The sequence below is a fragment of the Mytilus edulis genome, chromosome 9 (genome assembly GCF_963676685.1).
Source record: "Mytilus edulis chromosome 9, xbMytEdul2.2, whole genome shotgun sequence".
Taxonomy (NCBI): Eukaryota; Metazoa; Mollusca; class Bivalvia; order Mytilida; family Mytilidae; genus Mytilus; species Mytilus edulis.
Genome location: NC_092352.1, coordinates 28,061,401 through 28,176,983, shown reverse-complemented (window position 1 = coordinate 28,176,983; position 115,583 = coordinate 28,061,401). Strand labels below are relative to the sequence as shown.

At 32.8% G+C, this 115,583-nt stretch overlaps 6 protein-coding genes across 7 annotated transcripts; 1 reads left to right on the top strand and 5 right to left on the bottom strand.

Annotated features, from left to right (window-relative positions):
• Positions 1–18,523: 18,523 nt before the first annotated feature.
• LOC139487990 (NAD-dependent protein deacetylase sirtuin-1-like) lies at positions 18,524–31,472 on the bottom strand. Its single transcript, XM_071273284.1, has 10 exons — positions 31,350–31,472; positions 30,166–30,224; positions 28,798–28,891; positions 27,383–27,627; positions 25,848–26,000; positions 25,047–25,194; positions 24,384–24,463; positions 23,511–23,697; positions 21,553–22,353; positions 18,524–20,836 (listed from the first exon to the last, which is right to left on the bottom strand). The coding sequence occupies exons 1-10, from the start codon at positions 31,423–31,425 to the stop codon at positions 20,220–20,222; spliced, it is 2,460 nt and encodes an 819-aa protein (XP_071129385.1). The 5' UTR covers positions 31,426–31,472; the 3' UTR covers positions 18,524–20,219.
• Positions 31,473–31,480: 8 nt separating this feature from the next.
• On the top strand, positions 31,481–40,914 carry LOC139487991 (dnaJ homolog subfamily C member 12-like). 2 transcript variants are annotated; one of them, XM_071273285.1, is made up of 5 exons: positions 31,481–31,620; positions 34,730–34,808; positions 37,512–37,651; positions 37,951–38,035; positions 39,650–40,914. In XM_071273285.1, the coding sequence occupies exons 1-5, from the start codon at positions 31,543–31,545 to the stop codon at positions 39,739–39,741; spliced, it is 474 nt and encodes a 157-aa protein (XP_071129386.1). In that variant the 5' UTR covers positions 31,481–31,542; the 3' UTR covers positions 39,742–40,914. The 2 variants fall into 2 exon arrangements, with proteins under 2 accessions (XP_071129386.1, XP_071129387.1); XM_071273286.1 differs by lacking the exon at positions 31,481–31,620 and adding an exon at positions 32,659–32,775 and having other exon boundaries at positions 39,650–39,780.
• A 6,474-nt stretch (positions 40,915–47,388) lies between these two features.
• On the bottom strand, positions 47,389–50,322 carry LOC139487989 (short-chain collagen C4-like). Its single transcript, XM_071273283.1, has 3 exons — positions 49,948–50,322; positions 48,991–49,065; positions 47,389–47,877 (listed from the first exon to the last, which is right to left on the bottom strand). The coding sequence occupies exons 1-3, from the start codon at positions 50,147–50,149 to the stop codon at positions 47,417–47,419; spliced, it is 738 nt and encodes a 245-aa protein (XP_071129384.1). The 5' UTR covers positions 50,150–50,322; the 3' UTR covers positions 47,389–47,416.
• A 3,733-nt stretch (positions 50,323–54,055) lies between these two features.
• Positions 54,056–57,318, bottom strand: LOC139490287 (uncharacterized). The gene is made up of 3 exons (XM_071277127.1): positions 57,118–57,318; positions 55,248–55,322; positions 54,056–54,552 (listed from the first exon to the last, which is right to left on the bottom strand). The coding sequence occupies exons 1-3, from the start codon at positions 57,287–57,289 to the stop codon at positions 54,092–54,094; spliced, it is 708 nt and encodes a 235-aa protein (XP_071133228.1). The 5' UTR covers positions 57,290–57,318; the 3' UTR covers positions 54,056–54,091.
• Positions 57,319–70,527: 13,209 nt separating this feature from the next.
• Positions 70,528–74,621, bottom strand: LOC139487988 (uncharacterized). The gene is made up of 2 exons (XM_071273282.1): positions 74,097–74,621; positions 70,528–72,182 (listed from the first exon to the last, which is right to left on the bottom strand). The coding sequence occupies exons 1-2, from the start codon at positions 74,121–74,123 to the stop codon at positions 70,947–70,949; spliced, it is 1,263 nt and encodes a 420-aa protein (XP_071129383.1). The 5' UTR covers positions 74,124–74,621; the 3' UTR covers positions 70,528–70,946.
• Positions 74,622–80,060: 5,439 nt separating this feature from the next.
• Positions 80,061–115,284, bottom strand: LOC139487987 (uncharacterized). The gene is made up of 26 exons (XM_071273281.1): positions 114,972–115,284; positions 112,029–114,649; positions 111,352–111,588; positions 106,900–107,072; positions 103,598–103,771; positions 102,034–102,222; positions 101,499–101,623; positions 100,595–100,765; positions 99,594–99,686; positions 97,835–97,981; positions 96,588–96,696; positions 96,045–96,280; positions 95,176–95,415; positions 94,207–94,666; positions 93,127–93,299; positions 91,186–91,413; positions 90,430–90,600; positions 89,931–90,091; positions 87,872–88,640; positions 87,199–87,331; positions 86,149–86,390; positions 85,231–85,405; positions 83,446–84,666; positions 82,669–82,751; positions 80,798–81,128; positions 80,061–80,506 (listed from the first exon to the last, which is right to left on the bottom strand). Exons 1-25 carry the CDS (start codon positions 115,053–115,055, stop codon positions 80,841–80,843), a joined length of 8,703 nt encoding a protein of 2,900 aa, XP_071129382.1. The 5' UTR covers positions 115,056–115,284; the 3' UTR covers positions 80,061–80,506; positions 80,798–80,840.
• Positions 115,285–115,583: the final 299 nt, after the last annotated feature.

Genomic DNA, 115,583 nt, shown 5'->3' with positions numbered 1-115,583 from the left:
TACATTCAAAGTGCAATCAATCTTTCAATCGCTATTTTATGATATTTTTGTGTCTGTTTTTTGTTTGCATATCAGTAGTCGAAGTAAACTCAAGGTTATTATATAAAATTATTTGTCTCTTTTCGTCTGTAGTACATGCGTTTGAGGTCCGGTTTAATTTGTACGCATGAAATCTCTAGTCTAAAAAAAGCTAGTGATAGAACCTTAACCAGATAAGCAACTGTCTAGGGCCAAGTAAGGAAGGTGAAAAAAAACCAGTATTGGTACTATTACGCAGAACCATAAACAGATGCATAGACAGACCCAGGGGGTGGCAGTGGCGGATCCAGAACTTTTCATAAGGTGGGGCCCGCTCCAGTCATGCTTCAGTGATTCCCTATATAATCAAAAAAAATTTCCAACGAAAAGGGGGGGAGGGGTCTGCCCCCTAGATCCTCCTATTGGTAGGAAAAATTTAGTTGATAATATAGGAAATCATCAAAGCTTGACAGGAGTGGGCAGCCCTTTGGAAAGTCAGCGGCCACCCCTTAATGAAAAGTGCTGAATTGCCACTGAGATTTGCAGGTTTTCTTTGTAAAGATACCTTAAAATATCAACAACTCTGACTGAGTACACAATTTGATCATTTTAGCTCATTAGCTGGGCTCACTCGCTAAAAATATTCATTGCGGCTTACTAGCAAATATCTTACGATACTCATGTGTAGAAAAACTGATAATCTATACATGTGTGTGAGGAGTAGTTAGCTTAAATATAGCTAAATTTGGAAAATTTGAAAATGACTTGGGGATTGAAGATGTAGTAAAGACCGAATCAGTTTTGGTCTTATATATGTGTACAAATATATCACTGTTTAAGTGGCAATGGTAAATAGACACTGAAAAGTCTTGGATAACATTTTATAGTTTTGAATGTTTCTTCATCAGTTGACTTAAATTAGGTGGAACCAGGAGGTGTGTTCTTATTTCCAACAGAGGAGCGCTCAACCTATATCAATTTGTGCATGAAGCTAATTGATAGTTGCCAGACACTGAATGATTATACCACAAGAAAGTTTTAACCTGTGCATACTTAAAAAACATGTCTTTTTCAGGACTTCTGATCCAACCATGTAGTATGGCATTTTATTGAGATATGGTTTTGGTCAATGGATGTTTATGAAGAACCTGCAGTACAAAGTATATCACTGGATTTAGCTCTTTGTCTAAGTGTTTTATTGAAGTACTTTGCTTTGAGCTCAGTTCATTGTTATGCAATTCATTCTTTGTGAAATAAAGATTTGACAGACAACTCTCATGTACAAGGATTTGTCAAAGTAGTATCACCTCTTTCTTCAATGTAAGTAATAGGGAGATAAAAAGCATATATCCATTTGAACCAAACATTACATGTCATTTGACCAAATTTTATAAAAAGAACAAATTTACCCGACAATGCTACTCCCGCTACTAGCAATATGATGCTAGGTTGTTTTAATACATCTGTACTGCCTACTGATGACTTGGTCCTGAGTGTAAATGGTCATTCGATTATGTTTAAAAAAAATTATAAAGCCTATCTGGCCTAATTGATTTCTAAAACTATGTTTCATTGTACATGTTCAACATTTTTCATTCAATTGTTTATTTATAATAAATTTGTGTGAATTAACATTGTAACAGTAAATGTTAATTACTACACTTTCATACCACAACAAACACTGTATTTGTGGTACATGTATCACTTATATTTGTATCTATATAACAAAAAAAAAATGAAAAGAGAATAATTTTGCAATACCTTTTGAATACTATAACTTTTTAGATATTTAGACATATTAAGACTAATTAAGTAGATGTTGATAATATCCACTTGAAATGCTTGAAATTCTTTTAGATTACTTTTGGAGCAGTTTTGAGTCTTTGAAGCATGCTCAAAAAAGTTCTTTTGGTGAAATCATTTTCATATCTGTCAATTTTTTTTTTTGCTTCGACCAGCTTTGGAGGAAATATTATCAAAGAATTGATAAAAATCAGCACAGAAGTTTACTTCCTAGCTCATCTAGCCCCTAGCATCTTGTCAGGCATTATCATTACTAAAAACCAATAAATGTATTCTAATCTGAGGAACAATTCGACCTTTTAACAAATTTTTTTACTAATGATACTGACGATCCTCCACAAAGTAATATAAATAGAACCATACAAATAGTAAGCAAATACATATAAAAAAAGATGTGGTATGATTGCCAATGAGATAATTCTCCACAAGAGACCAAAATGACACAGAAATTAACAACTACAGGTCACTGTAAGGCCATCAACAATGAGCAAAGCCAATTCCGCATAATCATCTATAAAAGGCCCTGAAATGACAATGTAAAACAATTTAAACAGGCAGACTAACAGCCTTATTTATGTACAAAAAATAAATGAAAACGAATATGTAACGCATAAACAAACGACAACCACTGAATTACAGGCTCCTCATATCATGTTCTCAAATCTAGATATCATCTCCCATTTAGAAAAAAAAAACACATGAAAAAATGAACCTAGAAAAATGTATTATGTGTTGCTCTCCTAGCTACAAAATGTATCCAAAATCAAAGATGTGGAACATATTCTTTCATAATCATTTGGCAACTAATGCAATTAATGTCTCTTCCATGCCCGTCTTGAACATAAAAACTAAATAATGAATAAACAACACTCCTAATGCTCAGATTGTTTGTCATCGTGCAACACAACTAATAACACCATATAGGAAAAACATAGAACTCCTTTTGTCATAAGACACTGTCAAACATCCAAACATACTATCCACACTCATATGTGTCCACACTTGTTTACTTTAAAAAAAAAAAATTCCACTGACTTAGTTTTTTTAAAGATGGGTTTTCAAGGGACAAAATTTTCGCTGACATGCACCTCTCTATCCGCTTATAAAACCACAAAAGATGAATTATTTTGTTATCTTTCAATATGACTAGTTCAAACATACTTATTGATGCATATGTCCGTCCGTCAGTTTGGTTATACGTTTGAATACTACCAGGTTTACGTCAGAGTAAAACACCATTAAGTTTTGCTGAAAAGGGAAATAAACAGACGTTCGTCATATAGCAGGAGGAACAGAATTTCACACATCCTTTAATTTCTACAGATATGAAATGGAATTTACTTAATATCTTAATAAACGCAATGATTAATTAATATTTTCTGTGTTAGATTTCGGGTTTTGATCAGAACAAGGATTTGTATAGTAAGACTTAGTAGGTCTTACTATACAAATCCTTGAGCAGAACATCTATTTATTTACCACTTTGATTTCTCATTGATTTTTTAATGCAACAAATAAAACTGGTAATACTTAAAAAGTTTAAACCATAGATAGTACGTGGAATAAAAGAAAAAAATAGCCGTAAGAATTTGTTTGTTATCTATAATACTAAAATTACGAGGTCCAATTTGTCAGCCGTCATCCGGTAAAAACGACAAATCAAAGAATTCAACTCTATATATAACTAATATAGGACAATGGTGTAGATTAAAAATTACACCACTCCAGACCCTTTTGTTTTCCACATAATTAATATTGCCAATAATTAACAAGTTCCGGGTCTAATCCGATACCGATACCAATAGTATATTCACCTGTTAGCTATTACCTTATCTGTACGTTCCGCATTTGACAGGCGCACCACCAAACGGTGTATTTAGGATTTTGCTATATATATACACGGGTCATAATCGAAGGGCTGACACTACTAAATTCAATCATTGTCAAATTGTTCCCTATTGTAGCTTTATTCAGCAATCAGCCAGACTTTCTAAGATAACTAATATAGGACAATGCTGTTGATTAAAAAATACCCCTTTCCTGGAAAGCCTGGACCTTTTGTTTTCCAAATAATTAATATTTTCAATAATTGATAAGTTCCAGGTCGACGAGTTCAAACAGAAAGATTTGAAAGCAGAGAAAACTGTGTATCTTATAATCGACATGACTTTATCAGATGACAATACCAATTACTAAAATAAGGCTTAGGCATAGTTATATACTTTAATTCAGTCACGGACCCGCGATATTACGGGTGTGTACTTGTGTTAATAAAAGAGTGGAGTACCTCCTGATTACATTGACTTATCATAGAACGTCCGTGAATACGATGGGGTATGATGTATTCAACGTATCCGTACACTTTTAAAAATCAAACGGGGACATGCATTAATCACATTTTGATCATGTTATTTAAAACGCTCGAACACTTGCTAGCTTATTTATCGGTCTATATCATTTAACTGCATTGTTGCTGAAAAATAATAATTGAAATACAAGCCGTATCATAGAAATTCATTTTTACAGAAGATCATTTCCTTTTTGGAAATTATAACTAAGAACTCGATACTTAAACTTTGAAGTCATCTTAAATTAAGCATATTTAATTTGGCTTCATGTTCAAAAACATGCACGACATACTGTTGTAACAATAAATACGGACACGAAGGATACAGATGAATTTGGAAAATTGTAAAATTGAAAGGAGATAGATTTTTTTCCTAGGAAACTGTCGTAACGTTGCGGCTATATAGTATGGGTTATGGTCATTGTTGAAGGCCATGACCAATAATTCTTAATTTCTGTGTCATTTGCAATCATATGGGCTTTGCTCATTGTTGAAGACCGTACAGTGACCTATAGTTGCTAATTTTTGTGTCATTTGTACTCTTGTGGAAAGTTGACAACTTTCCTTTTGGCTCAAGGTGTTTTATAGTATACTTTTTAAAAGAAGGCGTAAACATGCATTCTTAGTTTTCTAAGACATATACATTTTTGTACATGGAATTTATGAGTGGTGTCTTTATCAAGATGCTGTCTTACTATCAATACTTTATTTATTTTACTAACCTGCGACGGAATTAACATTTTTCTAGACTTTTTTGTTTCCATGGCGTTTTACTATTAAGACTATATTTTTCTTTTCACATTATAACAAGCAGGTTCTCAAAATACCGGTAATTGTTGAAGACTGGGCGAGTATTTTTGACTGAAATGAAAACTGAAAGAAAGGAATGTACTGTGCATTTAGTACATTTGCATGGACTTATTTCAAGAGAAAATTATAAATCTTCGGACTATATTTGTTTCTCAAAAAACGGATTTTTATATAGTCATATATCCTCATAGTTGATTCTAGTTTTATTGAATTGATTATTGGATTAGATATGATAATTTGTAATCCCTGAGAGGCCGATTATTAAACGAGGCGCTGCGACAAACAATACATTATTCAGTCTTGAATACTACTGATCTGGCAATAGTCCCTCCAATAGATGAAATGACATTCATTACGATTATATAACATCATATTATAATTTAAACAACGTTGTACTATAAATAAGATTTAAAACTGAACCCCCTCCCCCTTTTTCGGCTTAAAATATGCAATATATGTTTTAGTGTTCTAAATCTTTAAGTGATTATCCTTAATAGATTACTTATTGAATGTGTTCTTGTTGAAATGCATAATATTATAATAGCAGTATGTTCCATATATTCTTATATTCATCATTTATTGTACACCTTAATATATTAGCCATAGATCTATGGCTGTTATATTTATGATTACACCATACATAAGTATCCATGATTTGATTGGTTAATTGCAAATGTATTTTGCATGTTTTTTCTTTTATCAGATATCTTGGGGATACTAGATGTATCAAAATTTCTATATCCATTCCATCCTTTGAAAGCACTGTAATCAATCAAGATGCTTAAAAGCAATTATCCAAAGTTTGACAGCAGATTGCTCATGTACAAATTAAGAGGGTTTTCAGATTTATTGTTTTGTAAAATATTCTGCTTGTACTAGTAGTAAAGTACATGTAATGTGGACAGTTTGAGATCATTAACCAGGAACAAAATGTACTATTTGACCAAACCTTAACAGCAATTGATCCAAATTTTATAAATTAAAAAAAAAATAGAATTTTTTTAAAATTGCCATCTTCAGTGATAGTGGCAGTAAGGGTCAGCAAACTGTTTGGCAACTTAATGTCCTCTAGCACTGCTGATGAGCCTTTTAAGGACTAATGTGTGGTAAGGATATAAAGTCCTCTACAATTTATTTTTAAACATGTACACCTTTCTTTACATGGTAGTCATATAGTTTATTTATAGGAATGTAAAATGTACAGAAATACAATAATGGTAATGATGAATTTCAACTCATGTGGTTTCAGAGTGTAGATTAAAAATATCACCGACTTACCATTAGTGGCTACCCTAAATGTGACCTAATTGAAATTACTACTAATTAAGCAAACGTTTCTTAGTACATATATATATATATATATACAATAACTGTAAAGCAAGGGCAATTAATCTCTAAGGAAATAAGATGTTTCAATGTTAATACAACTGTATATCAAATATCATTTATGTATCACTAGAGGTTTCTCTTAAACTGACCTAATCACAGATACATTGTTGATGATGCTGTTGTAGCCACTGAAAACATCATGCCGAGGTTTTGCCTTCGTGATTTGTTTTACAGGCGAAAGAAAACCTGTTTTGCCCTTTTGTAGACTGAATTGTTCTCAATCTTTAGTTATTTTTAGGGTGTTTTTTTTCATTTTTCTTATCACCATTTTTCTGTCCCTTTGTACTTAAAAAGATTTATTGCCTACCTGGAATCATCTTAATTTTCTTTTTTCTATTTAAAATGTCTTTTCTACTCTGTGTGTAGAGAAGAGTATCCAAGCATTTTTTGATGGATGGCTGATAAAGGTCCAGTAACAAATTACATGCATATTCAGGACAAGGGCATGATTATTTGATATGAGTAAAAACCCTGCATTGTACTAGACTGATAAGAGGAGCTGGATTTCTAACATAAAAGTTCACAAGGTAAGTCAGTAGGAAGATATGTTTGCACCTGTCCTAAGTCAGGAATCTGATGTAGAGTAGTTGTCCTCAGTTTATTTAGTTCATACGTGTTTTTGTTTTTATATAGATTAGACGTTGGTTTTCCCGTATGAATGGTTTTACACTAGTAAAAGAAACAGAGCATTGCCACGACGCGACAAATTACATTGAAAAAATACAATTTATTTTTTTACGCCAAATGTGATGCTATCCAAAATTTCTGGGGAGAACACTGCACGCATACCACATCTTCCTATATCTATTTCGTCATAACTGTACATATTTTGACAATGAGATTACAAGTCTTTGCTCTATCTCCTAAATGCTGTGTGCTTTACAGAGACACAACAAATACCAATTTTCAAGTCAAACTCCCAAATTTGAGGCAAACACACTACCACAAGACATGAGAAGGTACAATTTTTTTTGAGAAACACCCCTTAAGCTCTATTTACATAAAACCAGGTGCTCCGCAGGGCGCAGCTTTAAAAGACCACAGAGTTCGAACCCTGAACATTGAGGCAAGTATGGACACAACATTCAAGCTTGATACAGCTCTGAATTTGGATTGTGATTAAATAGTTGACACAACACAGGTTTCTGACACATAATGAATGTGGTCTAAGAACTTAAACTTAAAAACTTTAAATTTTAAATTGGACATTACCTATTATGGTCCAATATCCAAAATCTAAATACATGGTTAGATTCAGCATATCAAAGAACCCCAAGAATTCAATTTTTGATGAAATTAAATAAAGTTTAATTTTGGACCGCAATTTGAACCAACTTGAAAACTGGGCCTATAATCAAAAATCTAAATACAGGTTTAGATTCAGCATATCAAAGACCCTTTAGACCTCAATGTGGACCAATCTGATAATCGGGCCCAAACATCAAAAATATAAATACATGGTTAGATTAAGCATATATCAAAGAACCCCATATATACAATTTTTGTTGAAATCAAACAAAGTTTAATTTTGGACCGCAATTTGGACCAACTTGAAAACTGGGCCTATAATAAAACAAGAGTGCACACGCTGAAATGTCTCGCCTTCTTTACTAATTATTGATATTATGTTGATAGTCCTAAGTATAAAGCTTTATTAAAAACTCGCATAAACTTAGCATTAACCAAGATAACTAAACAAAGACCAATGAACCATGAAAATGAGGTCAAGGTCAGATGAACCATGCCAGGCAGACATGTACAGCTAACAATGATTCCATACAACAAATATAGTTGACCTATTACTTATAGTTTAAGAAAAATAGACCAAAACACAAAAACTTAACACTGATCAATGAACCGTGAAAATGAGGTCGAGGTCAAATAAAACCTGCGGGACTGACATATAGATCATAAAATATTTCCATACACCAAATATAGTTGACCTATGGCATATAGTATTAGATAAAAAGACCAAAACTCAAAAACTTAACTTTGACCACTCAACCATGAAAATGAGGTCAAGGTCAGATGACACCTGCCAGTTGGACATGTACATCTTACAGTCCTTCCATACACCGAATATACTAGACCTATTGCTTATAGTATCTGGGATATGGACTTGACCACCAAAACTTAACCTTGTTCACTGATCCATGAAATGAGGTCGAGGTCAAGAGAAAACTGTCTGACGGGCATGAGGACCTTGCAAGGTACGCACATACCAAATATAATTATCCTATTACTAATAATAAGAGAGAATTCAACATTACAAAAAATCTGAACTTTTTTTTCAAGTGGTCACTGAACCATGAAAATGAGGTCAAGGACATTTGACATGTGACTGACGGAAACTTCGTAACATGAGGCATCTATATACAAAGTATGAAGCATCCAGGTCTTCCACCCTCTAAAATATAAAGCTTTTAAAAAGTTAGCTAACGCCGCCGCCGTAGCCGCCGCCGCCGCCGCCGGATCACTATCCCTATGTCGAGCTTTCTGCAACAAAAGTTGCAGGCTCGACAAAAATCTAAATACATGGTTAGATTCAGCATATATCAAAGAACCCCATATATTCAATTTTTGTTGAATTCAAACTAAAGTTTAATTTTGGACACCGATTTGGACCAGCTTGAAAACTGGGCCTATAATCAACAAGAGTGCACACGCTGAAATGTCTCAACTTCTATACTAATCATTGATATTATGTTGATAGTCCTAAGTATAAAGCTAAGCTTTAATACAACTGTCACATAACCTTAACATTAACCAAGATAACTAAACAAAGACCAATTAACCTTGAAAATAAGGTCAAGGTCAGATGAACCATGCCAGGCAGACATGTACAGCTCACAATGCTTCTATACAACATATATAGTTGAATTATTACTTGTAGTTTTAGAAAAATAGACCAAAACACAAAAAACTTAACACTGTGCAATGAACCGTGAAAATGAGGTCACGGTCAAATAAAACCTCCGCGACTGACATAAAGATCATAAAATATTTCCATACACCAAATATAGATGACCTATGGCATATAGTATTAGATAAAAAGACCAAAACTCAAAAACTTAACTTTGACCACTGAACCATGAAAATGAGGTCAAGGTCACATGACATCTGCCCGCTAGATAGGTACACCTTACAATCATTCCGTACAACAAATATAGTAGACCTATTGCATATAGTATGAGAAAAACTGACCAAAACACAAAAATTTAACTATAACCCCTGAACCATGAAAATGAGGTCAAGGTCAGATGACACCTGCCAGTTGGACATGTACACCTTACAGTCCTTCCATACACCGAATATACTAGCCCTATTGCTTGTAGTATCTGAGATATGGACTTGACCACCAAAACTTAACCTTGTTCACTGATCCATGAAATAAGGTCGAGGTCAAGTGAAAACTGTCCGACAGACATGAGGACCTTTCAAGGTACGCACATATTAAATATAGTTATCCTATTACTTATAATAAGAGAGAATTCAACATTACAAAAAATCTGAACTTTTTTTTCAAGTGGTCACTGAACCATGAAAATGAGGTCAAGGACATTGGACATGTGACTGACGGAAACTTCGTAACATGAGGCATCTATATACAAAGTATGAAGCATCCAGGTCTTCCACTTTCTAAAATATAAAGCTTTTAAGAAGTTAGCTAACACCGCCGCCGCCGCCGCCGCCGGATCACTATCCCTATGTCGAGCTTAGTTGCAGGCTCGACAAAAAACCCTAAGGATTCATCAAAAACCTAAATACATGGGTCGGTTAAGCATATATCAAAGAACACCATATATACATGTACAATTTTTGTTGAAATCGAACAAAGTTTAATTTTGGACCGCAATTTGGACCAACTTGAAAACTGGGCCTATAATAAATCAAAGTGCTGGATAGCACCTCTGGAAAGTTTGCAACTGTATATGTGTATTATTTCAAATAGGTTATTGACGTGTATTATTTTAAATATGTATTTAAATCACTGTTTTGATTTTTTTAAACTAAACCATTGTCTCGCCAGCAATTTCCAAAAATCACTTTTTATGCCCCATTTATGAGCATTATGTTTTCTGGTCTGTGCGTCCCTTCGTCCGTCCGTCCGTCCTTCCGTTCGTCTATCCCATTCAGGTTAAAGTTTTTGGTCAAGGTAGCTTTTGATGAAGTTGAAGTCCAATCAATTTGAAACTTAGTACACACTAGAACACACCCGTGATATCGCGGGTCTGTGACTGAATTAAAGCATATAACTATGCCTACGCCTTATTTTAGTATTGGGATTGTCATCTGATAAAGTAATGCCGATTATAAGATGCACAGTGTTCTCTGCTTTCAAAATCTGTCTGTTTGAACCCGTCGACCTGGAACTTATCAATTATTGGTAATATTAATTGAAAACAAAAGGTCCTGGAATGGAGTATTTTTTAATTAACAGCATTGTTCTATATTTATTAATCTAGTTATAAATAAAGTTGAATTCTTTGATTCGCTGTTTTATGTCATGCTCGCTAACAAATTGAAAACTGTACCTATACGCCTTATTTTAAGTCCAGATTTTTAGTACTCGTATTGTCATCTTAGAAAGTCTTACCGCTTAAAATACTACAATAGGGAACAATTTGACAATGATTGAATTTAGTAGTGTCAACCCTGTGACTATGACCCGTGTACATGGCAAAATCCGAAACACTGTTTGGTGGTGCGCCTGTCAGATGAGAAACGTACCGATAAGGTAATAGGTGACAGGTGAATATTAATTATGTGGAAGAGTGCTGTAATTTTTAATCAACACCATTGTCCTATATTAGATATATATAAAATTGAATTCTTTGATTTGTCGTTTTTACCCCATGACGGCTGATAAATTGGACCTCGTCATTTTAGTATTATAGTTGTTCCCTATGATATAATCTTTCTAATTTTAATGCCAAATTAGAGTTTTTACTCCATTTTCACGGTCCACTGAACATAAAAAAGGATAGTGCAGATGGGGCATGCGTGTACTGGGGACACATTCTTATATATATATATCTATACTTCTAAATCTAAAGACCGTTTTTATGTTTATGTTTTATATATAAAGGTATATATACTTGATAGGGTATACTGAACATTTCACCCCTTTACATCTAGAATGGTGAAAGTGACGCCAACAAAATTCAAACTTGACTTGTGTTTTGTGGTTGCGTATAAGTTTCATAAAATTTGGTTCAGGCAAACTAAAGTAAGAGAACAGAAATCAATTTTGGGATGTATGGACGTACGTACAAGTAAGTGACGTACATACTTACAGAAAAAAACAAGGATAAAACTCAATATGGTGGGGGCATAACAATAGTAGTATGACCTCAGGAATAAAAAAGTTTATATACACTAGATTCATACAATGTTGATTTGAGGTGATTATAACCCTGTAACACATTTTAGTTGCTGCTGCGTAATTGCCATTGAGGCAATGACATTTGAGATTTTTGTTTTAAGCCATTTATTTAATCATTGCCTCTGTGGGGACACATTATTAACTATAGGTCAATCTTAAACCAGGTGCTCCGCAGGGCGCAGCTTTATACGACCGCAGAGGTCGAACCCTGAACAGTTGGGGCAAGTATGGACAAAACATTCAAGCATGATACAGCTCTGAATTTGGATTGTGATCAAATTTTTGACATTACATGGTTTTTTTTTACACAAAACAAATGCCAAGATTTTACAAATCAATTAAAGATTTCTTCTTCAAACTTTTTAAATCTAAAATTAAATAGTTGACACAGCATAGGTTTCTGACACAGAATGAATGTGGTCTAATGAACTTAAAAGGTTTTTTTTGCCTTTGAGCAAATCACTATGCTGTTGAATATTAATCCTCTCAAAAAAATGTTTGAAGAAATTTTCTTTTTATTTATGAAATCTGAAATGAGAAAAATTTAACCCCCCCCCCTTTTTTTTCACATCCCCGTTTCCCTTTTTCAAAACTGATATCAATTCAAATTTCTAATGGAGTTTGCAACAATAACTACTCATTTAAATACATCATAAAATATTAAGATGTAAAAAAACTGCTTGTTATCACTGAATGGTAAAGATTATTTAAATTTATCAGTTGGTAGTAAAAAGTGTATATGTTACAGTGAATTTGTATAATCAGTGATTATGTAGAATCCCTGAAATGTTCAGGGATTATGTAGAATCACTGGCTAGTTTAGGGATTATATATAATCACTAAAATTTTCAGGGATTATGTATAATCACTAGAAAAAACGTCAGGGATTCTACATAATAACTGAAATGAAGAAATAGTTTTATTTATAAAGAAAATGAATAAAATTGAAATTATTTATTCTATAAAATCACATAAAAACATAATTATAAAGTAACATAAATTGTAAATGTTAAGCACAATATATCAAAATGATAACCCAATTTTTTTTAAATGTTAGGCACACTACATGAAAATGTGAAACACAATATATCAAAATAATATGCTTCACATCTGTTATTACCACAATATCCACATTTTAGAAAACCTTTTCCTGCACATATCGAATCAGATTTTAACGACACGCCTAAGTGAAATAAAGTGTTTAGTAACACATCTGAAGGTACCCTCCATCAAAAGATGGGAATTTGCAACCTTGAACCGGTTCGAGCAAGAAAGATACCATGTTTTGTAGTCAGGCTATATCCTTTTTCAGACTTTTTTTTAAACAACGGTCATTATGTTTTTCGGGTTTCCCTTTCCTTTTTTACCATGTGGAATTGCTATGAGAATATTACACCAAATGCAATCTTCCTCTAAAATTTGTTTCTATGTGTCAATCCTAAATTCTGCCTGTTTTCCTACACTTAGATGCCTAAGTTCTCACAGTTTGAATGTCTTGTTCATTTAAACAAAAACAAAACCACACAAAACAGATGTTCCATAATCTTCTTCACCGTTTGCTTTATATGTATCACAAATAACATGCTTTGTGGATTTAAAAATAGAGCATAAATAAGGCCGTTAGTTTTCTCGTTTGAATTGTTTTACATTGTCATTTCGGGGCCTTTTATAGCTGACTATGCGGTATGGGCTTTGCTCATTGTCGAAGGCCGTACGGTGAACTATAGATGTTAATTTCTGTGTCATTTTGGTCTCTTGTTGACAGTTGTCTCATTGGCAATAACACCACATCTTCTTTTTTACCTGAATATTTATTTGACGCTGGCTTTTAATAAACAAACAATATATGTAAAGCTATTGCTATAAAGGGAATGTTAATATTATTAATTTTGAAGTCTTCAACTTTATCTCGAAACCCTGTGTTGGTTATATCTTTTAGATCATCCTCTGTGTTTAAAAGCAAAATTATTTCATCTGGCAAGGAATTAATGGAAGAAAAAAAATATAATTTGTCTATATTATTTTTTTTTATTAAACATAGGGTCATTGAATTATTCATAATCCCTGAAATCATATTAGGGAATTTGTAGAATAATTATTAAAATGTTCAGTGATTATGTAAAATCACTGGTCATTTTCAGGGATTATATATAATTACTAATGATTTTAGTGATTCTACATATTCCCTGAAAAATCAGGGATTCTACATAATCCCTGATTATACAAATTCACTGTAACATATATACATTGTATATTGTATATAACAAAGATTTAAGTTGATTATGGACAAAGAAAGATAACTCCAATTAAAAAAAATTCTTGCTATTGCACAAATAGGATATTTCTTGCTTACTATTCTGGACAAAGAAAGATAACTCTAATTAAAAAAAAATTTGCTATTTCACAATATTGTGCAATTAGATATTTCTTGCCATTGCACAATACTGTGCAATTGAAAAGACTTGCTATTGCACAATACTTAATATAATAATTTTAGATCCTGATTTGGACCAACTTGAAAACTGGGCCCATAATCAAAAATCTAAGTACATGTTTAGATTCAGCATATCAAAGAGGCCCAAGAATTCAATTTTTGTTAAAATCAAACTTAGTTTAATTTTGGACCCTTTGGACTTTAATGTAGAATTTGAAATTTGAAAACAGGACCAAAAATGAAGAATCTACATACACAGTTAGATTTGGCATATCAAAGAACCCCAAGGATTCAATTTTTGATGAAATCAAACAAAGTTTAATTTTGGACCCTTTGGACCTTAATGTAGACCAATTTGAAAACTGGACCAAAAAAACTTCAATAATCAAGAATCTAAGTACATTTTTAGATTCAACATATCAAAGAACCCAACCAATTCATTTTTTGTCAAAATCAAACTAAGTTTAATTTTGGACCCTTTGGACCTTAATGTAGACCAATTTGAAAACGGGACCAAAAGTTGAGAATCTACATATACAGTTAGATTCGGCATATCAAAGAACCCCAATTATTCAATTTTGATGAAATCAAACAAAGTTTAATTTTGGACCCTTTGGGCCCCTTTTTCCTAAACTGTTGGGACCAAAACTCCCAAAATCAATACCAACCTTCCTTTTATGGTCATAAGCCTTGTGTTTAAATTTCATAGATTTGTATTTACTTATACTAACATTATAGTGCGAAAACCAAGAAAAATGCTTATTTGGGTCCCTTTTTGGCCCCTAATTCCTAATCTGTTGGGTCCTAAACTCCCAAAATAAATACCAACCTTCCTTTTGTGGTCATAAACATTGTGTTTAAATTTCATAGATTTCCATTTACTTAACCTAAGGTTATTGTGCAAAAACCAAGAAAAATGCTTATTTGGGCCCTTTATTGGCCCCTTATTCCTAAACTATTGAAACCAAAACTCCCAAAATCAATCCCAATCTTTCTTTTGTGGTCATAAACCTTGTGTCAAAATTTCATAGATTTCTATTAACTTAAACTAAAGTTATGGTGCGAAAACCAAGAAAATGCTTATTTAGGCCCTTTTTGGCCCCTTATTCCTAAAATGTTGGGACCAAAACTCCCAAAATCAATACCAACCTTCCTTTTATGGTCATAAACCTTGTGTTAAAATTTCATAGATTTCTATTCACTTTTACTAAAGTTAGAGTGCGAAAACTAAAAGTATTCGGACGCCGGACGACGACGACGACGACGACGACGACGACGACGACGCAGACGCCAACGTGATAGCAATATACGACGAAAAATTTTTCAAAATTTGCGGTCGTATAAAAATCATACTGCCCCAGGAATAAAGTGAAGATAAAAAGTTTGATAAAAATAGCTTGATCTCGGTCTTGATACACTGAACTATAATATTCTTAGAAGTAGTTGATGACTCAGTTGCTTTTAAATTATACGGATACTATGATACTAATTGTCATTAAGACAATGTTTTTTCTGTTGACAGTTTGATCCACTTGAACATGCTGAACGAGTGAAGGTCCTTATATCCACATTGGAATGTGAAACAGCTAGTATTTAATGAATTAAAAGTTTCCAAATGATTTTTGGCATCAAAACTTTCAGATCGATGTCAGTTTGACAAAAACAATGCACTTTTCTATTTATTTCTATAAGCCGGTATTTACCTTTAATCGTCCTTGGCGTGAGACATAAGCCATATAATTATCGATTATTTTATAGTCTATCACCTGTGTATTGTTAAAATAAATCAAACCATTATCACTTGTCAATTATCCGACAATTTTGTCAAATATCAACTTGTTCTCGCATACCGGACTCTTTCGATGCACTCGGGCTTTTACTTATTCAATAATAAACAGTTGTAAATATCGTACATCGTAAAAAATAGTGCGGGAAAATGTTCATTCATGAAATATTCATGAATGAAACGCTGTCTCGCGTAGATTTCTTTGATTTTCTCTTCAGCCAATGGCCGATCCGCAAAGAAGTGTTTGTGATACTTATTTTCAATATGAAGCTAAATTCATCTGAATTGTCGTTGAACATTCATTCCTTTTTTATTCAAGCTGTAATCTTTTCAAAAGAGTAGCAACTCAAAGTATCCAAGAATCAGAAGTCGAACACTAGTACTACATTATCTTGGAGCAGAACATTGGGATAGTCTGTCTCACCGGAAGTTGAGGCCGACGCCTAAGGAAAGTAGCAATAGCAAGCTATAGCAAACTTTCCAAAAATCTAAATACAGGTTTAGATTCAGCATATCAAAGAACGTCAAGGATTCAATTTTTGTTAAAGGAGCACTAGCTACGATATATATAAAAAAATAAAGTATGATTTTTTTTAGATCAATCGTTAGTCAAATTGGAATAATCAAATAATAATTTGCTTTTAGCAATTAATTTCCTTTAATTTTGTTGAAATAAGCGATTAAACATAATTTTTGACTGATTCACTTGCAAGTGAAAACGTCATCATCATTCTAACCGGTATTCATGTGAACTTCAAGTTAACCCCTAGCTAGAGATTGACAATGCATGCATTGTACGTGTACTGGTTATTTAAAGAAAAAGAATGTCAACAATGAAAGTGAAACTACGGTAAATCATTTGATTACTAATTCGATGCACATAAAATCATTCGTATATGGTTAAAAACAATGAGAAACATCTATTTTTAATCTATATAATAAAATCAAGCAGACCTATAAAAATCCAATTGCACGTGTTGGTTTAATCTATTCGTATCTTTATTTTTGTTTACATCGCTTATATGATCATCTGAGGTCAAATCGATAGTTAATTAGATGGCGTCTGGACTAAAATACACACGAAACGAACCTATAAATTATCTACCCCATGCTCTGTAAACTGTTTATTTTAGACTTTTGATAGTTTGGATAAATATTTTACCTTGTTATAAACCAAATATGAGAATTTGAGTCAAATCGGTAACAATGAATTTGACAGCTAGTGCCCCTTTAAAATCAAACTTAGTTTAATTTAGGACCCTTTGGGCCAAAACTCCCAAATTCAATCCCATTTTATGGTCATAAACCTTGTGTTTAAATTTCATAGATTTCTATTTACTTATACTAAAGTTATTGTGCGAAAACCAAGAATAAGGCTTATTTGGGCCCTTTTTTGGCTCCTAATTCCTAAACTGTTGGGACCTCAACTACCAAAATCAATCCCAACCTTCCTTTAGTGGTCATAAACCTTGTGTCTAAATTTCATAGATTTTTATTTACTTAAACTAAAGTTATGGTGCGAAAACCAAGAAAAATGCTTATTTGGGCTTCTTTTTGGTACCTAATTCCTAAACTGTTGAGACCTCAACTCCCAAAATCAATGCCAACCTTCCTTTTGTATTCATAAACCTTGTGTTTAAATTTCTTTGATTTCTATTTACTTATACTAAAGTTATTGTGCAAAAACCAAGAAAATGCTTATTTGGGCTCCTTTTTGGTACCTAATTCCTAAACTGTTGAGACCTCAACTCCCAAAATCAATCCCAACCTTCCTTTTGTATTCATAAACCTTGTGTTTAAATTTCATTGATTTCTATTTACTTATACTAAAGTTATTGTGCGAAAACCAAGAATAAGGCTTATTTGGGCCCTTTTTTTGGCTCCTAATTCCTAAACTGTTGGGACCTCAACTCCCAAAATCAATCCCAACCTTCCTTTAGTGGTCATAAACCTTGTGTCAAAATTTCATAGATTTCTATTTACTTAAACTAAGGGCTATTCCAGAAAAAAATGTATGGGGGGGTTGGAAGGCACTTTTTGTCAGCACCCGCCACCCAGACAATTGTAATTGAGACTTATAGTGCATTATAGTGTGAAAAGTTGCTCTGATACCCATCACCCATGTATTATTAATATAATGTGCCTTCCAACCCCCCCCACCCCCCATACATTTTTTTCTGGAATAGCCCTAAGGTTATAGTGCGAAAACCAAGAAAATGCTTATTTGGGCCCTTTTTGGCTCCTAATTCCAAAACTTCCAAAATCAATCCCAACCTTCCTTTTATGGTAATAAACATTGTGTTTAAATTTCATAGATTTCTATTCACTTATACTAAACTTATAGTGCGAAAACCAAAAGTCTTTGGACGACGACTACGTACGAAGACGACGCCAACGTGATGCCAATATACGACCAAAAAATTTTCAATTTTGGCAGTCGTATAAAAACAACTAAATTCAATTGTAAGTTACACTAACCCTTTATAAAAGAACCAGTAATTTTTCTAGTAAAAAGAAACAAGTTGGCCTCAATAAAGAAAACAAGAAATATTTATAAATCTGTAAATTGTTATGAACAATACATCTTTAATATTTCAAATTTGAAATAAGACAAATTGATTATAATACAGATCCCATGTCAATGACTCATTTACTACGACCAGACAATGCTCTGTATCCCTTAATGTTTTAGTAATCATTGCATTAACCAATGAAAATACAGCATGTTTTTGGTATTTAACATTATAGCAAATTCTGAAAATCTTGAATAATTTTTAAGAAAACAGAATGCTGTTAGATCATTGTAATGTGGAAACAGGATCAGTATTTAATCAAATTAGAAATAGGATATACATTTTTTTGTATTATTTATATTATTATTATTCATTGTCAATATTAAATTTTTTAAAATAAATAAAAATATTTGAATTGAACATTGAATGGTACTTACTTTTATTCAAAGGTACTTAAAAAAGGAAAGAAAAGAGAAAAAAAAACCTTCAGGTAGATTTTAGAAAAAAGATTTTTTTTATGTTTTGAAAAACTTGTTACTCCGAAATGACCATTTGAATTCTGAATTGAAAGTAATGTTATCTTCCTTTGAGGAGTTGAAAGTATTCTAGATTACTTGTGTTTTAAAACAAAAATTGTGCAGTTTTCAAACTTTCACATTTTACACAGGAATGTGCCAAAATAAAAGTACAATCCACATTTGTATGCAGAATAGTCTTAAAGATAATGAACCACACTATTTGGTCAATCCCATAATGAAATTTAAACAATTTCAAAGTCATCAAAAATTTAACATGATTTATCTCCCCTAAAATGTTCAGTCTTGCATAGATTTTGAGAAATTGATCAATCTAGTAACTAGAGACTGAGAACTGCCTTAAACTGGAAGTTTTCTGTTTCACATTACTCAGTCTCAAAAAACATTTTTTTTTTATGAGACAAATTATTTTTTTTTAATATAATTTTGAGCATATTTTTCAAACATTTTTTTTCATGCAAAATATATAAGTACATCAAAAACTAGACAGTATGTTTTTTCATTATCTTACTTTCAAAGAATTGCTGCAAATTGCTGAAAAAAGAATTGCAACACAAACCACATATACTTTGGATTCGTTTTTATTTAGTACTGTGGATTCATCATTATTCGTTGGATACCATTTTCCATGGATTTCAAGGGTACAGGGGAACCACAAAATTAAATGTTCAACTAATTTAAAATTTTCTATTTAAGGTAGATTACTAGATTTATATGTAGACTTATGTGTAAACTTTGGCAATGCCATGAAATCAAATATCCACCTAAATGCAAGTTTTCCTCAATCTACTAAAATTGGTACCCATTATACATTTGTAAATAAATAAAAAATTAAATGAATCCACAGTAGTTGATGAGTACTACAGTTGTGAATGTTAGGGTAAAGGTGAACCATTTGAGAATTCAACAAAAGCAAACCTTTAGTCTGTTGTAACAATGAAATCAAGTAGCTATGAAAATATCCATGAAAATGTGTACCAACAAATATAAATGAATTATAATTATAATGGAAAATGATAAACATCACACAGGGATTGCCATTGTTGCAGTTTTGTTAATATGACAAAGATAAAACAAGAGCAGGAAATGAAAAAATAATTTTTAAACAATAAACTGTAGAAAACAATGATTATAGTACAATGCCATTATTCTGTGAAATGATCATACACCATGTTATATATTGTCAGACTGACGTAATTATGAATCACTGTGTTTGTCAGCTGATTGAACTTGTCTTTCAGGTTCCTCTAATTCATCATAACTTTGATGCATCCCATTACATAATTTTTGCAATGGTTTTGTCTTGTGTTGAGAGTCATATTTTAACATTCCATTTGAGGTGTTTAGATCTGTTTTACAAGATAAATTTGTCTGATCACGGAAAACACTATTCACAGGGTTGTTGATGTCTTTTGTTTCATTGTTTATTGAGCCCTCACCATTGACTAGATGTGATTTTGAATCTTCCTTTTCACCATTTACAGAAGGGAGAATTTTGGAATCATTCCTTTCATCACCATTGACTAGTTGTAATTCACAATTTTTCTTTTCACCATTTGTACAAGGGAGAGTGTTTGAATCTTTCCTTTCCTCACCATTGACAAGGTGTAATTCAGAATCTTCCTTTACATCATTTACAGAGGGGAGAGTGTTGGAATCGTTCTTTTCATCATCATTAATACTGTTCTGTGATTCGTCATCTGATGAAGAAGACATTGATGATATATCGGAGTCAGAATCATCCTCCATATCAGAATACACCTCTGCTCCAGAAAATACATATCTACTAGGAGGAAGAAATAAGTACTGTTTACCTGAAAAAATAAGAAGAATTTGTTGAGAAATACAATAACATCCTTGAATCTGAGAACAGTCATCAAATCAGGATGACTACTGGATTTGTGATTTGATTTTGCATTTTACACTTAAAATTTCTTGACTAGTTGCGTATTGATTTTTTTATACAGTGATTTTATTTTTCTATTTTTTAGAAAATTAAACAAGAATGTGTCCCCAGTACACGGATGCCCCACTCGCACTATCATTTTCTATATTCAGTGGACTGTGAAATTGGGGTTAAAACTCTAATTTGGCACTAAAATTAGAAAGATCATATCATAAGGAACATGTGTACAAAGTTTCAAGTTGATAGGACTTCAACTTCATCAAAAACTACCTTGACCAAAAACTATAACCTGAAGCAGGACCAACGGATAAAACAGACAAACAAACGGACAGACGGATGGATGAATGGACTTACAGACCAGAAAACATAATGCCCCTCTACTATCATAGGTGGGACATAAAAATATAAAATACAAAATCTTTCTAATTTTCATACAGTTATGCCAAAAATGAAAGCTTTAGCATTAATTTTTTTTAATTGTTGAAAAATTCAGTATTCAGTAAGTGTGCTTATTGACAATTCCCAATCAATCAGTATGTAAAGTGAAAAAAATCCATCTCAATTGAGTAATAATTCTATGGATGCATAATTTGATCATTTTAGCCATTTTAGGTAAATAAAAACCTTCTAATCTTTTAGCAAGACTTCCATGATGACCTGATTTCCACATGTTAGTTATCTCAAAGTCTTCATCGTCATCATCCTCCTCATCTTTGGGATCATCAGACAACAGTAAACCATTCTTGTTGCTATCCACTGCTAATGCTGAATTATTCTTTGATTTACCAGACAAAGAACTGTCTTTGCTATCTAGTTTAGAATTTTCAGAAGTGGTCTTACTTCTACTTTCATCAGCTACAGATCTGTCTTGAGTCTCTGATTCAATTATTTTAGAACTGGTCTCTAGAGAAGTATTTCCATTAATAGTTAGACCATCTGTTTCATCAGTCTTTTGTGAAGTAATTACCGGACTAGAATCTGATTTATTTATAACAGTACAGCTTTCACTATTGTCCAACACAACACTGACCGGAATGTGTGGCTTTTTGTCATTTTTAACACTGTTATTTTCATCTATCTCATCACAAACTTTGACATGCTGTAAGTTGGACACTTCTTTGGCTGTCTTTTGATCACAGTTTCTGTCATCTGATTTACCTTCTTCACTTTTATTTTCAAGTGACCCCTGACCTTTGACATCATTGTCACTGCCACTGTCATCAAGGTCTGACGATGTTGGTGTTTTTAGTTCACATTTTGATATTTCATGAAGTAATGGTGATCGTGATTTGTTGTCCCAATTTAAATGTTTACACAGCTCCTCAACAATAGCATCACAATCACCAAGTAATTCAACATCAAAGTTTAAATGTTTAAGAGGTTCTCTATTGATGAGAATCTGAGGTACATCTTCAGGCAATGAATCTGAAATACATAAAATTACATATTTAAACCTATAGTTAAGTATAATATGCACCTTGAATAATACACATAAAACTTATATACTACATCTGTATAAAGTAATACAATATATATGTCAAGTTTCAAATCAACAGGTTATACTCTCTAAACTTAGAGCATTTTTTGATTGGTAATTGTTCATTCTTATTCAATTTAATAGGTTTTTTGGTCATCTATTGTACTGTTAGCATAGACCTATTAAGTGCTTTTCTTGTGTACGGATTTTTGTAGTATGTTTTGTTATGCATTTTTTAATAACTCTTCTGCTTGAAATTGAAAAAGCAAGAAAAATTGATGTTGCGACCTATATTTCATACTTTATCTTCCTCTTTCCTGTATTGTTCCATAAATATCTTGAGAAAAAAAACCACTCTTATTTTCAAGAAACTTTCTTGGTATAAGTGCCACTGGTCCCATTTTGAGAGATGACACAACTTACTTGGTATAAGTGCCATTGGTCTCACTTTGAGAGATTACACACACCTTACTTGGTATAAGTGCCACTGGTCTCACTCTGAGAGATGACACAACAACTTACTTGGTATAAGTGCCACTGGTTTCACTTTGAGAGATGACACAACTTACTTGGTACAAGTGCCACTGGTCCCACTTTGAGAGATGCAGAACTTACTTGGTATAAGTGCCACTGGTCCCACTCTGAGAGATGACACAACTTACTTGGTATAAGTGCCACTGGTCCCACTTTGAGAGATGACACAACTTACTTGGTATAAGTGCCACTGGTCCCACTTTGAGAGATGACACAACTTACTTGGTATAAGTGCCACTGGTCTCACTTTGAGAGATGACACAACAACTTACTTGGTATAAGTGCCACTGGTCTCACTTTGAGAGATGACACAACCACTTACTTGGTATAAGTGCCACTGGTCTCACTTTGAGAGATGACACAACAACTTACTAGGTATAAGTGCCACTGGTCCCACTTTGAGAGATGACACAACAACTTACTTGGTATAAGTGCGACTGGTCTCACTTTGAGAGATTACACACACTTCACTTGGTATAAGTGCGACTGGTCTCACTTTGAGAGATGACACAACAACTTACTTGGTATAAGTGCCACTGGTCTCACTTTGAGAGATGATACAACAACTTACTTGGTATAAGTGCCACTGGTCTCACTTTGAGAGATGATCCAATCACAATAAGTAGATCACATTTGTCTTTGTCTTCCGTCATTTGTTTGTGGAACTCATCAGACAAACTTTCACCAAAAAATACTATGTCTGGTTTCATTATTGACGTTGGACTGTCTGGAGGGCACACTGAACATTTGGGTATAACCTAAACAATAGAAATAATACAATAAATACGTTAAATTCTTTATGCAAAGTTGACATTAGAAGATTTTGGCTTTAAAAATCTATCTTTCTCAAAAATAGTTTTCTCACCTGAATTTGAGGTACTGTGGATTCATTATTATTCATTGGATACCAATTTGCGTGGATATTTTTGTGTGTATAAGTGAACAGTGAAATTAAATATTCAATGAATGAAAATTTTTCTATAGGCTTGTATGAAGACTTTGGCAAAACCACAAAATTAAATGTCCATGAACATGCAAGTTTTTCTTCATCCATGAAAATTGGTACCCATCAGTCATGAAAATAAATGAATCCACAGTATGATAAAACATTTTTTCTTAAAATTGATTTCCTTTAAAAATGTGTTCTAGAGGTATGTGCCCTTGTTTAAATTTATGTTAATTTAGAATTATGTACATAACAACAGTTTTAATCTGTAAAATTATTTGCTCAAGTTTTAAAACTAAAATACTAACTGTCCTATCTACATTTAGCAAAGAAAACCAGTTAATGGTATTTAACCTTGATTAAAGAAAGTAATTGATAAAATTGAGAATGGAAAAGGGGAATGCGTCAAAAAGACAACAACCTGACCAAAGAGCAGAATACCCTAAGCAAGTTTGTCTGTAATTGACAATTTTAGTAAAATCTTTAATATCTACCCACCTGATTAAATATATCTTCTCTTACAATTTCTGCACTAACTTTGTGTTTACATGACATACAAGTGGCTGTAGCAAAAGAACCTGGAATATATAAAACTTTGTTTTAATGATGAACAAGATATAAACAATATATTTCTCAGCTAGTATTCAGCACTGCTGTTGTTTGCACCTTTTATACAAATGTGTAATTATGATAAACAAATGTAATTTCTCTATGATTGCACATACTTAATCTGACCACTGAAGCATTAAATTTAAGTCAAGGTCAAGTAACAAATGTCAAAATTCATATATGTCAAAAATTGCTGTTGAAAGTAAAACTTAACAAAGATGAAAACTTTATTAGTATCTGATTTCCAATAAAAAGTTTTCATTTCACAAAAACAGCTTTCTTTAGTGACGAAAGAACTGTTCCTCTTTGACTGATAGAAAATTGACAAAAGGAAGAAATTTTATAGTTCTTGAATTTCAACAAACAATACTCATTCCACAATATAGCCTTCCTTTAGTGATGAAAGAATCGTTTGTTCTTCAACAACCAATATTTATCATTTATAAAATCAAATGGGGAATGTGTCTAGGGACTTACAGACAGACAAGGGTAAACCTTAATGCCCCCTCCGTGAAAGCAGGGGCATAAAAATAATTACTTCATATAACCTACCATGACATTGAATTACTTTAGTAATACCAGCAACTTGTTCCAGTGTGTCGATATTCTGTGTGTAGTTTCTCAACAATTTACCATGTTTCTCTATGGTATTTATAAACTTGTGTGAACGTGATGGTTCAAACTGACCTGGATATATTTCCTGCAATCAAAAATGAAACATTAGTTAAACAATTATATCAAAATCTATGATTGAACAAGGTTGTTTTTGTTTGAAGGGTTTTAATGTAACTTTCTTTTGAACTACATAAGAGTATTCAGTATTAATGGTTAAGGAAAAAATTTTGGTCATGGGAGTTCACCACCTTCAATGCACAACTGTACAACTGCTTTATCATAAATTTCACCTCACATGATTTTTTCATTTCCTACATTGTTCTTGATGCTCTAAGTATTATCTTGATTACATAGTGTTACAAAATCTAAAAGGATACAAAAAATGATTTGAAAATGTGTGGATGGCATAATTTTATTATGAAAGCCCTGCATAGATGTGGCCACAGTGCCCGAATTTATCAATTAAGTATCTTTGTCGATTTTTATTTGTACTTCATTTCCAGTTCAATCATTTTTCTAAACTGTCATGTAAAATCTTATTTGAATTATGTTAGGTTGATGTAATAACGAATTGGAATTATGTAAAGTTGAATGAATTATCTTTTGCCTGAACCAAGTCAGGAATATGACAGTCATTATCCATTCATTTGATTTTGCCATTTTATGAGGAATTTTCCTTTTTGAATTATCCTCGGAGTTCAGTATTTTTGTGATATTACTTTTTGATAAAAACTTTACCTTTGCAAATTTGAAGAAAGGTCTAGGGTCATTACTGAAGTAGTTGATATCAAACATGGCTTGTGGATCAGGTAAATCTGGGAAGTCTACAGCTAGGCGAGCATAGATTCCATCTCTTGATCGGAAATCTGGGATACCACAGGATACAGATACCTATAAAAATTCAGAATGTTACCCTTTATAACAATTTTAACTTGAAAAAAATAATACCATTTATAACAAATACAACTTGTAAACTATTCTACATAAATATCTAAAACATGTACAGTGCAACCAAAAATTTAAATGATCTAGGAGAACATAGAAGAAAATAACTTTTCACACAGTATTGTGTTACAATTATATAGGACATCTTAAATGTAAGTTTTAAACATACCTGTGAAAAAGAAAAGCACAATTTATATACAGCAGAATGCATTGTGTGTGTAGGTTAAGGTAGAATCTTTGGTTAGCTTAACCGTGAAGTCATTATTAGGCTATGTATACAACCCTCCTTTAGTAGTAGTTTAGTCCTACAGATAGATTAGTTATCTGCTGGACTAGCCTACTCCTTAAGGAGGGTAGTTTATCTTACATAATAATGATTTCACAGTTCAGCTAGCAAACAAGCTAACCAAAGATATTACATTGTACCTATAATTACACACTCAATGCATTCTGCTGTACCTATCCTGAGAAATAGCTTTTTGATTCAGATGAATTTAAAAGGTGTTCATAAGCTTCATTTCTTGTTTACCATGTGTCTTTGACTTTTATATCATTTTTTAGCACATGTTCTTGGGTATTGGAATACAAAATGTTGACTTTTGAAGTATTATAAATTGAAACCACACTTATAAGCACCATAATAGCTCAGTTGAAAATTCCAAATAAAGTCATAAGAAACCTCAAATTAAAAAAAAATATACATATGTTTTTTATAACTAAATGGATAGTTTTCATTGTACAACTTATGTACATATACTTTTTTCTGAGGAAAATTCTTGAATTTGTCCACATTTACAAAAAGTTAACTTATTTTTAATTGCTTCCAGGAAGCAATTCACCGACATATTTTCCATATGCATAGTGACCTGAGCGTAACCCTCCTCGTAAAAATCCGATGATCGCAATACACAGGGATCTGTCATCAAAATAAACAAATACCCATGCTTTTGTTATTTGTTTACTATAAGGTGACAATCGGTAACTTCAGCTTCAAAACACGGCATTTAATGAGCAGCCATATTTTTTAAATCATAACCATTGATAACAGACAGACAGAAAAAAAATTAACAATTATACGATATATTTGCGTAAAAAATGAGAAAATCGTGCACAGAGGACTAAGTTTATGATGTATACATGCATTGGTTCAAGAATTGGATAAACATATTTTTCCACCACTCACTCGTTTCATATGACTTTAACTTCTGAAGAACTTTAAGTTTTAAGAGAACACCCAAGCTTCAGTCAGTTTAAGGAGACTTTTTAAAGCTCTAACTAAACCAATTATATTCTAGACATTTTCAAAAAGTTGATGTTTTGAGACTTACCCCAGCTCCAGTAAGTACCATTATATTTGTACAGTTCTGAAGGAGTTGTATGACATCTTGTAGTGTGTTGATATGGCTCAGTTTTTTTCTTGGAGGTGGCTCTGACATTATATTAATAACTATCTTCCATAAAGTAAAATCATCAATGTCATTCGGGATTAATGTATCATCAGGTATCAACCCGTTCAGTATTGGGCGTGGGTTTACTCCATTCATTATCTGTTTGTGAATCCATGTCATAGCACCTGTTTTTCAATCAAAAATCAATACATAATTATACTTGAAGCTTGGTAAAGAATGAAAATATATATGCAATGTGATGCAATAACAATAAAAACTCCTGGTAGTCTTACTCATTACTAATCTCTTACTAATCATATTCTATTATAAACACAAATGATCATATTCTCAATATAAACACAAACAATCATATTCTCAATATAAACACAAATGATCATATTCTCAATATAAACACAAATGATCATATTCTCAATATAAACACAAATGATCATATTCTCAATATAAACACAAACGATCATATTCTCAATATAAACACAAACAATCATATTCTCAATATAAACACAAATGATCATATTCTCAATATAAACACAAATGATCATATTCTCAATATAAACACAAATGATCATATTCTCAATATAAACACAAACGATCATATTCTCAATATAAACACAAATGATCATATTCTCAATATAAACACAAATGATCATATTCTCAATATAAACACAAATGATCATATTCTCAATATAAACACAAACGATCATATTCTCAATATAAACACAAACAATCATATATATTCTCAATATAAACACAAATGATCATATTCTCAATATAAACACAAAGGATCATATTCTCAATATAAACACAAATGATCATATTCTCAATATAAACACAAACGATCATATTCTCAATATAAACACAAATGATCATATTCTCAATGTTAACACAAACAATCATATTCTCAATATAAAGTTATAAACACAAACAAAACATGGCACTTACACAATTGACAAAATAGGATTAAAGAATTGATTCTCTGATGTTATTTTAAAATGCATAAAGAATGATAAAGAAAGTGACAATCTGATTCTCTGACATTAAGTTACCATAGATATAACTCCCATAAGAATTGTCAAATCAAAATGAAGTTTTGTTGGTTTCTAATTACAGTTAAAACCGATTTATAAATAAATGCTAACATAGCATTCAGTTGTTCTAGAATTTGTTGCAGTCTAACATTTAGACCAATGAATTAAATACATCAAAGGTGAATCTGTTAACTATACAGAATGTTTGAATATGTAGCCCTATCAGCTCTGAATTTGATCAAATGGCTCTTGGAGGAAGAGTCAATTAACTGGGATTAAAGGTAAATAAATGTAAAAGCCTAAACAAACCTGATGTAGGTTTCCATGCTTCTTCAGATAGTCCTGACAGATTACTGATCTCGCTACAATTGTCAGAGTTGTCTGTTTGTGCCTCATGAACTTGCTGTAAACATACAAATACAATACATGATAAGGAACTTTGAATTATATCATTTTTATTATATTTACACAAAAGCGTGTGCATTGTATCTCAGTTTTCAAGCATCTGACATGTATGTACGTAGTTGGCTGGATTTACACTTAGAAAAGGTCATAGTTCTTACCTTTACCTTAATTTCAATGAATGACATTCATTCATAAATGGTAAATTAAGTCACAAATTAATCAAAACCTTTACCAAATAAATTCATAGATACAATTATTTGGTTGGAAATTTTGACTGTAATTGAAAAATTCAAAAACAGAATATCAAATCCTAAATCTTACTGTAATGCTGTTTATATACATTTTTTTAGGTCACAAACTTAGATACGATCCATATAAATTATTTCTTGATCCTATGAATTAACTTATTTTTTAAGATGATCAATTAAACAATAGTAAAATCTTTAAATATTGTTTATAGATTTTGTTTTTAAAATTAAAACACGACTAAATATACATTGCTTGACATGTACAGTTATGCAAACTCATGATATTGCATCTTGTCAGTACTGGCAACTTAAATTTTGATATTGCATAAGAACATGCGTTTCCATAACTGTTTGACCTTTTACACTAAATCTGTTGGATGTGTAATGGTTTATTCTTTGGTCCTTGGAGAAAATAATTGATTTATCAGTTGTACATGTTTGTAGTTGGCTTTCAATAACTGTAACTTTGGTGTTTTGTGTCCATATTTTCATGTTGGTGGTTTTTGTGCCTTGTATCAATCTTTTGAGTTAACATTATTGAGCAAATTGCAACTGATTTTACAATTTGTTTCTATTGTGTGCTGAGACACTTCTGTTTCAGATTAGGGTAAGGGCTGCAAACATATTAAACCCCAAAACATTCTTGATGTGTCCCTATCAGAAACCTGGAGTAAAATGGTGTTGTTGTTTTCATGCATGCCGGTTGTATTTGTTTATTGTTCAATTGATTTGTTATCAATAAGGCTTTTAGTTTTCTCGTTTGAATTGTTTCATATTTTTCATGTTGGGGCTTTTCCTGAGCTGACTAAACAGTATGGGTTTGTCTCATTGTTGAAGGCTGTACAGTGCCCTATGATTGATTACTACCATTTCATTTTAACCCTGGCCTGATGGTGGATAGTTGTCTCATTGTCAATTTTGCATGTACATGTACTGTACATGTACAAAAATAACATGTCATATACCACATCTCCTCATTTTTATATGTCATTTTCAAACATCATGTATAAATGTATTAGCTTACCTCAGTATTCCCAGCTTCATTATCTTTTGGTATATTAATATTAGAACATCCTTGTTGTTCTGAAAATATTTAAATACAACTCAAAATTGGGATTACAAGCACATGTAGACCATATGAACAATGTAATGACACAACTGAGCAACACAATAATATATACTAACGGGGATGGAAATTACTTCCAAAGGTTTAGTACATAGCTAACTGGGTCTCTAACATTTAGGAATATGACACAGGTTGAATTTTATAAAGACCAGTACATGGAACTTAATGCAATCTCCCTGATGAATCAAAGTCAGGAGTTTATTAAAGGCTTTAAAGCAATGAATTTTAAGTCTATATGCATTTGAATTTTTCAAATAGGGTCAATTGACATAAACTGTTAATGTCATTATTTATAATCAAATGACCTAAAGTTAGTACTGACTTATTAATACATGTAGTCCTTCTATAATGTTATAAGGTTGAAAAATTTTTTTAATATCCACTTCAGCCCTATTTTTTAATTTGGATAAGCAAAACATCTTGATAATTGATTTTGTTCCAAATTATGCAAAGGGGTTGGTGAAGTTGTACACATGTACAACTGATTAAATCCAACACATTGTTTTGTCCAGTGAACCCATGCAAAAATAATGAACATATAAAAGGGTCAAAAGATCTTCCAGAACCATGTGATGCTCATTATTGGTTGTTTTACTTTTTATAGCATGGGCAACAATTCTTCATCTTTATACAAAAGATCACAAATACAGTCCACATATGAAATACAGTTTTTATTAGAGCTTTGGTATCGAAAAAAGAAATAAACTCAAATTGAAAACAAAGTGAAAGTAGCAAACTGTTATAGAGTTATTCCCCTTATTCTATAAAAACAGACTGGATTACAGCCCTTTGATCTATTTATAAATAATTTGCAACTTTGTTTTTATTTTCTGACAGGTGTAACAAACAGCTTCAATAAATATTTTAATGTGAAGTTACATTGTTGGTTAAACACCTTCCATGGATAAAAAATGTTTTCTTTGTCTGAAAAAAGTAAAAATCTAATAATAGGAATGAATCATCAAAATAAGGGAGGTAAGTTTCGGGATTTCGTAGATTTCAATAATAAATAAGTAACATCCCGCTTATATATTACACATTTTCAATACATCGATTGATGCTTTGTTTTATTACATGTATACCTGAATCATCAGTACCCTCTTCATTGAGTTTTTGACGTTTGAAAGGTGGTTCATTTTTTAGGGGTTGGTCCGCCATTTTCCTCGATAGCTCTGCGCAGTCCTTCGACGCAACTTCCTGTTTCTAATTATAAATAATCATCATGCTCATTTTGTGAAGGAGAGTTTCCCTACTCAGTTTTAAGTTAAACTTTAAATGGAGGCCATATTTAACTACGAACCTGACGAAGAAGAGGATTTCTATAAAATTCTTGGCTGTAACGAGCATTCTAACGTAATTCAATGACTGTTTTTACAACTTACACAAGTAGAAACTAATGCAATTTATTTTCCAATATCTACTTTCACTTTAGTTTGTAACAGTCCTTTATAATTATATCAAGTATTTGTATTGAAATCCTTGTACTATTGTGCAATTTGCATAATTTATTTACTCAAAGGAATATGTGCCTATGTAAAGCAAAATTATATCCGGGTGAAATTTGATCCGGAGGAAAAAATGTCACAGTAGTTGTTGTTATTTTTTTATCTGTAGGAAAATATTTCCCGGGGATATGTTTTCCTTTGCCGTGAAATTCTATCTGGGTAGTTAACTTATTGAATAGTTATTAGAAAAAACTTATCCTTTAAATGCAGAAATCGATGGGTCTCTGTGAAAACTGTTAAAATATGGAAAATAAAGGTTGGCAGGTAGGTGAAACTTACATAAATGAAGAGATAAATGAAAAATGAACAGATTGATGCCCGATTTATATGATTCCAAGGCCCTCAATCGGCATGAGAAGCGACGAAGCAGGGCATCTATTTTGGGTGGGCAAATATCCACTTTTTGATATGGGAAGAGCCCTGATGTCCCACGGCCCCAGCTTGTCTGGCAAAACAGCCGTTGGACGTCAGAGTAATCTCGGACTACCTTTAAAAATACTATGAAATAATAATAGTGTATTTGAAATAAAGCGAAATTGTTAAAAAAAAATTGTTTATAATGGGAAATAATTTCATAAATTATCCTTGAAAAAATTTCCTGAAATATTCAAGTCAATATCATCCTTATAATAAGAAAATTATCATGAAACATAGGGAAGAAAACCAGAAGTAATTTCAAAGATCGTAATTGTGAAAATAATATAATGATTAAATAAGGTTAGTGAAATACATGTAAAAGTGAGTTGTTTTCAGATCTCAGTACAAATATAAATTTAAAAGTAAGGTAGAAATATAGTTGCATTAATACTGTTAACAGTAAAAGAAGAATTTGATTATGATGATATTTAACTATATAAATAGTTTTGTCTGGGGACAGAGATGTAGTTGTTGATGATATGGAAATCAGATAAATCATAGCATAATAATATATTGGAACAAAAGCATGCTTAACAGCTGGATAGTTTTAACCTGTGAATTGTTATCTGTCTTATTAAATCAAGTTGTAAGTCATCTTTTTATATAAATGAATATATAAAAATAAGATTCAAGGAAAAATTTCACTATAAAATAGATTCAGAATATATTATATTAATATCTATAAAATATAAATTGCTCATACTTACCTCCCTTTGATAAATTGTGCAAATTTGGTCTACCTTTGTGAAACATTTTATAATTATAGTCAGGTATATATTGATTGTGAGTAACTTACATAGTAGTTAATGGGACTCTATTTTACACCGTTCTGTGAAATAAAGTACAGCAAATATATACCGGTACATACTATCCGCATAACACAGATAGATTATCACTCCTCTGGAAAAAATCAACCTGTAAAATACCATGCTTGGAAAAAAATTACCGGGACAAATTATCCTCAGGATAAAATATCACAGAGGAAGAAATAAACCGTTACACCTTCTTTTTCTTCCAATATTTTTTGCATATATTTTTCAAATAAACGTGCACACAATGTTGAGGCTCCTATGTTGACCAATTGGCCGTTTCAGAATCTAATGCATCCTGGGTAATATTTACAAAAGTGTACACCAAAAGGTCCTGATTGGTTTAAAATGTTATAAACAATGGAAATTTATCCAATGACGTGACATTATTTTCATTTTGGGGTACGAACATTATGAAATTACCCATGATTCTTTTGATTCTGAAACGGCCAATTGAAAAAGTTGAAAGATAGGGCAGCTTTGGCAAAACTAAGGCTAAGTGCACACAATCTTGAAACTGAAAGAGGTACCCGGTAGATACATGCAAGTTAACAGAGAAGAAAGGTTGTGCAAATTATGTCAATAAAAATATAGAAGACGAAAAACATTTTATCTTGCACTGCACAAAATATGAATCACAAAGAAAATTTCTTATATCAAATTGTCCTATTTTAAAAATTATGACAAACAATCCAAAACTGAAGATGAATATATCAAACTACTACTTAATAGCAAGTGTAGAAAAACACTTAGATTAATATCATCTTTTATTAATCAATCATGTTTGAATTAAGGACAAATGTCCTTATAAATGAGTAATATGTATAGTATTGTTTAATTGCTGCATCATTACTATTTGTATACTTGTTGTACATGTTGTATGGGCCATTGCCAATTATTGTAATTGAGTTTGTGCCAATAAAATATTTGTATTTGTAAAAATATGGTTTGATTAAAATCAAGTTACTGTAATGGTTTTAAATAGGCAGAAAGATGATTTTAAATACACAAATTGATCTACCACCCAATACAAATTGAACACATTGAAATGCCTAAAAATGCATATGGAAAAGTAAGTTCCTTCAAGTTATTTTAAGGAGTAAGTTCGGTAAGGGCCTTATTTGGCCCCAATTATAAAATTGAATGGTACAAGGTAAAATATGTTTTAAGTTGTCTTATAGACATGTGAGAAAGTAAAATAGAACTATTTGTGTCAAAGTTTTATTCTAAAGCGTTGATTTCTACATCCAGAATAGGTCAAAATAAGAGATTTTGACGAAATTTGTAAAAATTGGCCAGATTTCAACCAAATTTAGGACCAGGAAACATAGAGTGCAGACATGGAAAAACTAAATATTCAAGTTAAACATGCAAAATGTCATTAAAAAAATTGTGTTCAGATATCTTTTTTGTCGATGTATGCGCTCCATGTTTCCTGTCCAATAATCATGCAAAATTTGGTAAATTTTGTGAAAAATAAAAATGAGTAGTGTTTGTGACGTCATCAGTAGAACACAGGGATGTAAATTTTTAACAAAAAGGCTCATTTCCTATCTAATCAATGTATTAGCTATGATTCATTGTGATATTGGTCAATAAATGCTATTATGAAATTTAAGGTAAAAAAAGGGGTTATTTTAGGGCCTTATCGAACCTACTCCTTTAATGTTATTAAAAATGTATTATTATTATTATTTATTATTCTTATACAATTTGTGTTCTCCCTTGTAGACTGTACAGATAACAACAGAATATAAAGCCAGGGTTCTGAGTTGTCACCCTGATAAACATCCTGGAGATGAATCTAAAGGTAAAGATCATAAAATATATATAGATCAAGATATATCAGCACATTTTTATACGCCCGTCAAAATTTTGACGGGACGTATTATGGTATACAAATGTCCGGTGTCCGTCCGTCTGTCTGTCTGTCCGTCTGTCTGTCTGTCCGTCTGTCTGTCCGGCGTAAACATGTCGCACTGTAACTTGAGAACAACTTATTCAAATTTCATGAAACTTAACATAGTTGTTTCTTATGATGGTCAAATGATCTGTATACTTTTTGCTGAAAATAAGATTAAAACTTTTTGAGTTACGGCACTTTGTAACTAAAGCAGGGGTGTGTTTTTTTCACATGTCGCACCATATCTCAAAAACGATTCTTGATTATGGCTTAAAACTTTAAACACTTCTTAGATATGTTAATCTTAATATCTGTATACTTTTTGGTGATGATTCAAAATTTTATTTTTGAGTTATTTTGTAAAAAAGGGGGAGGGTTTTTTTACATGTCGCACCATATCTCATAAACGATTTATGATTATTGCTTAAAACTTTACACATGTCTTTGTTATATTATTCTAAAGATCTGTATACTTTTTGGTGATGATTCAAAATTTCATTTTTGAGTTATTGAGTATTTTGTAAAAAAGGGGGAGGTTTTTTTTTACATGTTGTGCCGTATCTCAAAAACAATTTATGATTATTGCTTAAAACTTTACACACTTCTTTGTTATATTAATCTTAAGATCTGTATACTTTTTGTTGATGATTCAAAACTTTATTTTGGAGTTATTGAGTATTTTGTTAAACAGGGGAGTTTTTTTATACGCCCGTCAAAATTTTGACGGGACGTATTATGGTATACAAATGTCCGGTGTCCGTCCGTCTGTCCGTCTGTCCGTCCGTCCGTCCGTCCGTCTGTCCGGCGTAAACATGTCGCACCGTAACTTGAGAACGACTTATCCAAATTTCATGAAACTTAATATAGTTGTTTCTTATGATGGTCAAATGATCTGTATACTTTTTGGTGAAAATAAGATTTAAACTTTTTGAGTTACGGCACTTTGTAACTAAAACAGGGGTGTGTTTTTTTTCACATGTCGCACCGTATCTCAAAAACGTTTCTTGATTATTGCTTAAAACTTAATACATTTCTTAGTTATATTAATCTGAATATCTGTATACTTTTTGGTGATAATTCAAAATTTCATTTTTGAGTTTTTGAGTATTTTGTAAAAAAGGGGGAGGTTTTTTTTACATGTCGCGCCGTATCTCAAAAACGATTTATGATTACTTCTTAAAACTTTACACACTTCTTTGTTATATTAATCTAAAGATCTGTATACTTTTTGGTGATGATTCAAAATTTCATTTTTGAGTTATTGAGTATTTTGTAAAAAAGGGGGAGGGGTTTTTTTACATGTCGTGCCGTATCTCAAAAACGATTTATGATTATTGCTTAAAACTTTACACACTTCTTTGTTATATTAATCTAAAGATCTGTATACTTTTTGGTGATGACTCAAAATTTTATTTTTGAGTTATTGAGTATTTTGTAAAAAAGGGGAGGGTTTTTTTTTACATGTCGCGCCGTATCTCAAAAACAATTTATGATTATTGCTTGAAACTGTACACACTTCTTTGTTATACTAATTTAAAGATCTGTATACTTTTTGGTTTGATTCGAAATTTTATTTTAGTGATATTTGTAAAAAAAAAAGGGTTAGGGGTTTCACATGTCCCGCCATGTCTCAAAAACAATAAATGGTTATTGCTTAAAACTTCCTCAGAAACTATTTATGATTATTGCATAAAACTTCCACACAAGACGTCGGGCGTATCATGCGCTCATGGCGCAGCTGTTTATTTTTACATGTCACGCCGTATCTCAAAAATGATTTATGATTATTGCTTAAAACTTTACACACTTCTTTGTTATATTAATCTAAAGATCTATACTTTTTGGTTTTGATTCAAAATTTTATTTTAGTGATATTTAGTTTTTTGTTAAAAAAACCCCAGGGTTGGGGGTTTCACATGTCCCGCCGTGTCTCAAAAACAATATATGGTTATTGCTTGAAACTTTCTCAGAAACTATTTATGATTATTGCATAAAACTTCCACACAAGACGTCGGGCGTATCATGCGCTTATGGCGCAGCTGTTTATTATCATACTTTAAAAATGTCATTTCAGCAAACCTTATTATGGCAAACTGTGATGTGGAAAACCTTAATATTTCAGGGTGTTTTCCCTGTCCATTAAATTCCCTATTTGAATATTAGCTTAATGCATTTCTTACCATTGATTATAAATCTTTGATTACACAAGCAATCATTATCTCATTATTTGCCTAGATGAATTATACAAGCTCATTTATTTTGTAGTGATTCATACTTTGTTTACTTGATTGACAATATTTGCAAGAAAATGGTGTGTAGAAAACAGGACAATCGATAATGATGACTTTTCATGTTGTGCCTATTTACATTGTTCTTTGGAATTGAAAAAAGCTGAACTTTGATAAGAGTCATGTTCAATTTATAGTTTACAAGTTTTGACCTTAGATAACTAGGTAAACTAAAAACTTTAGGTCAGTTTAATTAGAAGAATCACATTTTCTGAAAATAAAAATGTTGATGTGATCTGATTTTTTGAAATGTTAACCTTTTTAACTTCTTAGATATGAAGTTTCATACTTTGATTATGATAAACATGATACTGTTTTCCAGATAAACAGTTTAGACTATTACAACAAGCAAAGGATGTGTTATGTGACGAGGAGAAAAGAAGACGTTATGACCAATGGAAAAATGCTGGAATCTCAATGTCATTCAGCCAGTGGTGTTCATTACGAGATTCGGTACACACTGTAAGTTATTAAGCCCTGCCTACAGTAGTAAACTTGAATATCTTGCATTTTATGCCATCTTATTGGCCCCATTAGATGATAGAATATTACAGAAAAGAGATCAATCATATATATTTTTATTGTTGTTATTTGGCTTTTGATATTTAATACAGGACCCTCTGATCAGTTTTTTTCTGAGACACAATTTTGGTTTTGTTTATTATCTTCTGTTAGAAATGTATGTAATATGTTACATTATAATTTAGTTGTCAGTGAATTGAGCATTTGGTGAATTGTAAATAGTAATTGATTATTTTCAGTCCATGCACTGGGGATCTGTGAAAACCAAACCAATGATAGAGAATGATAAACCAGAGACAACACAACACAACTTAAGAAAATCTGGTAAATATATCTTATTGAATCTCAAAAACAATCAGGTCACACGAAACTATTTAAAAAAAAAGAAAGAAAACAAGTCAGATTTGATGTGATGTTATACTATTGTTTCAGAAAAAGGGAGAAGGTTTGGTACTATTAAAACGTTTAATCCCTCTGCAAATGTTTGTTCCTGTCCTCAGTCAGGAATCTGATGTACAGTTGTTGTCGTTTGTTAATGTAATTTTGAAGTGTTTCTCGTGTCACGTTTTTTTATATAGATTAGACCATTGGTTTTCCCGTTTGAATGGTTTTGCACTAGTAATTTTGGGGCCCTTTATAGTTTGTTGTTCGGTGTGAGCCAAGGCTCCGAGTTGAAGGCCGTACATTGACCTATAATGGTTTACTTTTATAAATTGTTACTTTGATGGAGAGTTGTCTCATTGGCACTCATACCACATCTTCCTATATCTATATGATATTTATAATATATTATTGAATGAAAAACATCTATAATGATCCATTACTGTGTTCAATCACATTCATATTTTACTATCATCATATTTCTGGTTATAACTTTAGAAATTATGTACCAAAAATCATTTTATCTTCCTAGTTTATTTTTCACAAGTGATAACATCTTTCTTAAGTATTCTTGTTAATGATTTAGAAATTATGTACCAAAATTGGCAAAGGTCATTCTATCTTCCTAGTTTATTTTTCACAAGTGTTAACATCTTTCTTAAAGTGGCACTAGCTGTCAAATTCATGTTCACCGATTTAATTCAAAATCTCATATTTCATTTATAACAATGTAAAACATTTATCCAAACTATTAAAAGTCTAAAATAGATTATAAACAAGGCACGAGCATGAAAATACGTAGCTTCGTTTCGTGTGTATTTTAGTCCAGACGCCATCTAATTAAGGATCGAGTTGACCTCTAAAGCTATGCGATGCCCATATAAGCGATGTTACCATAAATATAGATATAAATAGATTAAGCAAACTCGTGCTGTTGGATTATTCTAGGTCTATTTAATTTCATTTTATAGATGAAAAATAAATGTTTATCATTGCTTTTACGTGTATAAGAATGATTTTTTGTGGATCAAACCAGTCAATCAAATGATTTACCTTTGTTTCACTTTCAATGTTGACATTCTTTTCCTTTAAATAATTTTACACATACAATTCACGTGTTATCCATCTCAAGCTAAGGGGTTAAATCTCTTGCAAGTGAATAATTCATAATCAATATTTTTTAGCTTATTCTGAAAAAATTGAACCATTCTGGCTGCTGAAAGCTAATTGTTATTTCACTATTTGCATTTCATTATTGATTGAGCAAATAAAAAAAGATATTAGATTTTTTATACATCTCGTAGCTAGTGCCCCTTTATGTATTCTTGATAATGATTTAAAAAATTATGTACCAAAAGTCATTCTATCTTCCTAGTTTATTTTTCACAAGTGATAACATTTTTCTTAAGTATTCTTGTTAATGATTTAGAAAAAAAATAAACTTATTTTCTACTGAACTTAAAAAATGAAAAGATGTCAGTTATAAACATGAAAATGATAGTTCAAAAACTAACGATCTTTAAACTTAATATTTAAAGTATATGTATTTCATTTCAGATTTTGACCATGTTACAATAAGTACTCATCAAGACTGGAATAGAGATGAACCATCAGAAATGTTGAGGAAATTCAGAAACTATCAAATATGAAATGATATCATATTATTATTGAATTAAACATTTGAAAGTGTGATTGGCATGATAATCATGAACATTACACGATTATTCAAGGTTACATAAAAACATAAACCTTTCAATGAAGCTATGGATTAACATCTTGCACCGGTGTGTGTTTGCATAAATTATCAGAAATATTAGTGCATCTTATAAGTCAGCAGAACCAGAAATATTCCAAATTTGTCATAATCAAACTTTTGCATTAATTTCTATATGGAAAACTTGCGATGACTTGTTGTTGTCCAAATGATTTTTTCAGAGAAACCCAAAGTGTTTTAATTTTGAGTCTCTACCTTTCTATTGTCTATGTGGCCATATGTTCATGCATCTATTACAGATTTCTTGTGAATGGGAATTGTCTTTTATTTACAATTTAATTAGTGTGATTCATGTTCAAAATAATTGCATTTCATCTATTTAAAAACCATAATAGTTTAAAGAGTCCTTTTATTATAGTAGAATCTAAAATTATAAAATGCAAAATGGTTTTGTAAAGTCTTTTCCTGTGTTTTTCCTGGTTCAATGTTTTTCTATATTGAATCACATATAATCATAGAGTTCTTGATGAAAATTTTGAATTTTAAATTTTGGTTAGGATATTTGTTTTTAGGTTCGATTGGGATAAGATGAAATTGGAAAGTAGGTTTGGGTTGTAAATATTTCATTTACTTATAGGTTTTTGCTCTTTCTAACTTATTTTCATAGCATCCTGGCAAAGAGGGAATTTTGAAATATCCTCTTGTGTCTGTATAACATTAAAACCATCAATCTATAAGAAAGTAATTTATGATAGCACTACTATTATGTAAAAGACCTTAGGGAGAAAACTAGGTATTATCATTTTTTTTTAAATTTCTGTTTTTTGTTTTATTTTTACTTCCCAGCTTAGCATTTTCAACTACCATGTACAAAAATGTGTAGGGTGGTAGTACCAGATGGGAAATTAGAATTTTTGTATAAATTTACAAGTTAGTGACTTGTCGTCCCAAGTCAAAAATATATCATGCTCTCTGTCTCATGTTTTTTTTAACTTGAGTAACAGTTATGGTATGAAAGTTTTTCTATTGTTTAAAAGACTGTTATGTGAATTAAGATCTGTAATTTATATAGTTATTTATGTTTTCTTTATTACATGATTTACAATGTTTCTTTATTATTCCTTTATTTTTTTGTCAGCTTCATGACCTTAGGGAGAAAACTAGGTATTATCATTTTTTTTAAAATTTCTGTTTTTTGTTTTATTTTTACTTCCCAGCTTAGCATTTTCAACTACCATGTACAAAAATGTGTAGGGTGGTAGTACCAGATGGGAAATTAGAATTTTTGTATAAATTTACAAGTTAGTGACTTGTCGTCCCAAGTCAAAAATATATCATGCTCTCTGTCTCATGTTTTTTTTAACTTGAGTAACAGTTATGGTATGAAAGTTTTTCTATTGTTTAAAAGACTGTTATGTGAATTAAGATCTGTAATTTATATAGTTATTTATGTTTTCTTTATTACATGATTTACAATGTTTCTTTATTATTCCTTTATTTTTTTGTCAGCTTCATGTCATTGTTGTAGTTTTTGGTTTCAGTATAGATCAATACAATGAAAAATTAAAAGTATAAAATATAAAAATGTGGTATGATTGCCAAATCAACAACTATCTACAAGAGACCAAATGACGTAGATATTAGCAGCTATTGGTCACCTTATTGCCTTCAACAATGACTAAAACACATACTGCTTATCCAGATAAGAAAGGCCCCATAAAAAACATGTAAATTTAAATCCCCAAGTGGAAAGGGATTAATATAAGTTGCAATAACTTGTTTCCCAATCAACTATAAATAAATATGTTTAAACTAACAAATTTAAAATAATTCAAATGAAAACCAACAGCCTGTTATATATAAAAAATTAAAAAAAAAAACCATTAAATTACAATTTCTTAACCTAGGACAGTGGTGATACAGCACAACACAAGAACAAACTACTCAAAACAATAAATATAAAACAAATTTGATAAATAGCAAAAAATGATGCAACAATCACTCACCTACAAGCATAATAAGGTCCTGAACAGCAAAAAATAATAATAATCAACTATCACTCAACTATAAGCATAATAAGGTCCTGAACAGCAGATAAAAAATGAATCATCTATCACTTAACTATAAGCATAATAAGGTCCTGAACAGCAAAAAAAAAATCAACTATCACTTAAATAAAAGGTCAAGCTAATGACAACTTCGATAAACAAACAGTCAGAACACATTCTCCATTTAAACTGTATATCTTCCAACAAAATTATTTTCATTTACCTGTGTACATTATTGTATATGACGGCATTTAGGTTATCATTGTTTTTCTGAAATTGTTTAACATATCACAGCGGTAAACTACTGTTGCCTTTATTTATTGGCACTGGCTACAGTTACATTGAAATGAACAATAATAAAAAAAGTTATTGTTACATTGGAGACTAATTGCCGGAATGTAGTGTTGGTAGGGAACAGATAAATTACAAACTCATGTAACAATAATTTTCGTGTCTACGATCATGTTGTGTTATTGTTACATAGGATTTATTAATAGTTATGAAAGGTACCAGGATTATAATTAAATACGCCAGACGCGCGTTTCGTCTACATAAGACTCACCAGTGACGCTCAGATCAAAATAGTTATAAAGCGAAACAAGTACAAAGTTGAAGAGCATTGAGGACCCAAAATTCCAAAAAGTTGTGCCAAATACGGCTAAGGTAATCTACTCCTGGGGTAAGACAATTTCATCAATCCTTAGTTTTTCGAAGAATTCAAAGTTTTGTAACAGGAAATTTATAAAAATGACCATATAATTGATTTAAACTGTAACCATCAATAGTTTTGTTGCTTTATTGTTCGATACGTCTGTTTGTTTTGTTGCTTTATTGTTCGATATGTCTGTTTTTTTTTGTTCATGCATCATTGTCAATATAATGAATTCCATACCAAGACGAATGGTCCCCTCGATAGGGCTGTTGGGGATTGAAGCTAGGGTTGGCAGTGGAAGGAATTTGTTGTTGTTTACCTGCTGGTTTGCTCTATGCCTTTTTCTTCCTGATGGCCCTGTTTCAGCTCTGATTATCTTGGACTCATCTTCTGAATCACTAGCAATTGGGCTTGCCTCGTACTGGCGAGCGGTGTCCCATCCCCCATCAGAAGTATCCGCAATCTTTATGAACTTATTTCTTTGTTTAAGCCTCTCGGTACACGAATAAATAATGTCTCTAGCATAGTCAGCTTTGCCATTGTCAATAGCCCAAAGAACTCGGGTTAAATCTTCTAATTTTTCAGTATTACCATTGCATTGAATTTTATTACCTTCAGAACGCCATTTATACTGGGAGTCCGACTTCAACTTCTTGACTTGGGTTTGTGCCATGAATTTCGTCGCGCAAACTATTAATCTTTTCGCTGATTTTGGTGTCCACACGAAATTCAATATCCTTCTTTTGACGATTAACCGCGTCTAAAACTGTACGCAAAGATATTTCTTCAGAGGGTGTATCTGAATCCATGTTTACTGTTAACTGGGAAAACACGTCTAATCGAGTCGGCCCTGTCGTGCTGAATGGTTATATCACATGAAGCACGGGAATACAAACAACGTTCTATGGGCAGACAACTAGAAGAAATTAATTTCAATCTAATTCAGTTCCTTCAAACGGTTGAAATTATATGCATATATGGTGAGTTTATAATCGTATTGTATTTTTCATGGACCATTTTTGAATTGTAATATGTTGATACCAGAGGCATATATACACATATGTGTATATATGTCTCTGTTGATACAAATCCTTTATGCCCGCGTCACACTGTCCCGATTTTTACGCCGATGGCAACACGATTATGGAAATTTTCAAAATCGGGACTGATCGTATCCAGATCGGGCTATTCGTAGTGCCATCTTTAACCATCGTAGAACCATCGGCCACTTTTTCTAGCCTTCGGGGACAACTTCGGGAAGGGTTCTAAATTTTTTAACATGTTAAAAAATCCCCGAAGGTGCGTCCGATGTTTAGGGTTCGTATTGAGTTCGTATCACCATCCTCAACATCGTAATGTCACCGGGAATGCATCTTTGAACATCGTATTGCATTCGTGTTTCCATCGTTTCCATCGGGCAGTTTTGACATTACGATGTCTACACGAATGAATCACGAAGCTACCCGAAGGTCTTGCAATGGCAACACGACTTCGTGAAGACCTCGTAATCCCGTCGTGATGCCATCGAATAAAAGTACGAAGGTGACAAGATGGAACTACGACGGAAATAAATCCAGCTAAATGTAAGTTAATTTTCGCGCTTAAATACATTTAAAGTGCCATGGGCGATATGCACTGGTCAGTCTAATACGACAGTTAAGAAAGACGTTCACAAAACATGGAGCTCATATCATATGATTCTATGAGAACAAGAAAGGCGACAGCGTTGTTTCTATTAATTCAAATGGAACATGAAGCGCAGGTATTACAGGCTCAGGATTTACTTTTACAAATAAAATATTATTTTTTGTAAATTTTTCATATCAAATAACATAATGAAAATCATAAACGCGCCTCGTATACCAACACTGAAGGTACACGTATATAGGGAAACCAACTTTTTCTTCATTATTCTGATTTTTTATGCATGTATCGTACACGAATGTTTACTCCATAAACATTTTTTTTCTATATGTCATATTTTGCCGCATTTGTTGCTTTCCCCACATCCTTCCTTTAGTCTATATTATTATGATATTCTCCTGGAAAGAGCTTTACCTTTAAGATAGATCAGTAAACATGGGCATAATTATGGGTTATTATTCAGACTAGTGCACACATTTTACAGTTCAAGCCCCTTGTAAGTAACATATTTGGGACAAATATGGACACTATATTTGTATATGACACATGCAGAAAATGGTAAATTGAATACGCATATTTGATACATAAACTATTTTTTTAGAAATCAACCAAATTATTCAGTAACTGGAAATACCCACGGTCTTCCGTCTTATAATTAAACCAAAAATTAAATGTACAATATAATATATATTCAATATTGATCAAACAATTTAAAACGCGTGATGCCTTCGGCATATAATTTAAATGCATCGTAAGCTGTACAGACATCGTATGACCATCGCGCCATCATCGTAATCCATCGTGTAGCCTTCGTGATCCATCTTGTAGGACTCGGCTGAGATATGAAGCTTACATACCGTCTTCGGTTAACCTTCGTATGTCCATCTTTTGCTATCGTATATACTTTCGGCACCCTCGTATAGACTTCGTTATTCATCTTACTTGCTTCGGTCACTTTTTGGTATTTTAACGAGATCGGGACCAACTTCGTACGAACTTACAATTTTCGCATTCGGGTGTCCATCGTATACAAAAATCGGGACAGTGTGACGCGGGCATAATGCCCGCGTCACACTGTCCCGATTTTTACGCCGATTGCAACACGATTATGGAAATTTTCAAAATCGGGACTGATCGTATCCAGATCGGACTATTCGTAGTGCCATCTTTAACCATCGTAGAACCATCGGCCACTTTTTCTAGCCTTCGGGGACAACTTCGGGAAGGGTTCTAAATTTTTTAACATGTTAAAAAATCCCCGAAGGTGCGTCCGATGTTGAGGGTTCGTATTGAGTTCGTATCACCATCCTCACCATCGTAATGTCACCGGGAATGCATCTTTGAACATCGTATTGCATTCGTGTTTCCATCGTTTCCATCGGGCAGTTTTGACATTACGATGTCTACACGAATGAATCACGAAGCTACCCGACGGTCTTAAGATGGCAACACGACTTCGTGAAGACCTCGTAATCCAGTCGTGTTGCCATCGAATAAAAGTACGAAGGCGACAAGATGGAACTATGACGGCAATAAATCCAGCTAAATGTAAGTTAATTTTCGCGCTAAAACACATTTAAAGTGCCATGCGCGAAATGCACTGGTCAGTCTAATACGACAGTTAAGAAAGACGTTCACAAAACATGGAGCTCATATCATCTGATTCTATGAGAACAAGAAAGGCGACAGCGTTGTTTCTATTAATTCGAATGGAACAAGAAGAGCAGCTATTACAGGCTCAGGATTTACTTTTACAAGCAAAATATTATTTTTTGTCAATTTTTCATATCAAGTAACATAATGAAAATCTTAAACGCGCCTCGTACACCAACACTGCAGGTACACGTATATAGGGAAACCAACTTTTTCTTCATTATTCTGATTTTATATCTATCGTATGAGTTGTTGTCACACGAATGTTTACTCCATAATCATTTTGTTTTCTATATATCATATTTTGCCGCATTTGTTGCTTTCCCCACATCCTTCCTTTTGTCTATATTATTATGATATTCTCCTGGAAAGAGCTCTTTTTGAATAAAAGTGATCAACGAACCCATTACCTTACCTTTAAGACAGATCAGTAAACATGGGCATAATTATGGGTGATTTTTCAGACTAGTGCACACATTTTACAGTTCAAACAAGGCAATGCCGAGCGTGGAATCCCCTCGTATGTAACATATTGGGGATAAATATGGACACTATATTTGTATATGACACATGCAGAAAATGGTAAATTGAATATGCATATTTGATACATAAACTATTTTTTAGAAATCAACCAAAACATTCAGTAACTGGAAATACCTTTAATATTGTCTTTAGAACCAGCAGGTAAAAAAAATGAGCAACCAATTTCCTGTGTATTATGCTATTTCAAGGAGAAAAAACAAGTCCATCTGCATGACCTTGACCTTTGGCCTTGAACGTAAAAAATGTTAGATCATTACAAGGAGGAATAATATACCAAATGTGGTTAAAATCTTTTGAAGCATATTGGTTTTAGAGTGTCCACAAGGGTGATACTGCCTTGTATTACAACTGCCACTGTGACCTTGACCTTTGAACTTTTAAGTCAATAGCGCTTAAGATATTCTTAATGAGTAACACCATACCAAGTTTTGAGCATTTTGCTTCTAGAGTGTCCATAACAATTTTATCTACACGCAACTTACATGTAGTAGGCGAGGGGATAATAAACTAAGTTTTATAAGAATTAGACAAAAAGATCGATTTCCCGCTATGCATGGCAGACTTGTACAGAAACGATATGTTGTCGAAATTCTGTTCGTATCATAAAAAAAGTAAGCTGTACACGACGTCTTTTAGACATCGTATGGCCATCGCGCATCATCGTAATCCATCGTGTAGCCTTCGTAAGCCATCGTGTAGCCTTCGTGATTCATCGTGTAGGCTTCGGCTGAGATATGAAGCTTAAATACCCGTCTTCGGTTAACCTTCGTATGTCCATCTTTTGCTATCGTATATAATTTCGGCACCATCGTATAGACATCGTTATTCATCGTACTTGCTTCGGTCACTTTTTGGTATTTTAACGAGATCGGGACCAACTTCGTACGAACTTACAATTTTCGCTTTCGGGTGTCCATCGTATATAAAAATCGGGACAGTGTGACGCGGGCATTAGGGAAAAATGCCACGATTTCATTGTTGTTTGCATTCCATCCAGTCGCAAATAACTTATGCATTTTCATGGTTAAGTTTTAAAATCAAAAAGTGTACAAATTTTAATTATATATTCATTATTTGGTACAAACAATACAACTAATCCTTGTGTCCTGAACATAAGGTGGACATTTCAAGGATCCACATTTAGCAACTACTGGATATATTAAATAGCCATCATCATTTCCTACACCAGCTTCAAGTACATCTTGTTTCTGGTCAACACATATGAACGAAGAGGCACCCTCGGATGTGTCAAAACCAGCAACCAAAATGCCACCATATTCTTTTCGCCATCCAGCATAACACGTAACTTTGCCAGGAATCATGATTTTGGATGTAACATGATTCGCCCTACATACGGCGCATGGTACATCTTTATTGTATACATTACTAGGGAAGTTGTCTTGATATTCCATGCCATATAAAGAAGCATGGTAGCCGTTGGTAATAGGGCTTCCAATGTATGGGTCATGTGGAAGACAAATTGGTTCTGCTGCTCTCCCTTTGTGTGAATAGAACCCACCTCCAGATATTCCTAAAATATATTCCATGATATATACATAGCGTACGTGGCATTTATAAATAATAATACATATAATATATAAAGATCTACATGCATGCAGTGATATTGTTTGCAAAAATTATGACACACTTTTATACTTTTGCAAGTAAAAGTAGTGGTTTTAACTAAACGAAACACATTTTTACGGATGCATAATAGAACATAAAAAATGAAGTACCAAATAACCTTATTCTATGGAAGTATCACAGAGAAGTGAGTTAATGGTGAAAGACCCCAAATGACGGATGTAATCAGACTGACATTTCATTTGGCAGTGAGACAGCCTCGGCGCGACAGAAAGAGTGTATCTGTAGAGTAACATATCGTATATACTCATACCGATATACGTGCTAACAGTTATTAAGGACAATTTTATGAGATATCGTGGCACTAAATCGTCTTGAACTATGCCCGACGCACTAGACGACTCGACCAATTAGGCTCTACAAATAATAAAGCTTTCGGTTGCCGGGTGTTACCTTTCCTCGTCAGTTTTTATCTAGCGTTTTAACACAGTACATGATGTATAAGGCTTGGAGATGGAATTTTTACAGATCAGCTGAAGGATCTCACAAATTAATGCAGGATGCAGTCACAAACATAATTATCTTAGAAGTACGTCTGAACCAATGACAACTCTGGGACAGATTTTATCCATCGAATCAATCACAAGCAGTGATGGTGATACAAGGCTGAAACTACATTCTGTTGATATAATTCATCTATACATCAGTCCAACAATGTTAGATCTGTAAATATGCGGAAGCAAGCAAGTTTTTTTGTTCTTTCTCTGTTACATTAACAAAACTCTACACACATTAGAACACGCGATACGTTGTCGGGTGTAATCGATAAAACAATGCTAATTTGAAATATAAGAACTTCATGCAGGACTAAAAATTTCAAGTTTTGCCTGAATAACCATGATAACTTTATTTACGTAATTTGGAAAAAATCCATTTGAATTTTCATGATATTATCTACAGAACATCAAAAGCTAAAGTTTTATTAATGGGAGCTTATATTTTTAAGGTGCAATATTTTAACTTTATTGTAAGATAACTGAGATAACAAATGTATAAGAACCTGAGTAAACAAGATCTGTATTGTTCCCAGCACAGTCCTTCCTTCCCCATCTAGTAAACACTACACCAGCTGGTGCTAAAGAAAAGAAAAATATATGTATATTTTATAAATACCTTTATTTTTAATACTGACGTCGTAGTGTAAGTTGGTGCATGCGAGATGTCTCTAAGGTGAATATATCTGATGTTCACTTATTTGAATTTTTATAATGATGATAAAAGGGGTAAGGGCAAATGGGCCGCGCAAAAATAAGAAAAGAGAATAAAAAACATAAAAAAAATGTAGCAAATGTAGTTTTTCAATTACAACATAGACGGAGGGGGTATTAAGTGTTGCCCTTGTACGTCTGTTCGTCAGAACGTCCCGAAATAAGTTCCTTTCTCTTACCTTGGTTTGTCTTAACCAAATATCAAATAACTTATACAAAATGCTTATTACCACAACACTCAGACAAAGTTTGAATTTGGGTGGCATTACTTTTACAGTTCTATAGTTTTGCCCCTATATAAAATTAAAAATAAATGTTGAATTTTTCGTTTCCGTTCTCTAGCTTTAGTTTTCATGAGTCAAATGTTATTAAACTTATACACAATTATTATTTTTATAAAACACAGATCAAGTTCGGGGTTGGGTTACGTCATTTATACAGTTCTCTGGCCATGTCCCTTTATAACGTTATATGTCAGCTAAAAAATTGAAATAACATTAACCTTATGGTGTCATCAATGAAAAGAGTTTGTTAATGACTATGTACAACAATACTACCATTTCGCGGCTTGTTCTACTGAAGACATTCTTTAAAACGGTAATTTAAATATCGTTTTAATATTATGAAATTGCTTATCATCAATAAAACAATATTTCAATTATTTTCTGTTACTATCAAAATATTCTTCAGAATTCTTTATATCTTTGACAAAATTAACATTTTACAAGACTCAATTCATTAAACAGTACCTGTGGTGGCAAATTTTTCAATCGTCTGTTCTTGAGTTTGAATTTTTCCTTGCATTTGCTGAACAAGAGCTTTTAAGTTTTGTATATCCTTATGCATTTGCTGATTGTCTGCGAAGTCCGGATCCGTCAAAAGAATACGTTTGGAATTTTTCGCCGATGATTCATGAACAAGTATAAAAATAAGCACAAGTAATCTTGTCATTATGATTCATTCATGTGGACTGATTCTTATCTTACCAGGCATATCAAAACAAATGTAATCTCTTTATATTCACGGTTTTATCTCACCTCTGTGCATGTAATGCAAAACTGACTATGATAGAAATACGAATCCAAAGAAACTGGTACTCGATTTCAACTACTAGTACATGTTACCACTGAGTGTTAGATAAACAACAATAAACCATTTTGTTAGTTTTTCTCTCTCAATAACAGCATACATTAGAAGCTTTTTATGAACATATATGTCCAAAGGCACCAAATAAGAGTTCTGATATAATAAATGTAAAAAATAGGTTATACACAACCACGTTTGGAGAATAATAGCATAAATTTCTTAAATTTCCATTAAACAAAATTCCTCTATGACAACGTTCTTACAAAATCTCTGCACGCTGCACAAGGACCATCTTTATCATATAAACTACCAAGTTTCTGACATTAATAAAAGTGGCATCGGAATTGTCATTTACAATTATTATGCCCTTCTAACCAATTTATATAGACATCATACTGTTATTTGATGAGCTTAACTAGCCTACGCAACATTTAAAACTTTTAGGTTTCAACAGATCCTGAGGATGCGATATCTGTGTCTGCCAATGCTGTCATCATATCGCTACTGAAATGAAAATTTAAAACTGAAAGTCATTTAACTTAAAGCAAAATCAAAAGCTCAAACACATCGCACGAATTTAAAACAACGCACTGTCGTATTCCTGACTAGGTTCAGACATTTCCTTATATAGAAAATGGGGGATTTCACCTTGTTTTATAAGGCGCTAAACTTCTCACTTGTATGACAGTCGCATAAAATCATATTAAAATGACAACAATTAATGAGCAAAACAAACACACATGACCGGTAAAAATGACAAACATTTGGAGTACAGCAGTCAACATTGTGCATTTATCTTTATCACTATAAAACAAATTACTACCTCAACATCATCTGATGCCTATATATCCAGGTATTGACATCGGACTTGCGTTGCATAATCAAACAAAGGTTAGTCGCAAGACATCACTAGTGTTCATTTTGTGTTTTGAAAAAAACATGTTCTTTCAATTTATCCATAACACCATAAACATATTTTACAATTTTTAATTATCTTGCAGCCATGACAGTTATGATTTAATGTCGACTTCAACTTTTGGTCATTTCCCGTTGGATGAATGATACGTCAACCATTACACTATTTCGCATTGAATCATCATCAATCAACATAACAAAATGGACTCGTGTGCATGTGTCGAAGAAAGAAGACTTTTCATTTGAATAAGAAATATGATCTACCGGTATGTTGCCAACATGAGATGTTGTGAGCATACCTTTCTGCAATATTGGTGGACAATCAACACTTTCTTGTATATATCTGTTAATAACTGATTCATCTAGCTGCGTTGGAATGATGTCTAAATTCCGATTATATGAAATGCATTATCCATACTGACACAAAGAACCATTTGTTATTACCTCCAAAATAATCTACGTATACAGCATTTGGTGGATCGCGATCAGCTGTATCTCTGGTGTTGACCTGATTATTTTATTACTTTAGTGTGACTGTTGTTATTTAGAAATTGTACGATAGACGGGTCAGACCTTGTGAGACCGCTTCATATTAGGGATGTTATGTTCGGCCCACAGCTCACTCATTGACACTATTTCGAGTAAGCTAGGATAAAAACATTCGACTCTAACTTTTGTCTAGTTTTATCACAATTGTGAGAGGAACCAAATTGTTTTAATCTACATTCTAGTAACGCACAGAGATCGGCAAGTTTGACACTCTGACAGACCCTTTGTGTGTTGAAAATTATTATGTATATTACTTGTTCAGCACATCAATGTGGTCGATTTCACTCTCTTTTTCCTGTTTATTTCATATGTGTCTTTTGTTTTATTCACTCTTTCTTTATTGTATAGTATATACATTTATCGGCAACATGTGGGATATTTCAGTCATTAATTGCACCACAACAACATTCCCTGCACTCAATATTGCCAAACGATTTCAGCAGTATTTGTCCACTCTGAATAAGTCTGGAGTTCAATTGCATAGACAGGATATCACAGACACTTGTTTCTGTCAATGTGGGGTTATCTATCCACACTCGTACGAAAAATCACAAGTTAGCTAACGGAAATTTTCAATGTGTTCGCTTAAATCAATATTTTATTACTTTCCCTTGACTTTATCACGAATAAACATACACCAGTCTGCCGGTAATTGATTCATCTTGACACTAAAACAACTTTCACGTACCTTGAGAATACCCCTCGAATAGAATAACACACTTGAAATGAGATTCAATGACCTTTTTCGAGACCATTAAATTTGTAATTTCAAAACATCCGGTTAACTCTAGAAGTTAATATAACTGTGGAATCTGATTGGTCAAATTCATCTGGTTACCTGTTTATTTATAGTTACCAGAAAAAAATTACCAATGGGATTGCACAGTTATATTTACGTCCTAAGTCTACCGGAAGTTTTAGAATTACAAATTCAATGGTCTCGAAAAAGGTCAATAATTCTCATCTCAAGTGTGTTATTCTGTTCGAGGGGTATTCTCAAGGTACGTGAAAGTTGTTTTAGTGTCAAGATAAATCAATTACCGGCACTGTTACAAATACTATTCAATGAATTTTCGTCATTTTTAGTTTTTGCTATGATTTTGTTGGTCTCTTTCTTGGCTGATCGAACTTAATTCCCTAAACAAAACAAAAACAACTCGTACAAAAAAATCATGTATCTTAGACACTAATACCAATCAGTACATATCCATTATCCGATAGACATATCGTAAAGACGTCAAAAACACGATCTTATGCAGTGCCAATAAATCGGTATCGATCGACAGATTGTGGAACTGCGAACGTATATGTGTGTTTAACAATACTATTTAGTTGTGATTCAATTCGTTGATTACAAAATCAATATTTATACCGAAAAAAAGTTGGTCAAAGATCTCATCTCAGTGTCGGATAAGCAATATTTAAGCAGAAGTTTATTTCAAACACAGATACTCTTACCTGGATCGTATTTTAAACTTACGGGCTCGGTAAATAGCACCACCATAAAAAATAGTATGTTCTATCCCGTTTGTAATAATTTTTCTAAAGGAACATCTGAACTTCCAAACCAAATATTTGTATTCATGAAAGGGTTTAGGGGATTTCTGGTAACGAAATCCTTTACTTAACAATTTAACATCAGTTTATAGATAACGTTCATTGAAATCCCAACGGTCACTACAGAAATGAGCATAACGAACTAGTTGGGATATATAAACACAATAAGATGGTGCATAAGGAACAATATCGTCAAAAACAAGAGAATAACCAATGGGTAACGAACAATCGTCCCTTTTGTTGGAATTTTTGTTTTGAGTTCCCCTTTGTAAAACTGAAAAATAAAAATCTAGGAAAGAACGATTGATGCTGTTTGTATTGATTTATCGATAGAAAGTTCGTTTGGAAAATTGCGACAGTCCATCAGGGGAATTATTTATCAAAATAACAGTAAATATTGTTTTGAATAAATGAAATTTAGAAGGGTCTTTAGTGAGTGTCGACAGATACTGTGATTCATATAAAAACATGAACTAGTTTACTGTTAAATAAACTCATCATAGATACCAGGACTAAATTTAGTATAAAGGGACGCAATTAATTGTCTATGCACGTACATATCCTCTTTTCGGAATTCAAATAGGCAGGTTCCCATTGGATGGATTATAATGTTGCGGTGAATTACAGAATCATTTGGGTACCTAGTCTGGGAATCAATAATATTTTGAACAGTTATTGAGAGATTTATTCTTAAGATCCGATATAAGTTATATCATGTTCAATTTATGGAGGTCAGTAACACACATAGGAATGTATACAATATTTATTGTATACTGTACATGCAGATTATTTGGTGCACACAACACAATTAATCCTGGTGTCTGGAACATAAGGTGGACATTTCAAGGATCCACATTTAGCAATTGCAGGATATATAACATAGCCATTGTCATTAGCAAGACCACCTTCAAGCACGTCTGGATGCTGGTCAACGCAGAAGTATGAAGATGGGCTGATATGTCCGTGATATCCTGCTACCAACATGCCACTATATTCTTTTCGCCATCCAACGTGACATGTAGTTTTTCCAGGAATCATTACTTTGGAAGTAACATGATTCGCTCTACATACGGCACAAGGTACATCTTTATCGTGTAAACTACCGCCTAAGCTGCCTTCATATTCCATACCATAAACAGATGCATGAGCGTCACTGCTTAGAACATTTCCATTAATTGGGTCGTGTGGAAGACATACTGGTTCTGCTGCTCGTCCTGTTTCTGTGTAGTGTCCACCTCCAGAAATACCTTTAAATTATGTTAAAAATATTACCAATTTCTTTAAAAGCGTGCTTACAAACTAAAACTAAGATTAATACAGTATCAATCAATATATACGTAATAATAAACTAGCTAAAACAGACTGCCATGTTTTTACAAGTGTGAGCAGTGCGTGTGGCATACTCATATCGAGAGGTTTCTTACAAATACATAACGGAATAAATATACTTGCAACATATAGTAATCTATTTCAATAGAAGTTTACATTACAGTGTACAATAACGGACTTACTAAGGCTAAATTTTCAATGAAATTAGAACATTCGGTTTAGCATGCATGTTTCATGACTTTTTCATAAATGATTATACATAAATAAACTCACAATTCAAATTAAAGAGTTAATGCAAGGTTTCTTGAACGTAAAGAGAGTTTGACACACTGCTGACACATTGTATAGAATTTACCATCCCCACGATTGGACATTGCTGCGTTTTTAAACGTCCCCAGGCAAAACGGACATTCTGTTCAGCATTGATCTTGCATTAAGTTAAACTTAGTTTCACACTAATTTTCACTATGCTTCCGTAATTGGTAAAGTTTTTTGTTTGAAATCTCTTAATTCACATTCTACAGACCAACGATAAAGTGAATGCATATTAGCCTTGACTTTAACTTTCGTAAAAGCGGTACCAATGTACCAAAGATAACAAATAAATATGAACCTGTGTAAACAAGATCTGTATTGTCTCCAGCACAGTCCTTTCTTCCCCATCTAGTATACACGACACCAACAGGTGCTAGAAAAGAAGAAAATAGATAAATGTACATATTACATAGACTTTTAGTTCTGACGCTGTAAAGGGAGAGCAGCGACTTATCATAGCGAGACGTTTCAACGATATTTCTATATCTTTTAATTGTATATTGATTATTCTCAGTGGCGCACTGATAAGTTATAAATGGGTTGCAGCGGGTTTGCAACAAAAACCAGTAGGGAGGATTAATAAAAAAGAATTATTCTTACGAGTTGCAACTTCAAAGGTTTAAACTTATTTATTTATAGTGGATTGGGAAACAAGTTATTGCAACTTATATTAACCCTTTTCCACTTTGCGGGTGCGAGACGTGCTGCCTTGTAGCGGCATTATCCTGCTCTTTTTCGAAATCTACAAGGGTGTCTTTTACGTACAAGAGATATGACTCTCTCTTAACACGAGTCAGCCATTTATCGTCCCCTTCCGACGGACCATAATCGTTTCCTCAAGACCATACTCGCAAATGGTGTCAAGGGAGAGCCGAAAACTCAGTTCTTGAAATTTTCTCTCATGAGCGAGGATCGAACCCGCAACCTTTTTTTATTAACATCATTAATCTCATGGTGTCAACGTAAGTGGTACCTGGGTCAGTATCCCTAATGGACCTTGAGATGAGGAACTCAGATGACGTAATTTAAAAAAAAAATTAGTCCGCCATACAATTGTAGATGCTGTGATTCTAAAAATAGACATAAATGAACAATAAGAACTGTTTTATAGAGCTGATGTGATGAGAAAACAAATATGTAAATTTGACCTGAAATTGATTATTAGAAAGAACAATTTTTTTTTTATTGAATTTTATGATAAGAACTTTGGGATTATTTCATAAGGAGACTGACATTTTTCACCATCTTCCGGAGTCCTGCAATTTACGAAAAAAGTAATTTCACCTGCCACCCCGAAAATTTAACAAGACATGTATTAATGTATCAGCTTCGATATGAAGCATCAAACATATTCAAGTAAACGATATGGACTGGGCAACGGAGGAAAACGTTACCATTATCGCCTATGGAAAATGAATTGAAAATGTTGACCCACCTCTCTTGATTTTAACCAATGAACATTTAATGCTTATGTCTATACAAAACATTACTTCAACTCCTCACTACTTGAACTACTGACGAAATTCTTTAGATATGTTATTCAAATGTCGTTATAATGTTAACAAAATAGTCCAATGCAATTTATTGAACAGTTCTTATGGTTGAAAATTCTTTTTCTACTCTAGATTAGATTACTTGATAAATAAACTCATCATAGATACCAGAACTAAATTTTGTATATACGCCAGGCGCGCGTTTCGTCTACAAAAGACTCATCAGTGACGCTCGAATCCAAAAAAGTAAAAAAAAAGCCAAATAAAGTACAAAGTTGAAGAGCATTGAGATCCAAAATTTCTAAAAGTGTTGCCAAATACAGCTAAGGTAATCTATGCCTGAGGTAGAAAAGCCTTATATTTCAAAAAATTCAAAGTTTTGTAAACAGTTAATTTATAAATATAACAATATCAATGATAATTCATGTCACCACAAAAGTGCTGACTACTGGGCTTGTGATACCCTCGGGGAAATAAATCTCCACCAGCAGGGGCATCTACCCAGTGGTTGTAAATAAACTCATCATAGATACCAGGACTAAATTTTATATATACGCCAGACGCGCGTTTCGTCTACAAAGATATCGTCATAATTTAGGAAATAATACTATATTGCAGCAGTAAATTCAATTAAGAGTACCTTTGACTGCAAATTGTTCGACCATCCGTACTAACCTTGATTTTGAATTGTTCCTTGCAGTTGCTGTACAAGAGCTTTTAGATTTTGCATATCCCTATGTAATTGCTGATTGTCTGCATAGTCCGGATCAGTTAAAAGTATGCGCTTGGAATTTTTCGCCAATGATCCATAAACAAGGATTGAAATAAGAAAAAGTAATATCGCCATTATGCTTATTGTACGTGGAATGGTTCTTATCTAATCATCATATGACCAGATGATTAAATATAATATCTTATATACATGATCGTAAAATTTAAAGTCAAAGTGGTTATGATAAAAATATGAAACCTAAAGAAACTGGCAATTTGAATCCAACTGGTTTTTTATACAAAAATATGTCATTATGTTGCCACTGGATATAAAGCAAACATCAATAGAAGATGTTCTAATTTCGATTTATGACTTAACTACGCCGGTTGATCTGTTTGCTTTGTGATGTAAAATTTTCAAGAAAACAGGAACAGTTGAGAGAGATCATGTATCAACAATAATGTTTAATCTATTATAAAAACCAGCATACATTTTTGCTAAACTACTTTTGATGTACTAATTGAAAAACATGTAATACAAAACCACTTTAAGAAAATAACTTCAAATCCTAAAATTTTTGAGGAGTATAAATATCAAAAAGTTTGAAAAAATGCTGATATTATCGAGATGCTTGATTTCCTGATTGACAACATGTTTATAACGATTGGAGGACGTGTTTTCAACAAACAATCGGCATTATCATAAGAAACTGAACACCTCTTCTCGACCGACTTGAACCTATAATCATATGAGTCTGACTTCATACATTCATGTCTTAGAATAATAAACAAAAAAGAAGTTAGCAGTTTACTTAAATTTCACTTTCCGCTATAAAGATGATGTTCTCTCATTAATTAATTCAACATTTGACGACTTGGCTGGTGATACCATCGGGGATTAAAAACGACCAGAATAAGACATTTTTTATGAGTTTAGTATGGAAACGTATATTAGTCACCAGTTGATCAGTTGTCAACACAACTTGACGACAAAAATAAGAGGGAAAGTTGCATTGTTACTGAACTTGTACACTTAAACAAGTTTACTTGTTTAATTAATAATTTAACTTGTAGACTTACTACAAGTTGACTTGTTGAGTTCTTCTGAACAAGACCACAGACCAAAAAGTGTACATAATATTATTGTGTCCTAGTAAACTTTGCCGTTTGTACACTTGCTAAATTGAACGTTTCTTTCTTGCTTTAGAAAAGTATACTTTCCGAGTTAATCGTGGTCACTTGTCGTGTTGTTTCTCGCCTTTCTTACATAGTATAAGTTCATTTGTATTGTTTTTATGAATAAGTCAACTTCACACAAGTGAACTTGTTAAGCAAATATCGTTGGTCTACAAGTGCAAAGTAAACATAATTTTCATATTGCGCGCGAAATTATAGCGAGAAGATCTCTGAGCAAGAATGGATGCAAAAATGGAGACCGACTGTAACAGTGATGAGGTAATTAACTACAGTTTTTTTAACAGGCCTGTGACTAAAAGTTAATATTGTAAAAATGTTGGGGTTTTTTTCATGTCAAAGGTGTGTAATATCAGAGACGTAGATACTATTTATCTGTTAGCGATCATCAGGCTACTTATCGAGATAGCTAAGTTTATTCTTTTCCATGAATCACGCCCGGAGCACAAAAATCGTGCTTGAAACATGAATTCCAGCATTATGATCCATTATGATTGGTTAAAGTTGGAGTACGAGTACTAAAAACTTACTCGAAAGTTTTATGACCGTGAGGCCTGGTAAACCCTGTGGGTAAACCATCAAATTTCAAGTGAGGGGTTTAGCTAACTATTAAAGTAACCAGGTTTATTACACAATTGTATTTTTTTGTAATAATCTCCTGATCACACAGTTTTCAACTACGATCCTAATTCAAAAATCACTAAACCAACCTGGGCATTTTAGACTGACCAATTTTTATTTTTTTCTTCCATTAAAAGCTTACTAACAACTAAAAATTCTATCGATTATCTTTGTTAAAATAAAAAATCTGACAATCAGACACAATTTTTTTACCTTAGCTTTAGGTATATCAGCTACCAATTTTATGCCAAACTGTTAATTAATGTAATATTATAATTTCTTGTCTTTTAGCATGATGATAATTCACAAAGGTGTACAGTGTGTGTGGATCGACCAAAAACTGCAGTTATAATACCATGTGGTCATACATTTTGTATGGCATGTGCTACACAGATTGAGGCATTAGACCAGCCTTGTCCGGTATGCAGAACAGCCATTCAAGATGTAAATCAGTGTTTTCCTTAAAAGAGGATTATAGACATAATGAACATGTATGATGATATGAGATTTGTTTTTTGTATTTTTTTCTTGGTAGTATAAATGATGGCTGTGAAGAAGTTCTGTCATTTTTGGATAACTTTTGTTCAGACAGTTTGCACCAATTCATAGTTGAAGGTCATGATAGAAATTTTACTTGATTTGACGACAACTCTATCTACATATACTTAAATGTTTAGAATGGTTTTATGTCAGACATGCATCTGAGCTGATGCACTTTTTAGTCTGTTTTGTGCAACTGTCATTTATTTATGCATGAATATAAATAAGATAAGTGTATCATTTTATAAAATCCATAATTGACATGCTTCCATTTATTGATCAGATCAAACAACTTGTTCTGTTGTTGTTATGAGTCTAAAGAGGACAATCTTTCTTCTGTTTATTGTCATACTAAAATGTTTGTTTAAAGGTTGACAGTAGCTCTTCCTTCATTATGACAAAGTCTTCAAATTTCATATCTTATTGTGTTTATCTTATGAACATTAGGAAAATGTAGTAATTAGATCATGTAAATGATTAGAAATGCTTCATCATTTCGTGGAGTCTTTATTTATTTAAGTTTCTGGCCTAATATATTTATTTTTGCAGTAGATGTAGATTTGAGTTACAGCCAAAAAAATTGTAATTATAATGTAGGTGATGATGGCTTGAAATATTGGTATCATAGAAACTGACTCCTGCAAATGTATTAAAAAACTTGGGTGTTTTACTAGTAAGCCAAAAATAATATTGAAATATCAGGCAAACAAGAAATCTTTTAATTACAAACAAAAAGGAAATAATTTTGTCCTCACAAAATGTCTGAGATATGTAACTTGGCAGCAATGTCAAAAGTTCTCTTTTTCAATATAAGCATTATGTTGTCGATTGGAAAAGTGAGCTTTAATTGATTTAAAAAGCAGGGTGAGTTCATTAAAACCGCAGAACTGTTTTACAGATAGCATTTGTTTCCAAGAGATGGATTGTGGTTTAATCTTAACTTGTATCTTTTAGATATATGGTTCTGTATTTTTTGTAAATGAATCTGACAATTAATGATCAGGTTTTATATGATAACAATTAACAATTTCCTTTTTTAGCTCACCTTCCCTAAACGGAAATGCGAGCTTTTCTCATCACTTGGCGTCCGTCGCCGTCGTCTGTCGTCGTTAACAATTTTTCAAACATCTTCTCCTCTGAAATTACTGAATGGATTTGGATGAAACTTAGCATGATTGTTCCTTAGATTATCCTGCACAAAGTTTGTGCTTTAATTTTTGATCCGTCAAAAAACATGGCCACCGTTACTTAAAATAGAACATAGGGGTCAAATGCAGTTTTTGGCTTATATCTCAAAAACGAAAGCATTTAGAGCAAATCTGACATGGGGGGTAACATGTTCATTAGGTCAAGATCTATCAGCCCTGAAATTTTCAGATAAATCAAACAACCCATTGTTGGGTTGCTGCCACTTAATTGGTAATTTTAAGGAAATTATGCAGTTTTTGGTCATTATCTTGAATATTATTATAGATAAAGATAAATTGTAAACAGCAAAAATGATCAGCAAAGTAAGATCTACAAATAAGTCAATTTGACCAAAATTGTCAATTGACCCCTTAAGGAGTTATTGCCCTTTAAAGTCTTTTTTTCACAATTTGTTCATCATGTTGACTTACTTTTAAAATCTTCTCCTTTGAAACTGCTGTATCAATTTCAGCCAAACTTAGGCTAAATGAGTTTCAGAGTATCTAGAATAAATTTTATATTTTATTTTCTTGTATGTCAAATAACATAGCTCCTATGGCTAAAATGGAACATAGGAGAAAATATTTTTTTTTTTGCGTTTGAAGAAAATAGGATAATTCAAAGAACATTTAAGTAAATTGAAAAGCCAAAATAATCATTGATGGGAGATTTAACCAAAAAAATTAAGGTGAGCGATTCAGGCTCTTGAGAGCCTCTTGTTTATATATACTATAGCATTTTTTTTGGTTTGTTATGCTAAAGATTTGGAAAACATAAGGAACTATTTTGACATATGTAAACTAGATAACACAAAACAGTTTTAAGTTCTTATTTTCCCTATTTTTGCAAGGACAAATGGTACAGAAATTATCAAGCTCAATTTATTTATCTCAAACTAGAAATGGCCATTAATGTGCAATTTAAGCTATATTTCTGTTTAATTTTATTGTATGATTGTAAAAAATCTCCGCTAAAACCTCAAGATTGATTTGTATTAATGTTCTTTAAAATGTTTTAAAATATTTTCTGCGGTATTCTGCACAGAACTTATTTGGTGAAAAAACAAGGATGTCATTGTAAAAAAGAACATAATTATGTGTAACGGTAAATTGTAGTTTTTAGCAATCAAATTAAAATCTATGAGATATATTGGAGAAAAAATGACCAATGACTCAACAAAAAGCTGCCCTTTAATTTTTAATAATAATTTGAGACCTTTCTGGGAGTTTTGGCTGTTTATTTATTACTGATATCTATTTATATGATATCAACAGTATAACAGCATACGTAATTAATTAATTGACATATGTTCAGTTAAAATTTAAATTTGTATGATTATTCCTGAAGTATTTCTTTTATAACATTTTATGACTTATAAGTTATATTTTAATTGCAATCATAACTTGCATTGTTATTTATTTAAGTTCTCATTTTATACAAATTGTATTTTTTATTTTATTGGTCTCTGGTCTGATGATCAAACTTTACTTTTTAATAAAATGTTATGATGTTTTGTTCTTTATTTTAATTCATTATTGCTTTAATATATTTATTAATTGATCATAATCAACCTTTGATCAACTATTACCATTCACAAATGATTGATAACAATAGGTTGACTTTCAAATTTTGAGATTCAATATGAACCTACCTATTCTGTGCTTTGAGTCTACAGTTTTATCGTTTCTGCTTATCAATGGTTAGCTCCTTACAAAGTCTAGGGTATACAATGTCACTTGATCCCTCCAGAGTATTTTTAAATACCTTTAAACTAAGTTTGGGTGATATAGATGTTTCATTATGTCAGTCTGTGGTCTGTCCAACATACAATCCACCACTGCTCATAAGATGCTTGTTTGTAGTAGTACAAGTGTACTAAAGCAATGTGGGGTCACTGAATGGAGATGTGCATATTGTTAGAAATTTTCTGTTTCTTCAAGTTGATAAAAATTTCATGGTAATGAATTTAGTATAAATAAGATGTGATGCCAATGAGACAAACCTCCATCCAAGTCACAATGTATTAAAGTAAACCGTTATTGGTGATAGTATGGCCTTCATCACATTGTCTTGGCTTGCAACAAAGAGCATGCTATAAAGGGCCCCAAAATGACCAGTGTAAAGTAATCCAAACAGGAAAACTAAAAGTCTATCTTTATATATAAATCGAGATACAAAAACACCTATAAGGCACACCAACAAACGACAATCACTGAACAAAGAGCTGACATAGGATGGGTGCATATAACAATGCAACGAGTTTTAATGTATATTGGAGACATGAAGATCATTAATGGATAATCTTTTTATTATGTCCAGTGACAATAATTTGAGAGCCATGTTAATTTACCAGTCTGGAAATAGATACATGATTTGTCTGTTTAGCTGCTTCTTCAGTTTTTGGAAGTGGATTGCTTTTAATACTTTAAGATGTTTAAACCCTAACCTAAGGATGTGCATGTCTACCAGATTTTAATTTTTATGCTACCTACGAGCATTATGTTTTCTGGTCTGTGCGTCCGTTCGTTCGTTCGTCCGTCCACTTCAGGTTAAAAGTTTTTGGTCAAGGTATTTTTTGATGAAGCTGAAGTCCAATCATCTTGAAACTTAGTACAGCGGTTCCTTATGGTATGATCTTTCTAAATTTAATAGCAAATTAGATTTTTTTCCAAATTTCACGGTCCATTGAACATGGACAATTAAAGTGCGAGTGGGGCATTCGTGTACTTTCGACACATTCTTGTTCAAAAATATTCTGAAAATAAGAGGTATGCATTTTGATTACCAAAGTATATGGCGTTGAAAAAATCATTTCCGGTCTCAAAGAAACTTTTCAATTTCAGTTGACCTTATAAGTTAACATATTTCCTTGCACTTAAAAGGATACTAAAAAATTCAAAAGATCTTTAAGATTTTACATAAATTCTTGTCTTAGAAAGGGATAAAGTACTTTCTGAATCTAACAAAAAAATCTCTGAAACTGGCGTTACCAAGATGCTTGATTTCTTGATTGACAACATTTTTGTTACGCTTGGAGGACGTGTTTTTCAACAAATAATCGGCATTCCTATTGGTAAAAAATGTGCCCCTCTTCTTGTCGACTTGTTCCTTTATTCATATGAGGCTGACTTCATAAGAAAAAAAAAAGAAGTTAGCTGTGTTCTTTAACAAATACTTTCAGCTATTTAGATGATGTTCTCTCACTTAATTGATTACTTATTTTTATCAATTGGTGTGCACTGTTGATGGATTGATTTGGAAAAATTCTTGATCAAGTGGCAAAGCAAAAGGCTCGAACACATAAAACGAATAGAAAGAAACTGTCATATTCCTGACTTAGTACAGACATTTTCTTATGTAGAAGTGGTGGCTTAAATTTAACTAAAACTCTTACTGGTATGATAGACGCATAGTATTACATATATTGACAATAATCAAAAATCGGGGAACAGCAGTCAATACAGACAGTGTTAGAATTTTAAATACCATAAAAACGGGATAAGTGTATAAAAACAAACAAAAAAGAAAATAATTAGACAAGACATCATTAACCAAAAAAAATAAATTAAAAACAAGAATACAAAAATATGATTAACAATAACACAACAGGACACTGGCGGGATGTATAAATATCGAGCCCCGCAAAAACGATATTACTAAAAATGGAATACACAATATGTATGGGAAGCCGTTTTACTATTTATTATAACTTCAGGATATCTCACATCTATAATACTAAAATAACGATCGCCAGGTCCAATTAAATGTCAGCCGTCATGACTTAAAAACGCCGGACGAATTAAAGAATTTAACTTTATATGTAACTAATGACCCCCGCCACTAATATAGGACAATGGTGTTAACCAAATTTTCACCATTCCCGATACATTCCCGGCCCTTTTGATTTCCTCATATTAATATATAATACCAATAATTAACACGTTCCGGGTCGAATCCTAATTGTGTACAGTGGCGGATCCAGAAATTGTCATAAGTGGGGGCCCACTGACTGACCTAAGAGGGGGCCCACTTCAGTTACGCTTCAGTGATTCCCTCTATAAGCAACCACATTTTTTTCCAAAAAGGGGGGGGGGGTGGGCCTGGCCACCGTGGCACACCCCTAAATCCGCCTCTGGTGTATTGCTACCAAAGAGACAAGTAAAATGCGGCGGGTTAAAAACGGGTGTTTCGTGAATCTCAACCTCCCCCTTTTCACCTACAGCTAATGCAGATTTAGTCTAAAAACGCTTGACCAGGACATGACTTTTTATCATTTGACATAGGCTTGTGTTCTTTGGCCTCATTGCATGTGAATATATCGTCGTGAGATGATGTGTCCGGTGCCACGATGATCTTAATGTGACATTGACCTCAAGGTGTTACTTTTCCTTACTTTATTCATTATATATATATGCGTTAATTTGGCATGTGGATGTATCACCATGTTATAAAAGTTGAAGCACAAGGAATTATGCCAAATTTCTTTTAAACAAAATCTAGGAAGGTTTAAATAACAATCAATAAGAAGATGTGATAAGTGTGCCAATGAGACAAGGTTCCATCCAAGTCATAATGTTAAAAAAGTTAACAATCATAGGTCTCAGTACGACCTTCAACACGGAGCATTAACTCACATCGTACAGTAAGCTATAAACAGCCGCAAAATAATCAGTGTAACAAAATTCAAACAGGAAAACAGACGGTCTAATCTATTTACAAAACGAGAAACGAGAAACATCTATGAAAAATTCCAACAAACGACAACCACTGCTGGTTCCTAACTTAGGAAAGGTGCATATAATATATGCAGGTGCCGGTTTGAAGATTTTAACAGACACCAACCTTTGACCTTAACCTGATACAGCAGTACAACATTACAACAAGAAATGACGCACTTTAAAATATTAATTAAAATGGCTAAACTCTATCAAAAATACGAAGTACACAAAATACAACAACGAGAACAAACACATCTCGCGACAAAGCACGAATACAACAACAAACAGCCTGCTAGTTGATAAATGAAAATGACTATATTGTAAACCTATGGCAAGCCGTTTTGCTATTTATTCTTACTTCAAGATATCTCATAAACTTTATTAGATATCTTATATAGTTTATAAGATATCTTTAATAGTTTTTAAGATATCTCATATAGTTATATAATTGTCTTTATAAGATATCTCATAAACTATATAAGATGTCTTATAAACTATATGAGATATCTTATAAACTATATAAGATATCTTATATAAACTATATAACATATCTTATATAAACTATATAACATATTTTATAAACTATATAACATATCTTATAAACTATATAAGATATCTGATATAAAAGTTGTTTATAAGATATTTCATATACTTTATAAGATATCTTATAAACTATAGAAGATATCTTATAAATTACATAAGATATCTTATAAACTATATGAGATATCTTATAAACTTTAGGAGATATCTTATAAACTTTAGGAGATATCTTATAAACTTTAGGAGATATCTTAAATAATATATGAGATATCTATTATATAAGATATCTTATATATTAAAGGAGATATCTTATATATTATATAAGATATCTTATATATTATAGGAGATATCTTGAAATTCGAATAAATAGTAAAAGGGCTTGCCATATAAATCCCCCAATTTTTGGAAGATGTACAGGTCGAAGACGTATTTCTTTTTATCAGTTCACTTGATGTCTTTGAGCTGACATGTAAGTTTGGAAAAATCGAACCTCAAAATATGAATAAAACAAGTTTTAAAATCATGATAAACACTTTTTGAGATCTTGCTGTTTGTTCTTCGGATTTGGATACCCGATGTGATTCATTGCCATCATACAAGGCAAACATCCAAATTGTTTATCCTTGATTGAAGTTTTTTTTCTCTCGGTTTACAGCCCTCGAGGAAAACAACCCATCTCGGGTAAAAAATTACAATAATTGTTTAATGTTACACTACTGTCTCAGGTTATGACGTCTGTTAAGGGTAGGATGTTCGCTTGTCATGTTTTGGAATTTTTGTCAGATTTTCGAAATCTTCTGGTTTTATCCATTTGAATGCCTTAAAATACTTTGCCCATTGACCCTCATTCATTTTATAAATCTTTTACATGTATAATTATAAGCCATTTGTAAAAGTCTTATAAAATATTATTTAGTTTTTAATAGTTTTGAGAACTTTAGCTTGTCAATGATAAGACTATGAAAAGTCAATAGAGAACGTTTTCCCGCCTAAATTTCAATAGCTAATATCTCAAAAACAAGCACATTGAACTCTATATTTTTGTTTGCTCTTTTGCTTTCTTAATTAATCCCCTTTCAATATATATTAGTCTATTGGAAAGTTATTTTTCTTGAAACTGAGTAGCAAACTTCGGCTGCATTTTTACACATATATCCAATGTCATATGTTGTTCAGTGGTTGTCGTTTGTTGGTTTGGTTTAAAGGTCTTTCTCGGCAGTTGTGTGTATAGATTATACCGTTGGTTTTTCTTTTTGAATTATGAGGTCTTTCCACTTTTCGTGGAAAGACTTTTTGTTTTTCTTCTAATTATATTTTTTTCTTCTTCTGCCGTCTGAGATGCTTTTTTGTTTTACCACTTATGGAATGGATGTTTGGCCAATGATGTTGTACAGTAATGGGGGTTTCAAAACTCATCATGTGTGACCGAACACTTAATCTTTTACAAACTGTTTTCACCAAATTGTTCGTCTACTCTTACGAATGATTTGTTTTATTCCCGGTTGGGGGGGGGGGGGGGGGGGGGTTAACTTCGATATTTTTTTGGTAAGGGTGTGCCATTTTTGCCTCAAAAAACGTACCCATTTTAATACAGTCGACTCTCGTTATGTCGAAGTCAGCCGGACCAGAGAAATATTTCGAGATACACGTAGTTCGACTGAAATTCAGTACCTATAGTTATAAAAACATTTAAGAAAGAATGACCTATACTTCATGCTTATATAAGCACTAACTCAGGCGACAAATTTCCTGGGTTCGTTTGGGAACTTATTTGAAAGGTGAACTTTCAAATGAATTGATTTCATTTAATATAATAATTGACCATTAATATTGTAAGATTCTCAATAGCATATTTATATATGATATGTAGATCATACCCAAAATCCATATACAGTTATCAAACGTAAAGGCATTTTAATATAAGATGTCATTAAAAAGGAGGGTCATTTCTATATAAAATCTCGCAAAATTATGACCCATATTTTTGGCACATCCCCGTATACCCAATAATAAGAAGTTACACCCCCCCCCCCCCCCCCCCCCGTGGTTTTATTTTGACGTGATCGGAACACATCTTATGGGAGTTATTTCCCTTTGAAAATTTAAGATAGGCGATATGTTGGATAAATTCATACGGTATAAGTCGTAGAGGCATACAGTCTTTAGATATGAAGTCCTTGGTCTATTTGAAGGACTTTGAGGTCAAGGTCAAAGGTCAAGGTCATGTTATAAATTTTGAATTTTGCTTGTTATCGTTATTCAAAAGAAACTGTTACAGTTAATGAAATGATATGTTTGCCAAATTACTGTTTACAATAAGGCGCAACTTCAACCTATTCAGTCGAAGTGTTTTGGTTAACCCTTATAGGAGTTTTCTCCCCTTATATATTTGAAATCATTATTTCTCCACAACCATACAAGTGATTGACCTCGGACCTTCCAATTTCAGTTCACTGACCCATGACCTTGAAATTGAGGTCATGGTCATGTTATAAATATTGAATTTTGCTTGTTATCGTTATTCAAAAGAAACTGTTACAGTTAATGATATGATGTGTTGCCAAATTACTGTTTACAGTAAGGTGCAACTTCAACCTATTTCAGTCGAAGTGTTTTGGTTAACCCTTATAGGAGTTTTCTCCCCTTATGTATTTGAAATCCTTATTTCTCCACAACAATACAAGTGATTGACCTCGGGCCTTTCGATTTGAGTTCCCTGACATATGACATTGAATTTGAGGTCAAGGTTGAAGGTCAAGGTCATATTCAAAATTTGTGGATTTTGCTTGTAATCTATATTCAAAGAAACTGTAACAGTTAATGATATGATGTGTAAATGCCAAATTACTGTTTACCATAAGGGGCAACTTCTACCCATTTAAGTCGAAGTGTTTGGTCAACCCTTATAGGAGTTTTCTCCCCTTTTGTATTTGAAATCGGTATTTCTCCACAACCATACAAGTGATTGACCTGGGGTATTTTGATTTGAGATCACTGACCTATGGCCTTGAAATTTAGGTCAAGGTCAAATTGACGTTTTAGATTTTGACCTTTGCATTAAATTATTGCTTGTTCATTATAAAACAATAAAGTCTCCTGCATATACCTATTAATCTTTTTTTTTATATCAGTTTGAGGTACCAAATCAAATCAACAAGGAGTGACCTTTTCTAACATCTTTTTTTAAAATTCATTCTTAGTATCGAGATGGAAAGACCTTCAATTGTTCCCTGAAGAATTGGTTTTTCATTTTATCAGTCATTTTTAGAGTCTTTATAGTTACCCGTTAGGTTAAAGACTTTGAGTCTTTAGTTGGCCCGTTGACACTATTGTAATGCATTTCTTTAATTCAATAAAAACTTGTTGTGTGATACATATCATACCATCGCACCCAACTGTAGTTTTATTGAGTAGAATATTTCTTTTAATCCATATTATATTAATAAAATTAACGGTACTAATTTTCTTGCACCAGATGCGCATTTCGACAATACATGTCTCTTCAGTGATGCTCGTGGCCATAATATTTGAAATCCAAAGCTTATATAAAAGATGAGGAGCTATAATCCAAAAGGTCCACAAAGTAAAGCCAAATCCGTGAAAGGAATATTAAAGTTCATTTTATTCTATCTTGCCGATGAAATTTAACTTTAATCTATATAACAACAAAATTATAATAATTAGACTCACCTGTTATTACGTGTCTATCAATATTTTTGCAACACCATTTACGTAATATTTTACTTAAGAACATCTGTTTTGTCGTAAAATTGAGCTGTCCATGGCCATGTTATACTAGCACTTGTGTTTTTATTTTATAATTAGATTTTGTCATGGGTCTAAATGTAAGCCTACTTGTTTTTGTTCACATTTTGTCGATTTAATGAGTTAGGCCTTTTTAATTATTTTTTTATATATATTATGTCATTTATTTGACTTGGCACAACCTTTTGAAACTTTTTTGTTTTCATTTGTTTGCTTTATTTGGCCTTTCAATATACTTCAATTCGAGCGTCATTGTTGAGTCTTTAATAGACGAAATGCGCGTCTGGTGTAATATAAATTGTAAGCCTGACATCTTTGATATTATGTATTTATGAGTAATGGTACAATACTGTGTTTGTCTCAGGATAAGGTCAAGGTCTGTTAGAAAGTTTATAACCACTGCATTGTATGCAGCTGTACTAAGTCAGGGACCTATTTTTCAGTAGCTATCGTTTGTTGGTGTGGTTCATATGTGGTTTTCCTTTCTCGTTTGTTTATTAATTAGACCGTTGGTTGTCACGTTGGAATTTGTTACACTGTTATTGTAATGGCCCTTTTCAGCTTGCTGTTCGGTGTGAGCCACGGCTGTGGATCGAATGCCGTACTGAAACATTTTATTGCCAACTTTAACTACATTGCGTCTTATCAACACTCATACCCTATCTGAAGTATGTTAAGGTGTTTATTTTAGGGTAGCCAAAAATGAAATCGCGTTTCCATCACCCTAATTCCCAACACAAACTATTTTTCTATACGCGGCTGCTATATGAGATAGGTACTTTAATAAGTTATGCAAATATGACAAGCATTTTAGATTCAAAAAATCGTGTCTATCTGTTTAATTAAAAAAAACCAACATCTTTCAATATAGTTAATAGAGTGCATGTTACAGTGAAAATGGATAATAAGGGATTATGTAGAATACTTGAAATTTCAGTGATTATGTAGATCCCTGAAATTTTCAGTAATTATAAATAATCCCAGATTATGCAAATACTGTAACAAATCTAATTTGCAAAAAGATTATAATAAACTAAATTTTTAGTCGCAAATAAGGTGAATCCATGTATAAGCAGGTAGTCTAAGCAGGTTCCCGCCTTCGTGTTGTCCTTCTTCCATTAGAAAATTGTTTTTCAGATTTCTGCCATTACATATCATTCGTTTCACACAAACAACAAAACTGACTTTAAGGCTAATTTGAAGAAAGTAACGTTGCATGGCTTAAACCTAAATCCTACAACCATTACAAATATAAATGAGTGTACAAAAGTTTTGAAAAGCTTCGTCAAGAGTTTGTGGAATAAGGGCTTGCATTGGTTCTTCGCCACTAAGGTATCCGATGAGATGCATGAAGTCTTCGGAACACCCTCTTACTGGTAAGTCTGAAGTATGCTCATTTTCAAGTTCACTCAATGTCTGGTCATTGCATAGTATAGGAAAAGAAAAATCAGACGAATCATATATTTCAGGTTGAAAATAGAGAACGTTTGGAATACCCGATGGGACTATAACCTCTTGTCGTTGTCTGCGTATTCTATGGTCGTTCCAGTTTTCCATAAACTGATTTAGTTGAGTCTGAATTAAAGGAAGAAAACAAAATCTTAAACATTCAATATGGAGATGATCTGCGGTACTAAAAAGTCCAATATCACGCATGTTCGCAAATGTATTTCTCCAAAATAACATTAAATATTCCGAAAGACTTCTCCACAACCTTTCAATTCTTTGGTTTCCTGTTGATCTTCCTGTTAAAAAACTGTTTAATCCAGATATTTCATCCCCATGATCGAATCGCAATGCAATGTGTAAGTCTTTTACCAAAACGTTCTCGATGCCAGCGTCAGCACGAATGGCTCGGGGAACTCGTCGTAATTCCTTCACAAAATCAATGTAAAACTTAGCAATGTATCTAGGGTTGTTGTTGGAGCAACCTGCTTTTAGCCACAATATTTTTCTAGAATAGCCATCAATAGCTCCGTGAATGGCAATACCATATGGTTTGATCTTGTCGTAACCGTCTATGTGTATCAGATAGTTCGGTCCACTATTGTAATAACTCCTTCTCTGAAGTCTGTGCCTTCTTCTTAAGCTTACGCCATTAGTGTCTATGAAACCCAAGCAATTTCTTACATTTTCCTGTGAAACAGTGATATTGTAATTTGAGTTGAGGAGTCTCCACATTGACTTGTATCCTACATTTGTAAAGCCATTAGCACGTAGTTCATATATTTTCTGACATACAAGTAATATTGGGGCTTGGTTTTGGCGTCGCCTTAATCGAAGTCTCCTTTTAATTCTTTCTATCGTCGAGAAGCTCACTATAATACCATGATATAACATAAGAAATCCACAGATTTCTTTTGTTGTATAAAGTCGACTAAAATAATATCTAACAAGATCTTCTTTTGTGCCATCTTCACCAGGGAATGGGAATACAATGCCATCTGGTAAGAAAATAAGTGCCTGAAAAATAACCAAACATATCAATGCTATAATCGATCTCAATTTACAAGCATCATTCTTATAATGCATGGTGTATCGTAACACCCGGATATAGGTACCCTTGGCTTGGTTCTATGTTTATTGTCTGAGATTTTTTTTTTTACTGTAAAACAATCTGAGTGTAGCTACCTGGATACCAATATGATGATACATGTACAGTTATGCATTTTTTTCTTGACAATGAACAGAGAACCAGGCCAATGGCACCTTTATCCGGTGGCGATGATACACATTGTGTAAGTGATTATTCAGTGGCGGATCCAGAAGGGGGGGGGGGGGGCGGGGGTTCCGCGGCACCCCTTTATTTTTGCCGATCAATGCATTTGTATCGTGAAATATGTTTTGCACTCCCTCCCTATGCCCTGGGTAAGCACCCGCCTCTTTTGAAAATTCCTTAATCCACCCCTGTCATTTAAATTGTACAGAAACAAATTCATTGTTTTCCTTTATATAGATATAGGAAGATGTGGTGTGAGTGCCAATGAGACAACTCTCCATCCAAATAACAATTTAAAAAGTAAACCATTATAAGTTAAAGTACGGCCTTCAACACGGAGCCTTGGCTCACACCGAAAAACAAGCTATAAAGGGCCCCAAAATTACTAGAAGGGTAAAACCATTCAAACGGAAAAACCAACGGTCTAATCTATATATCCCTTGTTAACTTCCGGACTAGTATGAACAACAAAAAAACAACCGGATGATCATAAACATACAAAAAATTAAGCCTTTTCCCCTTTTTGATTGAGAATTGGTAATGAGAAAACTAAAATACCAAAATAGGTATTGAATGGGTCAATTAATGATAAATCTTGCCCTGATACCCCGCTGGTGGCCATCTTGAATGATGGATTCGCACAAAGTAACAAAGCTTTGTCAGCACCTCATAAGGAACAGTCATGTCATGTTTTTCTTTTACTTTTGGTCTAACTTTAAAGATAATTTCAAAAGTTCTCTTGATTCCGAAATAGGACTTCTACTTGAAATAAGACCAATATTATACCACTTCCGGTTAACAAAATATTTTTTTTTGTCTCATTTAAGGCAATTTTATACATTTGTACCCAGATTCCACAATTATATGAAAATTATGAATGTTATCAATGAAAATCTGTTAAAACACTACTTTCGGCTTGGTCAAGGTCACTTCCGGTTTACTCTTTTCAAGGTCAAATATTTCCAATCGTTTCATTAAAATTTAAACAGTCGATATGTTTATTTAACAGAAGGGGCAATTACTTATATAAGAAGACGTCGTAGTCAGTTTGTATATTACCGACTTTTGATTTCGGAGTATATATGAAAATTTGGACAGGTTACCTTTTCTGTGGTTGTGCATTCGGGTTCTCAAATCTCGGTCAAGTAAGAGCAGAAGTTTCAGAAGAAAAATACAATGAAACAAGAATGTGTCCAAAGTACCCTCACACAATCATTTTCTATGTTCAGTAGATCGTGAAATTGGCGTCAAAACTCGTATTTGGAATTAAAATTAGAAAGATATTATGATAGGTCACATATGTACTAAGGATCAAGTTGAGGGGACCTCAACTTCAGCAAAGACGACCTAGACCAAAACTTTAACCTCACACGGGACAGGCGGAGTGACGGACGTACAGACAAACGAACGCACGGGCGGACGGTACGACGAACAAACGGACACACAGACCAAAAAACATAATGCCCCTCTACTATCTTATGAATGGCATACAAAAAAGAAAGTCTTCACAGGGTCAGTGGTGAAACCACATCATGTTAAAAAAATCAAAGCGATAGCTTGCGAAAGAAAAAATAAGCTTAACAAAAATATTTGGCAAAAAAAATATTTAATAATTAGAAGAAAATCAAAAGGTTTTTCCACAAAAAATTTATACTCACCATTAAAATACTGTAGATGAAGCTCATCTTAAATTCCAAGAAGACACTAGGAACCGCGTGGTCAAATATTATTTTTTCACTTTTGCACTAAAACAAGTCGACATTTTGAAAGTAAACATGGACTGTTTTCCAGAACAAATTGACATTTAAAAAGTTCTCTTGTGCAGTTTTTGAACACAAGTATACTTTCACGAATTCGGAAAGGCGAGAAACAACACGACAAGTGACCACGATTAACTCGGAAAGTATACTTTTCTAAAGCAAGAAAGAAACGTCCAATTTAGCAAGTGAACAAACGGCAAAGTTTACTAGGACACAATAATATTATGTACACTTTTTGGTCTGTGGTCTTGTTCAGAAGAACTCAACAAGTCAACTTGTAGTAAGTCTACAAGTTGAATTATTAATTAAACAAGTAAACTTGTTTAAGTGTACAAGTTCAGTAACAATGCAACTTTCCCTCTTATTTTTGTCGTCAAGTTGTGTTGACAACTGATCAACTGGTGACTAATATACGTTTCCATAGTTTAGACACAGACACGTCATATCGATCAACTAATTCTTGATATGTGTAATGTCGATTTAAGGCCTTTCTCGTCATAACCATTTTGAAAGAGTTTGTTATAAGGGAATATCCCTCCCTGCTAATTAAGTCCCCATAATATGAACATGCACTGATCAATTGAGATACAAAACGCCAAATTATTTGACAGTAATATATAGATATGTAACTAGTGAGAAATAAAGGCAACACGAGTATACTTCTGGTCAAAGTAATAAATCGATTAAGAGAATTCAAATCCGAACAAAACGGGAAGACGACAATACAAAATTGTAATTCCTGTACATCATAAACCCAAAATCATCAATCTGTCATTTTATATATTTGTATCACTTATGATATCCATAATATCCTGTTTTTGTCTCCCGATAATCCTCTCACCAACGTGTATAATTGTCTATGCAGATTTGTGAGTTTGGGATATGTTTCGAAGATAACGCCATTACTATAAACATATGATACCGATTTCAATTTCCTTTAAAAGCAAATCTATTAGCCCGATACATATTGCATGTATAGGTTGGTGTGAATTTAAACAAATAATTTTGGTCTTATGATGGGGACCAAAAATGTTGTAGACTTGATATTTCTTAATAGAGGAGACTTATCCTATATACCAGTGGTATAATATAACCATTGTCATTAGCAAGACCAGCTTCAAGTACGTCTTGATCTTGGTCAATGCAGAAGACTTAGTATGAAGATGCACCTTTATGTCCGTGATATCCTGCTACCAACATGCCACTATATATTCTTTTCGCCATCCAGCGTGACATGTAATTTTGCCAGGAATCATTACTTTGGAAGTAACATAATTCGCCCTACATACAGCACAAGGTACATCTGTATCATATAAACTACCAAAGTTGTCAGCATATTCCATACCATAAACAGTAGCAACATAACCACTGTAAATAGCACTCCCGATATTATGGTCCTGAGTAAGACATACTGGATTTGTTTCTCGTTAAATTTATTTGGACAAAATTACAAATTTCCTTAAAACTACAAAGAGTGCTTATGAACTATGATTAGATAATTATAAATCAATCTACCAAACAGCCAATAAGCCAAATCAGCTTGCCGTGCTTTAACAAGTGTAAGAAGTGTTTAGGGTTTACTCAAAACTTGACTGTTCTTACATATGCATAAAGAAACGGAAATCTTGCAGTTCCAAGTAATATATCGGTGTCTACAGGACGTTGTCCAAAATGATCCTTCTTTGTTTAATTGTCATTAAATAAGAACTTTCAATTTTCTTTATATCTTTATCGAAGATGATTTATAAGAAAAAGAAATAAAAAACTCATTAAAGCGATGTTGCAAGATTTCTTCACAAAGAAAATGCCCTCACTTTGATTATACATGGCAGCGTATTTACTAGATGTTATAAAATGTAAACACATCTTTACGTTATTGGTAAAGTTTTCCATTGTTATCCAGACATTTGATATGTTTGGGCTTTTGATTTTGCCAGGGACTTTCCGTTTCGAATTTTCACCGGAGTTTGATATTTTTGTGATTTTCTTTTTCATTCAAAAATGCTTAATTTACATTCAACGACAAAGTAAAGATTTATTAGCAATGACTTTATTTTTATGAAAGAGGCATTTTTCTCATAAATATAATAACATCTACGAATAAAAACCTGTATAAACAAGATCTGCATTGTTCCCATCACAGTCCTTTCTTCCCCATCTAGTATACAGTACACCAGCAGGTGCTAGAGTAGAAAAATGTATATACTAGTATGTAAATATTTATTTCTGAAGACAGTGTCGTAATTGCAAGTATTTACATATATAATGGGAGATGTTTTTTAGATAGACGTTTTTTTTTACAATGATAGCATCGATTAGTAATTGCTTCACGCCGCATCAGTATAGAATGATAGTACTTAGTACATTAAAAATAACATAGGTGTCGATGGGCCACCGACAATTAATGAAAGATGGTACCCAAATCAGAGATATGTTCTGAAAAATTGGTTTCGGCCACAATGGAAATGGAGACCACTTTTGACTGTAACGGTAATTCAAAATCTTACTTATTGCAACAACTTGACTTCATGGTGTCAACTTAAAAGAGGGACGAAAGATACCAGAGGGACAGTCAAACTCATAAATCGAAATAAAACTGACAACTCCATGGCTAAAAATGAAAAAGGACAAAAAGACAAACAATAGTACTCATGACACAACACAGAAAACTAAAGAATAAAAAACACGAACCCCACCAAAAACTAAGGTTGATCTCAGGTGCTCTGGAATGGCAAGCAGATCCTGCTCCACATGTGGCACCCGTCATGTTGCTTATGAGATATCAAATCCGGTTAAGAGTCTAATTCGGTAGGTCACATTTACGACGTAAGGAACATATCCGATATCATTAGTGAAACGGTTAAGTGGCACCCTAGATGTTAATTGTTTACGACTAAATATTTTCAAATCACGTCTTGTCCTATTGAAGAAACGTCTTGTTCTATTGAAGACATTCTTTAAAAAGGTATTTTTAATGTCGTTTCAAGTTGCATTTATGACAAAATAGTGTATGCAATTTATAAAATAGTGGTCGCAAAACTTGAATATACTTAAAACGCTTCTACAATACCTTGCTTGTTCGACAACTGTTTAGAACTATGACAAAAATAACACTGTACAGGAATCAAATCATTAAACTGTACCTGTGGTCGCCATATTTTGAATTGTTCCCTGCAGTTGCTGTACAAGAGCTTTTAGATTTTGTATATCCTTTTGCATTTGCTGATGGTCTTCGCAGTCTGAATCAGTCAAAAGAAAACGCTTGGAACTTTTCGCCGATGATCAATAAACAAGAATTGGTAAAAGGAAAAGTAATATCGCCATTATGAATTTCACACGCGGAATGATTATTATCTTATCATAATAACATATAGTTTCTTAACTCACCCGTTCAGGAATAAACCCACTTATACATAGCTATGTTGCTGTCGATGTGATGTCAATGCATTTCAAAAATATACCTTATCCGAATTACTAGTATTCACCATACCTTTAATTGCATATAAGGGCGTCCTGGTTTCTGGAGATACAAAGACAGGTCCTTCATATCTGACCAAGAGAGGAAATATGCCATCCTATTCTAATTACATATATGTTATTCATTATTCAGATATAACAATTTAATAAGGAGTCTGAATTGATAAGCAGTGGAAGCAAGGCGGAAGGTTTGGATCTTCCAGGAAGCGATTTTGATGTGATGTGTCTCTTGAAGTCATGGAAAGTTAATGAAGATAAGCATAAAGACAAAGAGGACTTTCTAAAATTTTGACACAGAAAATGCTTTACCAGGTTTCGCACTATTGAAGTTATACAATTATATCTACCCGAATTAGTAGTTATATATATATATATATATATATTTATGGCATGGGATGTCATAATAACTTTGACCGAACATATATCGGTAATTTAAATTCAACTACCATTTTTTTCTTCAGAAAAGATATCAGTACGTTGTCACTGAGTGTTAGGCAAACCTTTGTATTAATTTTCGCACAACAACACGCATACATTCAAAGCTATTTCTGAACACAAAAATAAAATGACTAACGGCCCCAAATTAGAGGTTTTATTTAGTTATAATAATATTTTCCAATAGTAAATGGCAAAAATCTACACAGAATATTTATAGATTTTGATGTGACTTTGTTTCATGGTTTGAATATATTAATATCAATACCTTATCATGGGTTAGTTTTATTGGTTGCTATATTCAAGGAAGATATTAAATCAATTGACGAAGCACCACTAAATAATTAGCCTAACTATTTCGATGATAATTATTGTCAGTTTCGAAATTTTATTTTTATGAAACCAATGCTAACTATTTCCTTTCTGACATTTTTCAGGGTTTGACATATACTTGGCTTAGCTGTTGGTATAATTATAAGTCTCATGACTTACTTTTAAATATATAAGATAAATGAAAGAAATCGAAGGAATTGCAAGCACTCTACATAGAGTGAGACCGGGCAATCATCTCCTGGTATGCATGAACTGCATGAAATTCGAATCAAAAGACAGTTTTAATACTGAATAGGACACAATCGCTTCATCACGACTGTATTTAAAGACACAAGACCAGGATTAAATGTTTCTCTTGAGTTCAGACTAAGATACGTACGTCGTATTGGTCAACCAATTAGTTATGTGTGTAGCGCCTTTTTTTGTCTTTTCTTATTGTGTCTAATGAGATATCAAAACGCCATATTATTGGATATATGACGTATTACCATGGAGAGACGGGACATCGACAATTAGACAAATGAAATCGCCATGTCTGTCATTAATCCTAAGTAGTCAGTCTATACCAGTTTCAAGATATATATTTAAATACGAAGAATAGCTGATAGTTTTGGTATAATCCTGGTACCTTTGATAACGGTTTGGTAGTATCCTTTTTGTTGACTTGACTACAGGCAACGCAATCATTTGCTGAAATGTGGGTTATTGAGTAACATTATATAATCAAGATATAAATATATCCCAATGAGAAATTAAAGAACTTTACAAGATACTTTTTCCTATGGTTTTTAAGAAGGGTCTATGTGAATTCTGCTGCGTATGATACGAAATTAATTAGACGAATAAGGATACACAATAAGCAGTTAAAATACTTTATGAAAAACATTTACGAGTAGTGTCATTAACATGTACGTCCAAAATAGCAATAGTAAAGTTATAAAACAGTGTAATTGATGAATTTTAATAATTGAAATCCAGTAAGTTATTTACAGGACAATTGTGTTTGTTTGTTTGTTTTTTTGTTGTTTTTTTTTTATTAAAAAGGGTCTTTCTGTCTTTCTGTGGCTAAAAACTTAGTCTATTTCACATAATATTTTCGTTATGGAGTCCAAATGAACAAATATTGTTATAAACGATTGTTCATTGTCTAACTGCTGTGAAAACAAAGAAAGTCTCAAGGACAGTTAAACAATTAGTAATTGCTAATACCGATGTGTAGATTGCATGAAATCAGAATTAGATGACAAAGAACACGAATGCGTCCATAGTAGAAGGATCCCCATGCTCACTCTCCTTTAATGTTCTATGGACCGTGAAATTGACGTCAAAACTCTAATTGCTAAAATTATGAATACCAAATAAATGTCCTATTTATAACAATAACTAAAAAAAAATAAAGGGTTATTGGCGTGCAAATTCCAAAAGTAACATACAAACTGAATAAAAGTCTATCATTCAGTTTAGGAGTTAATAGACCCTTTACGATTAACCTTTAGTAATAATATGTTTAATCTTTATAATCTCACCTGAAACAGTTGATTTGTTTTCCAATGAGAACTTCCGTGGCACTTTTATTCACGTATAACGTGCATAAATATATCAAAGTAAAATCGATAAAAAGAAAAACAGATTTATTTAGTAAAGATGAAAATTACTGAACAACATTCATAAAGTATACAATCATAGGAAAATTGAAATTATTATTTATAGGTAAAACTTTGTAGGACTACTAATCTTGTGTGAGGGAATTTTTCAAATTAATGTTTATAAATTGCCATTTTCTAAAAACATATATATTAATTGGAAAAGGTAAGAAAAACTATTGGGGAAAATACATGTAGAAATTTAGCAAATACTATATGTGATGTAACGTTCTGAGCCTATAATTCGTTTTTTTTGCAATTTTCAGACAAGTATTAATTACTGACGTAGTGTATAGTCGTTTTAGGAATAATATTTGAATGACCTATTCCCTTCTGATAGCAAATTGTTTTGACATATTTAAGCAATTTTGGAAATGGTAGTAGTAAAGAAATATAAAGTAACTATAACAAGAATGTGTCCTCAGTACACGAATGCCCCACTCGCACTTTCATTTTCTATGTTCAGTGGACCGTGACATTGGGATAAAAACTCTAATTTGGCATTAAAATTAGAAAGATCATATCATAGGGAACATGTGTACTAAGTTTGAAGTTGATTGGTCTTCAACTTCATCAAAAACTACCTTGACCAAAAACTTTAACCTAAAACGGGACAGACGGACGGACAAACGGACGGACGAACGGACGAACGGACGCACAGACCAGAAAACATAATGCCCCTCTACTATCGTAGGTGGGGCATAAAAATACAAAAAAAATAGAAAGACATTTATAAACTTTGAAGTAGCATATACTAAAAGTTAATTCCTATATCGCGTGGTGTTGCTGTATTATCCCTCGAAGATGCATCTGGTGTTAGTGAATCCCTATTGCCAAAACCCATGTAATCACGACTAGGAGTAGTTTGTATGCCTTTCGTTTCAAAATCAGTTTCATCATAGTCAGAAACATAAGTCATAGCATTAACGCCTTTATCTTGCGATGTTCTTCGGCTAGTATCATATGGTAAAAATATATTCTGTCTAGTTAACGCCATTGAACTCTTGCCACATGCGATTTTTGAAGACGCATTATTCTTGCTCTGAAAAAACCCAATGATTACAATATCAAGCATTTTTATTTCTTGAAAATGTAAATAAACATATTATACCGATTTCTACTGTAAAAGATTCTTAAATTAGTTGATGACTTTACTACACATAAGATTACAGATGATTACATATCTAAGATTTGTGAAAGGTAACGATAACAAGCTAGGGAAGGAGATTGATGTGTAAGTACAGAAGCAACCTTTCAAAAGATGATTAGGTATCAATATATATCGCCAAGCTGACCACCTTACACCAATACGTATTTACTTCTAAACACCACCAGCACAACAAAGAAGTGGCAAATTTACTTTACTTTTGAAAAAGACAAACGTCTATTCCATATGTTAAGATCTTAATTCAATCGAGGCTAAACATTTAATGAAATTGAGAATGAAAACGGATATTGTTTAAAAGAGACAAAAACCCGACCAAAGAAGAAAATTAGAGAAGATCACCAATGGGTCTTCAACACAGCAAGAAAATCCCGCATCCGGATGCCGTCTTCAGCTAGCCAATGAGAAAAGTGTTTACAAGTTCAGCAAAAATGAGCTTCACCATACTGTAAACTAACTTATTTTCGCGGATACTATATTTCGCATTTTGCCCTTTCTATACCATTTCGAGATTTTCTGATTTACTTGATGTAGTTTAATAAAGAAAGATCCAAGTTTTACATATTTGCGACGATTTATATTCGCGTTATTTTTCTACTCGCGAAAGTCTCGAAAATAAATCGCTTGCGAAAATAAGTTGGTTTACAGTAAACTCCGAGAGGTATAAATGAACCAAAATAAAAAAAAAAAACAATAAAAAAACCAAAAAACACGATAGACTAACAAAGTGTAGAGGTTCCTGATTTGGGACATGCACCATGAATTCGAATGTGTTAAACATGTTTTTTTGGGATCTCAACCCTCCCCTATACCTTTAGCCAATATGGAATAAAAACAAACAGCAATACGCACAGTAAAACTCAGTTAAAAAGAAGTCCGAGTCCGATGTTAGAAAAGGTTACAGAAAAAAACCCTTATCAGAATGGAAATTATAAACATAAATTAATAAAAAAAAAAAAACTACTAGCAATTTCTGGCATGCCAGCTCCAGACCTGGGTTACACTAATGTCAAGATTACGTCTTCATATTATGAAAATATGAAAATGAGCTAAGTGTCAAATATATATGACCTTTATTTTTCTACTTATATGTCATGGTCTACTTGACTTTGTGATTTAATATTAATTGATGGCTTACATTAGCTATTCATCCTCATAATGTTCTGTAATGCGATTTGATATTAATTTGACTTTTTAATCGGTAACATAGTTTTCCCAAACAATAGTATATTTTTATAGAAAATAATTAAATAAAATCATGTTGTATTATGAATAATTCATGAAAATATTAAAACAGAATCGAAATGTTGTCTCTGTGGTACCAGAATTATCCCTGGCAAAAAAACCCCAATTTTTTCTTCGATTTCAAAATTGTGTTTAAAAATTGACCTCATTCCGTTATTTATTTTTAATGTACCTCTTCTTGAAGATTTAATGTTATCACATCTCTCATCAGTTTCAATACATTTTGAGTATCAACAGTATTTTCGTGAGTGGATTCTGAAGAAGAAAAAACAGCAAATTATTGAACTAGATAAAAAAGACAAATCATTTAAACTTTTTTAGTTTCTTTAAACCATTTTCATTCATTTAAGGATGAAGATGTAAAAGAAATATTTCTAAAAGAAGTTCCAACATATTTTGGATGATCGGATTATTAACTAAAATGTAAAAGGCAAACAAAATTCTTAATTTACCAAGGTATATCTGTTTCAATTGTATTAATACCAATTCATTCATCTTTTACTCTAATGTGATCCACGAACTTGCATTATCAACTCTTTGGTGCCAAATTTGGCACAGGATCTTTTTACATGTTCGGTGCACCTCAGATAATTCCTGGTGTTTTGTGGATTACTATTGGTCAGTCCTTAGTTTTCTATGAAGTGTTTTGTTGATTGTTGTTTATCTTTTAGTATAGATATTTTGTAATAGAATTGTCAATACTATTTTGGTTTATGAGTTCACTATCCTTAGTTACCCTCCGTCTCTCTTTTATAAGCAATAGAATATAATAAAACAATGCAACATGTGAAAAAGAATCATTGTTAGCCGGTTTTATAAAAGAAAGTTAAATTAGAAAACAAAATGTGTTATTAGCCAGAAAAAACTGTGTCTTGATTAATCTCAAAATGATTCAAACAATATCCTTTCTTACTTTTAATTTTATTAATTGTTAATGACATATTCGTACCTTCTTTTCTTTCATTCTTGCTGTCTGTGCGTTTAATGTGGATTCCAACTAAACCAAACATATCTTTGATACTGTTCTTCATCACATTCAGTATTCCTATTGGTTCTGGTTGCTGTAGCTGTTCCTGTCGGACATGCGATATACTGTCATTCAGAACTGCAGCAAATATCGTCAACAAAGTGAAGATAACAAAGAAGGCATACACAAAGAAATAGACTTCTGCAAAATTTGGAGCCGCCCTTATCATGGAGTCGAGACTATTCCGTCCAATAAGAGTATTTGTTAAACTTCCAAAAGTTACAAAAATATTTCTGTATTCATAAACAGCAGGACCAAATAGCAAATACCCCAAAACAGCAAATGCCCCAAGACCAATAAAAACTAAGACAGAAAACTGAAAGATTGCACGTCCACCATGACGTAAAGTATCTGCAAGGGCTGTCATTCGTTTGTTGTATTCAAGCGCACTCATTACTCTTAATGTTGAAATGAAAACGAGAAATCCCAGTATTATACTGAAGACATAATCCCAGATAACAATATGTTGAAAGTTGATAAATACATCTTTATTATTATAATATTGATTCAGTGCCTTCTTTGTGTAAACGAACTTTCCAACCCATACCACTATTCCAGAGTATCCGAAAATACAAATAAATGCATCTATAACATTCCAGAACCCTTTCCAAAATGAACATTTTTGGTTTTTCATATTAGTTATAAGAAGTTTTGTTCGATAAAGTAGTATTACAATGAACAGAAAATAAAATAAAACAGAAAAAAGACCAGTTGCGTCAGTCAGAAATGACGGTCGGAAACATTGTGTATCTACCCAGTTTGTCCCATGTCCTGTTTCTAAAAACTCTGCCAAAAATATGGAATAGCACAAAAGGTTTACGTTAGCATTGTAAAGTGTAAACTCTACAAAAACTGCTCTTGTCAGTCTATCGATCCAAAAATGTTCAACTAACTCATCAACAATGGCCAAAGTAGTAGCCTTTGTGTTGTGAAGGTTCTGAATGTAACCACCCCCACTGTAGGTATTGTAATGACCAACAATTGGAATGCCCCAGATATCCTTAGCTTCTGTGTACGTCCAGGCATCTGCTGTCAGTGATTTTGAACAACCAACACAATATTCAGATTTGTCTTCTTTGCTGGTATCAAATTTAGCACCGCAGAAATGTCCGGTTACTATGTCGACAGGAACGTCACACTTTTCTGAAAATTAGGAAAATGAACTAATTTTAAATTACGACGATCTTTTCGATTTAAACCATATATACTGGGACTAACATACTAACAATCCCATATATCTATACATTAACTATACAGTATATGTAAAGATATGTATAATTTTCTCTCACTATATTGTCCACAGTTTTTGGTGTTTTGATAGTTTTACATAAAACACTTCATATAAACAAGCATTTGTATTTGATCTTTCTATAAAACCGAAGGCTTTTCTTTTTTTTCTTTTATTCTATTAAAATTTCTGAAAGATATCTTGATGTGAAATAAATTATTTAGTGAACTTTGATCTCTTTTCGTACGTTTTTATTCCTTTCAAAAAAGTTTGATTTCAGACAATATTGTCTGACTATATTATGCTAACTGAATGAAATGTTTAACAAAGTAAAGTGATAAATGACTTTATTATTTACTTCTGTCTATAGAATAGTTATGATAGGCTTACAATGGTATTGTAGAAGTAAATAATTTTTCAGAGAAAACTATTCTATTGAATGAAAATACGCTAAAGTAGGCGTTTTTTTTTTTACATACCCTTCTTTACTCTCGCTTGACGCATTCTAACAAGACCAATTTTGGCATTTGTTAAGTCATCCATTAGAAATTTATCTCGAATACTGATGGATTGTCCATTATAATTTGCTGTTGGAAAGAGCACTGGAACCAAAACTTTTCTAGTCCATGACAAAAACTGTCTGGCTGATGTTACCTAGGTTGAAATAATTGGTCATTTAGTTTCTCAAAAAACGCTTGCTTGATTTATTAAAGAAATATTTTCTTAACATGAGTTTGAACAAAACAAGGTATTCACAATAATATTTGCTGATGAATTTGGACTCAATTATCAAATAGCGTTATAGATTGTAATAGATTCTTCAAGTGTTTCAGGAAATTTACAAATCATTCAGCAGGTGGAGATGAATGCCTTGATAGACACAAACGTTGTCCTTTAGTCAACTTTTGTCCTTATAGACAACCTTTGTCCTAATAGACAAACTCTCATCCTAATATAAACAAACTCTTATCCTAATAGACATATTCATCTATCTTGGCATCCGGCGGAATCCTATTTGGTTCCTATTTGGAACGAGAAAGGCGACACTTATGACGCAGTACAGTTGCATCCGAGTTCATGTTTAAGTTTCAGTTCATTAGGATTGAATTTGCTCAATAGTTAGCTTGCTGTGGTTGTTTTTTGAATTAGTGTGTATCTTTTATGTGTTTTTTTATTTGTCAATGTTTGTTTTTCTTTTATGATTAATGGTTTCTACCATGCCATTTCCTATTTTTGTTATTCATATAAACAAACTACGTTTGTGTTTCCAAATGTGTCCGTATGTATCTCTGTTTAACAAGCCGATAAACTATGCTATAAGTTTGATAAACGTAAAAGGCTCCACCGTGATGTTACTATTCAGAAATACTGAGATGAGAACATTAAAACCAACTTGCCTTTGAAAACCCACATTTTGCTTTGTCGGATGTATACAGTTGATTGGAGATGTGTGTCTTCACATTAAATGCTCTTTGGTCTCTGTTTACATAACTTATACTGAACAATATAGCGGCAAATATTATATGGATAACAAATTTCAAAAAAGCGTCTTTGGCGGTTTTTTCTTTTTTCAGTTGCTGCTTTCGTTCTTCCATTCTTTGCTCAGAGACGGAGTTAGATAAAATTGCCATTTTGAAATCTGAAATAAAAAAATGTAATTTTGAATGGCTGTTAGTAGTAACTATTTCGGTCGATAGAATAGAAGTGGCATATTATGGATTAAACTGTTTTAAAGAAAAAAATAAAGATGTCCTGATATATTTAAAAAGCGTCATGTTAGTTCGTCTATTTCCTTTGGACCTACAAGTCGATAGTTTGTATCTAGTAAACGAAATCAAGATAAGCCTTTTAATTAGAAATGAATTGAATTATTAAGTTGAGTATAAAAATATAGTTTTGAAAATTACAACATTCATTCTAGCAGTTAAAGAAATTTATTTACCTATAACATATCTGCCATTCGAACAGAAATTGACGATTTCATAGTTTAGTTAGGGATGATACCGGAATTCTTTTACTAGTAATGGACTTCTGATAATACTTATGTTAATTGATGTGGTTTTAATCATTATGATTGAACAGCATCAAGAGATACCATGATCATTTTACAAAGCTCCGTTTATTCAGAACTTTTTAAGGGGTCGAGAAAAAATTACTTTTGTTCACCAATCAACATTGCCGACATGGCTAACATGGAACAAGGGGAATCAGTTGTGTTCTTTCTCCTGCTATCCGTTATGGACATTTAGCTCTGACTAGGCTAAATTGTCAATCTACTCATCATAGATGGGTCACCTATATGAGATATCAAAATGACTACATTTACTAAAAGACACTTTGGAGATGGACCATTGTTTTGGTCGTTCCTCCTTTGTTTGTTGTTGGGGTAACCTGTTAAATTTTACATTTAAATAAATTTAGATTATAAAAAAACTAGCGCGACAAACCTTTCAGCGTTTCTGTTCTAAGTCCAGCATTGTCGTGCGAGTACTGTCTAACCGATTCAAGGTCGACATGGAGTTCCTGGTCATCTTTCTGATTCCTCAGTATAAGTGCCAAAAGAAAGGCCAATAAAAACACCTTAAATATAACGAATGACAAAAACATTGCAGCCACGACATATCTGTAGAAGGTATGGTAAATTATAACAAGATTTAGCATAATAAGAATAAATCTCTATATAATTGAACCACGAATCATTTCTAACATTCATTAAATACAGTAAATGCCCGTATAACAATACAATTTTATAAAATTTTATTCATAGCATTGCGATGGATTTAATATATCATTTGCATGGTTTGTACATGAATTAAAAAAATATCTTTACACTGGGTTTTACTTTCTTTTTTTTCTAAAGTAAAAGCGTTCAGTTTAAAAGGATAAAAATAATCGTTGTCTCAGATATACATGTACATTCTAATTTGACAATACGACACATGTGAGAAATGATCGACAAGGCTCGAAATTCTGCTTGTTGCGAAATCGTACTAAGTCAATTGTCATTTTTTGAGATGATGTGCGATTATTCAATTTATGATTAGAGAATGTGTCTAGTCTGAGATACCGTATCTTGGAGATAGTTTGGACAAGGACAAGTACACAGTTTTATAAACATACCTTAACTGGATCGACGATTAAGATCGATTCTACAAACGATAAAATGAAAGTTGTCAACCATTCTTCAGACTTCGATTTACCCCATTCCATGCTGTACAGAATCAAGAAGAAGGAAGATGCCGCACAGACAATAAATATTAACAACCATGCAACATTTCTCATCCATGGTGGAAATTTAGCCTGTTGTCGACAGACAATACTGCCTTTTCTCCCCTTATCGGAACGTCGACGTAACTTTTGCATCGTTTTCAGTTTATCGACATACCATATATGAGACTGATTTTCCTCCTGATCGATGGCCGCCAGCTTTGGAGAAATTGTTTTAATAGTTGGTTCTTTCCTTACTTGTCGCTGATGTCGACGCGTATTTCGAAATAGATATGTGAACAAGAATATAGGTGGTACAGTAATTACAGCACCTATTATAGATATATATAAAGTCTTAAAAGAAAACGATAGACTTCCAAGACGTACAGTATCAGCAACCACTACCGTCTCTGATTCCGTTTGAAAGAACATAGCATTTGATATCATAGCAAGTAACATCAATGCCAACAGACAAGACAGACGCTGAGCACGACTAAACGCACTATATGGAGGCCTCAGTATCAAAGATAACCAAAGATGGTTTTCCGTTACATTAATTCTTGTTGTATGAGAAAAAGCAGACTCAAATCCTGAATTGATGTCATTTAAAACAGGAATGATCCGTTCAATCATTCCATCATCAATATCAGTTGCAAACCATCGATCACACTGAAAAATATATCTGAAATCCAAAAGAGTAAATTGGTTCAAAGTTAAATTAATGTTAGATACACGTACTTTCGGACATCTATTAATTGATTTCAATTGTACGCGTTTTTTATTATATACCAATCGAAATAGAATTTGAGATGCATTCGAATGCAATGATTTCACGCCTATACAGAGGCATCATAAAAAAAAGTAGTACAAAATGGAGGATCATGTGATATTTACAATCAAACCAAAAATTCGGCATATTGTTTTATTAAACCTGCTGCAATAACACTTAATAAGTCTTGAAAGTATTCCACTCAAGCTCGGATTCCTTGTTCGGGTTTTGCAATACCCTTGCCTCTTTTCTGAAATATCAGTTTTCGAAGATTGTATAAGGTTTTGGATTCAGATAATTTGGCTTCGAGCATGAAGTAAAAGACGTATTTGTCGAATTACGTATATGAAATGGAATGTTTGTCATTTAGGATATCACAAGCCCGTCAGTTCAAACCTTTAGTATAAGCATGAAAATACGGATATATTTTTTTTTAAATTTGAAGTTATAAAAGTTAACTAGTCATTTGAAATAAGAAACGATGTCCCACATGCATAGCTTGGATTCCGTGTCCGGATGTGGCAATACGTTTGGTCCTATCAGCTTTTCAAAATGTGTATAACTGAAATGACATTATTTGTGGCAATGCGCGTCTGGTGCAGTAAGTTTTGTACCGTTTGTTGTTATTGACCTGAATCATTATTTACTAGATTTCAAAATCCAATCTTTTAAAAATAAGACAACAAAGTAAATGCATTAGCTCTTAAAAATGTTAAATAGAATGAAATTCAAAACAGTGTGGCTGTGGCCATTGATTGACACATTAAATTCATCCATTGACTGGGACAATTTAGGTGAACGTTTGTATGTAACGACCACTGATCACTATGTACTTTTTAAAGACACTTAAACTATGGGGTCACCAAAGGTTCTCAACACCTTAATAAAGTAATTCGAAAAATTAATCAGAAATAACACGATGTTTTGATTTATGTCAATTATATAAATCAAAACATAAAGGTTATTCCTGATTAATTTTTCGAATTATTTTATAATAAAGGCGTTAAGAAACCTTTGGTGACCCTACAGTTTAAATGTCTATCGTAGGTACGTCGTGAACAGTGGTCGTTACAGACAAACGTTCACGTAAATTGTCCCAGTCAACGGATGAATTTAATGTGTCAATCAATGGCCACAGCCACACTGTTTTGAATTTCATTCTAAATGATAAAAAAAACATGAGAAACTGCATGCAGTTCTTACTTGTCATTTGTATGCAGATCTGTAATGACTACTCTGTGTAAGTACCAGGACTGAAGTTTTCCCTCACCACTATTATCATGCCATATACGCAGATATACGAGATCTCCCAATGGGTCGGGAGTCGCAAGAATGAAGTTGTTTGTGCTGTTTGTTACAAGTTTCTGTACAAAAAATAAATTAACATTGCACTAAAAAGTGATTTTACTGAAAAATATAAATCTGTGTTTTAACTAAAAACTATTCTTTTTTAGTTTTGTTTTTTTAAATTACCGGAAACTGATAGTTCCACTTTTTGAGATTCAATTTCCATCAGAAATTCTATTCGTAAAGCTTATCATTTTAATAAATAAACATGGAATATTATTTTTTAATATATATCTGAATACTTATATATGTCACAAAAAGAATTTAAGACTGAATTTTGAAATTAATTGAATTTAAAAACATTAACATAGCGCAGAAAGCGGTAGTCCATCGTTTATAATGATGATAATATTACCTTAGTAATACCGTCACTAAGAGATCGAACACCAGAATCAAAATCTGTACCACCTAGTATAAAACTGACATTTGATGAGGTAGCTGACCCTGCTCGCAGCCCTGTTTGTACAGATATCATGTAGAAGTGGGTATCAAAGAAGTCGTTGTCCAATAAAAATGTTGGTGAACACTAAAATTAAGAAGGTTTCATATTATGTAGGAACAAATCAAGTGGCAGCCATAGAAAAAAAAACAATGTCTGAAATAATCAGTAGACTTGAAAATTTGCGGCATATATTTCAAACGTGACAGTAATTAAAAAAAAATACAATTGACAATATACTCACAATTGTTCACTAGAGTAAACGAATTGTGTGCAGGAAATGTTGTTGTTAATTAATTCCCTTTTTGAAAATATTTTTAATAACGTAAATTCTCCCTTAATTTGTTTTCAAAATATTTCGTAGCAGAATCTGCTTTGCTAAAATAATGCCTTAAATTTATTTCACGATATATATGGAATCAGCTTTCAATGTCTTAATCTAAAATGATGAAAAGAGCATCAGCACACACTTAATCACTTTTGCTATACTTATGCTTGTTCGATACTCTAAAATGTGTTCGGGTTTAAGGCTAAGACAAAGTGAACAAATGTTGAGTACTCGTATATGCTTTCCAATGCCCATTTAGTCCTAAAAAGCAAGGAACAAAACATATTTTTAGTTTAAACTTCTCAAATAATATTTCAAATTTCTTTTTCTTCCATATCACTTACCTGGCCAGTATCACGGTTATCAAGTCTTCTTAGAATGCAAAAGATAATAAAATACATCACAATGACGGCGATCAGAGTACCATATACTGCAGCATTCGTTATATCAAATTTAGACCATACTGAATGAAAATCTATCATATTTGGAATTGCAAAGGTTGAGGCAAACAGCGTACCAGCACCAGGTGAACACCTGCAAACTGTTTCATTTAAAGATGAAAAGGGTAATACCTGAAACAAGACTTATATATGTTTATTTGTATTTCAATGAAAAATAGTTCAAGCAACATCTGGAAGGGGAACACCCTATACGTAAACTCGGTGATTAAAACAGTGTCAAACTACAAATTTAACAATTAGTATCAACACTGATCGGTGTCCACACTTATAATTTAAAAAAACATATAATAAATTTATCCAAGAAACTTTAACACTATTGCTTAAGGAATGACTGTAATATTTTTTCTGTTTATGAAGAAATAACATAAAAAATTTGGTTCACACTGAATAACGCGCGTAGCGGGTTATTTAAGGGCAGTTACAGGGGAGGTAATGACGTTGCTAACGTAAAATGTTATTTTCGCGACGTCAAACTGTGACATATCGGGAAAAGATGCATTTTTTGACTGATTTTTATCATTCAAACTGATTTAATTTGAAAACCAGTAGATGGACCCCTTTTTTTAAAACGACATTTTGTTTCATTTTCCAGGGAGATTAAGTAGACCAAATTTTATCAAACTGTAAATAGTGCAATTTTTTTTAATTTTGATAAATGTACAGCAAAAAATGACGTTTTTTTTCTCAATTCATGACCATTTGATAAATACGAGTTATTTCTGAATAAAAATTGCATAAATTTTTAAAATACTTATAAAATACAGAAATTACGAATTATTTAACAAAAATTAATTTGTGTTTATATTTTAAAACAAAAAAGTTATGTCTTTCTTTCGAAAGGAAAAATACGGTCACAAATCCGAATTTTGAGCAAATATACAAAATTTCGACTTCATTTAACTCAAAAAGTAGCACATGGAGGTATATTTTTTTATTATATATTTGATTTATTCAGGCAAAAAATAGCCTATATGGAAATTTTCATCAAACTGTAAATACAGGATCAAAACTGCATGATATCGGATATGTCCCTTACGTCGTAACTACAATCCCCTTCCCTTTCATGAATGTGACCTACCGAATTAGACTATTTACCGGATTTGTAATCACATAAGCAACACAACGGGTGCCACATGTGCAGCAGGATCTGCTTACTCTTCCGGAGCACCTGAGATCACCCCTAGTTTTTGGTGGGGTTCGTGTTGTTTATTCTTTAGTTTTCTATGTTGTGTCATGTGTACTATTGTTTTTCTGTTTGTCTTTTTCATTTTTAGCCATGGCGTTGTCAGTTTGTTTTAGATTTATGAGTTTGACTGTCCCTTTGGTATCTTTCGTCCCTCTTTCAACAGTGTGCACCACATTTTTTTATGTTATTTTGAATAGACAGAAAAAATATTACAGTGATTTCTTATAATTCAATTCTAAATTCCATTTTAAACCGTAGAAATCAATGAAAAAACGTTGATGACGTCACTGTCACATGACTAAATTATGTCTATGGGCTGATAACAAAATAACGTCAGCCAATCAGAAGATGCGTTACATCCAAAATTGAATTATAAAGAAACAAAGGTACTAAATCCTTCAGGCAAAGTAGAACTTAGAATAATCATTCTAGTAGTATACTTGTATGTCCCTTATGGTCATTTAGCTGTTTATAAGCATTTATCCATTCATGTTTTAAAATTTTTAAGATCAGACCGTTCCTTATGAAGGGGAATTCAATTTTCATTTACGAAAAAAAGCTAAAAGTTTGTACATCGATTATTATAAATTAGTATTGTATGGTGATTTTATATGTAACTATGAAGAAATAATTCATACAGAACATCCACTTGGATCCCATGATTCTGTTTGTTCATCATAAACTCTACATCCGGTTGTTACTATAACAACACTAATGTTAGCTGTTGTATGGTCGGGTGGAGTATCAGTGATATTGTCTGTACTACGTCGTTTTCTTGACAAAAGTGTCGCATTTTCAGACTGTTCATCCTCTGAAAAAAAAATCTTTCTATTCAATATTAATTGTATATATCATATTTAAAAAAATGTAATTAAAATGATACGTCGCCGTTTAACATATATAGTAACGTTTGCACGAAAACATTGCTTCATAATAAAGAAAGAGAGAGTAAAATGATAATAACAATTGTCAGTTTACTATAAAAAAAAAAACTTGTACAAAAGACTGCAAATGTACGCAATAGAGTAAAATGAATGTTTTGGTGATGGTACAGTAAGATTGGTAAGCATAAAGATATGGGGATTTAGGGGCCAGCTGAAGGACGCCTCCGGGTGCGGGAATTTCTCGCTACATTGAAGACCTGTTGGTGACCCTCTGCTGTTGTTTTTTATTTGGTCGGGTTGTTGTCTCTTTGACACATTCCCCATTTCCATTCTCAATTTTATAAAGATATGGTGACAACATATACAAACAACAACGAAAATCTTTGGTTCATAAAACCTTCTGTCGTAAACACAGTCTCAACATAAAGTGGTGTATAACCAAATAGACGTGTGCACACCCCTTTTTGCCTTGTTAGACATGCATGTTCAAGAATACTTTCAACGGTTTGTCGTAAAACTATACCACAGAGTAAATCATGCACAATCATATCGTTATATTGTTTAATCTAAATAATTGATGACAGTAACTTGAACACGGAAATAAAAACTGCTTATAATTTTGATTGATTGATTGGTATGTTCAACGCCACTTCCAGCACTATTGGCAATATCTTGTTGGTAAGTTTTATTGGCGGGAGAGCTAGTGTGCACAGAGATAACCATCGACATTTTTTTGTTTTCGAAATGATGAATGAACATAAGTATTTTACTAGTTGCTGTACTATTTTGTATATTGTTCTTTGACCAATGAACTCGTACATGTATGATAGTCACCTGTAATTGGTTTCAATGCTATGTATACATCTCCACTCTGTAGCTGACCACTAGGTATAAATATTTTGAACCCATTAGACTCCCAATCAGTAGCTTTCACCACGGATACAAAATCAAATTCAATTTCGGAAGGGATGACTTCGGAACGAGCATACAAGGTAAATAGTTCATCAACTTCTATATTGTCAAAACTGACACCCCCAGGTTTTATATAGGTGATGAATGCATCATTCGGATCAGCCATTTGACAGCGAAAATACATCATATAGGATGATCCACCTTCAACAATTAGTGGTTCATATTCCTTGTAGTAAGATATTCCTTCATTACTGATCGTTATAGAGAGCGGGAAATCTATCGGTTGTTCTTCGTCGTCTAAAACTTCAATCTTCATTATTTGACCTTTTACTCCCGTCGCACCATTTGCATGTAAGAAAGGAGATTTCTTAAATACAGCAACCTGAAAAATATGAAAGAAAATGAACGTAGAATAGAGACGAAATGTAGCTCATTGACGTTTAGCTTGTGTCTCTTTTTTAAAATTTTGAAATACATGTAACTGAGCATTTAAATAAGAAAGGAGGCGAACAGCAAATGTACTATGCTTCAATGTACATTCTGAGAGTAATGTTCATTCATATAGTTTTGATGAATCATTTGCCATTGACTCACGGTTCTGACTAGTTACATGGATACTGTATATTCAGAAATTATTGCGAGGTTTTTATAAATGCGAATAACGCGACCTGGTAAGTTTCGCAATAAAAAGAACACACATCCCTATATCTGATTAATACTGGGTAGATCTTTATGCAAAATTGTTATTTAAATCAATGAAAATTTATATGTTTTCAGGCCAAAATGATTGATTCGTTAATAAAAAAAAAACCAAGAATACATCCCAACAAAAAAGAAACAAAACAATTTCATTTGAAGGAATAGATCGTGTTAAATATGTGGGTTTCATACCTTCAGTTGGATATCAGTAGCTGTGACATTTTCTAGTGTGTCATTATTGAAATCAAATAAGAATCCATCTCTTTTAATTACTGTTTTATTCTTGAAGTGCTCAAGGTGGTTCTTTTCCAGACTGACATTTAGGTTTTCTTTTCTGATGACTTTTTCAGGCTCTGCAAATGCTACCGTTGATGACGTGATGTTGAAAGCTTCATCCAATGCATTGAAAATGTTCTTATAAATTCTCTTGGCCTGTGGTTAAAATTTAAAATCCAATAGCAAAGTAAAGTATCTCTGCGCCCTCAATATATATCTACATTTGAGACAAAAGGTAATAAAACTTTGTAATATTTTAATCTTTGGTTTTTTTTTATAAGTAACGGAAATATTTCTATGAAATTCAATGTATTACTGCATAACATAAAAGGCGGACATAATGTTTGAAATAATTAGAGAAAGAAAATAATTGTTAAAAAATGTATTTCAATGTAGCCTATTTTTCTCCATTGAATTGTTTCACATTTTTTCTCAGTGTTGACGGCCATACGGTTGCATTAAATTGCTTGTTGCATTAAATTGTGTATATCCTCTTCAATTGAACTTTGGTGGTATGTTGCCTCATTGGCAATCATACCACATCTCCTTTGGTTTAACTACACAAACAACCGTCTTTCTCATTAACAGTTGACCACCTCCGGAAAGAAAATTGTATTTAATTTCAGATTAGTGACATTTACTGAAGTTAACATGTTGTCAAAGTCGACGGACGATTTTTGACGTTCACCTTTTTCTGTTTTTGTTTTCTTCTCTTAATTATTTTATGTGGCTTTTATAAAAGAAATCCATGTTTGTTTTAGCCAAAAGAATAACTGACTACTTACTATTCTAGCTAATCTTTTCTTGCGCGTCCTTATTCTCGTACGTTTGATATATAGCTTCTCAACAATGCGATCAAACGTCTTATACTTCTTAATAAACTCATCATATTTTTCAGGATGATAATCATAGTATCTTTGCAATTCCTGATTCACCATTTCTTTTGTAAGCGTATTATTAATGTCTTCATTGCCTGCTGATTGATACAGATCAAGATTTTTCGACATAATGCCAATAACTTCTGTGAAAGATAAAAATGCAAATATTTTCCCATAAAAAGTATTTAAAGATTCGAGTGTAATATCAACCCCTCTCTCTTCATGGTTAACAAACAGTAAATTTAAAACCAGGTACTAAAAGTAACTGAAAATATAGATTGTAACACTAAAATGCAAGTATCTGATTCCGAATGGCAGACCGTATATAGGTTTTATCCCATTAAAAATTGAAGTAAGTTAAACAACTTTCATTTTAAATGTTTTTAAAATTTTTTCTATCTTACTAAGATTAAATGTCCTCTAGGTATCTTCGTCGTTAATTTGTCTTACCTGCGTTAGCTTCCAATATACCATCCAGTTCCATCATGGGGAAAGGTTTCTTTCTAGTATGTTTTCTCACATTCCTCAAAAGCTCTCTACTTGCCGAGAAAACGTTCTCCTGGAACATTTGTTTTGAAGTATGCATTTTTTTAATGATAAAAAAAAAATGTGCAAATAAGATACAGATCTAAGATAAGTAAATAAACACTTTCAGTTGATTGTTTAAATAGATGATTCAGGATGAAACGAAAGCTCATATCTCAATTTTCGGAAAGATGGAACGACTACGTAAACACAATAAGATTCGGTCATTAAAAAGATAATACCAGTACTTTTTATGTTACATTTTCAGTAGCAGATTGTATAATAATGCAAGTTTCTTAGATAAGGCTAAACCTTGAAGTTTTGAAACATAAAATGTTCTTTATCAAGAAATCAAATTGTTTGGTTTTCTCACAAAGACTTATCTTGTTCTTCGTATTGCAGATTAAATCCATTAACAATATATTTTCTGTATAAAATTCGGATTGTTTCTTAATTTAGAATAATTCACTGAACTTCATTCTTACTAAATAAAACAATAATGATTTCAAGTATGTATGTTGCGATCTTAATATTTATCAAAACTGTATGTAAATGCCAAGGAAAAAAGACATTTGGTAAACATAAACTTTAGACAATAAGACATCGGTTTTCAAAACATTTGCATTATCCACTTCGTCTTCTTTTAATAAACAGCTTTATAAAATCGTTTACGATGTCGCAACCGGATTAGTAGCATCCATTTATCTTGGATTCCCACGTCAAAAACTAGTTGAACTTTGCACAATCGACTTATGTCCGTCCAAAGTCAGGAACCTCTTTAGTGGTTACCTATTGTCAAAATTTTTTCTTTCATTTTGAGTTATTTAATGCTGATGATATATCTTTTTAATAAGCTCTGTTATAAGTTAATTTACATTTTTTTTCTAAATTCTTGGCGATTAACAGCTTGAGACAGTGTAGAAACACCGTCTGTTAACATCTCGATGTATTTTTGTTTTGGTGTTGTTTGGTTCCCGTCTCGTTGACGTTTTACTCGATCCTCTCTTGATTCATATCAATAAAATCAATGTTATTACAAGCAATTTAAGTACTATATTACTATTCCGTACTTTTACATGAAAAAGGGGGGAAAAGGAAAAAGAAAAAAAATTGCGCATGCTTTATAATTTTTTTATCCAAAAATATGATTAAGACTACAAAAAAGCTCTTACCGAGGCTTCTGCTGTCACTACACTTGTCTTCTGAATACATTTGTCCAAACTTTTCCCAACTAAAATGATATCAGCCGGAAGGAGTTCAACATTGGATACCCCATCAGGGATTCGATTGAAAATTTCCTGGACAAAGTTATCAGTTGTCTACAAAATGAAAAAATGTAAATCTCTGAAATGAATATAGAGTTGTATAGCTTTTTGTTTGAAGTTGTTTGTAAAGGAATTGTTAACAAACAGTCATTTATGAACGGACGTCTAGAAATCGGATTAATCTGAAGTAATAAAAGAAAAATTACCATTGACATTCTTAACCTACATGACACTGTGAACAAAAATTTAGCAGTGTGAATTGGATGAGAATACTAAAGAATAATTCCAGAGATCTGTTAACATCAAAACTAAGTGTCTTTCCTCTTGCAATAGTAAAACATTCGACTTCTCTACCCTTTTAACACAAGTATTCATTATTTCAAACTAAAAGACAAATTGATAGAAATGTTCCTCATAGAAAAAAAAGACAAAGTTGATTTCAGTATCTTGTTTTAGGGAATTAAAAATCGTACTTTGTAAATAAACAACTCTGGTTAAAAAGTAATCTTTGAAACAGACATGTTCAAGATGCTTGATTTCTTGATTGACATTATAATTGTTACGATTAGAGAACATATTTTTCAACAAACAATCGGCATTCGCATTCAAAGAAGTAAACCTTGTTTCCGAATCCTTTTGTAATATGTTATCACTGTATTTATATGTGTATGCCATGTACATGATTTTTTGAAATAAAATATGTTTAAAGTAAGTAAATTTCCCTAAGGAAGTGAAACCCATTGGTGGCCTTGGATTTTTTCGTGATTTTTGGTCAGGTTGTTGTCTCTTTGACACATTTCCGTTTTTATTCACTATTTTATCCAGACACAGTTTTAGAAACGATTGCTATTCTTTCAATTTCTTATTCTTATTCATGTCACATCACTTTCAGAAAATGTTTGACAGACTTATGATATTTTATTCTCCACTGCAGAACAATTTTTCCCCGAGAAATCTGAGTGCCGAACTAAATCTACTATGGCGCACATTAATGACACAGTCTTTCTCATATGTGCATGAAGAAATGTCACACACACAAGCTATCAGTTTGCACTTTAATTACACCAACAAGAAGGCGTTAAAATAAAATTTCACCTAAAAGTTAACCATTATAGGTCAAAGTACGACCTTCAAAACAGAGCCTTGGCTCACATCGAACAACAAGCTATAAAAGCCCCCAAAAAGACTATTGTAAAATAATTCAAACGGGAAAACCCACGGTCTAATATAAATAAGAAACGAGAAACACTATGAACTTATGAACCCCATCAACAAACTACAACTAATGAACATTAGATTCCTGACTTAGGACAGGTGCAAACAAGTTCACAAATTAAAATGTTTTAAAAGGTACCAACATTCACCCTTATCTGAAACAATAGTGTAACATCCCAATAAAGAAAGACACAATATATAATAGCAGTTGAAATGAATTACCTCAATCAAAAGACAAATTAACACAAGTGAGCATACACTGAATAAATTTGATCTATGACACAATGTAAAAACAAACTCATTAAAATAAAGAGTTAGATGTTAAACAATTTCATTACCAACCATAACTATGAACAAGATGCCGCCAAATAGAATAATAAAAAAAAAATTTTTTTTTGGAAGGTATACAGTATAAAATAATGCCTTATTTCAAAGATTATGTAATACATACCTCTGTTAAAACGTTCTGTACATCAGAAATGTTTTCGTTTCCATATTCTAAAATTTCGTCTGGACTAGATATTTCAGAGGCGGACTCCAATGTCTGAAGAGAGGCAAAATATGAAAGAAATATCTTATTCTAAATTCATGCTGTTTTAACAAGACAACCACTCGAAAAGGTCATTAAGCTTCATTTTAATGAAATATGCGCGAAATGGACAGAATTTGAAATTCATACCCCCCTCCCCCAAAAAACAAATAACAACAAAAAAACAACAAAAAACATATAAAAACCCAAACCCAAACATAACAGTCTAAAAAAATCAACAAACAAAAATGAAATACAAAGCACACACACAACGTAAAAATCTTCTTAAAAATTTCTGTTTTACTCCATATTTATACAAGTAATCCCGAATACAAGGAATCTTTAATTTTTTCTGCTATCATGGTGAATCAGTTTGCATTGCACTTCATATCTAAATTACAAAGACGTTATAGCGGAATGTTTCTTGATAATTAATACAAAATAAACAGAAAGATGCTTTCATTACGATATATCATAGATATGTGTTGTGGTTTGTTATGCATAATTGTCTGGTTTGTAAAATTTCTTGATTAACAAGAATGTGTCCAAAGTACACGGATGCCCCACTCGCACTATCATTTTCCATGTTTTATGGACTTTGAATTTGGGTAAATATCTAATTTGGCATTAAAATTAGAAAGATTATACTATAGGGAACATGTGTACTAAGTTTCAAGTTGATTGGACTTCAATTTCATCAAAAACTACCTTGACCAAAAACTTTAACCTGAAGCGGGACGAACGAACGAACGGACGGACGGACGGACGGACGAACGGAGCCACAGACCAGAAAACATAATGCCCCTCTACTATCGTAGGTGGGGGCATAATAACGCGTCATTGGTCAGAATTATATCAGTCAGAATGTAATAACCAGTTGACCGTCTTTAAAACTATTATGAATATAAGTTTTATCAGTTTACCATATTCAGGGAAGCATACGAACTAACAGTAGAGGATACTACACGCATAAGCCCCATGTTGTTTCCACCAGCATCAGTTATGCTAAAAGTACGATTTGACGTGTCAAGTAATCGTGTGATTTTCTCAGTGTCATCAGTGTTCATTGGTTCCAAGTCTCTGTCTGGTTTAATCTTAAATATATAAATAGAATAATATTTTCTTAACGAATCTGAAAAAGGATGACCAGTTACCATTAACCACAAAAAACACAAATAAAAGAAGCAGTTTAACTTCGTTTATTAAAAGAATAATCAAAGAAGATACGAATCTATTGTTTTATGGAAGAACGAACCACATTTGAATTAAACCATTCCTGATTTTAACCAGATGCTTTATTTGAAATTAGTATCATCAAGACGTTTGAATATTTTTTTAATCTAAAAACGTACTTATTACAGTCAGTGAGCATGGGTTTTCTAATATAATAACACTGTGCTTCTCTGGCTAATTCCTTGTTAAGTAAAAGCCGGACTATGTTGTACTGTCACTACACTGTCCAAGGTTAGGAGGAAGGTTGGGCACTCGTTAAGATGTTAACACCACATTCTGTATGTGCCTGTCCCAAGTCTGGAGCCTGTTATTCAGAGGTTGTCTTCCGTTAATGTGTGTGTTACATATCTGTTTTTCGTTCATAATTTTGCGCATAGATTTGATCGTTAATTTTCTCAATTGAATTGTTTTACATTTAAACGACTTCAAATTTACCATCTCTTGGTTAATAACTCCCTTGTACGGCAACGCAGCAACCTTCCATCCAGGGAATCTTGATATAGAAAACGGTAGCTCTGGATTTTGCATTAAGACTTAATAAAATGTTGAAATTTCTTATATCTTTAAAGGGAATTTTTGATAAGATATACATACAGTTACATTCATCTTGTATTCCATGCAATCACCAAATCTGTCAAAAACTCTGACAGAAAGCTCTGTATAGTAATTGTATTCTGGGCTGCCTGCTGGAAGTCTCAGTTCTGTTGCTGTCATTTCGCCTTGGGTGTAAAAGTATTTATCATTTTTTTTCAATCAAAACCTTTGTTTTATCTAAGACAGGACAATTTGATTTATGTGTTTCTCAAATTGATTAATACAAGTCAAGATGAATTTTGAATTTGCACAAATAGTATCAACATTAAATAATAAAATGATAAGGAAATAATGATGAGATTGAGAAACAAATAAAAAACAAAAGTACATTAATTTTATACAACTCTTGTTGAAGAAAACGAGAGTTTACAATAACAAGACATTTGGTATTGCGCAACGTATTGTATTCCTATCTTTTTTTTATTTTATGTGTTCGAAAATTTAATATCTTTTTAAACATTCCCAATGTACAAAAAACTGTAGACCAAATTCACAACTGTGAGAAATATAAGCCAATAAAGAAGAAAATACAAACCTGCTTTCAGTAAGGAAGTCTTGAAATACTGCTTGTCTCCATAACTGTCCGTGTATGGCTGTATCATCCAATATTCGTACATCAGTGGATTATTATTCCTGGAATCTCGATCATGGTCTCTTTCCTCTTCTAGTCCTTCATCCAACCACCCTATGCACTTGATGGCAAAAAGAGTCGTCAAAGCAAACCCTTCAAATATATTATCTTTCATTTTATGCATGTCAATAAAGTAAAACAGACACCACTTCGTGTGTTTCCGAAAACCTGGCTGATTTAACAATCAGTATAATGAAGGCCGAATCGTAAACCAAAGTCGTTTATTCCTGTACTTTTGTCATTGGTAAACAGTTGCCTGATTGACAATCATACTACATATCTTTATTGTTATATATTATTTCTGTTTTGTGTTGCTGGAACAGTTCAGGACAATTTATCATCGTTATAATTAACGGGATTCCTGTATCTTCAACGTAATCGCATGAAGCTTGCTTTGATTCTATTTACTTAGCCAGTAAACCATTTCTATAAGGTGTACTTTCTTAAAGGATAAAGTTTGTTTACAGTTTAAAAGTTATAAAACTTCATTACTACCATTATAGCTTGCATTTCTGTAAATATAGACAATGTTCCTATAGGAACTCCTATTACGGCTAAAACTATACCACGTTTACTATGAAATTAAAAAAAAATAATTCTAAAAAGCTGATATGAACAACTAATTTTTTCAAAGGTCTTAATATAAGGCTGATATATATTATTATACTTCACGTTAAAATGGCATAATTTGATTGGCTAATACGGGGGTGTTAATTTACTCTATCACAGGGCTGAGAGGGTGACAATTTTTTTGAATGTCACCCTCTCGTCCAGACCAATCAAAAATCGATAATTTAAAGGACAATGAATTGAATTTACACCAAGTTATTAAAGACAATGCTTAAGTTCTAAAATAATAAAACATCTTGCCTCACTTCTGTTGATTTTTCTAATACCTGTAACGATGTTATGTACGTGACGTCATAGAAAATACTTTAAAATAAAATTCATCTTTAAAAGACAATAATGATAAGACATTCAGTATAATAAATAAAATAACGCATAGCCGAGAGGGTGATAGAGCAGATTAGTATCTCTCGAAAAAAGCATTGTCAACCTTGGCTTCGCCGCAGTTGACAATGTTTTCTCGGGTTACCAATCTGCTCTATCACCCTCTCAACCTGTGCTATTTATATAATATTTTCAACATTTACATGCCCTTCTCTTCTAAGTGTTTAAACCTTTACTAACATTTTTAGTAACATAACCTTAACCTGTCGTTTAAATTCGAATACAAGGCGGCCGCTTATTATGTTTATTCATACTGGTAACATTCACAAGTTATATCTCTATGAAAAGATACACAGAGATCATATCTTGGAACCAGTACGTTAACAAAACAAGCCATCTACGAATATTAAATATCTCACAAAAAGAGGCGTGGTTTGTGAAACAGCTTTATTTACGAAGTGCAACCTTAAATGATTGTTGTATTTTGAAATTTTAATCTTTGAAACTTTAATCGTACCTGTCCTTGGAAATGGAGAGCAGGTTCCACCATACGGTTCTAAATTAGTACGAAAAATAATTCGTGCTTCTCCCTCACCGTCTCTTCCATATCCCGTAGCTTTAACAGCTAGACGGTAAAGCGTATTGTACAGTAAGGCATTTGGAGAAATAACCAGTGAACGTGCATGTACACCTGTTCAAAGAAATTTTGGAGCGAAATTGAATATAATTAGGTAATTCAATATCATATTACTTTATATACGGTCATGATTATTTTCATATAATTAACGAAATAATTTGAAGAAGTTGAAAAATGTTATTTAGGGTAAAACGATATGAAAAGCCATATATTATATGCAATTTGTTACCCTATCGAAACTGAAGTCCTTATAATTGTTACATTCCAGAAATATATTAGTATTATAATTATTATGAGCTACAAATTAATCTTTTAATTTGACAGCGCAAGGATAAAAGAAAACCAGAAAGACGATGAAAGACAAAAATTCCACTAATACACTATTAGAAATTAGACACTGAACAACACGAACCTACCAAGAAGTCTCGTTTGATGGTCGCACAAACGAGGAACACAGGACAAGATTGTAGCTATGACAAATAACATATTTGTGGCCGTCTTGCAGCACATATATTCCATAACATTTACTCGTAAAATCTTGTACATTGTTTAGGATTATTTTATAAAAAGCCGGGAAGCAATCTTGATTGGCGGTGTATGTGTGTGCGCGTGAAAACATGGTTGTATATGTGATAAGTGCATGTTTCATGCTGGTTTTTTTTTTTAAAGATATATAGACAATAATAGTGCATTGACTTGACATATCAACGATATAAGGGTGAAGCTTAGAAACGGGGAAATGCGAGGCTCTGTCGAGCTTTTTCTCCGTTTCGGGCCGAATCCCTATATCGTTGATATGTCAAGTCAATGCACTATTATTGTCTTTATACTGCAATCTAAAAAAAAACCATTTCAATTGTTGTTTAATGTGTTTATGTTATTATTGGATTTAAATATTGTGAAATTTCCCCCTATTATAAAAAAAGCCTCATATCATGCAGGCACACAATATCTTTGAGTTGTATGTGCTTCTACTTTTTCTTTAAACAAAATGTTTCATTGAAAAACTCCTTTCTTTGAGTTAGTAAGTGTGGGATTGTTTTGTCAAATAATCGAGTATTATTTTTCTTATACTGTTTTCTTGTATTTATTTATTTGTGTCTTTATTTTTTCTTATCATAGAGCGAATTTATTTTTGAAATTTATATTGTGTTTGTTTTTCTTTTCCTTTTTTTAAATGTGTATTCTGTACTTATTGGTTTTTTTTGTGTTGTTGTATGGGATATACATGTACCCAGCCACGTCCACTCTGTGTAGTATTTCTGATTGTATCCATCTGATAAGTTAAGCCTTTTACAACTGATTTTTATAATTCATTCTTATGTTGTAATGTTACACCACTGTCCTAGGAAAGGGTAGGGTTGGGATCCTGCTCACATGTTCAACCCTGCCACATTATTTATGTGCCTGTCCTAAGTCAGGAGCCTGTCATTCAATGGTTGTCGCTTGTCGATGTGTTACATATTTTTTTCGTTAATTTTTGTACATAAATTAGGCCGTTAGTTTTCTAGTTTGAATTGTTTTACATTTGCCATTTCGGGGCCTTTAAAATCTGACTATGCGGTATGGGCTTTGCTCATTGTTGAAGGCCGTGTGGTGATCTATATTTTTAAATTTCTGTGTCGTTTTGGCTCTTGTGGAAGAGTTGTCTCTTTTGCAATTATATCACATCTTCTTTTTTATATTGTACTATTTTTGAAATGTAAAAAGAATTCAGACACACGACGAACGCAGAGTAACAACATAACCTAGCAAGAGACATTGAGCAAATTTAGCTTAACAGCTTGTTGCCACTTCAATAGTGACTACTGGTGCAAAGTGACCAAGTCGTTATAAGTAAAAGTAAAATAAAACCCTTCTACAATTTGTTTTCAAAAATAAATAAAAATAACAAGTGAAACTGCGAGCTACTGCTCACTGATGATACCACCGCCGCAAGTGGATAATATTAATAGTGTAAAAATATGCAAGTGTTCGGTAAACAGGAAGTTGTCAAGTGATGAATCTGAAAACGCATCACACGGTATAGCTGACTTATATAAATCCTGAAACCAAATTTCAGAAATCCTTGTATTGTAGTTCCTGAGAAAAATGTGACGAAAATTTTCAACTTGGCTATCAGTGTAAAATCATACAAGTGTTCGGTAAACAGGAAGTTGTCGAGTGATGAATCTGAAAACGCATCACACGGTATAGCTGACTTATATAAATCCTGAAACCAAATTTCAGAAATCCTTGTATTGTAGTTGCTGAGAAAAATGTGACGAAAATTTTCAACTTGGCTATCATGTGTAAAATCATACAAGTGTTCAGTAAACAGGAAGTTGTCAAGTGATGAATCTGAAAACGCATCACACGGTATGGCTAACATATATAAATGTTGATACCAAATTACAGAAAGGGTGGATGTGTAGTTCCTGAGAAAAATGTGACGAAAATTTTCAACTTGGCTATCATGTGTAAAATCATACAAGTGTTCGGTAAACAGGAAGTTTTCAAGTGATGAATCTGAAAACGCATCACACGGTATGGCTAACATATATAAATGTTGATACCAAATTAAAGAAAGGGTGGATGTGTAGTTCCTGAGAAAAATGTGACGAAAGTTTCATGGGACGGACTGACTGACGGACTGATGGACGGACGGACTGATGGACGGACTGACGGACGGACTGACGGACTGACAGACAGAGGTAAAACAGTATACCCCCCTTTTTTAAAGCGGGGGTATAAAAAGTTTCATATGTAATATCATATATTTGAATTGAAGGTTAAACCTAATAGATCAAATAATCTATTTGTTTTCGCAAGACAAGGAAGCATGACATCTGTAATAACATTGGAAACAAGAACAGATTGAATAGGTCGGTATGAATAATTAATTATAATTTCGGCAATTTCTTTTTAAATATTCATGAGGAAAAGTGATATCAGGTCAGTGACGGTATATGACATAGAAATATACGGTCAACGCATTTTGACTGCTCAAATAGAACGAGTGCAGTATAAATGAATTTTAGTTGTATTGTATACATGTTGTGTTTTTGTTTTGTAAATCTTTTTTTATTTTTGCAGAAGATCTAGAGAACCACTAGCACCCCTTGTGTGTATGCAATCATACTTTGAAGATAGAAAACATTAAATTAGACCACATATAAAAATTTCTCTTAATAACCAAATACCTGTTTCAAGAATTTCATCAAAGTTTTTAACTGCTATCCAATTATTGGAGGAATCTTTATATTCTAGAAACCAATCATATTTTATAGCTTCCACTGCCTCGCAGTCTAAACATTGTCCGTCCCAATCTGACTTTAACATTGTAGCGTATTTCATATCACAGTTAAGATTACATCTAGAATATAAATGTTAAAAATGCGCAGAGTACAACTTTTTATGTGTTATTTTTATACTTTAACGTGTTAGCTTTTCAACAGTATTTTTTTTCTCTAGCGAACTCTTTTTCTCTTGCCAAAATAATTGTTTCAAGATTTGTTCTCTGTTATTTATTTTATTGATTGATTGTTGGTTGCTTAACGTCCAGTGGCAAATATTTCATGCATATTTAGGATGAGAACAAGTTCACAATAAATACAATAGGTAGGTCTTGTCACAATAGAGGCCATCTGGGATGATGGTCTTGGAGATTTGAACTGCCACTGGAAAAAGAGGGTACATTGGAAAGGGACAGACATTTTGCATTGCAACAGGCCACCTACGGACCCCTCAAAGTGTTATTGCAAGAGTTCTTAACGTGCAAAGAGCGTGGCACTCCCTGCAATGATGGACGAGTAGTTACGATTGTTTATTCAATGATATTTTCCTTCATTTGGGACAACTAGACTTTTGATATGGAGACATATTGAAAGTTCTTGAAAGTTGACCTCAACTGTCACACTCCACATAACGACAGCGGTTTAAAAATTTAACAACTTGTCGAATCAACCTAATTTCAACCTGAAGTCCACAACTTCCACAATAAAGTACATTACCTTTTCATGTTGATGTAATTGTGTCCTAAAACTATTACAATGTCATTATATGATTTACAATGTTTCAATTACAGTTGCGACTCCAATCTATACTATAAAGGGCATTTGGTTGGATAAAAGTGATGGACTGTCGTACTTTATTGCCCGTGTCACACTGTCCCGATTTTTATATACGATGGACACCCGAATGCGAAAATTGTAAGTTCGTACGAAGTTGGTCCCGATCTTGTTAAAATACCAAAAAGTGACAGAAGCAAGTACGACGAATAACGAAGTCTATACGATGGGGCCGAAATTATGGACATACGAAGGTTAACCGAAGACGGGTATTTAAGCTTCATATCTCAGCCGAAGCCTACACGATGGATCACGAAGGCTACACGATGGATTACGAAGGCTACACTATAGATTACGATGGTGGCGCGATGGCCATACAATGTCTAAAAGACGTCGTGTACAGCTTACGATGCATTTAAATGATATGCCGTAAGCTGCGTGTAGATAAAATTGTTATGGACACTCTAGAACCAAAATGCTCAAAACTTGGTATGGTGTTACTCGTTAAGAATATCTTAAGCGCTATTGACTTTAAAGTTCAAAGGTCAAGGTCACAGTGGCAGTTGTAATACAAGACAATATCACCCTTGTGGACATTCTAAAACCAATATGCTTCAAAAGATTTTAACCACATTTGGTATATTGTTCCTCCTTGTAATGATCTGACATTTTTTACGTTCAAGGCCAAAGGTCAAGGTCATGCAGATGGACTTGTTTTTTCTCCTTGAAATAGCATAATACACAGGAAATTGGTTCCTCATTTTTTTACCTGTGGTTCTAAAGACAATATTAAAGGTATTTCCAGTTACTAAATGTTTTGGTTGATTTCTAAAAAAATAGTTTATGTATCAAATATGCATATTCAATTTACCATTTTCTGCATGTGTCATATACAAATATAGTGTCCATATTTGTCCCCAATATGTTACATACGAGGGGATGCCACGCTCGGCATTGCCTTGTTTGAACTGTAAAATGTGTTCACTAGTCTGAATAATCACCCATAATTATGCCCCTGTTTACTGATCTATCTTAAAAGTAAGGTAATGGGTTTCCAGGAGAATATCATAATTATATAGACAAAAGGGAGGATGTGGGGAAAGCAACAAATGCGGCAAAATATGACATATAGAAAACAAAATGGTTATGGAGTAAACATTCGTGTGACAACAACTCAGACGATACATAAAAAATCAGAATAATGAAGAAAAAGTTGGTTTCCCTATATACGTGTACCTGCAGTGTTGGTGTACGAGGCGCGTTTATTATTTTCATTATGCTACTTGATATGAAAAATTGACAAAAAATAATATTTTACTTGTAAAAGTAAATCCGGAGCCTGTAATATAGCTGCTCTTCTTGTTCCATTTGAATTAATAGAAACAACGCTGTCGCCTTTCTTGTTCTCATAGAATCATATGCTATGAGCTCCATGTTTTGTGAACGTCTTTCTTAACTGTCGTATTAAACTGACCAGTGCATATCGCGCATGGCACTTTAAATGTATTTTAGCGCGAAAATTAACTTATATTTAGCTGGATTTATTGCCGTCGTAGTTCCATCTTGTCGCCTTCGTACTTTTATTCGATGGCAACACGACGGGATTACGAGGTCTTCATGAAGTCGCGTTGCCATCGTAAGACCTTCGGGTAGCTTCGTGATTCATTCGTGTAGACATCGTAATGCCAAAACTGCCCGATGGAAACGATGGAAACACGAATGCAATACGATGTTCAAAGATGCATTCCGGGTGACATTACGATGGTGAGGATGGTGATACGAACTCAATACGAACCCTCAAAATCGGACGCACCTTCGGGAATTTTTTAACATGTTAAAAAATTTAGAACCCTTTACCGAAGTTGTCCCCGAAGGTTAGAAAAAGTGGCCGATGGTTCTACGATGGTTAAAGATGGCACTACGAATAGCCCGATCTGGATACGATCAGTCCCGATTTTGAAAATTTTCATAATCGTGTTGCCATCGGCGTAAAAATCGGGACAGTGTGACGCGGGCATATAGGGATGCTTATGCGGCACATCACAGATAAGATTAATTTACACATTGTACGTTAGAAGTACCACACAACATAAATTCACTTGAATACATTGATCTGTTATCTTTCCTCAGGCTGAGAAGATCCCTTGATGAAATTTGAAATAATTTTCTCGGGAATGAAGATCTTTTAAAAACGTTGTAGTGAGTCAGAGGCGGATTTAGGGGGGGGGGGGCAGGGGGCCCGGCCCCACCTTTTTGGGAAAAAGGTTGCTTATATAGGGAATCACTGAAGCGTGACTGGAGCGGCCCCCCTCTTATGTCAGTCAGTGGGCCCCACTTGTGAAAATTTCTGGATCCGCCACTGTGAGTAGATCATCAACGACGTAATTTTAACAAAAAGACGCCAAGGTAAAAAATAGTTCTAGCTCATAATAAAGAAAATGTCAACCGTCTCATAGCCAGAAGATCTCCGCACGCACCCGTTTTATTTTGTCACAGTTTGTGGACATATAACTGTTGCTGGTGGATAAAGTCGCACCGTCTTATATTACACTTGACTTTTTCTCTATACTATTTGATGTTGATACGGATAGCAAGTCATAAAACTTTTATAACTTACATTGTTTTGAGCTTCTCTGTGAGATAACATAATTGATTGAATACCAGTAGTAGTAACCGTTTGACATGTCTTCATAAAATGAGCTGCATGTTGACGACTTAAATGATGCTTATTGTAATATATAGCTATAGCAGTCTTTCTTTTATAAAAACGATGTTTAAAACGTAAACATATTTAGAATCAGTGCACTGTGTGATGGAAGCTTTTTCCAGGTATTTGATAGGACATGAGTAACTGCCCAATTGACACTAATGTCTAATCAGCTTTTCTGTTATACAAAGTTTGACGTGCAGTGATGTTTGAACAATCATGTAAATGACATTGTCATAGTTTTATAACATTACATTTCAATTTGAAAGTGTATTTACTATACTATTGTGACTGTGTTATCCTGATTAAAAACTAAATTGATTTAGAAAAGTTCTTTGCAATCGCTGATAAGACGTTGAGTGTATATAGGCGTTCCAATCCTTCACTTTTATCCAATCAAATGTCCTTTATAATATGTCCTTTATAATAAAATTTGAGTGCGATTGTAGTTGAAACATTGTAATTCATAAAATGACATTGTTATAGTTTTAGGACACAATTACATCAAAATCAAAAGGTAGTGTACATTATTGTGGAAACTGTGGACTACTGGTTCAAAATAGAATTGATTTCGACAAATTGCTTTGTAACCGCTGTCGTGATGTTGAGTGTAAATGTTGTCATCTTAAACAAACTGTTTGCTTAGGGTTTTCTCATCCCTTTGCAGTAATAGTAAGATAAACCCTTTCTTTTTGCTTCTAAATCTTATTTGCTGGATACTGTGCTTTTCCTATGAAGTATTGTTCTAAACCTTGTCGCATGAGCACAAATCTCATATTTTAATTTTTAAGAATCATATTTTGTAAATATGTTTTCCTTTAGTTGAAAAAAATCTTAAGAAATTTTCATCTTTTTTAGTTTAGTTGGTTGGTACTTACTTAATATTCATTTCTGGTGGATCTCCAAAAACGCCATAGATTAATTGGGTGAAATCTTGATGCATATCTTCAAGAGTAACATTCACTGTTATAGCATATCCTTGGTTTTTCGTGTCGGGTAATAATAGTACCGTTATACCGCGAGATATGACTGTAAGAAGTTCAGAACAGTCTTCAAATGACGATGAATTACTGGTATATTTGACAGCAAGTGCATCTAAAGATGTAACATTTTTCCTGAAATTATTGTTATATTAAGTGTTACAAGAACGAACTAATATCATACTTGATATAGTTTAAATACAATTGTCAAACAAGTGAGAGGTCTAGCTAGCTATCAAATCAAGTTTAATGCACCATGTTTTAAATAACAAAATATCTGTACAAAATAATTGAATGTTGTTTTCCTTTCGTTTGATGTATTTGAATTTGGGACTTTGCCATTTTATAATGGACTTTTGGCTTTGACTTTGCCTTTACCCTTGAGTTCGTTATTTTAATGTTTACTTTTTATACCGCATTATTATAGCAGTATTAAATTTTGTATATATTTATCTGATTACAGCTTTTAAATATGACTTTTTTTATAAATTGGTTCAGTATTCAAGAAAATAATATAATAATACATAACAGAGAAAATTACAGCATTTAAAAATAGCTTTTTAACGATTTAGTACCTTTTACAGGTCCAATCAAATTCCAATTTTTGATTTCCACCACTTCCTAGCTCAGGATCATACGAAACATTAAGAGCATTCAATGTAATATTCTTCAAATGAACTTGGACATTTCTTTCAAATCCACCTCCTATATATGCAAATGGAGGAGACTTTATAAACATTAAATACGTTGGCTCATAAACCCATGTGTTTTGCAAGGTCACGTTAAGTGTGACTCTATACAAGTTTGCAGGAACTGAACCTCTTGCAAAACGAATGCTCCCACGTGGATTGCCCACAGGTGTGTAGGGAAAATGTTCATAAACAGGTACATGTTCTATACCACTTACAACTTTAAATAATTTCCATTGGAATATTACACTTTGGTCGGAACAATACACAGCCATTCTACTAGCAAGATCAAAATCTGTTGACGTAAATACTCTCATAGGATTGGATGTATTTGAGTACTGACGATCAAATATACCATTGACTGTAAAACATTCATTCCAAACATTGATTATGTGTTTACGTATCTGGGTATCGTAGTTATTGTTACATGTTACTGTAACAGTATGATTACCAAGAGTCAGGTAAGTGAAATCGAAATGTAACGGTTCCTCTCTAGTAATATTGGCCGTCATGTTGTAGATATTTCTATTTATTAAATCGCGCATGTCATATATACACGTCACCATTGGATAACTTGGGTTGCTAATGACACTAACTGTCAAATTTCCTGGTGGAAGGTCCACTTTATCTGGAATAATAAAGCTAAGTCCAGTCATATTGTAATCTGCTACTATAACCTGTTGTAGATACATAATTTCTTTAAAGGTTTCGTTGTAAGATATCAACTCTGCTACGAAATAGCCACTTGAGGTGAATACGTGTTTTATTTGTCCTGGATCTTGATGGACATCATATATACTCCCTGATCCAACGTCCAATCGGTAACTGCCATTTCCAATTCCGGACATATTAAAGATGAATTCAGTAGAATCAACAGATCCTAAGAAAGAACTAACTGAAAAATCTACTAATCCTATTCTAATTGGTAGTGTTTTTGTGATTAAATCAGTATTATTTTTTATTGTCACAGTAATATTATATTCACCTCTAATCGTGTAAGTGTGTTTAAACGTTATCAAAGTAGCAAAATCGGTCGGAGAACTTCCATCGCCGAAATCATATTTTAAATATGTATTGAAAGGAAATCTTGAACAATTTAAGATAGATACACGAAATTCAACTGTTACGGGAACATCTTCTACAATAATTGTGTTTTCGTCTAGCCCATTTGTACGACTTGTTTTATTCATTCCTATAACTGTCTGGTATGAAATTAAAAAATCTGACAGCTCTACCGCTTGCATATACACTTGCGTCTGTAAAGTGTAGTTGCTGACATCGTTTTTGCAAAATACGGTAGTATTCTTTAATCCATCAGTTTTGAAGTTGTTCCATTTTGTCTCAGATTTGTCTTTTGTAATAATAACTGATGTGTTTTGAAGAGGACGACCCGGTTCAAAACTATAGTAGCAGGTGACATTAGTTGGTGTTGGATCATTGTTGGCCATCTTAATGGTGTATAGACGCCATCCATCAGGTATTGGAAGAACCAATGGCGGATCACGAATTTTCGGATGTAATGTTAAGTCGGGGATTGGAAACTGTATACGAACTTCATAATTTGTGAAACTGTCATAAAAAGGATTCCATGTTCTCATTTCAACTATAAATACTCCATCTTGATTATAACTGTATTCCCAAGGTGCAACGTTAAAGTGTGAATAAAATGCAGTTGGTGATCCGTCTTTTGTTACATTATCACCATATTTTATTTCATAATTAAAGCCTTTTTGTGGGATGTTATCGAACGAGAAAATGATATTTTCGTAAACTCTTGCTATGTTGACAGACGACATAGATACATTACTGATATCTTCCCAAACATGCACATTTAAAATCATAATTTGAGAGCTTATTTCCGAGTTCATGTTTACAGTTATAATAAAATCTCCCTGTTCCATATATACATGAGTTAATTGGTATCCGTTTGTAAGAAACTCTGTCAAATTTTCTCCGATATAAACAGATTCGTTTGAACTATCGTCATAATAAATATCAAGTGTAAGATTTCCCAGAGGAAGTCTACTTTCTGAGTCTAAGTAAACATCAATTTGAATTTCATCCTCGGGTGATATGAGAATTTCAGTTTGCAATTCTTGAGATCTGTTTGTTTTATCTTGATTAATCATGTTATTGGTGACATTTTCATTTACATATTGTTCTCTGGTGAAGTTACTTATTTGACTGATATTATGAGTGGTAACATTGTCAACTTGGCTAGCTTTAGAAATAGTTACAAAGAAACCTTCCACGGGACGAATAACCGTTATTTTTATATTTGTTAGGTACGTCTCGTCCAAAGAATTCCTTGCTACAACGGTGACATTATAATCATCGGGTACTTCATAAGTATGGTATGACTTCACTTCCATCGGATTCCCAGCAGTTATATCACGTTCAGAAATATTATCGCGTACAAACCATTCCACGTCCAGATTGCTTCCAGTTATTATGTTTGCCGGTAACACATTTGCAGAATTTGTTATGGCCAACATCGTATCAGGTATCTATGGACAAGAGTGAACTGTTAAAAATATTGAAGCATACATACATCAATATGGCCTTTATTTAAGGTACATAGTCAATTGATAGCTAATTATTTCACTTAAGTGTCAACAATGCTAAGTGCTTTACATTTACAGCTGAACAAAGTAACTTAAAATCATAATAAACTTTATTGCTTGTGTGTGCAAAATGTTAAACAATGTTTATTGATGTTGATGCGCAATAATTAGAAACTCGGTATTTGCAGTATCAAATGATGACATTAATTTTGAAAATTAAGATTTGTCGTCTATATGTATATTTGAATAAGTATATAATTTTCACCTGAAAACCGGTGATCATTTCTTCATAGAATAAAACCAAATCTGTAACTTCTAAGTCACCTTGTTCCGTTTCTACTCTAATCATCAGGTGGTATGTCCCAAACTCAAGTGAAGTCAGATCTTTGTTTGTTATGTTCACAAAACCAGTCTTCTTGGGAGACTCAACGGTTCCGTTGATAAGAAGGTTTGTCGGCTGGTCAACTATTTCAGCAACAACCGTGACATTGTCTCCTTTATCATATAGGAAATTAAGTAGAGCAAACGAATTTGCATCGTTACTAATCTCAACTACTACACCCTCTGTGTACTCGTAACCTGTTAATGAAATTAAACACAAATTAATAAGCTGCGACATAATCCTTTTCTTATTCAAAATACCCGATGACAAAAACCAAGAGACGACGTAAGACAAACCAGTTTCAAAATACCACTTAGAAAGTTAAAGATTGAGCTTCTTGAACCCAACCAAAAAGTGGCTTGATCTTAGATACTTCGACAGAATATGAAGTTCCCGTCTGTCACACTAGTAATTAACAATATTTGAACTGTAGTTTTGATTGTGTGATTTTTTTTTTATCTATGATCCTTTTAAAATATGGAATATAACTCAAAT

Bases quoted from the DNA above. Each gene is read 5' to 3' on its own strand.
- LOC139487989 (XM_071273283.1), bottom strand. From the start codon at position 50,149: ATGACAAGATTACTTGTGCTTATTTTTATACTTGTTCATGAATCATCG. The intron at 49,066-49,947 runs GTACTGTTTAAT...TCTTTTCTTTAG, and splicing joins TGAAAAATTTGCCACCACAG to CACCAGCTGGTGTAGTGTTT. The intron at 47,878-48,990 runs GTTCTTATACAT...AATATATTTTAG, and splicing joins TACAGATCTTGTTTACTCAG to GAATATCTGGAGGTGGGTTC.
- LOC139487987 (XM_071273281.1), bottom strand. From the start codon at position 115,055: ATGATTAGAGTAGAAACGGAACAAGGTGACTTAGAAGTTACAGATTTG. The intron at 96,697-97,834 runs GTAAGAGCTTTT...CAAATGTTCCAG, and splicing joins TAGTGACAGCAGAAGCCTCG to GAGAACGTTTTCTCGGCAAG. The intron at 87,332-87,871 runs GTATGTTTATAA...GTTATATTTAAG, and splicing joins TAATCGTCGATCCAGTTAAG to GTGTTTTTATTGGCCTTTCT.
- LOC139490287 (XM_071277127.1), bottom strand. From the start codon at position 57,289: ATGGCGATATTACTTTTTCTTATTTCAATCCTTGTTTATGGATCATTG. The intron at 55,323-57,117 runs GTTAGTACGGAT...CTTCTTTTCTAG, and splicing joins AGGAACAATTCAAAATCAAG to CACCTGTTGGTGTCGTGTAT. The intron at 54,553-55,247 runs GTTCATATTTAT...CATAATTTAAAG, and splicing joins TACAGATCTTGTTTACACAG to GTATTTCTGGAGGTGGACAC.
- LOC139487991 (XM_071273285.1), top strand. From the start codon at position 31,543: ATGGAGGCCATATTTAACTACGAACCTGACGAAGAAGAGGATTTCTAT. The intron at 31,621-34,729 runs GTAATTCAATGA...TCTCCCTTGTAG, and splicing joins GCTGTAACGAGCATTCTAAC to ACTGTACAGATAACAACAGA. The intron at 38,036-39,649 runs GTAAATATATCT...ATTTCATTTCAG, and splicing joins ACACAACTTAAGAAAATCTG to ATTTTGACCATGTTACAATA.
- LOC139487990 (XM_071273284.1), bottom strand. From the start codon at position 31,425: ATGGCGGACCAACCCCTAAAAAATGAACCACCTTTCAAACGTCAAAAA. The intron at 30,225-31,349 runs GTATACATGTAA...AAATATTTTCAG, and splicing joins AGAGGGTACTGATGATTCAG to AACAACAAGGATGTTCTAAT. The intron at 26,001-27,382 runs GTAAGTCTCAAA...GAATTTTTATAG, and splicing joins TGGTACTTACTGGAGCTGGG to GTATCTGTATCCTGTGGTAT.
- LOC139487988 (XM_071273282.1), bottom strand. From the start codon at position 74,123: ATGAGCTTCATCTACAGTATTTTAATG. The intron at 72,183-74,096 runs GTGAGTATAAAT...GTTATTTTTCAG, and splicing joins TCATCTACAGTATTTTAATG to GCACTTATTTTCTTACCAGA.